At 31.6% G+C, this 144,179-nt stretch overlaps 12 protein-coding genes across 32 annotated transcripts; 3 read left to right on the top strand and 9 right to left on the bottom strand.

Annotated features, from left to right (window-relative positions):
- Positions 1 to 5,562: 5,562 nt before the first annotated feature.
- On the bottom strand, positions 5,563 to 9,388 carry LOC108321958 (putative F-box protein At3g16210). Of its 11 annotated transcripts, none has more exons than XM_017553883.2 (4): positions 9,268 to 9,388; positions 7,773 to 9,185; positions 6,128 to 6,198; positions 5,563 to 5,703 (listed from the first exon to the last, which is right to left on the bottom strand). In XM_017553883.2, the coding sequence occupies exon 2, from the start codon at positions 8,946 to 8,948 to the stop codon at positions 7,809 to 7,811; it is 1,140 nt and encodes a 379-aa protein (XP_017409372.1). In that variant the 5' UTR covers positions 8,949 to 9,185; positions 9,268 to 9,388; the 3' UTR covers positions 5,563 to 5,703; positions 6,128 to 6,198; positions 7,773 to 7,808. The 11 variants fall into 11 exon arrangements, with proteins under 11 accessions (XP_017409372.1, XP_052731290.1, XP_052731286.1 ...); XM_052875330.1 differs by adding an exon at positions 5,811 to 5,862 and having other exon boundaries at positions 7,805 to 9,388; XM_052875326.1 differs by adding an exon at positions 5,811 to 5,862 and having other exon boundaries at positions 7,773 to 9,388.
- Positions 9,389 to 10,367: 979 nt separating this feature from the next.
- On the bottom strand, positions 10,368 to 14,009 carry LOC108321959 (uncharacterized). Of its 2 annotated transcripts, XM_052875287.1 has the most exons (6): positions 13,752 to 14,009; positions 13,292 to 13,452; positions 11,769 to 12,324; positions 11,220 to 11,690; positions 10,755 to 10,900; positions 10,368 to 10,627 (listed from the first exon to the last, which is right to left on the bottom strand). In XM_052875287.1, exons 2-6 carry the CDS (start codon positions 13,423 to 13,425, stop codon positions 10,519 to 10,521), a joined length of 1,416 nt encoding a protein of 471 aa, XP_052731247.1. In that variant the 5' UTR covers positions 13,426 to 13,452; positions 13,752 to 14,009; the 3' UTR covers positions 10,368 to 10,518. The 2 variants fall into 2 exon arrangements, with proteins under 2 accessions (XP_052731247.1, XP_017409373.1); XM_017553884.2 differs by having other exon boundaries at positions 11,220 to 12,324; positions 13,752 to 14,007.
- Positions 14,010 to 14,957: 948 nt separating this feature from the next.
- On the bottom strand, positions 14,958 to 25,275 carry LOC108321965 (uncharacterized). 2 transcript variants are annotated; one of them, XM_052874668.1, is made up of 14 exons: positions 24,533 to 25,275; positions 21,943 to 22,029; positions 21,629 to 21,732; positions 21,402 to 21,452; positions 19,865 to 20,036; positions 19,428 to 19,748; positions 18,535 to 18,738; positions 17,934 to 18,440; positions 17,617 to 17,826; positions 17,046 to 17,234; positions 16,491 to 16,663; positions 16,111 to 16,245; positions 15,912 to 15,993; positions 14,958 to 15,840 (listed from the first exon to the last, which is right to left on the bottom strand). In XM_052874668.1, the coding sequence occupies exons 1-14, from the start codon at positions 25,037 to 25,039 to the stop codon at positions 15,451 to 15,453; spliced, it is 3,132 nt and encodes a 1,043-aa protein (XP_052730628.1). In that variant the 5' UTR covers positions 25,040 to 25,275; the 3' UTR covers positions 14,958 to 15,450. The 2 variants fall into 2 exon arrangements, with proteins under 2 accessions (XP_052730628.1, XP_052730627.1); XM_052874667.1 differs by having other exon boundaries at positions 16,093 to 16,245; positions 24,533 to 25,274.
- An 11,272-nt stretch (positions 25,276 to 36,547) lies between these two features.
- Positions 36,548 to 44,644, top strand: LOC108321991 (protein BTR1). 2 transcript variants are annotated; one of them, XM_017553924.2, is made up of 9 exons: positions 36,548 to 36,999; positions 37,077 to 37,091; positions 38,104 to 38,342; positions 38,429 to 38,535; positions 38,859 to 39,052; positions 42,324 to 42,448; positions 43,696 to 43,791; positions 43,878 to 43,939; positions 44,065 to 44,644. In XM_017553924.2, exons 1-9 carry the CDS (start codon positions 36,912 to 36,914, stop codon positions 44,159 to 44,161), a joined length of 1,023 nt encoding a protein of 340 aa, XP_017409413.2. In that variant the 5' UTR covers positions 36,548 to 36,911; the 3' UTR covers positions 44,162 to 44,644. The 2 variants fall into 2 exon arrangements, with proteins under 2 accessions (XP_017409413.2, XP_017409414.2); XM_017553925.2 differs by lacking the exon at positions 37,077 to 37,091.
- Positions 44,645 to 45,873: 1,229 nt separating this feature from the next.
- LOC108321964 (glycine-rich cell wall structural protein 2) lies at positions 45,874 to 46,353 on the bottom strand. Its single transcript, XM_017553888.1, has one exon. It carries the CDS (start codon positions 46,351 to 46,353, stop codon positions 45,874 to 45,876), a length of 480 nt encoding a protein of 159 aa, XP_017409377.1.
- Positions 46,354 to 53,776: 7,423 nt separating this feature from the next.
- LOC128195789 (putative glycine-rich cell wall structural protein 1) lies at positions 53,777 to 54,617 on the bottom strand. Its single transcript, XM_052874461.1, has 2 exons — positions 54,341 to 54,617; positions 53,777 to 53,787 (listed from the first exon to the last, which is right to left on the bottom strand). The coding sequence occupies exons 1-2, from the start codon at positions 54,615 to 54,617 to the stop codon at positions 53,777 to 53,779; spliced, it is 288 nt and encodes a 95-aa protein (XP_052730421.1).
- Positions 54,618 to 72,995: 18,378 nt separating this feature from the next.
- On the bottom strand, positions 72,996 to 74,321 carry LOC108321963 (peroxidase 65). The gene has a single exon (XM_017553887.2). It carries the CDS (start codon positions 74,149 to 74,151, stop codon positions 73,168 to 73,170), a length of 984 nt encoding a protein of 327 aa, XP_017409376.1. The 5' UTR covers positions 74,152 to 74,321; the 3' UTR covers positions 72,996 to 73,167.
- Positions 74,322 to 78,840: 4,519 nt separating this feature from the next.
- Positions 78,841 to 89,891, top strand: LOC108321982 (acyl-CoA-binding domain-containing protein 4). 7 transcript variants are annotated; one of them, XM_017553907.2, is made up of 15 exons: positions 78,841 to 79,103; positions 79,582 to 79,644; positions 80,154 to 80,289; positions 80,528 to 80,605; positions 80,678 to 80,791; positions 80,944 to 81,010; positions 81,143 to 81,204; positions 81,526 to 81,665; positions 81,760 to 81,886; positions 84,210 to 84,324; positions 84,767 to 84,855; positions 86,127 to 86,210; positions 88,819 to 89,139; positions 89,221 to 89,280; positions 89,366 to 89,891. In XM_017553907.2, exons 3-15 carry the CDS (start codon positions 80,200 to 80,202, stop codon positions 89,537 to 89,539), a joined length of 1,521 nt encoding a protein of 506 aa, XP_017409396.1. In that variant the 5' UTR covers positions 78,841 to 79,103; positions 79,582 to 79,644; positions 80,154 to 80,199; the 3' UTR covers positions 89,540 to 89,891. The 7 variants fall into 7 exon arrangements, with proteins under 7 accessions (XP_017409396.1, XP_017409397.1, XP_052730586.1 ...); XM_017553908.2 differs by having other exon boundaries at positions 80,178 to 80,289; XM_052874626.1 differs by lacking the exon at positions 79,582 to 79,644 and having other exon boundaries at positions 80,129 to 80,289.
- Positions 89,892 to 91,565: 1,674 nt separating this feature from the next.
- Positions 91,566 to 94,959, bottom strand: LOC108321978 (peroxisomal OPC-8:0-CoA ligase 1). Its single transcript, XM_017553902.2, has 5 exons — positions 94,870 to 94,959; positions 92,305 to 93,723; positions 92,159 to 92,226; positions 91,972 to 92,074; positions 91,566 to 91,901 (listed from the first exon to the last, which is right to left on the bottom strand). The coding sequence occupies exons 2-5, from the start codon at positions 93,718 to 93,720 to the stop codon at positions 91,776 to 91,778; spliced, it is 1,713 nt and encodes a 570-aa protein (XP_017409391.1). The 5' UTR covers positions 93,721 to 93,723; positions 94,870 to 94,959; the 3' UTR covers positions 91,566 to 91,775.
- Positions 94,960 to 107,822: 12,863 nt separating this feature from the next.
- Positions 107,823 to 113,684, top strand: LOC108321953 (malate dehydrogenase [NADP], chloroplastic). The gene is made up of 14 exons (XM_052875164.1): positions 107,823 to 108,195; positions 108,279 to 108,369; positions 109,097 to 109,183; positions 109,878 to 109,962; positions 111,093 to 111,274; positions 111,362 to 111,432; positions 111,514 to 111,604; positions 111,698 to 111,772; positions 111,865 to 111,966; positions 112,070 to 112,192; positions 112,425 to 112,493; positions 112,581 to 112,649; positions 113,218 to 113,271; positions 113,347 to 113,684. The coding sequence occupies exons 1-14, from the start codon at positions 108,038 to 108,040 to the stop codon at positions 113,398 to 113,400; spliced, it is 1,311 nt and encodes a 436-aa protein (XP_052731124.1). The 5' UTR covers positions 107,823 to 108,037; the 3' UTR covers positions 113,401 to 113,684.
- A 4,715-nt stretch (positions 113,685 to 118,399) lies between these two features.
- LOC108321994 (NAC domain-containing protein 78) lies at positions 118,400 to 121,898 on the bottom strand. Of its 2 annotated transcripts, none has more exons than XM_017553928.2 (6): positions 121,586 to 121,898; positions 121,212 to 121,489; positions 120,773 to 121,123; positions 119,557 to 120,096; positions 119,358 to 119,475; positions 118,400 to 119,201 (listed from the first exon to the last, which is right to left on the bottom strand). In XM_017553928.2, the coding sequence occupies exons 1-6, from the start codon at positions 121,734 to 121,736 to the stop codon at positions 118,801 to 118,803; spliced, it is 1,839 nt and encodes a 612-aa protein (XP_017409417.1). In that variant the 5' UTR covers positions 121,737 to 121,898; the 3' UTR covers positions 118,400 to 118,800. The 2 variants fall into 2 exon arrangements, with proteins under 2 accessions (XP_017409417.1, XP_052730861.1); XM_052874901.1 differs by having other exon boundaries at positions 121,562 to 121,703.
- A 9,581-nt stretch (positions 121,899 to 131,479) lies between these two features.
- Positions 131,480 to 141,676, bottom strand: LOC108321992 (NAC domain containing protein 50). The gene is made up of 4 exons (XM_017553926.2): positions 141,206 to 141,676; positions 140,726 to 141,015; positions 140,218 to 140,430; positions 131,480 to 132,378 (listed from the first exon to the last, which is right to left on the bottom strand). The coding sequence occupies exons 1-4, from the start codon at positions 141,438 to 141,440 to the stop codon at positions 131,728 to 131,730; spliced, it is 1,389 nt and encodes a 462-aa protein (XP_017409415.1). The 5' UTR covers positions 141,441 to 141,676; the 3' UTR covers positions 131,480 to 131,727.
- Between the last annotated feature and the right edge of the window lie 2,503 nt (positions 141,677 to 144,179).

A 144,179-nucleotide genomic window follows, 5' to 3' on the forward strand; every position in this document is an offset into this window, starting at 1 on the left:
CAGAAGCTAGTAAACCTGAAACATCTATACCTTGCACACTAATGTTTAATAAATGTTCAATTTATGTAAGACATTGTACACTCTTAAAGAGAGATTTAAATTAATGACTCATTCTTTCTTCTTATCTTTTATACGAAACTTCTGATTAAACTTTGGTTAGGATGTTGCATGGTTTTAAGAAATGGATCTTAAATCTAATTCAATCTTATAAAATAAATTTTTAAAATCTCTGAATTTGTTTTATTTCTAGTCGGCGTGAGATTTTTATCATCCATCTTTTACACCAAAACATATATATTTCCATAAGACTAGATATTAATTGTAGTCCGATAACAGGTCATAAGATAGATTTAACAAATAATAAATTTTATTAAGATAGGTTTTGAACGATGATGATATCATCTAAGAAGTAAATTTAAAATTTAAATCGATCCTAGAATATCAGTCTGTAAGGTCTCTAATTGTTATATATATGAATATGAATTTGCCTTGTCAGGTGAAATATTGTCTAAGGGCAAGAAAAGTTCACCATTTTGATCCATCTATTGCCCTACTTTACTTTGTTCTGCTACCAATGAATCAAGTGATGTTGAGCTGAAAAAATTTGCTGTTTGTCTGGATTACTTCATTATCTTCCTTTAGTTGCTGTAGGCAACTCGTTCTGTGATAATTCAAATTTATTCACTGCACAGATTTACTACCATAACAAGTTTGTCTTCTTTTTCTCTTCCTCATCCAAATGAAGTTTCTATGTCAGGGTTCTACATATGATTGCACGAGGAACTAAGTCAACAAAAGATATATACATGGCACGAGTGAAATGAGGTGTTGTTTAGTATAATATTGACAATCAAGAAATCTATATACCATGTGATGTTTGCAGAGTAAAGTTGTGTAGCTTTAAATTAAAAGGAAATAATTAAGACAACGTTTAAAACAGTAACATGGGTTGCTTGTTGTTACATACAAAAACCTGGTTTTTCTACTGTTGTAAACATTGAAATTAATTTGTTTTTACATGGGCTCCGAAGCTGGTCCATGATGATGATGATGATCTTAAACCATCATGCTCTTTTGTTTCCTAGCTGATTCCAAAGAAAACACCACTATGATCTACAGGGTTATCAAAAATTTGCTCCACACTTGCCACACAAAAAGGAAAGTGAAGGTTTTTCATTAATGGACACAGTAGCACCATGTTTCTGAACTAATCCATGACCATGCATGTGGTATACTGCTTCACAGTGAAAATGTAATGCATTTTATTAGAGAAACAATGACATGTGAGAATTGAAGTTTCTTATTCAAAGTGCACTTTATTAGGTAGAGGAAATTTACTATATAATGCATTTTCTTATGACACCTTTTTAATTATTAATTAAGTTTTACTGAAACTAATAAAATGTCTAGTGAGATTCATTGAATAAAAAATGAAAACAGACAAGAAAAAAGTATATAAAACGTAAACAGATAGAGTAAACAGTGGAGATCATGATGTTAGATTGAACCAGAATTATATAGCTTCCGTAAGCAAATGCGTTGCATGTGGATGAAATGCTATAACATAAGCACTTTTTGTTGCTGTGTCAAATTAGAATGACGCAATTGTACCTTAAAAAGCTACAACTCTATCAGTAGAGCAGATAAATTATATTTACTGATCATACTCATCTTTTTCTTTTTAACTAAAAGGATTCAGCATAGCGTGTTAGGTATTACTATAGGCTAAAATGAGATATTATGTGATGATACTTGAATGTTATGCAAAAACTAAAAATAACATGAATTGAAAGAGGCATGATGTAAGAGAAAGACACATGTAGCGATCTTGCTTGCGACAAATCTACAGCATATAGAGATGAGGGTTTAATTGATGGGTCTTGAAATCTGAAAGAAATTTGAGACGTGTTTGGGTGACCCAAAGTTTTTGTTGATAAGGACTGTCAAACGCAAAAGATGGGCCAATATGTGGAAATTTATGAAAGCTTCCCCACCTGTAGTCTTGTGAAGGTGCATGAGAGCAACCCATTGCAACAAATTATGATGCAACTTTTGACTCCAAAAAAAAAAGGATTATCATGGAACATAAGGGTATGCCAATAGTAAGAAAAGTTGAGTTTTTTTTTGTATATTTACTTTTCTTGTGAATAAAAAAAGGTTGAGGCCAAACTCTATGTATTATTTTGAGTACAAAAAAAAAAAAACCCGTTTTGCTTATACACTTCACAGCATATTATGTGAAGATAACTTTTTTCATTGTGTGAATGAAGCATGAAGTAAGAGAATGAAGTGGATGCATAAGTATGGGGCCAGATGTGAGCATTAAAAAGGAGGGAGACATGGTGGTTCAATTGATGTGAGATGAGAACCACCTCATGATTATTGAATTAGATGATAGAATATATGTATCAAGATTAACTCGCTTTAATCTTGTAGTCAGTGTAAGAGGTTTTGATAAGGAAGTTTGAACAATGGAATAAAACTTTACTCATATTGTAATGAATAAACTAATTTAGTGGAAGGATTTAATAATGAAAAAAGGGATAATCCTGAAGGAAGAATGGTTGTTGAATAATGTTTTGGTTTCTTGACTGGTTGATTTTGGGGTGAGAGTTTTGTTGGTTTGTCTTTGTAGTTTTCTTGTACTCGTATTTGATTCCTAATGATGTTGTCTGCAACATGCTTGTTGCCTCCTGGGATTATTTGTTTTGAAAGCAGTGGATTTGAGATTGAATTATTGCATATATTTTTGTATAGGTATATATTGTAGTAGCCGGATCTAACATCTATCTATCTAAGCAAAAAGGTTGTTGACAAATGAGTCATATTATTGCCATAATTGACACGTTATGATTGTGAAGTGACACTGTGTGCTTTATGTTCTTTCAGGAATTTGGAGTTAGTATTGGCCATTCTTCATTCTCACTCACTTCAATGCTAAGCAACTCAGTCTTTACAAACTAAGGTACTTAAAAACAACACCACAGAAATCATTCACTCTTTATTATTATTATTATTATTATTTTGAAATCTAAATTTCCTATTCTCAGAAAACAAAAACTCAATTACTCAAACCTCTCTTGGTATCCGTCTACGTCCTGATTGTGATGTAAAAAACTTCATTTTCAAAATTTGATTTCTCTTTCCACTACTTTTCCCATTTTCCACCTAAATCATTGCACCTCTAATGTAACTACAAATAGACACCGTGTTTCAGTTTGTGTTTTTTTATGTTTAAATTTTCACATCAAATTCAATGCAGAAACTATTTTCATACTAAGGAGGTCAATACAAACGTAGATTAAAAAAATAATGGTAACCAGATACATTTTTACATCAATTTAACATACAATATTTTTATATATTTTTTTTTAAAAAGTAAAAAATAAATAAAAAATTGTGTCGAATGTATATTAAAATTTTGTGTGTCAAAATATCATTATTTAAATATGTCCATATTTAATGTATATACTTATTTTTCTTTGTTGGTAATTTTTTTTTGTTCCTAAAAAGAAAATGGATTAAAAAATCAATATCGAAATGAAACATATTTGTTTGGAAAAAGGCTTTAATATATTAAAAAACACAAAATATTTAGTATATTAGAAACTTCATGTGTATGAACTTAATTAATATTTGTTACCTTGTCTCTTTGGTAAACAGTCCGTTCCATATTTAACACGCAGTTCTATTATTTAGAGTCCAAATAGTTCACTGCCGAAAGATTTCACAGCCAAGAGTTTGATTTCCTTTGACACAAATGACATCCCTCATAATTCTTTATTATAAAAATTTCTATCTAATCAATAAATCGTGTGATATTCGTAACAATTATTATATATAAAAACTTTAAATTATTTAAGTTTAAATATTTGTACATAAGTGATTTAACAGTAAATATTTACATACATTCTAACAATAAATTATTTAAATAATTCCATCCTATAAACTTATAAACTTGGTGAAAACTATTGAGAGGGACATTTTGTTAATATAAACAATACCAACTCCTGATATATATTTAACACTGATAAGAGAATGGAAAGGTATTTTCTTCCTGTCCCATTATTATTAATTGTATCTCATATTAATATAAAGAGATTAAAGAAAAAAGTTATTTTAACAGTGGTTACGCTTATGTGATACATATATTTTCACTTTGTATTAAAAAAAACAGCGTATAATACGGTACTCAAGATTAAAATACCTTCCTGCACACATAACGTTACTGCTACGCCTCCTTTCTCTCCTACATTCTTTGACAGGTTTATGGGAAAAAAAAAATTAGAATATGTTTTTCGTGTTCCGAATGTTATAGAAAGCTTGTTCTGAAAAATCTTTGAAACAGATAATCCGAAAATAATTTTTAGGAAGATTTAGGGTGCAGTTAGAAATTATGAGGGCATGAAGAAAATGCTGAATGGGAGGAAGTTAATGCAACTGTCAGATCCATATTCAAGCTGGCCCAAACCCAATCCCAAGTATTTGATCAAGTTGGTGTTTAAATTCTCACCCAATTTAATCAGTTAAAACTTACAGATAAAAGAAATACAAATTAAAACATTAGAATAAATATTGCGAGCAATATCAGAATAGGATATTCTTTTCTTTAAAAACAAGACCTTTCTAGCCACAATTATCTTCATCTTTAATCTTTTTAACGTCAATTTTTTTCAAACAGTGCACAAAAATTAAACTATGAACATTTTGACCAAAAATTAATGTATTTAGAAATTAAAAAACATTCCATACATACAAAAGAAAATTGTCACTGATTTTAAAGACAAAATATACTTTTCCTAAAAGTTACTTTCAACACAGATAGATTAAAAACAAAACTAATTTTAAATATATAAATAAATACAAACCTTATCTTATAAACTAGTTTTGTGAAGTTAAATTAGACTTAAAGTCATTATTAAATCATATATTAACGATATTTATTAGTTGTTAGATATATTATTTCACCCTACACTAACTATTAATGTCTAGTTCTATGTTTGATATGTATATACCTTAGTTTGAAGAAATATGTTGGAAGTCTCACATTAACTAGAAATATAACTAATTCAGAATACATAAATATATACAAATCTCATATTACAAATCTATTTTTATAAAGTTGGATTAGACTTAAAGTTTATTTTTTAATAAAATCTTTTGTTCAACTTTAGGTGAAGTAAATTTAATCCGAAGTATGAATAAAATTGAATACAAAAACTCACAAAAATATAATTCTCAACTCCTGCGTAACCCATTTAGCTTGAATCAACCCACAAAAATGAGTAATGGACTTTCTAAAATGTAAAAATCCCCAATTTTACAGTTTTTTGTACAACACTATATGGGCAAGAACGAATAAATGTTGAGCGTAGTAAAGCAGACAAATCATCCGTTAAACAAAGGTAGAACAGTTATAGTGTTAGTGATGCAAAGCAATGCCCTCTATTTAAAATTCAAGGTCAAAGCAACCCAAAGCAACAAATATCTCAACATCATCTGCAAAAATAAATCATTTTCAAAAAGGTTCATCTTTTGTAGTTCAAAAGATTATTTCAGAACTGTTCATATTAATAGTTATTGCCATTACCATAAATTTTTAAACGGAATTTAAAAATAAAACAACCTGAATTCACACAAGTACACAACAGGCACTGCGAAACTCAAGGATGCTCCGGCTTTGAAGGTTGTCTGATAAAATTTCTGCAAAAAATAACTATTATCAAGCAATGATATATAAATTCTTGAAGTTAGGCAAGAGAATCAAATTCAAGAGACTTAAGAGAGAAATATGAAGTAAAGAAAAATACACAGTTAATGCAAGCAACAAACATGATTATGACGAATTGAACATTAAAAAGCCTACAAAACGTAAGACAAAAAATTAGTAAGAAATATGCTAATTAAAGAAACAAAAAAAATAAGGCACCAGCAAAAGGTACCATGTTAGAAGCACAGAAAGCGAGTCAAATTAAAAAGAATGAATAAATAAATAAAATAAAAAAACTAGTTCATTAGATAGTAGTGTTTTTAAGCCTTAAGCATAGTTCAAGCAATTTATTCTACTTAATATGAAATTCCAAACATATTCATCCAAAGATATTATTTCTTTTACAGCTTCACTCACCTATTAGCATGGTTATCAAATCGATTTGGAGAAGCTGCTTCCAACAAGAACCGTTCCCCTGTCTGATTCAGCTGCTGTGCAAAATAGGTGAAACACAAAACCAATATTAAACCAGCATAACCTGTCAGATCGGTAAAATCAATTCAACAAAAGAAAACAATAAATACCAATTTCAACTTCTTTTTCTCAACAAGTTCAACCTAACATATTAGTGATTTTCTTTTTTATTCTACATATAAACTTATTATTAATAAATATTATAGAAAGTTTTAGATTAAGTATGATACTCATTTTATATAAACTTTTACACATTTTAAATATTAAGAACCTGTAAATTTTGGTTTTAATATTATTTTGTATATTTGTTTCCATCCGAAATAAGAATTAAATTTTAAACTAATACCTTGATCAGTTTTTTATTTTTTTATTTTTATTTCAAATTCATATTAAACATCATTATGTATCTTGACATTTCATCTGAACTAAGAGTACAACAATCATTTGTCATCACATAAAAAATATTATTAAACTAGTACCTTGATCAATTTAAAAAGTATTGCCCACTAGTATTTGGTTTGTTGCACCTTAATTTATCCTATAGGTAGCCATTTTCGTAGTTCAACTCTTAACAAGAGTACCAATCATTAGGACTTAAGCATGAGAGCATAGTCCAATCCAAAAATTAGTCCACTAGATGGAAAACGCCTCAAAATTTAAGTATCACATCAACATGTTTATTCTACTAAATGTTATACTTCTACAAGCATCCCATCAGGGAATTTAGCCAAGCAATATAATGTATTATTTTTAAAACACTATTTCTGCACTAAATAATATAAACAAAAGAAAAAAACTATCATAGTTTAGTAATTAGCTGATAAATGTCAACAACGTATCACCATAATAGGCAAGTATATAAGGATATTAAGCAACTACAAAAGCTTGCCTAATGTTGTAGGACAAGTCGCTTGACTACCAGAACACTTCCATAATTGTTAAAAGAACCCTCTGTGTCCTTAAATAAACAGATATACAGACATAAATGCACGTTCCACATTCCCTGAATGCGAAATCTCAAACTAAAAAAATTATGCACATGACTGTTTCATAGTGGTCAAGGAATTAGGATAGACAACAGACAAAATTCTCCTGAGCAATGTTTCACGATTGCCATCAGATTTCACTCCCTAGTTATTCCTTCTAAATAAGGTTATGTTAGTCATCTATATGAATCTAGTTATTCCTTAACCTTCCCCATTTTCTATTTTCATTGTAATGATAAACATAACAAAACCGCAAGCCATTCAAGACTACAAATATAATGACAGAGTTTGGTAGACAAATCTCATATTACTCAACAACAAACTGACATAATTTAGACAAACATTATAATGATGAAAAAAACTAAGGTAACACCACCTCGAATAGTTTACAGACAAAATTCTTTTAGAATTTAAAGCAAGCAAAACATACTAACAGGTATCGTATTCGCAGTAAACCGTTGGGTACTTGGAATCCACAAACACGAAACAAAGATAAAGACTTGGTTTACACTCCTTGTACTTGGAATGGTTTAACTCCCACCGAGAAAGCAACAAAATTTGTGGAAAATAAACGTAGACGTGATAAGTCAATGATAACATACACTGCATAAGTATCAGATTGGAATGTCGTTACCCCTTCAATAAGAAACTACACCACTTGCTATGTTCAGTAAAAGTAAGCTCTCAGCATAATAACCACAATAAACAAACCCTGCGCCTATTTCAATTTGAAGGTCCGTAAAACTTTTCTTCTTTATGTCCAGCGAATACAGGCATCTCCTTCCTGCCACATCCACTAGCAGCAACACCTCTCCACTGCACGTAACACACAATTCCATCGGTGGAATTTCCACGTCAGTGAGCATCATTCCCAAAGACGGTGCTTCCAAGCAAAATCCGCTCATAAGAAAAGAAAAGGCCTTCTTCCAAGATTCCACCTCACCATATTCTTTCATCATCCAAATGTTACAAGAGCATGGAGAACCCCCATCCACATCGTACACAGTAAGTGTCTTCCCATTGCCACCCCCAACAACCTTAATCATACCCCAAGAGGTACGACGAGCCAAGCTCTCTGGCAGCATAACTTCACGAAACATCTCACCCTCAAAGTGAAAGGACAAAACAAAATTGTACCATCCACCAGCCACGTAGCGTTTGGCAACCCAGTGAACAAGCCCATCGTGAAATCCAGGGGGACTATCTCTAGCAACGTAGCAGACAGGAGCAATGCCATGATCAAGGGTCCTCCAAGACCCAGTTGCAAGAGAGAAAACCTCAACCTCGGGAGCAGAAAGGCCGAACCTTTCATCATCCACCATGCAAGAAATCCTGACCACCTTGTAATCACATTTACTGGAATCAAAGCCTAATGCAACGTTGGAAGTGTAGTAGCAAGGGTACTGAAGGGGAGCGGGGAGGGTGACAAATCGTCGAATACACGGGTTGCAGACGATGACAGTTTGGCAATGCTCACCGTAGGCGACGCAAACAAGGCCGTTGCAGAAGGAAACGACGGAATAATCGTGGTGGGGTAAGGAGGGGAGGCGGAGGGTGGTGGAGGGGTGGTGGTGGCGGTGGGGGAGGATGAAGCGGTTGCTGAACTGAAGGAGGAGAACGGAGGAGGAGTGACGGTGGTGGAGAGAGATAAAGGATGGGTGGGTGATGAGAGAGCGCCATGACTTGCAGACGGTGGTGAATCTGAGAAGGGACTTTGGCGGAAGTCTGCGAAGGATTTCCGTAAGGATTTCATGGGGTAAGAAGACGGTGTCAGACATTGAATTTTGAATCTACAATCAAACTATGAAATGGAATGGTGCTAATTTAATTGACCGTGAGACGGAATAAGAACGAATCAGATTTACCAGGTAACAAAGTACGAAACGGTGTCCAAAGAAATTGTTACAAATCAATTACACAAATCCCTTTCCTAGCTTCGTTTCTTCCGTACACTTAACTCTTTTCTCCGTTTAAAACTATTCTTCCGAGGTTCCTCACTTTGTGCTACGTACCGCCTACAAAATAACAATGTATTAGAAGATAACACCTTCCTAAGATCACAACATCAACCCAGTTGTGAGAACATAAATGTCGAACTTTTCTTTGTCCAGCCTGCAACCAATTCAGACGCCTCATGATCACAATTCCTGGGATCTAATCCCAAACAAGAAAAAAGCAAGACTGAATGTCGTGGAATGTGAAAGCTAACATTAACCACTTGTCCGAAACAAGCGCAGATATATTTTAATAACTTTAAAAAAAAAAGCATTACAATTTAATTTAAAAGGATAGAGAATAGTGTGTAAAATTAACCTCTAAATAGCTTAGTGATAACTCTAAATTATATATTTTAACTTTTTTAATTGTTATAATAACCATGAATAAGGTTTTGCTCTAAAATAAACAAGTTTTGATATTTTATTTTGTTTTCACCTACTAAAACTTAAAAAATAATTTTCTTTCTAAATTTCATCCTTTAAAAATATAAAATTATTATTTTCACATCTTTCAAATTTAATACGTAATTGCCCTTTCTCATTTGATTTTTTCTTTTTCACTTTAACATTTTTAAATTAGTACATGAAAAAAAAATTGGAGATGATTTCCAATTAATTATTTAAATATACTCCAATTTTAAATTTTAAATAATGTATTAATATTATTTTTAATTTTATGAATTAATTTCTTAATAATTAGTTATCTTTTAATTTTGATTAATATGTATTCTTAGTAAAATTAAATTAAAGATAATTTTGTAATTCATTGTATTATTTAACTAACATGATTTATTTTTCTGTAACATCAATCAATTTTACCAAAAAAGAAAAAAAAACTTAATTCCCTTTATTTTCTATTCTCTTTCCCTCAATCTAAACCCATAAGTGTCATATAAATTATTACTTGATTTTCTATTAACATCCACAAATATTTCGAATGATATAGCAAGAGTGATTGAAAACAATGATTTCAACTTTTTGTAAAAGATGAATCCAACTCACTTATTTAATTTTCTGGATATAGTTTTAATCCATTACAATATATAATAAATTGGACGCTAAAGAAACTTAAAGCTCCATCCTTTCTATTATTTAATAAGTATTTATATTTGTAAAAAAATAAGTTAAACTCAATCAAAGTAAAAAAAAAAAAAGTAACTTGTACTTTTTAAGCGAAGTGAATTTTGAAAAGAATTCGACTGAAAAAAACAGTCAAATATGATATCAATATATTCCATAGAAACTAGCTTGAGTGCTCAGTTAAAATCTAAACACACTTCTACGCAAAATTGTTCTGATAGTTAAGAACAACACTGACGATAACGCAACAGGAGAGAAAGAAACTAACTATTCATGCCGACCAAAATTTTACAAAAGCATCCACAAAAACTTTCCAAGCAGCTAAAAGAGGGTTGGGTTCTCGCTTTGCGGAATTCTTATCTGCTCCATCCCAGGATTCTCTGCAGTGAAAACCATAGAAAGGTACAATTAAATGTTCGTAAATAACCAAACCAATTTCACTTCTATAATAGAATGGAGTTAAAATAGGCACATTAGTTGAAATAAAATCAATTTCTATATACTTACAGATGTATCCTATCCACAGTTGTGCCGCTTCTCTGAGAGTTGCCACCAAGTTGACCTTCAACTATATGTTTATCGGCTTTTAGCAGGTCATCGTCTTCCTCTGATGGTTTACATGTCTTGCTGAGGTTATTGGTTTGAGTGTTTGTCTGTAAGAATACATTTAAAGGTTACATTGAAATTTCCCCTCAAATAAGTATCAGAAAAGTAGTTACTAGCTATTGTTTATTATTTATGGGATCCGCGAGTCTTAATCTTTCCAGTGAAAATGCAAACAAATTAATCCAGTTGCTGAAGGTGAAAGAGAAAACACAAAATTGACACATAACAAATAGTATCCAATTTTGTGCCTGCAAAACACAATTTTACCAAAACCGTATTCACTGCACACCCCTCCCCAAAACAGAAAGAAATACCAAATAATCGAAGACGACTGTAGTGCAATAAGTGTGATAGATTTAGAAATACCATAATTTCATCCGTTTTCTTGCTTTGGTCGATGGTTATGGTATTTTTATGCGATACTCCAACTTGAGAATCAGTGCGGTCTTCAAATTCATAATGTTCTTTGTGGGTAGAATGATTGGAGCTTTCTTCAGATATATCTCCTACACTCTCCTCCTTATCAAGCCCAGTGTTAGAGGTGTTCTTTAATATTTGATTTACCGGGGCATCCTCAAATTTATTGTCCAATAAATTGAAATTCTTCGAGGGCTCTATACCATTTAATTCAGACTTTTCCTCGTCTTGTCTCAATTCCAACATTTTCATATCAGTTTCTGGTGAATTACGTGAGTCCATCAACCCTTCAGGACTTCTTATTCCATCAGCAGTCATGGAACCAGGGGTTAGTGGAAATGTCTCGACTATTAAGTCCTCTGTCACAGCATTTACTTTGGTCATTGGTGTTTTGGCAGCTGCCAACTCTTGTTCAACTTTCTGTTTGAGTGTAGAAGAATCATTTAACTGCATCTCAAGAATAGCAATTTTATTTGACTCCTTACACACTATATTCACCTGGCTATCATTTAAGACATGCCCGTTGTCGACAAATTTGTACTCATTTCCAGTGCAACATCCATCCACAGAAATTTCAACAGATTCATTGGTCGTAACACCTATGGGGCTAACATTCATGGTATGCTCTTGGTCAACCACTTGATGCTCAGCTCTAGTATCACGCCCATCAGCAACAACCGCTTCAATAGGTTCCTTGTGACCAAAACTTATGACGTGCCCTTTGTCAACCACCTTGTCCACAACTTCAGTATACGACCCATCAGAAACAGAAATCATTGTTTTATTTGTATCCTGAACCTTGTCAGACTCACAATGATTTTCAATTGAAGATGCAGTGGAAAAAGGTTCGGGAACTCTGGCAATTGAACCCAGCGGATTTTGTTCAAAAAATTTATCAGTGTTTAGATCTTCCAAAGTGAACTTAGCAGGACCCAACACTCTATTTTCTTGAATTATATCACGTACAATCTCCCGTACTGTGTAGAAAGAGCCACCGACTTCTTTATGTGTAAGATTAAGTGATGGAAAGTTTCCGTTGTTTGAATCTTGGTATCTGGATACAAGTAGAAAGATGGATGAGAAAATTAGAACTAGATTGATATCAAATAACAGAAAGAATACGTAAAAACAAAAAAGGTTTCACCTGTGAATAAAAGTTTAAGAAATAGGCAATTCAACAAGTGCCCAAGAATAGATGTCGCAAAAGTAATCATATCGGCACTAAGAAAACATCAAATACCAATATAATAAGCAACACTACTGCTCTTGGATCACATTTGCACTATCGACAGGTTGGTAGTTACACAAGTAACTCAAATAATGAGTCAGGATTCAAAGCTTGTATCAAGAAAGTGGCCATTCCTTTAAATGATCTCGTCAACATAGTGTTTAACAGGGGTGAAATGGAGATGAGATAAGGGACTTCTATAAAGTATCACTGCTTGGTTCAATTTTTACGACAAGAGGAGAACGGAAGGTGGTAATCAAATGTTTGTTCCCCTCCAATATTGGGGAATTTGGATGAGAGGGAAGAGGATTTATAAAATTTGAAATGCACTGACAAAAATATATCTAATCATGTTTTGAAATATAAAATGATAAGAATATAAGAGTAAATTGATTTGTAAAACCTGTCCCCATCCCTTTTTAACCAAACAAGACGCCTCCCCTTTTAATCAGACAGAATGTTTTAATCAAAATCACTACCATCACCTCCCTTGCATTAAAATATTTCTCTTCCTCCGAACCAAACAGATCCTAAACGAAAAATATTTACCAGTGAGTGTACAAACGTATATGCTAAGCATAAGCGAAATATTGGCTAAGGTCAGAAAATTAAACAGCGGGTAAAGATGAAAACAACAAGTACAATATATATTAGATTACATCTTTAAACAACCAAAATTAATAATCTGTGAAATAAAAGCAGGCACAATGATGAGATAACAATTTTAAATCCAAATTTGAATACGATAGTGAATATGTAGTCAAGTGAAAGTATGAAACTAAAACGCAATTACTTTTGTATAAAGGATTCCACCATTGCCTTTCTTTCCTCCTTGGAGCGCCGAATCCGAGTCTTTCTCCCTTCCGATTCATTATGCTTAGCAAGCGCAAACGTTTGCCCCAGGCCACCCCTTACAGAATGCATCATGTTTGGCACCTCTTCAAGAATCTCAACCTGCGTGCAGTGATAGTCAACTCAAAGACACATTACATAACACTTGATAATCTGCTTAGAGATATCATCACTAGCGAAACTCAATGGCACTGGTGCACAACAAAAGAAACTCCTAAACATTTCAATATCACAAAAAGCTTCAATACATGGGAAAAGTGAAGAGATAACGGGCAAGCATAAAATAGCAAGAAGTAATTGGGCCCGGAGTAGGATCCGAGGCCTACAGCTATATTCACCCCGAAATTGATAGTGGTTAGGTTAGCAACCCAAGAAAATGAAAGAAAGAGTTTTTGTGGTACCTTGCAAAACTTGTATGAGTAGAATGGTTGTATGCAGTGAAGATAATTAGAGTTGAGGAATAGATGAGAAGCAGAAAGAGGAGAAAAGAGAAGCGTGGAAATTGGGGAAATAAAAAAAAAATTGAGAAAGAGATAAGGACGGGCACTGTACTGCGGAAGATGAGGGTTTTGTAATGAGGTGTGAAGGTAGTAAAACCCTCACTCACTCACTCGCTCGCTCGCATCGCAACATAACATTCAAGAGCCAAACTGCATCGTGTCAATATTCAATAATACGTCGCGATAGCGATTGGTCCAAGTGTGGGCGCGGGAGACTCTTTTCTTTTAATATTTGTAAGTTTTGCGACCTCTTTTGGAAACGAGTTATACGAAAATAAATAAAAATATATTTTTGAGAAGAAAAAAAGTATATATAAATACATTTTAAAATTAACCTCCTCTATATATATGAATATGTTAAAAATATAGTCTATTGATATAACTATGTTTTAATACTACAATTTTATTAAGTAAAAATATGTTTGTTTAAACTTATAGTTTAAAGAATTAAGACTTAATATGGTTGAATTAAGATATGCAAAATTAACTTGTTAACACGGATTAAATTAAAACAGTCGCACGTGAATTGATTTTCATACTCTTCTGATATTATTTCTTTGTTTACAAAAGGAAATTTCACACTTGAAATCTTCGTTTACTGTCGAGACTGTTTATTTTTACATGATAATGAATATTGGTTTTGTTATTTTTAACTACTTACCAAAGCTATCCCATTAAACTAGATGACACTGATTCATTTCAAACAAAACTATAATGGATAATTTGGAGAATTTCAAAACATTTGTTTGTGTTTTGTTTTACGAGTATGAGATATTGCTCACTCGTTTTTTTATCTTAATTTTCCGTTTTCGAAGCAAGTTCCTTTTATAGGTCTGTCTTTATATCAAATACTGATTCCCAGTTACACGTGTGGTCCAACCCTTGTTATTGTAAAATCAGAAAGTTTTGTATTTTTAATTACCATACATTTATAAATTCTAATTCTAGAGAAGTTATACGGAAAAGAAGAAACCCACGGATCGACATAGTGGAAAATTGCACAAATTATTCAACATGTGGTTAAAATAAGAAAATACAATTGAACTAGTGGTCCGAAGAAATAAACACGTATGACATGTTTATATGCCCGAGTAAAAATTATCTGCCTTTTGTTTCTCAATAATAAATAATAATAGTAACAACAGAATCAATAACAATACAAACTATTCACGTAAATCCCAGCCATTATTCTACTCAAAATTGCCACTAATGTTTTACCAAATATACAATAATGAAAGAATACAAAATTAAGCTAAATGAAGTGTAATTGATGAATGCATTTGTATAGACTATGAGTACACGTCGAAGGGGAACTACCTGTATCTTCTATGTTGCTATAATTGACCATGAAAAAAGGCCAGGAAATTAATGAACAGCAGAAGATGGAACACTCCTTTGCTCTCTGTCTCGCCCTTTTATGAGACAGAGGGTTGAGTATACGTATTCAGTTAATGTAGAAAGAAACAATATTGTCCCTATGATATGATCTGTGCCAATGTTAGAACCAAAGCCTCTCCGATTAGCAAGACAATTTTCCTGACTGAAGCAAAAACGGATTCACAAATTGTTTGGAGGCGTAAATTTCAAGTTTGAAGATTCCTTATCTTCCAAGTGATTTCTGCTTGTAACCATACTTCATTCTTTCAAATAATTTCTCTTTTGTTTTTCTTTTTTTATCCATTTTTAGCCTGTACCTTTCTTCCCTCTCCCTTTCAAAAACCCCGTGCCAGTGTACCTCACCTGTCATTGGCCACAACCACATGTCCCTTGGGTGATCACCATCATCTGCAGCCTCGGCTAGATCTTCGTCCATACTCTTCAACAGTGAAAAATTGAAGTATTTTACCCACATAAATCCCTTCCGTTGTTCAATTGGGTGCTGCTCTTCCGTAGAACCAGTGTTAGGATTTATGTATACCATCCTTCGTGCACTATGATAAGCCCATACATTGATTAGAAGTTCCAACACTCGACAGTAGCAGTGCTTCGTCTGCTTCGAAAGAACAAATGTAAGAAATTCAAATAATCTAAGAAACCTAAAAACAAATGCAAACAAATTACCTCAATCTCCGAAGACCCTAACAAGCACAAGCCATGTTTACTGGAGTCTCTGCGCAGGGCATCAATGGAATCAACAAACATCCTGCAGTCCATAGACAACGTGTCAGGTTTCAAGTCACATTTAAATAAAGCACCCCTAATAATCTACTACCAAGAAAGCTAATATCAATTAATTAATTACCGAGAGAACATTACGAACTCTAAGAAAGAAGGGGTTGGCATCACCCAGCTGTGCAGTGCTGACCAATAACCACCATCTTCAGGCATTGGGGGCAGTGCTTCAACATCAGGGGGCAATGCATACATCTGGCGGAAGCCATCTTGAAAAACAGTTCTGGTGCAATTAGAAGCATAATATCAGATGAGTTTGAAACGCGTTACAATATCCAAAGTCCAACTTCTAGAAACTTTGGTTTTGAACCTCCAAAAATATTTGTTTTAGAGCAAGTCTCTTATTTTTCACATGGGCATCATGCCAATTAAGCAACGTCATCGAGGGGGATGCTTGAAACTCTTCACACGCTGAAATACAGCAATTTACAAAATGCATATTATGATGTTATATTCTCCATTATATACCTGCAATTGCCTCCATTTAAGATGTCACACATGTACCAAAAAGAAATTGCATTGTTGTTTCCTATGATAATCCGATCCATGTCTAAATGTCCCCAAAAATATATTACATCTCCTCTGGAATTCTCTTGCATTCTCTGTTCCAGAACCTTTTCAGCTTTCATTGACAATGCTACCTGTTTTGACAAAAGTGTGTATCAATCAACCAATAATTTCAAAAGGACCTTCGCATTCACTGGAAAGTTACACACACACACACAAATATATATATATATATATATATATATATATATATATATATATATATATATATATATATATATATATATATATATATATATATATATATTAAACAAAAAGGAAAAGAATACCCAATTTTCTCAAAATAAAACTTAATACTTGCATCAATTGATGCATACCTAAAAAAGAACATATAAAGTTTCTAATTAAATTCAAGGGTAACCAATGTATTCTGATAGCTACTTAGCTTGGATCTTCATAATAAAAAAAGGTTAAGTACACTTCGAACTAGTAAATTATTGCAAACAAAAGAAATACCTTCCTACCAGCAGCACGCCATGATTGAAACCCAATCCAAGGCCTCCTGTGAATGTTATCCACCCTATTTGCAATAGCAAACATTCCTCCCATTTCGCAGAGAATCTCCTGATAATATGTGTCATTCAAAAGAGGCAAACGACCAACTGCATCCACATCATCAGAACTTTGTCTCTGTCCTCTTCTAGACTGCAAGAAATAATATTTCGTTATCATCAGAAAAAGGGTCAACTTATTTCGAATAGTTTTACTTAAGACTAACCAAACTAAACCTTTTTATAAAATTCAAACAAGTGATCATCCAAAGAGAAATAGAGCAAAAATTATAAAAAAGTTTCATCAGAAAACTTACACAGTCAACTTAATAGCATACTAGATGCTTTTCTATCAGTTTATAAAGGAAAAGAGGTTCAAATTCAAGAGAAGCAATCTAAAATTGAATATAAAGATAAAGAATATATCAAAATATCACCAACTTGAAAGAAAGAGAAAAAAAAAAAAAGAGGCCAAGAAAACAAAAGGCCAAAAGAGAACAAGAGATTAAATGTCTTTCACGGACAAAGATACTCACAAGGCTTAACCCACGATAGAGAGAGCCATGGTGCAAAAGTGGCCACACTCCTGCACCATTGTATATCTCATAAATGCACACAGGTTGTCCAGTTCTCTCAAGCTCCCCTACATCCCTCTCATTGACTTCAAACTTCAGTTTCTCAGATTTTCTAGCGCTACGATATATATTATCCCATACACCAACATCTTTCTCCATTCTCTCTTCAACCTACAACAGAAAACAATGACTTTATGGAACCAGCTATCCCTAAATATACTGATCATCAATTGCAAGCGGATGAAACAGAGACAGTCAAAGAGAAGATTGCACCATACCTCTTCAGTTTCAAACATTTCATTCTCTTCGGATATTTCAATCTCTCTCAAAACATCCCAATCCAATTGGGTTAATTCATTTTGCTCTGAAAACTCTGTTCCATTCTCAAAGACACTAGTTGAATAATTAGGACCTCCCAACTCATGCTCAAGATCATAAACAACAGAAACTTTTCCGTTGAGAAAACCACCATCCATTTTTAACCAGTTAATGCCTAGGTTTATTTCATTCTGTAATAAATTCCATTCCCATGACCCCTGTTGAATCTCAGAAACAGGACCAGGCAGTAAAGCATCTGAGGGAAAACTGAGTACATTCTCCAGAAGCCTTGCATAGCCAGTTATGCAATCCAAAGATAATACATTTTTTGCAAGTCGCCTTCCAGATGATGCAATTGCTTTAGCAAATTTAGAAAGTCTTCCATTTGAAATCAAAAGTGAAAAAGCAGTCATCAAAGCTTCAGGATTTTGTTTGGGAAAAAATATCCCATGTACTCCATCCACAATCTGAAAATTGAGAAAAGCTCAAAGAAAATGAAGGAAACTAGTTATGGTTTCAGAAATCAATGAATATGAAAAGAAAAAACTAGAGCAAACTTACATATTTTTTTAACACTGGAAAATCAGGTGCAATAACAGGAATTTCAAAAGTCATTGCTCTGATTAATAATGGAGGAAAACCTTGCACCTCCTGAGCAGAACCATATAGGATGATATCAGCCATTAGTAACACACTATTCACATCACCATTCAAGCCATAATGCCGTACGGAACCTTGAAGAAGTCCCAAACGTGAAGCAACTTCCTACATCAATGGCAAATAAATCAACAAGCAATTCAAAGAAAACAAATTCAAGCTGAGATATTGATATGAATCTGTTCATGTCAGATATTGTCACTGAGGATAAGTCAAATATAATAAAGCAGAGATTGCCACAACATATTCCAAAGTCTCGTCTTCAAGAATTCTGTTTCTCCTTCTTCAAGTATCACTATTTCACTTCACTAAAATATTCTTTTCAAACCTGCCCATTCTTTTACTGATATCCTGGCATACCTCCACCTAACCACTAAAGAAATTCCCAACCTTTTGGACAAGTTTCCTCCAATATTTTCATTTTTTTTTACCACAGAAATACAAGAATAGAATACAAAAATGAAAAATAAAAAATAAAAATAAAAAGTGGTGCATTCTTCAGAAAAATTACATGGCTAGATCCAAAGCTATTTTACAATAAAAAAAGAGCATTTTTTAGCACATGCCATATTCCAGAAGTACCACAAATACTGTGAAGTAGTTACCCATTAAAATCAAATTTGACAGCAAAGTAACTTCCTAAATATAACTGCTTTCATAATTTTTTTTACATATATTCCTCCTGACAAGTGAAAATCATAGAAGGTAAATACTCAATTATTTATCAATTAACTTCTTAGAAATGTCTTATGTTTTATCACTATCAATCAACACAATATATGTAGGCCTTAAAGTACCTGTAAAGCGTCGTCTGAACCATCAGTAGAATTGCCGCATAAGAAAACAAATTTAAATGACTCAGTTGCATCATTCCTCCTTGCATATTTTGTCAGCAGAGGCCCTATGGAATGCATTGCAACAGCATAGTCCCAAGATAGGTCATCATAGAAGACTGAGCTCCCAACAACTAGAACCACCATATCATATTTATCAAATCCACTAAGTTCCCTTAGCTGATCCTTTCCATGGGTCTCACGATACCTTTCTGCAGCCCACACATCTACTGGTGACCCAGGAATCACAAAGAAGTTTCCAGTATCAAGCCCACTATATAACATCTGGTGCAAGAAAACATAACAAAATGAGCAATAGCTTCCAAACCTTTTTGGCAAGACTAATGGAGAATAGATTTTATCATTCTAATGCTGTTGTATGTTTGTGACAGCATCTTTACCGGATAAGTAAAATCTGGAAACACAACAACACTGGCTCTGCTAAAAGCGTTTCTCCAATGAGAAACAAGATGCTCCCAACCCATTTGCTCATAAACTGGAAGGCGACTTGAAAGTCTATCTTCTTGAATAATCCATATCAATGGTATTGAACAAAAAGGCTCCTGCATAAGGCTGCACAAATATAAAACTCACTAATCACAGCATCTAAAACTCCAAATAAGATACATCTCCAATATACGAAAAGAGGAAGGATGGAAAGATGTCAAAAGAATGCTCACTGCCTGAATGTTAAAATCCAGATTATTGGATTCTGTCTAAATAGCAATTAACCATCCACGATAACCATGACATGATAAAATACAGGCCCAAAGAATTCAAGTAATGGTTTATCTATTTTCAATATTAAAACAAGCAAGCACGGAAGCAAATGCATCAGTATACCAATACCCTTCAAGGTTAGATAAATCGTAACATATTAATTTATATGGCCCCTAAACTGCCATCAAAACATCCTGCCTTCCTAATTCATTTCCTCAAACTGATTGCTGGGAAAAATGTGTTCACCCAAGTGTACTCGTAAACAAGGAGACAAAAACATCAATAGACAAACATTCCAAGAATTTGGCTTAGGCTTTATAAGCTCTATTTAACTCATATCTCTATTTGATCAAAGACTAAACATACCTCGCCAAAGCTGCAATTAAGGCAATTCCCAAAGAGACTACAATTAAGAAGGCTTTCCAACAAATACACATTTGAGACAGAAAAATTTCAACAATCAAACTAAATAAAGAAAAAGGTAAAGGAAAACCTATAGTGGGTCTGAATATCAAGATTTGGTTTAAGCTTACTCTACCTACAAGCCTCTGCAAACGTTTTTTATAATCAAAACCAAAATAGAAACAAAAGGAAAATATTGTTAAGATATGATTTGAAAGGACGTAACATATTGAAGATATATTGTAACTTTATCTGAGAAAGTCGTGTTGGAGAATTATCTACTAGATTTGTCATTATTACTTTGTCAACTTCAACAAACAACTAACTAACATGTGTACTAAGTCACTCGAGGGGTATTGTGTTGATGACATTTTTAGCAAGCCTGACTCAAGATAAATATACTAGAAAGGGGGGTGTTAGATATATGATTTGAATATGCTAGAAAAATTATTTGATTACCTTAAGTGGGGAGATATGATATGTTTTGATAGGGAAATATCTTACTAAATATTTCTCATTATTAGATAGTCATTTTGTTCCGTATGATTGTATTTCTCTTCATTCCAAACAAAGTATTTCCTCTATTAATCAGCCAAACAAATTGCAAAAGTACATCCTATCAACAAAAACCATATTTATACAACTAATGGAATAAATTTAATTATTAAATCAATCTCTCAACTTCAGTTCATAGGACAGTTGTTCAAAGAATAGCCATATTGTTTCAACTCCTGGACATCAAACTTGAACACCCCCACCCCAGCCTAACACAGTTCAGAAGTCAAGCATTTTGCAGTTCAGATAAAGAAACTCAACCTTGAAACGGCTTCTTTTGCTTCTAGGGACCCAACAATGATACCTTCAAAACTGTTGAGAAATCAAAAAGGAGAAGGAAGCCGAAAGTTAACATCTATCATGTTACAACGAGAAACTATACCAAAAAAGATACCGAAGAAATAATGTTGAAGCATTCAAACCGATATAGGTCAGCCCAACTAAAACGCATGGCAAACAAGAAAAGTAAAGGTAGTAAAGACACATACATTGACCAATCAATCAGGCCTTGCTTCTCTATATTCAAACGAGAGATTCCACCACCTATGCTTTCCCATATTGAGTGGGCCTTCCCATGCCCTACTGCAAATATCTGTTAATACACATGGGGAAATGTATGGCCTCTCAAAAATCTATACTTAATTACGAAACCAGACATATAAATTAACATCATCAGTTTTGACAATGATTAAAGTATAAATTACTGCCAGACTAGGATCTCCAGTCTAGGTTTTGAATAAATCATTGTCAGAACCAATGACAAAGATAAGATCTGAAATAAAATCAAAATTGTGTGCCTTACCTTGAAAACATAACCCAACTTCTGTAGATTCCGAATCACAGTAACCAACATCAGTGACTGGGGATCGATTGTCATGTGCCCTAAAATCTGATGGACAAAACAAACACACATAAATATATTAAGCATGTAATCCTAATAAAATTTAGTAAGCTTTACATGCAAGATACTAAGCTAATGAGTGATGACATAATTGAATTTTGAGAGATTTGATATGTGCCCAATCAAGGGCACGGAAGTTAATGTAATCAGCCCTATACACGAGAGTGCCAAATTAATAGCCCATTCCTCCTGGGTCAACCTTTTTGTCCCAAGGGATACAAGGTCAAGTCAGGACCACAAACTATAAATATTTTTATTCCATATGCTGTTGAAAAGCTAAGAATCTCTTTGAGCCAAGGCTTGTTCCTAAAAGCCATTGACCCATAATCATGAAGGAAATAATCAAAGTTCTTAGAGAGAGATTCTTAACTCAAGTATAGGTTGTAACATGTATTATTTTATTTCTCATTTGTTTGAATAACAGAGAGGAAGAAGATCTGCATAATAAATGTTTGATCGTCATAAAACTAAAAAAAATGGATTGATTTTTCATTTCTACTTGGGTTGGGATTACTATATAGCAGTAGAGAGTAGACATGCCTATCCTGTGGAGTCTTTTGAGAGAAGATACACTGGGAAAATTCAGTACCAATGAGCTATGGGTTTGTGAGTCTTCTTCCTTATATGTTGCTCAATATTCTGATTTCTACTCAATGTGAGATTCAAACTTACATTTGAAATTCAAATAATCTCCCTCTCAAGTATAAGTCCCTCTCACATTGGTAACTCCCCCTTCATTCTGACATTTATTTGTATCATCGTTTATCTTAATGAGATTGCCTAAAACACACGTCAGAAAGACTTTTGACACAAAAAAAATCCATAAACCTCTGAGTTTGTCACCAAGAGAAACCATAAACTCTAATACTACTGTTAGGTGTTTTGAGGGGATACATCTCGGAGACTTGGTCAATGAACTATGAGTCAACATATAAGAGACTTGACAATACCTCTTACCCAACACCTTAAGAAAATGGGTTTGTGGGTCTTGTTTGTTATTTGTTGCTCAACTTTTTCATCTGTCTACTCAATGTGAGACTCAAACTCTCTTGGATTCCTAACTTACTAAATTTTAGAAGAACAGAGTTTAATTATCCTTTATTAACTTTGTAATCACCTTATTTTATTAACTTAGAATTAGAAGTTTGCAGCATACTATTTCAATTCAGTGAGGTAAAGCCTCACTTCTCTCTCAGACATTTGGACTTACATAAGAAATTCCAAACAATAAGAGTAACAACCATGAAATGGTAAATTCTAATATAGTAAGACAGAGGGGGGAAAAACAAAAAGAGGTTCATAATTTTTGCCCACTACATAAGTGAACTAAGTATGTTGAACTCTTCAACCTTCCACAAATTAAAATATGTTAAACCATATCCCCAACAAAAACAATTTTAAGAAATTCTATCAAGCTAGGTGATAAAAATAAGATGCTATATGAGAAAGTATTTTGACAGTTTAACACTCTTCGGGGTATCAAACCTGGTATCAAGTGCAATCCTAAGGAAACTATGGCCACTGCAAGCAAGGCCATTGATAAAGCTGTACAATTTATGTTGAGCTCCTCTGTCTACTAAATATATGCCTAATGTAATCCTTGTAAGGCTTGGGCAATCTTCACTTCACAGGTCAAATTTGTTGGGTTGAGTAACGACCTAGGCCCAAATCCTAAGAATTTCATTTCTACATGTATTGCTGTGCCAAGAATGCATCCAATCTTTATTGATAATATGTGCATAGGAAAAAAGGAATGCCAAAAGTAATGATGTGCACCAAGCATTGGCTATTCATCTTTTCCTCGTACAGATGCAAGAATAGCATTTTAAATTTGTTCAATGTAAAAGTATCGCATACCAAAAAAAGATGAGGAATGTATCTAAGCCATAGATATTTCAAGATTATTGACATTCTGTTCCAGTAAGCCTTAATAAAAATAGAGAAGTTTATTTGAAACCGGGGAAGAAGAGCAAGTTTTTAAGCTCAAGGACCAACCAAGAGTCAGAACTAAGTAACTGGAACGGGAATTCAAAATTCTACCAACAAAAAAACATCCATAATAAAAATAGATATCCTAGAATCAACTAATCAAACAGAACAGATATGGGCAATTAAAACAATTAAGGATGGTTTGGCATTGCCATAACTCATCATAACTAATAGAGCCCTTGCCACATTATATAAACAACAGTGAAAGAAAAGAAACAAACAAACAGAACCCTCCCACAGACCACCCCTCACCCCACCTTGATTGCACGATTCTCCTATCACAGTTCAACGAATCCTTCAAATAAAACACACTGTATCTCACATTAACTAAACATTTAAGCTCAATAGTTAACAAGATCCTAACAAAACAACTAAGTCCTCAAACACAGCAAATTATCCTCGACTAAAAAAGTAACACACGGCATCAAACATTCACACACTATTATGAGTATCCACAGACAACGAAAGAAACACCACAAATTCCGAAGAAAAAAGAACTCACGAGAGCTATCCTGGGCGGGCGAACGCCAAGCCTGGGCTGGGAGCGAATCCGATCGAGTCCGTTGCCGGAGAGGAACCCCTGTGAAACCCTCCCTGGCACGAAGCGGAGCGTGGTCCCGAAGCGAAGCCCTTCCAGGCGGTAACGGCCTCGCTCGGCGCGCTGGCGGAAGACGGAGGTGATGGAGTTCTGCATAACCACGGAGGCGAACGCGAAGAGGAACACGACGGCAATAATGAGGGCATACAATCCGGACTTGGACTTGGAGAAGGGGAAGAGCCACAGCAACAAGCCCTTGCGCGTGAGGCGGCTGTGCAGGTGAGATCGGCTGCTGCTGTTGCTGCTGCTGCTGTTGCTCGTCCGCGGCAATTGCCGATCGAACGACCCCCGGTGCCGGTAGTGGCTAGGGTTTCTCTTGAAGGGGAATCCGCCGCGGATCGCGTGGAATCCAATGTCACCACCGGCGTCATCGATCTCCGGCTGCGACGCCGCGTTGCGCGACAATCCCATCGAAGAACGAATCTCGAAAAGAATTAAAAAACGCTATTCAGGTTTTGCCGCGAGAATTTATTGCGATTTGGAAATGAGGAGTGAGAATTGAAGTGTAGGCATTGGTTTTATTAATATTGGAAGTGTTACTATCCTTGTTATTCTGTCATCATTTTTGATACTGGATGAACTTTAGAAACCCACTCTCTCTGTCTCTCTCAATTTCCTTTCTCTCTGTACTTTCCTTTGTCTTTCTCTCTCTTTCTACAATTTTTATGTTCATTTACTTTTTATAATTTCACTATGTCTACTTGTGTTCTATTACATGCAACAACTTTGTTTTGCACATATAATTTTTTTTAAATTCTTAAAAAGAAATTAGAGGATAATTTAATTTATAGAGGATAATTTAATTTGTGTTCTATTACTTCCAATATTAAATTATCATTTACTAGCTAACGATGTTTTTAATTGATATTATTTAATATTTTCTTGGACAATTTTTAATTATATTGTTTTCTTTATCCATGTCAATTTGGTTTTTGCATGATATATATTGACATTATTTATTTTTGGTTGGATATTTAAACGAAATGGTATTTTTTATCAAAAATTATTAGAATTTTCTTTTCCTAAAATCTTTGGAAGATTTTCAATTAACAATGGTTAGGATTTTCTTTTTTCTAATTGAAAAATAATTGACCGACATTGATAAGAAAACAATTTGACGAATGACATTAAAAAACATTTCATTTGTTTCTGCATGTTTTAGGAAAATATTCATATTTTTATTTTTATTCGTTTTAATGTAGTTTTTATTTTAAAATATTTAATGCATTAAGTCTTTTTAGTTAGTATTATATTAACATCTTTAAAAAGGTGTTACTAGATTTTTTTTTTATTTTTTTAAATAACATGTCAAAATCACATGTAACATGTAATAATAATGTGACGTGGTAATACTATGTATTATTCACATGTTAAATATCATTGTGTTAATATTTATATTTTTGTTTTGTCTTAATCAGTTCTAATTTTTTTAAAATGAAATAATTTTTTTTAATTTAAAATAAAATTTAATTTTTATATAAATATTATATCATATTTTTACTCAAAATTATATTTTTATTAAAATATTTTAATAAAATTAAATTTATCTATATTTATATTAAATTTTATTTAAAATTATTTTGAAATTGTTAATAAAAAGTAAAGTTAATAAAAAAAATTAAATTAATTTCAACTAACAAGTATGTTAACAATAGCATTTCACAAAATAAAAAATTTATATCAATTTTTTTAATTCTTTTAAATCATTGTATATTTTTAAAATATGTAAAATTCAATAGTTTCTATATAATGTTTGAGTTGGTTTAAAAATAATTTTTTTTACAAATTCTAATGTAAAATTTTAAAATTACTTTAAATAATTTTATAACAATTTAACATAAAAAATTTATAATTTAAAATAAATTTAAATAAAATTAAAAATGCAAAATATAAATAAAAACAAATTTAATTTTGTTAAAAATATTTAATCAGAATATCATGAAAGTATTTATATAGAAATTTAATTTAATTTCAAGTTGGCGAAAAACAAAATTATTACATTTAAAATAATAGAATTTAATTAAAATCAAAATCAAAATACAATAACCAGATCAATATTAAGTGATGACACTTAATATTATAGTAACATATCATATTGTCATTGTTACGTCATGTTACATCAATTTAAAAAACAAAAAGTGTTTTAAAAAGCCACAAACTAAACACATTTTTAACCTATTAGTACAATTCTAACCCAAAATATCGTATTCTATCGAACTTCTACAAATAAAAATCAATTTGAGACTAATAAAAATAAGAAATCAAATTGAAATTTTTTATAAAAATGAGAACAAAAGTAAATAATTTGACCTTAAAAATATATAAGTAATTGTAACTAACGTCCCTGAGTTTTAAATATTCTTATGTGATATAATATGCACGAAGAAAAAAAAAACCATCCTTGACCTTTTTTAAATTTTATCTACGAAAAATAACCTTGATATAAAAAACACACCAACTTATGTTTTTAAAATATATTGAGATAAATTTATGTACTTTTGCAGTAACCAATATATTTATTTAAGTAAAAACTAAAATCAATAAACTTAAATTATTTTTAAACTAAAAATATTGTAAAAATATTAATTAAAAATATTTAAAATTTAATGAATTTGTTTTCCTACGTTATTAAAAATATTCTTACTAATTTTGTATAACCTATCAACCTCTCTTAAATTTTTTTAAGAAACAATAGTGTGTCAACGGCTACTTGCAAACAAATCACAATCCCATGCACGACTGTTTATTCATTCGAAGTGTTACCCCTAAACGAAGCAATAACTCAGTCTATTAATAACATAAACTAAAATTAATATCAATATAATTGTTTAAGTAAATAAAATAAGATAATATAATCAATATACAAAAGTAGTGTGACCGTATAAATATTTCGCTTGTGTTGATTAAGTAATTGAGTTAATATGTTACTTCTTTTTTCTTCGTTTAATATTTTTTTAGTTCTTTATTTTCCTTCAGAATTTTAATTAGGTTTCCTTCTTTTTCGGCGTCTCAATTAGGTCTTTGTTTTTGTAAAATTAAAACAATTAGAGGTTTTTCGTCAAATTGGACAAATGACCGTTTAAGTTTAGATTACATGACATGGTCAGTGTATTATTTAAAATGGCGTGGCAATTTATACATGATTGACGTGTATTTTGTAATTTCTAAAAAAAAAAATTGAGCACAAATTGGGAAAAAGAAATTAAAGGCAGTCCCTTTCTCTAAAATTGAGGAATGTGAAATTAGGGTTTGTGAGAGACAAAAAACATCCATTTTGTTTGCGGAGGGTGAGGCCATCGGAGCTGATTTTGGTTGCGGAGGGGTCTTGACCGGTGAGGAGACGAAATAGGAAGTTGAAGGAGGCGGAGCCGACGGAGGTGTTGAAGTCGGCCTTGGAGGATCTTCCAGCGAGCTGGTCCTCGAGGTTAGCGAAGTGTTCTGAGAGGTTGTTGCGGAAGAGCGGGATGAATGAGGCGTGCTTGGAGGCGAGGAGGTTGAGGTAGAAGGTCTTGAGGGGCTCGGTGGTGTCCTGGGAGGCGCAAACACGGTAGCCGCCGGTGAAGGAGGTGGAAGGCATGAAGGTGCCGTCAAGGACGTCACACTTGTCAACCTTGGAGTTGTCGAAGAGGATTTGGAAGGAGACGCCGTCGAGGAGAGCGATGACTTTAGGGTTTGAGGAAATGAAGGGACCAGGTGGCATGTTGATTCTGATGACAATTGATTTGCCTTTTCTTATGCTTCACATTTTTTTTTTATTAGGTAGCAAAGTGATTCAGAAACAGAAGTCTGATAGGTAAAGGCACAATCAGGTTATTATATACATTGTTTGTTTCTATATGTTGTGAACTCATGGTGCTTATAAAGTGGCTTTTGCAGGTTGACTACTCTCCTCATCTGCAACATCAAGGAAAGAACATTCATTCTTCTTCCAGAATGTCAATCCCTTCTAAGAGACACGTGTTCCTTCACACTGGAAATGGATCTGGTGATTCTAGTCTTGTTCTCTCAACTGATGCTAAGCCTAGATTGAAATGGGCACCTGATCTTCATGCCTAGACAGTGAGTATTTAAAATATATATTTGTTGATCATCAAATCTTGAAGAGGATAGAGAACTTTTATACTCTTTTTTTATTAGTTGAATGATTCTAAGAACTATTTTTTTTCTGCAAAGGCAACACTGTTGGTGGATTTCGGCAAGAGCACCAAATCGTTTCAAGTAATAAACCATGGTAAGACCAGGTATCGTTTTTCCAAGAGACTCGTAATACTAGAGAATTGTGCGATTAACAACTCGTCTAGACTCAATAGAACAACATTCATTTATAAATATGTGCAACAAGATAAATTCACAAATATACAATGGTTGGACTTTGGTCATTAAAGACACTTAGATGTGGACAAGACTAGAAGTGGTATGAAATGACATTGTTATGGTTAGTTTTCACCTATTTCACTCTTGTGCTTACCCTATTTCATCTCCTCTCCATCAATTTACTAAAGTCAATCCACAAAAACACTATAGCCCTAATCCCTTAGGTGAAAGAGTCTAGGTTTTCCCTGTTAAACTCCAATCCCTTGGAAAATCTAACAAGCAAACCCGCATTAATGAGCTAGGATTTTAAGACAACATGTGAATTGTGACACCCAAGCACTGACGAAGGTGGGGAGTGATCGCCGGTGCAAGGAGCACAAACAAGGAGCGGCTCCTGGCAGGCTTCCAGTGGAAGGGGCACATGGATGAATCAAACATACACCAGAATGAGAGGGATCTAGAGACTGTATAGGTATGAGACTATACAGTTGAAGGATAGCTTAAATGGATTGATTTGTCTACTCATCACCAAAATGCATTTACTTTTCGGTAGCTTAACCCATAAGAACTCCATGGTTAAGCGTGCTTAGCCTGGAGTAATTTAGGGATGGGTGACCTTCTCGGAAGTTTTCTGAGTTAAATAGACAAATCTGCCATGTTAGCAAAAAATGACGCTCTAGCGCCCTTAAAGAGTGGGGCTAAGGGGGCCCGAGCCTGACTCTGCTACACTGCTTCTTTTTATTTTCGCAGGTTCTGATTTTGTCTCGTAGTGGTGAAAATGTTGGGTGAACTCGCGATTGGGTTCCTGCAATTTGCAGTTTTGTCTACGGTGGTTGCCATGGAAGCATGATTTGGTTACCAGAGAAGATGAAGGATGGCATTCCAGGAGCAATGTTTGGTCATGACAATGCTTTTTGACCTTTCCATGTGTTCTATGAAATGAGATGACCACTTTGCCCTTATTTAAATTTTATTTTCCCTCTGCACTCTATTTTTTAATTCAAAAATTAAAAAAAATACACTTCCCACACGTTTTTTTAATGTCATGTCATTTAAAAAAACACTGTTAGCATGCCACGTAACACCTCCTTAACGACGTCTTCTTAATTTGATAGAAAACTCATATTTAATTCAATTTTACAAAAATAAGAACACAATTGAGACGCTGAAAAAGAAGAATACTTATTTGAGATTTTGAACAAAAATATTAAACCTCTTTTATTTTTATTCATTTTGTTTCAATTATAAATCTATAACCAGAGTTCATTATTATATATGATATTGTTTATTTTAAAGTTTCATCCATTTTATCTTTTAGAAATGTCTCAATTGACAGAAGAACAGAAAAGTATGTCAATTACATTACATGCATCTATCTTTTTCTTTAATAAAAGAGATCATTTTCTTTCTCTCTTTTCTTTATATTTTTGTCTACAATTTTCATTTATTTAAGAATTTGATCACACCTTTACATTTATTTTAGAATTTGATCACACGTCATAATAATAAAGGAATTAAGAGTCTTTTGTCTTATAAAAATTTTAAACAAAGTAAGTTTAACTGATTTTAATTTCACATTCAACTTTAACAAATAAAAACGTAATTAATCATTATTTAAAACATTTTACACAATTATATGTATATATGATTCATGATAATTTTTATTAAATAATATTAATTTAACTTTTATACAATAAAAATAAGAAGAATATTTGACAATAAAAATATTTATATAATAATTTAATATAATAATAATAATAATATAAATTTTTTAACATTTTTTTAAGATAAATTTTTTACAAACAAATTTTTTATGTGATAATGTAAATATTTTATATTATTAATAAAACTGTATTATTTTTTAAAATAATATCAATTTAAGACATAAGACAAAAGTATGTTTTTTTCTAAATTTAATTATATTGTATGCAAAAGTAATTAAAAATCATAAAAGATTATAATAAAAAATAAAAATTAGTATGCAAAAATAAAAAAACAAAACTTTAAATATAAGTTAATAATTAATAACATATGGGTTAAATATGTTTTTCGTCCCTTAAGTATCACACGTTTTTGGTTTTAGTCACTACTAAAAACTTTGGTGGTTTTTAGTCCTTATAGTTTTGACACTCTGAGTTTTAGTCCTTCAAATTGAACGGTGTTAAGTTTTAGTAGAGGTGGCAAACGGCGTTGCCACGTGAAATACCAGCTGCCCTCTTCTCTTTCTGCCACGTTCTTGATTGAAATCAAATTAACAATTAGGATTCTTAATTGGGAAATTAGGGTTCTTAATTGGGCAATTAGGGTTCTTAATTGGGGCAAAGTTAATTAGGGTTCTTAATTGGGGCAAAGTAAATTTTTTCAATTGGAGAAAATTTCACGAGCACCGGAACGACCACCGCAAGGAAACCTCGTTTCATAAAATGCCACATTTGAGCTGGGCTTCTTTTCTCCTGGCGAAAAAAGTGGAGGGAAATATCTGGGGATTTGGTATCATGGCTTGAAACAACAAACAGTGGTGGTGTGGGTTGCCAACAGAGAACAACTAGAGTATGACTTGCAATTAAGTACGGAATTACAGTCATCCAAATATGAAGACAGAATTTTAAACTTAAACAGTTTAGAGTATTCAACACTTCAAGCGTTGAAATAGGAAATTCCTAAGTAGACTGCACTGCGGCATCAATGTCCTCTAGTTCTTGCTCCAAAGGTATCTCCTCAACAATTTATGCTCTCATCCAAGTGGATGATCATCGCAAAAGAAAACATACAAAAGCAACACACCACAAGAAGCAAGGGTGAGCTAGATAAACAAGCAATAATCATATAGTACAATCAAACGATGTCATCATGCTTAATTACATATAAAAGAACAATTAAAGCATACCCTTTAAACCATGACTCAAACACTCAACAAGACTTATCCGGATTGGTATAATTGTCGAACTATTGGTCGTCTTTGCACTTGCATAGTTCAGTTGGCCCCCCCCAACACTATGCAAGGTAAATCCCCCAATTTGTCTATGTCTAAACTCTAAGACTATAGACGAGGACCTCCCTCTACTTTCACCACTCACACTGTTATTCTCTATTTGAGCATGAACAATGCTTTGAGTGTAGGGATAGACATACCAGTTCAAAGCTCCATACAGTTATACAGAACCACATTAACACTTCCCTCATAGTAACCTAAAATAGTACATATACCCATTCACTATCCTTTTTAACTGTTTCCCATAGTCCTTATCCCAATCCAGAAATCCAGTACAGTCAACAACCTCATCCAAGTCAAACAATGTTCAGCACACCATGGTTACACATTTTCCACACATCCAGCAGATACAAATCAACATGTTCACCACAAAATATACTCAACAGTAGATAATTATAAATTATCAAGCATGCACATCATATAGTTCAAACAAAACATAACTAGATCCCCTTACTTGGAAGTTGAGTAGTATAGCCAACTAGAGTGCTCTAACAGTGCCTCACAGCAAGAACCTATGCAGTGTCCTGCACCTACCAAAATGTGATGGAAACCGCTCTTAGAGCTGGGATGGACAAAGAACACAAAAGGGCAAGCTACCGACTGCATGCCACCAGTAAAGTGGCATGCCCTAGGTTCCAAAAACAGTGAAGGAGAAGGGAAAACGACTTACCAGTCGGAATGAAGAAAACGTTCGGTAGAAATGGAGCTCTCTACGTCGCGGATGCTTGGGCAACACAAAGATCAAATTCCTACGGTTCTTTGAGCTGGAAATCTAGAGAGAAGGCAGAGAGAGTTTAGGGCATGAGAGTTTTAGAGAGAAGGAGAAATGAAGTTCAGGGAAAGAAAATGGATTCTGAAGAGCCCCTCCTAAGGTCAAGTTGGCCTTAGTCTGATGAGTCTGGTTGCCACACATAAGGCTCAAGGCCATTTTATAAATTTTCAGACCTTTACAATAGTCATCTATATCTGCTGATAAATAATCATTTTTGTGTTATTCCTAAGTATAGATAAGATATATTATGAGTTTGAGAGTACTTAAGATTCCTTAGAGCGATTGTATTTGTCCTTCAGATAATGAAAGTTAATTACACAATTTTATGTGATTGATAATTTGTAATTGTTAATTGTATAATTTTATAATTTTGTAATTTTATAATTTTATAATTTTATAATTTTATAATTTTGTAATTTTGTAATTTTATAATTTTATAATTTTATAATTTTATAATTTTATAATTTTATAATTTTATAATTTTATAATTTTATAATTTTATAGTTTTATAGTTTTATAGTTTTATAGTTTTATAGTTTTATAGTTTTATAGTTTTATAGTTTTATAGTTTTATAGTTTTATAATTTTATAATTTTATAATTTTATAGTTTTATAGTTTTATAGTTTTATAGTTTTATAGTTTTATAGTTTTATAGTTTTATAGTTTTATAGTTTTATAGTTTTATAGTTTTATAGTTTTATAGTTTTATAGTTTTATAGTTTTATAGTTTTATAGTTTTATAGTTTTATAGTTTTATAGTTTTATAGTTTTATAGTTTTATAGTTTTATAGTTTTATAGTTTTATAATTTTATAATTTTATAATTTTATAATTTTATAATTTTATAATTTTATAATTTTATAATTTTATAATTTTATAATTTTATAATTTTATAATTTTATAATTTTATAATTTTATAATTTTATAATTTTATAATTTTATAATTTTATAATTTTATAATTTTATAATTTTATAATTTTATAATTTTATAATTTTATAATTTTATAATTTTATAATTTTATAATTTTATAATTTTATAATTTTATAATTTTATAATTTTATAATTTTATAATTTTATAATTTTATAATTTTATAATTTTATAATTTTATAATTTTATAATTTTATAATTTTATAATTTTATAATTTTATAATTTTATAATTTTATAATTTTATAATTTTATAATTTTATAATTTTATAATTTTATAATTTTATAATTTTATAATTTTATAATTTTATAATTTTATAATTTTATAATTTTATAATTTTATAATTTTATAATTTTATAATTTTATAATTTTATAATTTTATAATTTTATAATTTTATAATTTTATAATTTTATAATTTTATAATTTTATAATTTTATAATTTTATAATTTTATAATTTTATAATTTTATAATTTTATAATTTTATAATTTTATAATTTTATAATTTTATAATTTTATAATTTTATAATTTTATAATTTTATAATTTTATAATTTTATAATTTTATAATTTTATAATTTTATAATTTTATAATTTTATAATTTTATAATTTTATAATTTTATAATTTTATAATTTTATAATTTTATAATTTTATAATTTTATAATTTTATAATTTTATAATTTTATAATTTTATAATTTTATAATTTTATAATTTTATAATTTTATAATTTTATAATTTTATAATTTTATAATTTTATAATTTTATAATTTTATAATTTTATAATTTTATAATTTTATAATTTTATAATTTTATAATTTTATAATTTTATAATTTTATAATTTTATAATTTTATAATTTTATAATTTTATAATTTTATAATTTTATAATTTTATAATTTTATAATTTTATAATTTTATAATTTTATAATTTTATAATTTTATAATTTTATAATTTTATAATTTTATAATTTTATAATTTTATAATTTTATAATTTTATAATTTTATAATTTTATAATTTTATAATTTTATAATTTTATAATTTTATAATTTTATAATTTTATAATTTTATAATTTATGATTTTATAATTCTATAATTTTTATAATTTTATAGTTTTATATTTTTTGTAATTTAATAATTTAAAAAATTTATAATATTATAATTTTATGATTTTAAAATTTTATTATTATGTAATTCTATAATTGACCATTTTATAATATTAATTTTTTTAATTTTATAATTGTATAATTTTTTAATTTTATAATTGTATAATTTTATAAGTTTATATTATTATAATTTTCCAATTTTATATGTTATAATTTTGTAATTTTTTAGTTTTTTTTTTAATTTCTTAATTTGGTGTATTTAAAATGTTATAGGTTTATAATTTTGTAATTATTTAATTTGTAATTTTAAAATTTGGTATTATATATGTTTTGTAATTTATAATTTTACGAGTTATAATATTTTAATTGTTGATTAACTCTAAAAGTATTTTTTATTAAACTCATCAAATTCTAAATATATTTTTAATCTTTAAATTGAAATTGAAATTTTCTTGTGTTAAACTTTAGTGGAGGTTAGTTTCAAAATTTAAAAAATAATACATATACTTGTTGTAACTCAAATACATTAATATTTTTTATTTGTCAGATAATATTTGAAGTGAGTTTTTAAGTTATTTACATAATTTCACATGTTACAGTTCAAATGCTTATCTTAAAACATCATTTAACAGCTATACAAAATTATTATCATTTAAAATAAAATAGTTATATTTATTTACCTTTAAAATTTAAAAATAAAAATATATCAAAATTTAAATTAAATACGAATTTTTTTAAATTTTGGAATTATAAAAATATTTAATTCATATAACATATGACAATGTTTAGATAGGATAATAGGAGAAAATAAGTATTACCCCCACACAGTTGAAAAAAAATCTAATAGTAGAAACTTGTTTAAAAGGTTTTACAATTTTAAAAATTCAATCATCTAACAAAAATCTAATAGAAAACTATTTCAAAATTTATCAAAAACTTAACATTAAGTTTAAATTAAATAACCAAACTTATCTTTTGACATCCCTAATCAAGATCAGGACAGTTTTTTTGAAACGGTTGGATAAACTGACGATTAATAATGTTTTGTCCAGTTTACTTTAACGATAAATAATAAAGTGGCTAATTAATTCGAATAAAGTATGTAAGTCAAATAAGGCAATTTCATTATAATTATTAATTAATATCATTAATAGTGTTTCCAACTCATTTAATAATATATTTTTTGAAACTTAAACTATCAATAATTAAAATAGTGGTTACGCCCTAGTCATGGCCAACAAGGTCATGCTGTAACAGGGTGTGGGGGCGTGAAATAATATTAGTTAGCGCATGAACGCTGAATAGAAAATAGAAGCAAGGGATTACCGACCCGGTTTTCTCTTCACTCCTCCACCATATCCTCTCCACCGTTAGATCAAAATATCATCAAAATCATTTAAGAGATATAAAATGAGACGTTTTAAAATTAATCAAACTATAAATAAATATCATTTTTTATAATTTGTGGCCTTTTTAAAATTAAATTTTAAAGATTTCAAATGCAGAAAAACATATTTTTCCATTTTAAAAAATATTCCTATAAGAGTTCAGGACTTCTTTTTCTTTAAATGTTAAACTCTTTCAAAGATAGTACATATTTAATATTATGCCTTAAAATGTTTGAAGTTTTAATATCTTAAATGTTTGATTTTTCAATAAATACCTTTTTTATTTAAAGTATTTTTTAAATTATAAGAAAATAAAAACTTTTAAAAATATCAGAGGAAAAATATTTTAATCTAAACCATTTATTACATTTCATCCAACGGTTAACAAAATGCTAGAGAGTGCTGGGTAGGATCCGGTTCCGAATACACCGACTCACACCTCAGAACACGCACATTGACACATCACACACATACACAACACAACAACGCAGAGAGAGATAGAGAGAGAGACAAAGGTCACGTTGGATATGTAGCAAGCAGAACTGCTGCACCTTCTTCTCTTCTCTACGCTTCCACCCACTCACTCTTCCGTTTCCACTCCCTTAATTCTCTCATAATTCACAATCCTCACGTTGCGTCATTCACATGAAACACTCGCGCTCCCTGTTCTCGCTCTCTTTCTGAATCATTCATCGTATATAATCTCTATCTCTCTCTCTTTCTCAGGGAAGGAGAAAGAGGTTTCCATTGTCGTTGTTGTAGAAGAAGCTGAGGAAGAAGGAGAATGGAGTCAACGGAATCTTCCTACGTGTCTTCTCCCGAGGGACCGAGGAAGCACGCTGCATCGCCTCCTCCAAAATCGCCTTCGCTAGGTATCTGATCCGATCCGATCTGTTTTCTCTCTCTATCGCTTTCCTTCTTTCGTTTCGCTTAACCTTGCTCTTTGCAGCGGACAATAATGTAGGTTAGTGACTGAATGTCGGCGAGCTATTCCACGGTCAACGCCTTCATTCCCAACCCTAATTCATAACAATGGAGCTTCAGTGCTGTTTAACGCTAGATTTAGATTTTGTTTCTCTTTTCCTGTTACGAAATCAGTGAAGTGAAGTGTTATTGTGTCGTGTGTGGATGTGATTTTCGGTTTTACGTTTTTTTTTTTAACTTCTGTTGTTTTGGTAATTGAATGATTGTTATTATTATGGTTTGTGAGTGGAGTAATTATTCCGTCTTTATTCTTTTCTTTGGTTTTTAATTTTGGAGATACCAAGCAAGGTAGAGGGAATACTATTTCTTGTCCTTTTGATGTCATTGAAGCTAACAGAACTTTTTCGAAAACAATTTATATTCAAGAAAGGTTGGGAATTATTTCAGTTTCAATAAATTTGGGGCATATTCTGCATGCAGTTACGATGTCTGAAATTTCGCTTTGGTCGTTGCTTTGCCAAAAAGTTTCTAAGATTCTGTGTGGTATCGGTGGAGAGAATTCAGAATCGAGTTTGTCTCAATTTTGTTTTTCAGTTAGGGTCGAAGGGAAGCATCCTTTCTTACGCTGAGATAAATTGTGTTTTAATATAAATTTCGGAGAAGTGATTATGTTATGGACTGCTTATGTGAATTATCACGTTAGAAAATTGAAATCATTACCGACACGTGTTTCTGAGTATGAGAGACAAAGGAACTTTCCCATCCTTTGTTCGAGTATCTTAAAGCTGCTTATTTAAATTAAATAAGTGTGAAAGTATGTGCTCTTCCCTTGTTGTATATTCACTGAAAAACTATATTAGTGTGATTTGTAAAATGCTTACGTGAAATTATGTAATTAAAATTTTTCCAAGACTCGTGCGTGTTTTTTTTACTCTCATTTTCTAATATTTGAATTAGAAGTTTTTCCTTACTGCATGAATTATACTTTGATTTGTGAGCATGTAAAAGTTTTAAATTAATTCTGTTATTAATTTCATGTTTACGTTTTTCAGATTCTGAGGAAAAGCCAACATATATTAGGTTTCTTGTATCAAATTCTGCGGCTGGTTCAGTCATTGGAAAGGGCGGTTCGACTATCACTGAGTTTCAGACACAATCTGGAGCACGAATCCAGTTGTCACGTAATCATGAATTCTTTCCTGGAACTACTGATAGGATTATCATGGTATCTGGTGCGATAAATGAAATACTAACAGCTGTTGGACTTATTCTTTCTAAGCTGCTCAGTGAGGTAATTTCTATGATGTAGATTTTATTAGTTGTTTGAGGAACAGATGTCCTGCATGCTTCTGAAATTATTTTGCTACCTGTGATTAGCTTCATAGTGAGGATGAAAATGATGCCGAGCCTAAAACAAAAGTGAAACTTATTGTTCCCAATGGTTCATGTGGTGGAATAATCGGAAAGGGAGGTGCAACCATTAGGTATCATCACTCTTCTTTGTTGTCTTTATGAGGCCTACTTGTTTGCCATGTTTGTAAAATGTGTTCTATATAAGTAGTCTTTGATGCTAGCCTTTTTTATTTACTATTCTGATATATCTTGATTTCAACTGGTTATATTTCCTGGATGGAGGCTGGTTCTTTGTTGCCTGAGCTTCTATTTCCCTTGCTGCGCCCTCCTAAGAAATAGTTCTTGTTAGGCCAACTGTTATTTTCACTGTTGGAACCTTTCTCTGTTTTAATGTTATTCATTATTATAGACTGAGATAAAAAAGCTTAGCTTTTACTTTTTTTCCGTTGATTAGATCATTTATTGAAGATTCTCAGGCTGGCATTAAGATATCTCCTCAAGATAATAATTACTATGGACAGAACGATAGGCTAGTTACCCTGACAGGAACTCTCGAGGAACAGATACGTGCAATTGAATTAATTGTTTCTAAGTTAGCTGAAGATCCCCAGTATGCACAGTCCATGAATTCTCCATTTTCATATCCCGGTTAGTGACACTTGTTCATATAATGCAATATCTGTTTTCCATTTGTGGATTTCCTACTACGTCATGTATATTTAATTTTGGAGAACCTAATATGGACGATGGAAGTAATTGCTGATGCTAAATTACCCCTATATCTTCTATCATCTGTTTTTCTATATGTATGGAAATATACAATTGTGGTCTTCTTGGTTCCAGGGAGAGAGTAAACGGGGCCTTACTTGACTTGTCATATCATGTTCATTTTTTCTTAGTTTAGTTTATGCTTTTGCACACTTTACCTTTTTTGTTTTGAATCAATGAGATGCACCCATCTGTCGTTCTACTTCCCTGTTTGGTTAAAGGATAGCCATGGTGGGAGAATGTCCCCTCTTCAACTTTGAGTAGCATATTATTTTATAATATAACATTTGAAATTTCAAAATATTATTTTATAATACAACATTTGAAGATTCTAACATAATACATTTTGAATACCTTTTGATACTACTGAGCAAGACTTGTGTAGGGAAAATTGTAAATGACAAAATTATGCTTACTTCAGAGTTCAGAAACTGCACTGTACTCTCCAGTTCAACCTGTAACTGGTCATCTACCCAGCTTCGGTGATCTAGTCAGGTTTTATAATCATAAACCTTTGAATAATTCAAACTATTGTAAAAATTGTGAATTGAGCTAAATCTGTTCAAACATTGAGTGGTGAACACTGCCTATCGACTCAGTATTTGCTGCTTCCACTTTATCTCTAGCTGCTTAAGTCATGTCCCCGCATCTATCCAGTTCTTTAGTCAGTTCTGCACCAATGGCTGCATCTTTGGTTACTTGTTAGAAGCTCTTACTGGTACTGCACCTGATATTTGTAGGGAATATTTATTAGAAAGAGAAGAAAATTTAAGAGGACGTGATGAACTGTGTTGCTAAATGGGTTTAAACTATTCACTGGAGAGAAATAGTATGAAGGAAATCTAATAACGTAATCAGATAGTCTTTTTAATGCCTACTGCTATATTCATTCCTGGAATTGGAGACATCCAATATCGACTATATTGATTAAAAAAAACTGTACATTCATATTGAAGCATGCATATAGTTATTGCTTAGTAATTGGTATAAATGGTCGATGTGTGTGTATGTGTATTGCAATTTTAATTATTAGTGTGTGTATCAATCAATAGAAATCTAGTTTGCTCCTACAGAGATATCTAGCCTTTGATTTCGTTTTCTAATAGATTCTAATACGAAATGTTTGCATCAAGTTGTTCCTTTTGAAGGAAAAAATTGATGTTAGAAAATGATACTAAAAATTTGTTTATCAATGTTGACATTGGAGGACTATTTTGGTGCATTTTTCATTATAGGACCAAACTGGTGCCCCGTCTGTCTTTGGGTAATCAAAATCTCTCTCTCTATACACACACACACACACACATATTTTCATAACTTTGAGAGTAATTATGAAAAATTGACGTGTTTTGAAATGAAATGATTTTTTAAATCTTATTTACTTATTATTACCTCTTCACTTTCCATTTATTCTTCATACTCACTAATTTGTCAGATACTTTTTATACGAAACATTTCACATCATTCTTTGATGCGTGTATTCACACTTGTACTGCTTTGCGCATATATTATGCACATAGATATATGCTACTGACTTCTTGCTGTGTGTATTCACATAATTCCAAAATAAACCATCAGTATATTTTCTCGTTGTAAATAAAGTTACGGAACTTTAAGTGCAGTGAATTAAAAATTAATAAAATGAAAGTTAAATTCTCTCATGCTCTGTAATTAATTTGATTGATGGTGTATAATGATTGTCTAAACTGATAGTATGAAAAAAATTATATCATAGTCTATAATTTTTCAGATTTCTGTTATTAACTGTTTTTAGCAATACTATAAATTGAGGATATTTCTTCATCTTATACTGAGGTCAACCGTAATAACATGTGAATATTTTCTCTATATATTATTAAATCAATAGGTGTACATGCACATTTTCTTGATAACATATTTGCATTTTTTATGGTAAATAATGCTACTTACTTTTATATTACCTTTCCAATCATTCATATCACCTTTCATCATGTAGTTTTTAACTTGTGGTGCAAATGGCGTCACTGGCCAGTTGCTTTAGAATAGTATGGAAAACTACTCAGGCTTGTAAAGAAGATAAAAATATTCCTATTCAGGTCAAAAGCTATGTATTGGTTCGAAATTATGTGTTTTAATTTCTATCCTTTTTTTTGTGTACTGGGTTGTATCATTGTTGTTGGTATCTGTTTGAGATCAGATCCATGTTTTAATTTTGAATGATTGTGAATTCGGCTTTAATCTTGTATTTAGCTAGAAGAGTACTGCCTAATTTGCTTGAATTGTATGCTCCTTTAAATATGTATCTTGCTTCACTTAGTGCACATACTAACTATGCTCTGTGTGGCTTGGATCCGAACAACCATGATTTGGAAGTCATCATTTCCATATTTAAGTCATAGATTTTCTTGGTAGCATTATTATTATTTATATTTATTGCATAAATGTTTTGCAGGAAAAACGGTTTTTTTGTTTCTTATTGCAATTTTTAACACGATGCTCTTTCCTGATATGTGAGTTGGTTTCCTAATTGATTTTCTCTCTAAGGAACCGTATGAAAAGAAATAGTTTTTTTTTTCTATAATGAGGCAAGTTCTTCCCGTTTGTTGTTTTGCTGTACCTCGTTCTAGTGAATTGGTCTTGTAAATTAGATAATCTGTAACTTTGATAAGGTGAGTCATGCATTGTTCACATTAAATTATTAATCTTCATATATTGCCTCTTGGCCTGAATTGTGGTCAATGTAAATTCCACTTAGTTCTGAAAATTAGTTTAATTATACATACTGAGATTGGCAAGGATATATTGGTCACTTCATCCTAGTCAGATTCTTTGATATCATGTAAGAATCAACTGTCCAATTCAACCAAGTGCTTAGCCTGTTGGGTTGACGCTCAATTCTGGATTATATCTCTAACAATGGAATTTATTGAAACAAAGCAGCAATATGCAATCATGGATATCTCTAACAAAGCTACAGTAGAGTAGAAAGTATACTTCAAATATGCTCATTTTAATTTTTTTTGGTAATTTTTATTTTAAAGCCAGGTTCTCTATTTTATGGCAGTTAAATTAAGATTTAAAATGCCGTGCTTTGTATAAGTAGTTGTGTTTTGTAAGGAATCATAATTGATGAGTTTGATCCTAATTAAAATTTATTTAACTTAAACATCAGGTGTATACTTCTCGGGTTATCAGGGTGTTCCATACACATATGTGCTTCCATCTGTTGCACCACCTGCATACAATGCAGTGAATTACAGACCAAATGGTGCCGGAGCTAAGTTCCAGAATAGCAAGGTTCTTCACTTACCATTGATTTAATCTTGTTTGAAGTTTTTCATGTTGTAAGTTGCCAAGTTTTCAGACACACACACACACAAAGAACAATTAAAGATTTTAAATTATATTAATTTGTTTGTAATCCTTGTGAATATGTCAATTTTTTCTTTTTAAATCCATGATGACATGACACTTTAAAAAACGTGATATTCACGTAACATTTTTAATGACATGCCATTTTTGTGATGTGGCACTTGATGACATCGTTTGATGATGTGGCACTTGCTGCCATTAACGATGGAACTCTGTCTGCTACAACAGGTTTTCTCCACAGATACTAACATGATGGACCAAAAGTTTGTATGGACAAAAAACAAAAATAGTATGTGTGCAAGGATTATAGCGTATTTAATTAAGCCTTTGCAATAGGACTCCAGAGTTGACTATATGCTAAAACAAAAGCCAAGAATCAAGTCAAAATTTATTTCACTATGCTAGAAATTGTGATTTTAATCTAGCTATATATGGTTTTTGATCAACATTAGTTAAAAGGCTAACCTTGTTCGAAGTTAGGATGCTTTGACAGTTCAATTAGTTGAACCTATCAGTCCAACATTTCAGGCGATTTTGGACCTGTTTGGTTTGCATGAGTATGCAGGTGTGTGTGCAGTTAGTTAGGTTAGTTGGTAAAAAAATACCAGGGGTTATGTTAGAAAGAATGGGAGTGGCCCTGTAATTGATTAGTCCCTTTAAGAGTGATTTTATGTTAGCAGACCGGTAGCTGTATATAAATAGGAAGAGGTTTGAGGGATTTTATGCTGTCAATTGAGAGAATAAAGTCCTTTGGGCATTAGGAACTGCAGACTTTAAACTGTTGTGCAGTGTGTGCTCTTTTCTGTAGATTGGGGATTTCGTCCCTATTCTGTCTTTAGTTCAGACACCAGTTTCTATCGGTGTGTGTAAAATCTTACAAATATATGCAAATACTACTTTATGAGACTTGAAAATAAACATAATAACAATATTAAAATCGTAAACATAAAATAGTTTGTCAAATAGAAAAAATTATTGAATCTCAAGCTTGAGAGATCTGTTACCATATTTGGCTCACTTTTCTTACAATATCTATATTATTTTTTCCTTAATCAACATGTAATCGTGAGATTTTATATATAATCAGTGGTGAATGAGATTAACTTTAAATCCTCGCATCCTCATGCAGTGATTTGCTTTGTCAGTTTGACTTACATTTTCTTCTATTCCAGGAGGAGCGGAGTAACTCGGTGACCATGGGTGTTGCAGATGAGCATATAGGATTGGTTGTTGGTCGTGGTGGAAGGAATATTATGGAAATTAGTCAGGTTTGTTACGCCTAACAGCATTCCTATGTATTTATTGTGATTACTAATACAATATATTAACTTGGGTAACGTCTGCTCTTTTTCAGGTTAGTGGGGCGAGGATAAAGATATCAGATAGAGGTGATTACATTTCTGGAACAACTGATAGGTGGGAATTTGTTCACGCAAGATTTTTCTTTGCTTCATATCCTAGTATAACAAATTATTAACCAAATGCCTGACAAAATATCTTTAACTGTAAATATTTTATACGTGTGTGCTTTTTAATTACAGGAAGGTTACCATAACAGGAGCCCAGAGAGCTATTCGTACAGCTGAAACTATGATATTGCAGAAGGTTGCTTATGCTAGTGAGAGGGTGATTGAGTAGTTTGCAAGTGCACTTGTCTGCTATTAGATGCTTAGTGAATCTGCTTGCTAATTGCTTATACATTTGCTGAATTTTGGGATTTGTTTACATAAATTATCATCACATGATATACCTTTGGAGGTCTTTATTGTAGCGGGAGAGGGCAGGAATTTTTTTTCTTGAATTGAGAGCGGTCTTATAGAATTTCTTCTCAAACCCCATCAACAGACAAGTTCGATTGGAAAGTTCACGCTCATTTCCAAATTGTAGTATTTAGAACTAAATTCTTTTTTTTTGTAAGTCAACAGGTGCTAATGTCTTATATGATCTGTATCCTCAATCACTAGCCTGAGATAGGATTTGAAAATTATTTTGTGATAGCATTTGAGAATCAAGAATTCACTTGTGAGTTGTTAGAACCCCAAGCCCGAATTGTGTTTCTAAAGTTGACGATTTACTAGACGCTATGCATTAGAATATTTCAATAGCAGTTTTTCGACTTCAGATGCTCTCTTTAGCTAAATAAAGTCGTTTCTTTCTTAAACTGCATCAGTGTTGATGCATTTGCAACAGGTTATGCTGATTCTTTTTTAATTGCATGTTTGTATTTGTACAGTTTTCTTCGAAAGTGCACCGACAAAAGCATTATGTTCTTTTCTTAAAATAAAACTAACCCGTCAAATATTTTTAAAGGTTTGTTGTTATGCAACTAAGATTTTCTGCATAAGCTATTATTCATTGTCTTATTTTTTATGCATTGATTATCCATGTTTATTCTTTTGAAAAAGTTAATCATCATCCCGGATCTTTCTTTGGTCTTCAAAATATTAAGGGTAAACGTTACTCTCTTAGTTGTGGAAAGAAAATAGTGATAACAGAACATTATATAGTGAAGTCTCTACTTGTTAAGTCTAGACCATTTGTTTTTCTACTATATAATACAAATACAGAGACAGAACAGTCATGCATTACTTTCACTTCTGCTTCTCAGATGGAATATGATATATGCTTATGATCCTAGTGAAGTAAAAGATTGGTTTGTAAATGCAAAAAAGAAAGTCTTGTGCTTAAGATAAAATGATCAGTGCGTGTATTTTAGTTTGTAGTAAACTAAGGAAGGAATATTGCCTCATACAAAGTAAAAATAAATTTTCAGTTTGATGAAGAATAATTTGACAGTATTTGAAGCTATAACAGTATCGAGAATTAACAAATCTTATTAAATATTAGAAGTTGTAATAATTAGGTTATTAACTTTAAATGATAGCTTTGATAGTCGAATCTAGTTGGATAAGAAGTTTTGTTAAGATTATAATTAACTAAGTAGATAATAATTCATGAAGCTTGATTGAGGAATATTGTTTCAAGAAGATAAACATGATTTATTTTCATTACGAAAATATATTACATTATCCATGCCAATGCAACCATACTGCTGTACGCAATTATATAGTTTGTCTATATAAACGTACTTTCCACGTTTGGCATAACCACATAAAGCATCAGAATTATAATTACAAAATTTTAAATTATTTGTAATTGGACCTAGAGTTATAAAATGTTACATAATAGTGAGACCCAACTAATTATGAAATCTGTCTAATATCATCTACCAGACAAGCAAGAAGCAGCATCCATCACCAAAGTGATCAAACTGCAATTTATTTCTGGAAATCACATGTAACATGTCAATAACTATTATATTATATCATATAAAGCAAAATCATTTTAGTTTAAGGGAGCTCATTATTTCCTCCTCCACCCCAACCCGATCCATAACCATACCCCGATCCACTTCCATACCCAGAACCTCCATTGCTACCTCCTCCGCCACCTCCACCACCACCTCCTCCACCTCCACCTCCTCCTCCTCCACCAATCCCGGAGCCAGACCCGGACCCGTATCCATACCCTGATCCGGACCCATACCCAGAACCACCCGTTCCTCCCCCGCCGCCACCACCTCCTCCTCTTCCACCGCCGCCACCACTTCCTCCTATTCCTCCGCCAAACCCTTCACCCCCACCTGAGCCATACCCTGATCCATACCCAGAACCACGTCCAATACCACCGCCGCCACCCCCACCTCCGCCACCACCACCTCCACCGCCACCCCTTCCGGCAAAAAACCCCTCTGGGACTCTGGCAGCAAATGCAAGGTCGAGAACGAACAAAGCAATGAAAGCAACCCCCAAGACCTTGGAGCTTGCCATGATCAGCTTATCAACTTTTGTGAATGGTGAAAATGAGAAATGTGATGGTTTATTCTGATTGGAACGTAAGGAGTTTGAGGCACGAAAAGGGTATATATAGAGTTTGCAATGTAGAAAAAAGGTAAATCTTTTTCTAGCAGCTTCCTTTGCTTAACACCTAACCAGTTACTATTGCATTACATGTATCTCATCATTATTTTTATGTAACGTGTTGCAGAGGATTCCTTATAGTGCTGCCGCCATTGCACTTCCACTCCCACTTCCACCACTGGAATCTCTCTGCCATCTCTGTCATATATATTCTAATTTTTCAGTCAAATACTTTAAAAGCACACTATGAAATTCCTTCTTTCATAAAATTCAACATAATTTACTCCTTATAATATCCATCACAGAAATTAATTAATACAATAAAAAAAGAAACATATGAACTCATTACTAATTTAGTTCCACTTTTGACTTAACTTTGGTGGTTTTAAGTTGTGGGAGTGGAGTTGATGAAGCCAACAAGCCGCGTCCCTTTTCGTCAACATGTTCACACATCAAAACCCACATAAAATCCATAAATTACAGGAAATTCTTTAACAAAACTTAAATACAGATAAACCTTTTATTTCATTGAATAATATTTTTTGAAGTATCTTTATTGAATAATTTTCGATACTTCTTTTATTCGTGATATAAAATTCCAAAACAAAAACTATTTTTTAAATGAGATTGGCAAAATAAAATTATATGAATTAACCTTTTTATTTGATAAGAAAATGTTTATGTTGAATATTATTGAAATCATATAATATCTATATATTTATGAAAAATTAATTAAAGTAAATAGAAAAAATATAATTATTAGATTTATGTTTTATTTTTGCTACATGTAAAAAAATAGGGTTATAGTTAATGAAAAATTAACCTTATATATTGAATGTAGTCTAACATAATTTTAAGCTAACTCTAACTTCTTTTTAAAAGTAACAAAAATTAAAAATAAATCTAATCATTATATTCTAATGATATAGTTAAAATTGACTTAAAAATAAATCTAGAAATATTTAATAAAACTATAAATTTTAATAAAAATATCAATATAATATTTATTTAAAAATTAAATGTAGATTTAATATGAAAAAGAAAAAATGTGTTTTATTTAAAAAAGTTAAGATTGAATTGAACAAAATTAATTAAAATTGAGACTGATTTAAATATAAGACCGTTGCATAAAGTAATAATGACTTGACATGTAAATATTTTTTTTAAACTAAAAAATATAAAATTTAAAAAAGAAAACAAAATATCAAGAATTAAAATGTGAGATAACTTCTTCATACACAAAAAAATAACTAAATTAAACAAAATTAATAAAAAATAAGACTTGATAGAAAAAATAAACATGATCAAATTAGTATTTAAACTTAAATAAAACTAACGAGTTAAGTTGATAAATGATTAATATACTAAGTTTAATTTTGAATGTAAATAATTATGGATAGGATTTTATTCCCTCTTTCATTCATCCTACACTAGTTAATCTTTGGGTGGGTTTATGTACTTTAATGAAACCTACCTTTTAGACTTAGAAAGGCACTGTAGTTTAAGGCTTTCATTGCCTTCTGTATCGCACTCTGCCCTCAATCATTACACCATTCAAAACATCTTTTATTTTGCATTGCCATCTATTGAATTCATCTAGCCAGAGATCGGAATTTCTACAAAAACTCACTTATATCTTACATTTTTGTAAATTTTGCACTGCCATCTAAATGGCTTTCACTTGTAATTTTTTGTGAATTGTATTATTGTCATCAAGATTAGTTTAGTCCAAATTCAACATCATTTTGTTTTTATTTGTTATATATATTATTTAATAAAATTATTGTTAGTTCATGGAATTTACAAAATAAATGGAGCTTATAATAAAAGACTATGTTTAACATGTAAATAATATCTGTATTATTTTAGGTTTAATTAAATTTTCATTACCATATCAATTTAAATTTTTTTAATTGATTTTCTATTATTTTATTTTATTTTATTCAATAATCTTTTGTTATTTGATTTTTGTTGTGAAAAATAATGTTATTGTTTCTTTTATTTTTTTATATCTGATTTATTGATCAACTTGTTTATTTTATCTTCAAGCACTTTCAATCAGAAAACTCAACTAGTTTATTGAATGAAGAAAGAATTGATAAGTTGAAAATCAAAAGCAAAATAATAATTATATTATCTTATATATTGATAATAAAATCAAATGATGTGAAGACATGAAAGATGGACCAAGAGTGGTGGGGCCTTATGAGAGGCAGCCAGGCCCGTAAGATTAAGGGCACCATGACCTTAGAAAGTACTTTAGATTTAAGTCCCATTATCTCACCTTCTCATTATCTCTCTAAAAAGCTTGTCCCTCTACTTTCTCTACCTTTTCTCTACCTCCTCACCAATTTCCACCGTTTCATTGTTGATTAGGGGTGCTCAGGTGACCGCGTCGTAGAGACCTTTGCAACCATTCGAATAGATTCTTATTCTTCAGCGGGTAAGTAGTTCTTCACTGTTCTTCGCTGTTTGGGACCTAGGGCAAGTTGCATGTGCCTAGTGTACCCTTCTTTACGTTTTTCCTCTGTTCATCCTAGTTCTAAGAGTTGTTTCTATCGCCATTTGGGTGATTTGTAGAGTGGGGTTGTGCCCTTGCTGTGTGAGGTGCTGTAGGGAACGGTACTGTAAGCTGTGCTGTAAAGTTTTCCAGATAAGGGGAGCTAGTTATATTTTTTTGGAGCTGTATGATGTGCATGTTTGATAAATTATGATTTGTCTTACTGATTATTATTTGACTTGGATGAGTTTGTTGGCCTGTACTTGATTTTGTTGGAAAGGTTTGGAGTAAGAATTCTGTAATAACGGTAATATGGATAGTAATTAGGTGTACAAGTACGGTTTTAGCTTATTGTGAGGAGAAGTGAGGTATGGAAATTGGGCAATTGGAGTCTAGAATACTATAAGACAGTTTGGACGACTTAGATAAATCAATGGTGACTTGTTGAGAGTACGTTGTTGGTAGGATAGAAGAATCTTAAAAACCTGAGTTGACACATCCCTGATCATAGAGCAGCCCTGGTATGATCTAGTCAGTTGTGACTAGTCATATGTGCTAGCGCCAACGGTGAGTCTGATGCGTTTAGACATTGGACTCTTCTCCGATGACCAATTGGGCTGGCAAGGAAGGTGTGGGGTAAGAATTCTGTGGTGATGGTAGTTGGATAAACAGTTTAGAAATTTTGAAGGAATTGAGGACACTTTGAGAGGAAGTGAGATAGTGAATTTGGGAAGTAGGGGTTCTGGGCACGATGGGACTGTTGAGACTTCTTAGGCAAGTCAATTGTGACTGGTTAGGATCATAAAACTGGACTAAAACGAGTTACAAGTATTAGAATTGGATTTGAGTCCATAAGTTGTTGATTTTAGTGTTCTAGAGTAGAAATTGAGTCTAAATCACTTTAGAATTGTAATAGGAACGTTTATAATCATCTAAACAAGTTTAATTAGGTGTAATACAGGAATTGAGAGTGTTAGAAGTTGGGGAAAATAACTAGAAGTGGTAAAGGGTGTGTGAGTTGCATAATTCTGCAGAATTGCGTTATGCAGACTCGTTATGCGAGTTGTCTCGCATAGCGAGACCCTGTATAGAGTGCTCACTGTTTGAGTTACTCGTTGTGCGAGTTGGTGCGCTATGCGAGTGACCAGATGGTGTTGCTCTCTATTTGTGGATTCGCTTGGCGAATCCTGTCGCTATGCGACTGATGGTGGTCTAGAACTACTGTCTTTTTAATTCAAAGAGCGAGATGGGCGCATAGCGAGTCCTCCCTAGGTGGTGCTCTCTGTTTGAACCTCTCGCTATGCGAGAGAGGTGCGCTGTGCGAATGGTCAAACAGTGGTGCTCCCTGTTAAATAATTCGCAAGGCGAATCAGGTGCGCTGTGCAACCAGACCAAGTGGGTTTCACTCTTTTCTTCTCCGGTTTGGATTGATTGATGTTGTTTGCTTAACAGATTTTTATGTACGTTTATGTATGAGGCTTGGGTGGTTGGAAAGAATATGATTGTGAACTATAATGATGTATTGGAGTATGAATTGGACATCTCAGGGTGAGATGATTTGGAAGTGGTTGTAGGGGTTGTTGTTGTCTTGTATAACTGTATGGAGCTTTGAAATGGTACGTCTATCCCTACACTCAAAGCACTGTTCATGCTGAAATAGAGGAGGACGGTGTGAGTGGTGAGAGTAGAGGGAGGTCCTTGTCTATAGTCTTAGAATTTAGACATAGACTGGTAAGAGGATTCACCTTGCGTAGTGTTGAGGAGGGCCAGCTGAACTATGCAAGTGCAAAGATGACCAATAGTTCGACAATTATACAAATCCGGATGAGTCGTGTTGAGTACATATTGCATGGGTTGAAGGGTATGCTTTGGATTATTCTGTTATATATGTAACTAAACTTGATGATATTCATTACTTGTGATGGTTGTATATTGCTTGTTTACCTAGCTCACCCTTGCTTCTGTGTTGTGTGCTGCTTGTGTATGTTTTTTCTTTGCGATGATCATCCACTTGGATGAGAGCAGATGTTGTTGAGGAGATACCTTTGGAGCAAGTACTAGAGGATGCTGATATTGCAGTGTAGTCTACATAGGATTACCCCTCTTTGAACTCATGTCATTTTGAATACTCTAAACTGTTTAAGTTTAAAATTCTGTCTTCATTTATGGATGACTGTAATCCCATACTTAACCGTAAGTCATTCTCTAACTGTTCTCTTTATTTGGATGTTGACGCCTATGTTATATGATTGTGGTTATTATATATATTTGGGATGTCACAAATGACATAGTATTTAAATGAAAATAAAAATTATTTTAAACATAAAAAAGTTTATCAAAACTTTAATTCAAAACACATAAATCTATTAAGTAGTTAAATTTTAATTAAATCAATTTTTATAATACATACAAGGCTAAGGTATGATTAATGATTCTTTATCAAATTACAAATATGTTGAAATTTAAAATTATTAATTCTACAAATTAAAATAATATAAATTCTTATAAAATATTTTCTAACTACAAAAATACTCTTTTTGTCTTTTATTCCTACGATCAAAACAAACACTTTTTACCAAGAAGTAAACAAAAATATCTCATTGACACTTGAAAGCTGTCTCTTTTTAAAAATTTGAAAGGTGAATGAATACTTGAAACGTTTGAAAAGTATGGTCTTTAATTTTTGCAAAAAAAAAAATATCTGAAATTTGTAGCTTTTTCCAAATTTTGTTGTAATGAAAGATTATACTTTTTTTTATGGAAAATTTTTTCCTTTCTTTATATTGCTTTTTGTGACTCCTTCAAATTATTTTTCATTGTTTTGAATATGCGTAAATAATAATTAGGATAATGCTTTTTTTTATATTAATAACTGTTGATATAAAATTCATTTAATGTCACTATTAATTATGAATTTTTGTAAAATTTAATATTTGTTAATTATTCTTAACGAGTGTGGCAATAGTTAGCAGCATCCTTTGTGCATACCCGAGAGATTTAACCAATATCCAAATCTAGATTAATTGGGATACAAAATGACATATTTTAAATTTTTTTAATTATTTTACTATAAAAGGTAAACTAAATGTTATTTTAATTTGGATATTTCCAAATATTTGAGTGTGGTAAAAAATATTTAGTTTTATAATAAATTTAATTAATGTTTAAGTTTTAATACAATTATTATATTTAGCGTTCAATTAAATATATTTTTTGTTTTCAATTTAATAAATTATATAAATTTTCACTTGATGTGTTTTTATTAGCATTTTATTTGAAGTCTACAAAAGTTAAGTTAAATATCCTTTCCAACTTCTTATGTGAAACGTTGACATGCCGTTTATTAGAAGTAATAACAGATATTGATTAATAATTTTAGAGGAGTGTATGTTCAAAATTTATATTTTTAATTATTGTTACTAATAAAACAAAAATAAATAATTGAAAATGAAATTATTTACAATCAAGTTCATAATAAAATGAAATTGTGATTATTTTTAATAAGATTAAATATTAGTATACCATTTCTTTAAATAAAGAGATAATTGTCTTGCTTATTCTTGGATTGTTGTTTAACATTTCTTCATGGTGTCATATTAATTATTTGATCAATTAAATAATAAATATGTTGAAAAAAAAACGATGATCAATACACCTTTGTTTTTAAATTGAACACATTATATGTATAATAGTGATAAAAGATTTTACTTTATATTTATTTTAATTATAAAAATAAAATTATAATCTTACACAAACTTTATTTTCAAATATCTTCACTTTCACATTCAAACCCTTTAAAGAAACCATGAAAGTTTATGAAAGTTATTAACTGATATGATAGGTTGATTAAATTAAAAAAAATATTTTAATAAATAAAAATAAAATATTAGCAATTTACTATTATTATCATTATTATTATTATTAATATCATCATCAATGTCATTATTATTATCATTAATATTACTACTATTATTATTATTAAAACCTAAAATTATGCACATACAACCTAAAGTTAAGTTATATGATAGGTTCGTTTAATTAAACAAATGTTTAATGAATAAAAGTAAAATATTACCATTTTACTCATATCATTAATATTATTATTATTACCATTATGATTATCATTATTATTATTATTATTATTAAAACCTAAAATCATGTACACAGAAACTAAAACAATTTAATAGCATTCTCACTTGGTTTGGAGTCTAAAATCGATTCTCACATTATTTATAACCGTTTCTCATGAACATAGTCAAATTAAAAAGAACGATAGACATTTCAATAAAGTTAATGTATTTCTTCTCAAATATTCTCATCCTTAAAAAATCCATCTTCTATTATATCTCGCAAATCTACTCTCTCAGATAAACTCAGGGTGCAATAACACCCAGTAATAGATAAAGTTTCACAAAAAAAATCCTTAGATGATGAGAATTCATTCCACTCGTTTTCACCCAATAATATTATTAGATTTTTTTTTCATAGTATTAATATTATTATCATTATCATTAATAATAAGAATATTTATTATTATTAAAACCTAAAACTATACACATAAGTGATATGATAGGTTGATTAAATTAAAAAATATTTAATGAATAAAAATTAAATATTACCATTTTACTCTTATTATTATTATTATATTTATCATTACTATTATTATTAACGTTAGTATTATTATAAATATCATTATTATTATCATTAATATCATCATTAATATTATTATTATCATCATTATGATTATCATTATTAAAACTTAAAACCATGTACGTATAAACTAAATTTAATAGCGTTCTCACGTAATTTGGTTTGGAATCTCAAAATCGATTCTCACATCAGCACTTCTCATAAACATAGTCAAATTAAAAAGAACGATAGACATTTCCATAAAATTCATATATTTCTCCTCAAATCTTCTCACCCTTAAGAAATTCATCTTATCTCGCAAATTCAGTCCTCAAATAAACACAAGTAAAGTGAAATAAAATCCAGTAATAGATCAAGTTTCAGAAAAAGCTTAGTTGATGAGAAATCCTTCCACTGGTTTTCACCCATTAATATTATTACATTTTTATCCATAGTATTAATAAGAAAATGAATAACAGGAATATATATAAAAGGGAAAGGCACTTAATAAACTCGAGATTTTTATAAGATAATATTCACTAATACACAGTAAATTATATTTTATATAATAATACCATGCATGCATGAAGCACACGAAAGTGACTGCAATTTATTTCTGGAAATCACATGTAAAGAAAAATCATCACTTAGGTGAAGGGGACTTTTTATGTCCTCCTCCACCCCAACCCCAACCTGATCCACTTCCAGACCCAGAAGTTCCATTACCACCTCCTCCGCCACCTCCACCACCACCACCACCACCTCCACCTTTTCCTCCACTTCCACCTCCTCCACCGGAACCCCATCCAGAACCACCGGAACCTCCACCTCCACCACCTCCTCCACCTCCACCACCTCCTCCACCATTACTACCGCCACCACCGGAGCCAGACCCGAACCCAGAGCCACCCTTTTCGCCGCCACCCCCTCCTCCGCCACCCCCACCTCCTCCGGCAGGAGCCCTTTCTGGGACCCTGGCAGCAAATGCAAGGTCGAGAATGAACAAAGCAAAGAGAGCAATCCCTAAGACCTTAGAGCTTGCCATGATCAGCTGTGAACGCTGAAAATGAGAAATGTGATTGATGGTTTATTCTCATTAGAAAAAGCCTATATATAGAATTTGTAAAGTAGAAAAAGCTAAATCTTTTTCTAGCACCTTCCTTTTGCATTATGTAACTTTCACTTCAAAATATTTTTTACATATATTTAATACTATTTTTCACTATTTTTTTTAAATATAAAAGTTAATTTCTATTAAAATTATTTTATCCTTATAAAAACTGTAAAATGATATTTGAGTAGTGTAAAAAAATCGTTTTCCTTACTTTATTGTCATAAGTTGATTTATATGCATTTTCCCCCTTCAATTAGACCTTTGCTTTATTGTTGACACAATTTTTTATTTTTTTTTTCGAAAATTAATATGTTTTTATTTAAAAATAAAAAAATGAATATTAAACTATAGAAATATAGAAATTTTGGTTTAAAAAAAGTTTTAATCAGAAAAAATTTTAAAAGAAAATTTTAAAAATATAACAAAATATCAATTTTTAATTGAAATTTCTGAAATTAATAAAGAAGAATAAGTATTAAAATTTATCAAAAAAAATTTATATAGAAAAAAATATAAAATAAAATTTGGAGCTTTTTATTTTAAAAATTTTAAAAAGTTTGAGTATTATAAAATTGTTTCTCTTTCTCTTTCTTTTTAATAATGAGTAAAAATATATTTAAAGTTCCAGATCAGAATTTGATTCCTTAATGATCAAATTTGGACAGTTTTTCATGCATAATCATTACATTACATTGTAGGTAATAATTTGGTGGTTTCCGAAAAATCAAGTTCTGACATAAAACCAGAGTCATTTTATTCTTGTAAATACCATCTATAATATGCTATGTTAGAAGAGAAAATTAAAAAAACTGTAGAAAAAGAGATTCACATTTAAATAATTAAATAAAAAAACACTAAATCCTTAAAAGTATTTCTTTACATTTATATATTTAAATACAATAAAAATAACATAATTTATCTTAAATATCTTAAACGACTATGTTTTTAAATTTCTTCTAAAATAAATAAATTTTTATACCTTTTCTATTTTAAAATTTTTATGAATTTCAATTGAAAATTCTATATTTTTATATATTTTTCTAAATGTTTAATAAATTTTAACACCTTTTCTATTTTAAAAAATTTATAAATTTCAATTAAAACATTTGATATTTTTTTTATATTTTTATTCTACTTTTATATTTCTCCTCTAAATAATTCTTTAAAAAAAATATTTCTATAAATTTAAATAATTTTTTAAAATAGAAATTTATATTTTTCAAACAAAAAAATTAATTATACTACATCTATAATAAAAGGGTATAGTTAAAGAAATAAAATGCATGTGAGTCTAATGATAGTAATAAGATGTGAAAGAGTCTATTTTGAAAAAAAAAATTCCAAAAATTCTACCTAATTTACTATTTATTTCATTAGCATTTATCGTTGCATTCATCTAATTAACTGACTTTTATCTTCTTTCCCTAAATGGTGCATTCCATTTCCTAATATACATTACAGAAATTAATTAATGAAAAAATAAAAAAAGAAAGATAAGTAAATATATTGAGATTGACATATGCACTGATCTAATTTGGTTTCACCTTTGACTTAATTTTGCTGGTTTAAGATGTGGAGTGGTGTTCCATAAATTATTGGGCTATACTTTTTTTTTTTAATTTAAAGATTACAAAAACAATATTAAGATAAATGGAAATCCTTTAACAAAACTTAAATATAGATAAACCTAACTACTTATATTTCATTCAATAATATTTTTGAAGTATGTTTCATTGAATAATTTTCAATGACTTCTTTTATTCATGATATAAAATTTCAATTATCTTTTTTTTCAAATGAGGTTGGCAAAATAAAATTATATATGAATTAACTTTTTATTCTGTAGGAAAATGTTTAACTTTTTTTATATTTCGTATATTATAGATTTGTTATTAATATATATATATATATATATATATATATATATATATATATATATATATATATATATATATATATATATATATATATATATATATATATTTGTAGAAGTGGTAGGCACTTTATTATAAACAGTTTGAGTTGATTCGTGTATAGAGAGAAGTGTTAATTTAATTTAACAATGGTTAATTTAGAGTTTGTGCTGATATTTTCGTAGAATTTGTATTAAATGTTATAAGTGAATACGCGTTTACTTAACCTCCATTATTCTGTAAAACCATATTTAATAATTAAGTGAATACGCGTCTTCTTAACCTACATTATTCTCGTGCATATTAATGATGCTAGGATGTGTTTGTTTTTTAAAAGGAATTTAGAGAATGAATTTAAAAGAAAAAAAGAAAAAAAAAAGTGAAATTGTTTGGATTGAAAAAAAGACGATGAGAAAAAAAAATTGAAATGAAAGTTATAACGGTTGAGTTTGATAAATTAAAAAAAGAAAAATTTTAATGGATAAAATTATATGATTATTATTTTATTTTTTATTATAAAAATAATTTAAAATAAAATATAATTAATTCTACCCATCACGGGACCACACGACCATGCACAATAAAAATAAAGAAAAATACACGATAGAAGCAAAATGGTGAAATAAGTAATTTTTGTTGTAATGTATGTCTTTCTTGTCAAAACTTTGCCTTCGTTGCCTTCTGTATCCCTCAGTCATTACACCATTCAAAACATCTTCATATTCAATTTCTACAAAAACTTGCATATTTAGAAATTTGCACTGCCATCTAAATGGGTTTTACTTGTAAATTTTGTGAATTGTATGTAACTCTTCGCATCAAGATTAGTTTAGTCCAAATTCTAATATCATTTTGTTTTTATTATACATTATATAATAAAGTTATTCTTAGTGCATGGAATTTACAAAATAAATGTATTTATAATGCAGATAACAAGTACAAAACTGTCTTTAAGCAGATATATATAAGTTTTAAGCACCATATAAATTCATACATTTCTTAATTGATTTTTTGCTATTTTTTTAGTCTACGTATTTTCTCATTTAATTTTTATTGCCAATAGGGATGTGGGTGTTATTTTTATCTTCCCATCTTTAATTTACCCATTAACTCCTTCATTTCGTCTTCAATTACTTCAACTTATTAGTCAACTAATTGACTAAGGAATAAAAATATACGAATTGATTAACGAGTTAAAAGATAAAAACCGAAAATAATAATTATATTATCTTATTGGCGATAAAATTTAATGACATAATATTTAAATAAAAATATGTCAGACTTCATTAAAAACGTACCAAAAAACCCTCTGAACGGACGTCAGGTGTCAAGCGACGAAGATCCAGAAATCAGATAGTGGAAGACAGGTGTCGGCAGATGAGCGGACGCTTGTTTTGACGTGGGAAGTAAAACTTGATTTTTCAGAAAATTCACGTCACACTCTCTCTGCATGCACCTTCTTTCCCAAACTCTGAAAATTTCATTTCTCCTCCTTCTCACTATAAGCTCTCCCTTCTCTCTACCAAATCTCACCCTTTCTCTTATCCAATCATCATTCAGGCACCATAGAAGTACTTCCGGCGTCAAGAACTTCAGTTTGAACCGATCGGTTTTGGGTTCTGAACTGGTAAGTTCTTCTTCTCCTTTAGTCGTTCGTTCTCTGGCACATGCAAAGCAATTTCTGGTAGCATGAGTTCATAATCTAGTTTTGAGCCATTTTGGTTTTTTGTTCAGTTTAATTTTGGAGAAGTGTGGAGCGTTGAGGGTAGAAGGACTTGTAGTAGGGCGAACCATTTTCTGCCTCAGTGAACGTTCGATCACGCTCAGAGGTAAGGGAAACTTATTAATTTAATTTGTATGTTACTTGTATTGCATGAACGTTCGTTGAATTGACTGAATTAATATGATATATGATGGTTGCTATGTTTGGATTGTATGAAGTATGAAAATTGACTATGATATGAATGTATGAAATTATGAAGATATATGTTGAGAAATGAGTTTGAATATAAATGATTATGGTATGAAATTCCCCTATGAGAGTGTACATTCGTAACCGAACGGTCCTTGACCGTTCGGTTTTTCTAGTAAACTTGGTTAGAATTTGGATTCTTTCATTTGGGAAGAATCCTAGTTGAGGACGAGCGTCTTCGTTTCGAAATACTGTGCATGAGCTTTCGGCCAAGCATAGTTGGTTATTGGCGTTCGGTTATAAACTTAAGTATATATATATATATATATATATATATATATATATATATATATATATATATATATATATATATATATATTTGTATATTTTTGTTTATTCTTAAAACATTACTCCAATAGTATCTTATTATATTTATCAAGCTTTCCAATATAAGTTTAGTAGTGCTCGGTCTTACACCAAGCGCTCATTCTCTTTCCTATAATATATCTTGATGAAAATAGCGTTCGTCCAAATTCAATAGAGTTCTCTCTCTACCGTGCTTGGTCATTGACTGACATTCGGTTTTCTTGATGCTAAACTCAAATAAGCTAAGTATTCATAAGCGTTCGGTTTCTTCAGGTGAGTTCTTCTAAGTATTATTCTTTGAATGTCTTGAAGTGTCTGCACCCATTGGTTCCGGCCTAGAGTCTTAGTACTTGGTATGGTCTTTTCGGTGTTCCGTTGGAGCTCTCAAGAGTCAGTTCATCTAATTGGCTTACTTTGAAATTAACGTTCGTTCCATTCGTTTCTTGCTATATCTATTGCACTCGGTTTCTTTCTCAACCTGATAGTAAACCTCCCGGCCTTAGTTTGTTCTGGAACGGGAGACCTATTGTAACATCCCGATTATATAATAATCAATATTATATAATAAGGACGTTAACATCCAAATATAGAGAACAGTCGGAATTTTGACGTGTAATTTAAGTGCGAAATTACAGTCATCCAAATAAAAGGAGTAAAAATTTAAACTTAAACAGTTGAAAGGATTAAATACTACAAGTGTTCAATCAGGAAACCCTAAGAAGACTATTCTGCAATATCAACAACCTCCAGCTCTTGCTCCAAGGGAATCTCCGCGACAACATCTGCTCCCATCCAAGTGGATGATCATCGCCAAAGAAACATACCCAAACAGCACACGACACAAAACAATGCAAGGGTGAGCTAGATATAAAAAGCATATTATACATATAGCACAGTTAACTCATGTTATCATACTTAGATTCGTATAAAAGAACAATTAGAGCATATTCATTAAACCACAATTTCACCCACTCATACAACATGCAAAAGTCATCCAAACATGGTAAATTGACATTACAAGACTTGTTACTTTATACCCCGACTCGTCCGGACTAGAATGATTACCGAGCTATGGCGGGTCTTGCACTCGTGGTGGCTTTATGGAACTTGAGCACTACCGCTCTGGCACTACCGCCTGGTGAAACTTTGGGCACTACCGCCCGGTGGAACTTTGGGCACTCCCGCCCGGCCACAATCACGAGGTTAATCCGTTATTACTCACCTTGAATCATATGGAAGCACCCAAGACTAGGACCTCCTGCCACTCCTCACCACATGGTTCAATCCTCTCTACATGAGAAGAAAGACCATTGGAGTTTCAGGATGACCCCCAAAACTGAGCTACCATGTAATCATTCTATACAACCCCAAAACACCACCATGTATCCTCTTCTTGAGGATCATGGAATTACGTCCATGAATTATACTGTTACTTTGAAACTTAACCACAATTATAAATAATCAGATACCACCATATTATCACAACCAATCCAACACATCTCATACATTCACATAAATCACGTCACAGACAATATTCCAAACATTGGTACACATAATTCAATTCAAGAGAAAATAAACTTAGAAGAATGCTAACTGGACGAGCACTATTCATCGGACACCAAAGAACGAACGGTACTGGACGAACGCCATTTTCCAAACAACAGGCCGAACGCTATTTGAACGAACGTCATCTAAACGATCTGGACGAACGCTGTCTGCCGAACGGTGTTGAACGAACGTTATTTACCAAGAGGTCGAACGCTGAGATTGAGTACGTTAGGTCGAACGCTATTTATATGAACGCTCGCTACTACGCAGGGACGCTCGCTGCCTGAGAACCAGCAATATCAAGACCGAACGCTCGCTGCTACAAAGGGACGAACGCTCAATAAGACGAACACTATCAGATCACTACGAATACTGTTGGGACGAGTGTACATACAGTCAAGACTATAGAACGAACGCAAATAGACTCAATGGGATGAGACCGAACACTCAAGATTGAATCCTAAAATACCAAATTGAGAACGAACGCTTACATCACCATTCACATATAACACCGAACGCCCAATACCCAAACTTAAAACTATCCAATTAAGACCGAACGCTCGTTACCACCTATAGACGTTTGCTACCTAAGAACAGTCAACATCAAGACCGAACAATACTAATATGAACGATCGCTATGGCACAGAACGCTATCAGATGGAATACTGTTTGGACGAACGTACATATGGTTCAATAATAAGAGTACGAATACTGGTTTTGGACAAACGCATGATCAATTACTAAGAGACCTAATACTGTTTGACGAACGTTCATAAATTTCAAATACTATTTTGACGAACGTGCACAATATTAACTTTTGCCCACGGACGAACGTACATATTCATATTCGTACATGATAATACAAAACCGAACGTTTATTATATATCAGACTTATTCCGTTAGACGTACGCGAACGCTCGATACCGTTTAACCAAAAACCGAACGCTCATACTATTTGGCCGACCACTAATTGGTCGAGCCATTTGGGCCGAACGCGCGATTCTGCAGAATTCTGCAGAATCGAACTGAGATTTTCCAGAACCCAGAAAACTTCATTTCTCACCCTCAAAATTTTCAGATTTGCTTCAAAGACAGTAAAACTCAACAATCAAACGATATATCTAACTCCCCTTACCTCTTGAAGACTTCCTTTGATCTTGAAATGCAGAGTCTTGATCTCCTTCCAAATCTACAAGCTCTCCACTTCACCCTCCCACAGATGTTTTTGCAGCAACCAATTTAATCTGCCGAACCCCAGCCCCCTTGAATCCATAAGTTCTTTAAAAGGGAAGGAAGATCCTGCACTGGTGCCAGCTGGACGAACCTCAGTCGTCCTCCTTTCCATCCTCAGCGTCCAATCCACTTAAGAAGGTGATGATGGTGTTTCCTTGACGGCTGTAGCACTTCCAGGTGGTGAGACTCACCACTTAAGCCTGCTGCCCACTTAAAGCTTCTCCCCCACCTCTTCAACAACCGCCCACGTGAAGCCCTTCCCTACCATACCAATCATCAAAGGACGCCCCCACCACATCAATTATCAAAATACGCTTGGTCCATACACCATCCCCTTTTTAAAATAATAAAAATATTTAGGTCCTTACACCTCTAGGTCACACTCCAAGTGTTCGGTCTATTTAAAGGTGAAAGTTGAACGTTCGGTATTTGGTACCCTTAGTGATCCTTGTACAAATGGTTAAATTGAGATGATTGATAATAAAATATGAAGAGAATGTGAGATGGATGGAATGTTTTTGGATTATGGACGAGCGTTCCGGGGAGGAATGACTCATGAATGAATATTGGAATTGGTAAAGTATGAATGTGGGCATGCTAAGCTGGCGGTTCATCTTGATGTTCCGTGATTACTCGTCCTCACGTAGAGGATGGTAGGTCATGTGTGGGAACGACAGGAGGTTCTAGTCCTTATGGTTAATTTGGACAGATATGACTAACCTCGGGTGGCAGCTGTTGAGGGCATCCTAGTTACTACATCACCCGGGTGCACGAACGTTGTAGCTACACAGATTTCATACAGTCCAGACAGTCAGTCTAGTATTAGGCTTTGCATGAAACATATGATGAATTATCTTGTTTGGTTGATTGTGTGAAATGTATGTTTATATATAAATTAAATTATATAAGCTTACCCTGTGTTTCCTGTCTTGTCTATTTTGTACGTTCGTCTTTGTCATTGCAATGATCATCCGTGTGGATGTGAGTAGAAGGAGACGAGCTGTTGGAAGAGGCGCTGGAGGAAGAAAACCCAGTCGAGGTAAAAGTTAAGACCGAAAAGTAGAACGTTCGGTCAGTAGTTTAGTTTGATAGTAAGGTGGTCGTTCGATCACCTTCTCCTTTTATTTTGTATGACCGTTCAGTGTTGACTTTTTGTAAACCGTTCGGTCAGACTTGCTTATCTTGTACAGTTTAAGTTTGTAGCTCTTTCTGTAAGGTCGTTCGGCCAGAAGCGTACGTTCTCTTTTAATGTAAGACTGAGTTGTAATATTACTAAATGTGATTATTCTATTATATAGTTTTATACTGTATTTTTGAGATGTTACAAAAATAAAAATAAAAATGATTTAAACACAAATAAAAATGTTTATTCTAAATTTATTAAACTGTCAAAAATTAATTAAATCTTTTTATAATGCATATTTACATGCATACAAATATTTCGAAAAAAATGTTTATTTTAACTACGACATTTCCAAATATTTGAGTATGAAAAAAAACAATTTCATATTACGTTTAAGTTTTAATAAAATTATTTATATTTAGTGTTTAATAATTTAATTATTAGAAAGGTAACAGAAAAGAAAAATAAAAATAGGAATGTGGGAAGAATCTCATCTTCCTTTTCACCGCTCCAATAAAGGTTAATTTGAGAAGAAAAATTTATCAGTTAAGAGTTTACTTAGAGGTCACAATGGGTTAGATCGGATACAGATAATATTTATTCGTAACTTGATTTGCATCAAAAAAAATTCATTTGTTATCTTACCTGTCTTGTTATCTGTCGGATACTCGTCTAAGAAATACATACATATATTTTAAAACTCATGTGTTTTGGTTTATGGAGTCAAGGTTAAGTTTTCTTCTATAAAAGGTTTTAAATTTCCAAGCTTAGGTCAAAGTTTAGTCTTCAATCTTCTCTTTGTCGCTCGATCTGATCGATGTACTACCTGCATAAAACACTCCGATGCTAAAATCAGTGTTTGTCCAAATACTCTAACAATAAACGCGTCGTAAAAAGCAATCAACTTGTTGGATATCAAACTTGTATTTATAGAATTAGGACAAACTTCTTATTAGTGTTAGCTTAATTACGGTATAAATAGTAATATCTAATTTAGAGTTGATGTAATTATTCTTAACACTATATTATAAACTATAGAAAGAAGAAGAAAAATAAAGAGATAATGAAAACTAACTTTTTATGTTATTACTAAGAGAAAAAGTTTTATTTATAAATATAAAATGCAATTCAAAATATACAACTCAAATATTATAAATAATTAATTAATACAAATAGTTATATATTTAAATTTCATAAAGAGATAACCTCATCTTATTAATGATAACAGATTAATTAATCATACGAATGACCGTATACATTTATAACAGTTTTATTTTAAACTTAATTATTTTTGGTTTAGTTTATTGAACATTGTTTTTCATCTTAATTATTTAATAATTTTTTAAATAAATATTTAATTGAACTTATTATCTAGAAGTATCCATTGTCTAATATTAAAAAATGAAATATCTGGGTTTACCGTGTGAACTGGCAGATCAATTGAAATTGGCAAAGTGAAGTGATTATTATAATAAATAACGATAAGCTTTTGAGGTAATTAACTTTTATTAGGGTATTCGCTAAAGTGGACCTAATTAAAAACCACTAAGCAGGTATTAGTGGTGCTTGTACACCTGTACAGGTCACTAAAGTTGTGCTTCACATTTTAGGGTAAAATAATTTTTAATTTAGAGACGTGTTTGGAATAGGTAATTATTTCATTGTTTCAAGACAAGTGTTAGGGTGATGAATCATAATTATTAATGGCTACATTATTTTTGTTTCTATATTATATATTTTTCACGATGTTCTATTACTTTTTTCATTGTCATCCTTATATCTGAGTGCATTAGCGGTCAACATTCCCTAATGTTATTACATATCTCAAATATAATTATAATAATAAAACTTTATATATCTAAAAGATTATATCAATAATAATATTGTTTTGGTTTGTGAGATTTAGGTTATCGCTTTTTCAAATTTAGTTTGTTTAGCTCCTTATCTTGGTTATTATTTATTTTTATTCTATTTAATCGTATTGGAAGATTATATACAACCATGTCAAAATTTGATAGTCTTAACAATAAATGCATATTAAATATAGTCAACTTATCACAGTACATCAAATATGTATTTATAGCTTTCAGAATACGTTTTAGATTAACACTCATCTAATTACGACTCAACTGGTAATGATTGTGTTTTGACTTAAGTTAATCAACATCAATCTTAATTGTTGTTTAAAGTCGACCGCTTGGTGTGCATTTTCTGACCGACCTATTTATGGGGTATTGCTAACTGGTTGGACCATCTGGTCCTAGGTTGACCAGACGATCATATAGTACAAATGTTTTTCAAAATACAATATACATAACCAGATCTTCTTAACACTATACTACTACACCATCCTCGTCCTATACTGGATCAATAGCTACATCCTCACATGTTCATACCATTAAAGTGGTAATTACAAATAAAGAGAATACATAGACAAAAACAAACACAAAAAAACAAGATAAACTAATTTACAAAAAAAAAACAATCATACAATATAGAAATATTAACACATGTAAATCATTCATATAAAAAACCCTAACACATACAAATACTTATACTAAACTCAACCGTCCGAATAAATGTATTGATATCATACACTTATGGTGGTGGAACCGCTCGTCCATCCAAGCTACTACACAAGGTTAGTTCGTCAACCATCTTTTGACCAAGGTAAAACACCTAGATTAGGACCTCGTCCTTTCACTACATATCATTCCCTGCTCTACTTGAGATTAGATGGTTATTAGAGTGACATGATAACTTCCAATATTGAATCCACATATCAATACATATAGAATCTCCCGTTGAGATCCATGGAATTACGCCAACACGCATCATAATTTCATACACGAATAAACACCATATACGCTTAGACAAACATAAAGTACATTGCAAATTCATTTCAAACAACCATGGAATAAGAAAACTCAAACATGTATATACTGACACTCAGAAGTGGTAATGATAATTTAAATTTAGCTTTAATAAAATAAATATGAATTAATATATAAAGATGATTAATGATAAAGTAATTAATTTATAAAATTGAAAATAAAATTTAGCATTTATTAATTATAGTAACAATAATAATTTAAGTTAATAATATAAGCAATTGAAATTATACTAATCGTAATAATTTTAATTAATAATTATAAACGAAGCTGAATCTTAATAATTATTGAATTAAGATTAACATCCTATTGGAAACAATAAAGAATGAGACATATCTTGTAAGGGCCTGTAAAATTAATAAAGAGGCCTTTGGGCCTTATGTGGGGCAGTCAGGCCCATCAGATCAAAGACACATGACTTTAGCAGGGGTCTTTTTCCTAAGTCATCTTTCCACTATGTCAACTTTTTCCTTTTCTCTTTAAAAACTCATTTTCTAAATATTGCTCTGCCTTCTCTCTAAAATACCACCATGTTGAACCGTTCAATTTTTGAATAGGTGGTGCTCAAACGTTCACCGTGTCAAGGGCTCTGTAACGGACCGAACGGGTTCTTGTTCCAACCGGTAAGTCACTTTCTCCTTTTCTCCACCGTTTAGGGCATTGCTATTTTACTAAATGCATGCCACTACTTTGAATTTTGCTGTGAGGAGCACTATTTAAATCATCCCTGTCAAGTAAACTGTGAAGTTTTCCAGGTAAGGGGAGCTAATTATTTTTGTATGAATTTATTTTATACAAATATATGCAGGTTGAATGTTGAACTGGTGTGTTCTTGTGAAGCTGTTCTATGATGTTAATTTTTATTTGATAATTATAACTGAGACGGTGGAATTGTGCTTAAATAATTTATGCTTTGGTGTTGAACTGGTACATGTGGCATGTTTGTAAGTGTCTCTGTTGAAATTAATTTGTTTTGGTTGAAATTGTTCTGGTTGGAGGGTTTAGAGTAAGGGCTATGTGATAGCATGTATATGGGCAGGTACTATTTAAGGTTACTGTGAGGAGAATGATGATATATATAATTGGGTATTTGATGTCTAGAACATTGTAGGACAGTTTTAATAACTTAGATAATTAAATCATAATTTGTCAAAAGCCTTTCTTTGTTGGTAGGATAGAGGGAACTTAAAAACCTGGCACATCCCTGATCATAGAGCAGCCCTGGCCTGGTCTAGTACGTTGTGACTAATCATATGTGCTAGTGCCGAAGGTGAGTCTGACGCGTTCAGACATCTTAACCCTCTCTGGTGACCAATTGGGGGAAAATAAGATCTCTACTATGATGAAAATTAGACAAGTAGTTTACCAAATAAGAACCATGATATATATATATATATATATATATATATATATATATATATATATATATATATATTATATTAACATATGAAACGTATGATATAAATTGTTATCATAAAATATATATATATATATATATATATATATATGTATATTATTAAATGTTATGAAAATATAAGTTAGGAAAGCATGAGATATATATTATATTAACATATGAAACGTATGATATAAATTGTTATCATTATATATATATATATATATATATGAACGTAAATTGGTGCATGGAGGGGATCTCACTCATTTTTCTTCTTCTGTTTGGATTGATTGATGTTGTTTGACTGCCAGGATGTATGTATGGTGTTGTTGAGTGGTTGTAAAGCATATGAATGTGAACTACAATGATGTAATTGAGTATGAAGTGGACATCTCAAGGTGAGATGATTGAAAGTGATGTGTGGGGTGTTGTTGTTGTTCTGTATAACTGTATGGAGCTTTGAACTGGTATGTTTATCCCTACACTCGAAGCATTGTTCATGCTCAAATAGAGGAGAGCCATGTAAGTGGTGAGAGTAGAGGGAGGTTCTCGTCTATAGTCTTAGAGTTTAGACATAGACAGATGGAGAATTTACCTTGCATAGTGTTGGGGAGTGCCAGCTGAACTACGCAAGTGCAAAGACGACCAATAGTTCGAAAGTTATACCAATCCGGATGAGTCCTGTGAGTGTTTGAGTCATGGTTTAAAGTGGTATGCCTTGATTGTTCTTTATATGTAGCTAAGCACGATGATATTTATTGATTGAACTATATGATTACTGCTTGTTTATCTAGCTCACCCTTGCTTCTTTGTTGTGTGCTACTTGTGTATGTTTTTCTTTGCGATGATCATCCACTTGGATGGGAGCAGATGTTGTTGAGGAGGTTCCCTTGGAGCAAGAGTTGGAGGATGCTGATGATGCAATATAGTATTTTTAGGATTTCTAAATTTAAGTTGGTGTTATTTTGAAATACTCGAAACTGATTAAGTTTTAAGTTCTATCCTTTTGGAATGACTGTAATATCAGCTACTGAACTACTATTCATTCTCTTTATTGGAACGTGGACGCCTAAATTATATGATTGTGATTATTATATATTTGGGATGTCACATATCTCATGTTTTATATTTAGTAATTGATTTAATGTTATATAGTTAGTTTAAATTATTAATTTCTTGTTATATATTTAAATTATTTGTTTTCTGGTACTATAATAATGTAAATGAAATTTTTTAACATATGTAACTAATATACTAAATTGTAATAATATTTTTATTTTAAATATAATAAAAATAAATATGAATTGAGATATAAAAATGGTTAATGATAAGGTAACTAGTTTATAAAATTGAAAATAAAATTTACCATTTATTAATTGTAGTAACGATAATAATTTAAATTAATAATATAAGCAATTGAAAATTATACTAATCGTAATAGTTTCAATTAATAACTATTAATTGAAGCAAGCAATTGAAAATTATACTAATCGTAATAGCTTCAATTAATTATTAATTGAAGCATAACCTTAACAATTACTGAATTAAGATTAATATTCTATGGAAACAAAAACAATAAAGAATGAGACACATGTTATGTCATGGTTTATGTTTAGTAATTGATTTAATATTGTATAGTTAGTCTAAATTACTAAATTTTCTGTTATGGATTTGAGCTATTTGATTTCAAGAGATGAGACTTTAATGTAAATAAAAACATAAAAAAAAAATACATAATTAACTAATAATTAAATTATAATAATATTTTTAATTTAACTTTACCAAAAATATATATGAATTAAGATATAAAAATTATTAATAATAAAGTAACGTACTTATAAATGGAAAATAAAATTTATGATTTATTAATTATAGTTAATAATACTAATTTAAATTAATAACATAAGCAAACAAAATTATAGTAATAGTAATGATTTCAATTAATAATTATTAATTAGCATAATCTTAAAAATTACTGAATTATAATTAATATTCCATTGGAAACAATAAAGAATGAGTCAGGTTTATGGATTTTTAAACAATTAGTGTTGGTTTCTCATTAAAGAATAATTAAATTTTAATATTCATGAGGTTAAGTTATTTTTGTTAAGAGTGGTAACGTGGGCTGGTTCGGCCTCTTTAGGTCTGTTTTGTTTTGAAAATGTAGGTTTAATGGTTTGTTCTATCCGCATACAGGTTCTGTTTGAGTCTGCTTGTTGGCCTGCAATTTTTTTTTAAATATTTTGTCTTAAAGCCTCCAATAATATCTTACTGAATTTTATTAAACAGAAACTTTAGAAAGTTGGATGATGATAAATTAATAATTCACCATTTTCATTGTATTCTTAATTTGATATGCATAATAATGTCTTTTTCATTCATTAAAAAATTTGTAACGAGTCTATGCAGAAGTCTAGAAGAAAAATAATCAGTGTACACAAATGCAAGAAATACTTTTATTTTTTTTATGCATGAATTTTTTTATGCGGGTTGATTAAAAATAATCATGATGTTACACATTAATAAATTTTAACTTTGTTTTTCCCTAGTGTTTCGCTACTTCGTTATATCAAACATAAAAGAAATATTGTTGTTTGATATTCTTTATAATCAACCTTATAAAGTTTCTCATTTTGCAGATATTTTTTGTTTATTTCCTAAACCAAGATAGATTTCTAAATATTTTAACAAAGTTCATTTTGTAACAAACTATACAATAGAAAATGTGAATATAGCAAGTTTTGTTCCGATTTGAAGTACATTGAGATGCATTTGAAATATTTTTCATTTTGAGTTATGAAACCTTTTCACAATTTTATGTTTTAAAAAAACGAGAGTTCATCTTCTATATTTGAGATATTTTACACTCTGAAATTTAAAAATTATTTACAATTTTGTACTAAAAGACGTTTTTGAGAATCGTAGGAAAATGATGTATTTAATTTGCCTTAATTTCAACTCAAAATGTGAGACTTTTGGATAAACGGATTAACTCTTTATCCTGTGTTGGTTAAACTTTCATATTTTATGAACTTTTTATTCTCCTTTTTCATTTTAATTTTGTTTTTATCTTTCACCAAACTCATTGTAAGGGATCAAAGTTCATATATGACTATGTGAATACGGTAATTAATATATTTTCATATTTGCTATATAAGGAACTTTGTAAAGTAATTTGGACATTGATAATAACATCACGTTTTAGTGGGATATGTTAAGGAAAGGAAAAATATATATTTTCATGAAATGAAAACGCGAGTAGTTATTTTCTTATAACTATTTTTTGTTCTAATACTTTTAAATTTTAAAGTATTAAAAGTTAAACAAATGCTAAGAATAATACTTCTGGTTATTTTTTTGCATTGTGTTTCTATTTAGGCAACCTAATACCTTCAGAACTATACCATATACATATAGGATCAAATATTAATTGCACTTGTTTTGTCCTCTCTGTCTTTCTGTTAAAATAGATTATACATTATACATTAAAAATTATTTAAGTTGTTGATTCAAAAGAATTATTTTGATGAGATATGTTAGGGGTAGAAAAATAACAGGTGATAGAAATTAACTGTACACATGTAAATAGGTTGTTGTTCGAAGTTAGGCAAATTTAAAGTATAAATTATTGATCTAGGTAAAAAAAAATTGGAAATACGAAAATAGGCAAGTTGTGAGGACGCAAACAGCTTCAAATGAAAAAATCGTGCCCCTGCACGACTTCAACCTGACACAGTGGTTAGAAGTGAAGTCGTGCATTCCAAAAACGATTTTAGGGCATTGTAATCAATTACCACGCTTTTTTCATAAAAAAATTATAAAAAAATTGAAGTTGTAGGGATTGACGACTTCTCTTGTTGAAGTCGTGCACCCCCACACATTTTTATTTTTTTATTTTTTTATTAATTAAAATCATTTATAATTTGTAAATAATTTTTAAAATGTATTTAAAATAATTAAAATTATATCTAATTAATAATTAAAGTTTTTTAATATTATTAAATAAATAAATTTCATTACTTTAATTATTTTTGAAATTAAATTAATTTTTTTACAAAATAATTTCAATTAAATAATTTATAACTATAATTATTTTAATTATGAAATTAAAAATTAAAAAAAAAGTATTTCATTATAATTTATTTTTTTGAATTTTTATTACTATAGTATATTTTTTTACAAATTATAATTAATTAAAATCAATTTTTTCATTATAAAATATTTAAATTAATAAAAATATTAAATATAAATTATTTAAATTAATAAAAATATTAAATAATTAAAATTGTAGGGATTGACGAGTTCTTGTCTTGAAGCTGTGCACTCCATATACACTTTCACTTTTTCAATTTTTTTATTATTTAAAATTTTTAAATAATGTTTTTAAATGTATTTAAAATAATTAAAATTACATCCAATTAATAATTAAAGTTTATTAATATTATTAAATAAATAAACTTCATGGTTTTAATTATTTTTGTAATTAAATTAATTTTTTTATAAAATGATTTCAATTAAATAATTTCTAAGCAAAATTATTGTAATTACATAAATGCATAAATTTATTTTATTTCATTATAATAAATTAATTATAACAATTTTTTTTATAATAAATATTTATTTCATTAAATTTATTATACTAAAAAATAATTTATAATGAAATATAATTTTTTTTTGAATTTTTAATTACATAATTACAATAATTATAGTTATAAATTATTTAATTAAAATTATTTTATAAAAAAATTAATTTAATTACAAAAATAATTAAAATCATGAAGTTTATTTATTTAATAATATTAAAAAACTTTAACTATTAATTATATATAATTTAAAATATTTTATATACATTTAAATACATTATTTTAAAATTATGAATCATTTTAAATAATAAAAAAAATTAAAAAACTGAAAGTGTGTTGGATGCACCACTTCAAGACAAGAAGTCCTCAACCCCTACAATTTTAATTATTTTATATTTTTATTAATTTAAATAGTTTATATTTAATACTTTTATTAACTTAAATAGTTTATAATGAAAAAATTGTTATTAATTAATTATAATTTGTAAAAAAATATACTATAATAATAAAATTCAAAAAAATAAATTATAATGAAATAAAATTTATTTTAATTTTTAATTACATTATTACAATAATTATAGTTATAAATTATTTAATTGAAATTATTCTATAAAAAATTTAATTCAATTAAAAAAATAATTAAAATCATGAAATTTATTTGTTTAATAATATTAAAAAACTTTAATTATTAATTAGATATAATTTTAATTATTTTAAATGCATTTAAAAATATTATTTACAAATTATAAATTATTTTAATTAATAAAAATAATTAAAAAATAAAAAAGTAAAAATGTGTGGGGGGTGCACAGAGAAGTCGTCAACCCCCTATAATTTCAGCTTTTTTATAAAAAGGAGTGTGATAATTGATTACAAGGTCTGATAATTCATTATCATGTCCTAAAATCACTTTTGGGATGCACGACTTCATTTCTGACCACTGCGTCAGGATCGTGCAGCACAACTTTTTCATTTAAAGTCGTCTGGTTTATTTTAATAATTCAAATTTTTTTTGCCTAAATTAATAATATATATTTCAAATTTATCTAATTTAGTAAAAAAAACATGTAAATATATAAAATGTAAGATGAACTTTTCTAGTAATCAATTACTATTTATTATTCATAAAATTTATTAAATATAGAAGCAACAGAGAGCACAATCACAAGCCTTATGCATCTCTCACAAAACAAGACCAAGTAAAAAAAAGGACTCATGGCTCTTATTTATAAGCAATAGTTAATTAAGTTTCTCACATCTTTCTTCTTAAAAGAACACACAAATGTATACTCATGGCTCTCTAGATACACAAAACCCCAAAAATTATTTGATGATCCGAAACTACATTATCTAAACTAATCTCTATACGATGCATAGTAATGTATATATATCGTTCATTTCTTTTATAAATAAAAAACAAGTTTAGTATGGATCATATAAAGATGATAAACATTTTTAAGGATTATGTAGTTTGGAAGGATCAAATAATTTCAACCTCAGTACGTATAATGTATGTTTCTTAGGCGCTATTAATGTTGTTGAACTGGTCGCACCTGGACCTGACTTCTCCTTGCTTGCCAGTTTTCACTTGAAAGACAGAAAGCTTCTCCATTGCTTTTACAAAGTCGTTGAAGAAAGCTTGCTGATCTTTTGCGTACAGTTCCACATATGGCTTGGTTCTAGGGTCCACACCGAGCAAGGAGTCAGAGGTCAAGAGCCCCAATCCATTCATCACATTCTGAAAATAAGCATTGTCGAACCTCCCTGGTGTCCTCATATCATTGAATGCAGCCATGGAAGGGTCACTGGTGTAGTTATGGCACACTGACCTCAACCCTTCAACCAGTTTAGGGTGCATGGTGGGATCGGCATCGGAGGTTTTGCTGAAGTTGTAGATCCTGCCGATGAACTCCTTGCAGTGAGTGAACCCTATGGTGTGTGCGCCGGTCATGGCCACCATCTCTTTCACCGTGAAACCCTTCTTGGTGAACTTCTCAATGATCTGGTCCATGGTCATGTTGGGCGTGGGAAGGTTTTCAACCACTTTTGCAGCGTCAGATTCCAAGCTGTCTTTTCTCCCCAACCTCACGGGATAGTAGGGTCCACCCACCATCTTAACAAGGTCTCTCGTGGCCTGTGCCACGATGTCAGAACACGAAACTATGCCAGGGCATGCAAGCTCGAGCGCGTTCTTGATCTTGACTATGACGTCGAAGGCATCGCCGGAGAGAGAGAGGTTGAGGTCGGCATCACGCTCTGCATGGGGGTTGTAGGCGTTGGAAGAGACGAGGATGGAGGCGTCGCAGCCGTCGGTTATGCAGTCATGGAAGAAGAGGCGAAGAATACCGGGTGCTGTGGCGGGGCTTGTACTTTGTTTGGTGTAGATGTTTTCCATTACGATTTTTGAAAAGTCTGGACATGTTTCTTTGTAGTAATCAACGTTGAGTTTTGCATAGGAGAATGGGAGGGAGAGGAAGAGAAGGAAGAGAATTGGAAAAGCCATGGTGGGTGGGAGAAGAAAAAGATTAAGAAGGTTTTTTTGCCAAGAGAAGGGTCAAGAACAAAAAGATGTGTTACTCTTTTCTTTCTTTCTTCCTCTCTTGGTTTGTTTCGAAGAGAAAAGAACGAGAGCCCCTTTGAGTTGAAGCCAGGGCTGAGGGGGAAGTTAATGGATTTGGGATAAAAGGGTGTGGGAGGGAGGGGTTTAAGGAGAATGTCTTCCACCATTTTTGACTTCTACTTTCCTTTCCATCTTTCCTTGGTTTCTATTTTTTTTCTATTTTTGCATGCCATCAACAACGTGTATTGCTTTACTATTATAGCAATGACATTTGTTTCTGGGCTGCTTTTGGCTTCTCTTTTACGGCTGAAACTTGGGTCTTTCACCGTGGAATGCGCTTGTCCTAACAAAACTATACTTTTTTAGAATCTGCTTCTTAAAAGCGATTCTAATATCTTCTGCCTTTCGTTCTCTTCCACCAACCTTTTCTTTTTGGCTTCCTTTGAAACGTAAATTCAGTGGTGTTAAATTACACATTCAATTTCTTTTCCCTTTTAAGAGAGTTGGGGAGAATGTGCCAACCTCTAGTTTCCAGAACCACCTCAAATTATTGTTTATTTATGTTGTTATTGGTGAATGTTTTAGAATAAAAGCATATTTAATAAATCATAATTTTTTATATATTTATTATGAAGTCGTATAAATTTCTGCAACTCTATCGTATAAATTGATCGATAGAATTTTTCATCTATTGAGTTATTAACAATACAGTCCAAATATCGTTTTTGCAGTAAATATATAAACTAATGATACTTAAATTAATTTTTCATGTAAAGGTTTCGATCAAATCATATTTATCAGTGAAGGCACGTTTCGTATTCTTAACTTTGAAATGAACATGATTTTTATTTATTAAATTATTAATATGGTATATACAATTTCATCGTGACAATTGAAAGCATAAGAGAAAGAGAGAAAGGAAAATATATTATTCTATGAGAAAAGATATAACAGAATGTTTAGATGATAAAAGCTACTGCAAAACACAAAGGACCACTCCTTAAATAGAGTTTAGAGAGTGTATGGCACATGCAACCTACGTCACCTAATAAAAATAGCTTAAATTAATATATGTTTTTAGAAAATTAGTTTTTTTTTACAAACCTAAATTTTTTACATTTATTTAACATTATCTTTTTTTACTTTTTACTCTGTTCTTTTTTGAAAAAATACAAAAATTTACATTTTTATGACAATCATACTTTTGTGTTCTGTGTTAAATGAATGGAAAATATATAACACAGCTCCAATCAAAAATCAACATCAATATCATCAATTATTTTACTATTAAAGTGGAAAACAAATGAATGAACAAAAAAAAACAACAAATTACAGTATCACGGGTTGCTGTGTGTAGGTGAGAGAGAGGATGAAGATGAGAAAAAAATAAATTGGATAAGTGAGGAAGTTGAATTAGGATTAGAGTGAGAGAGATGAAAGAGAAATAATTGAAAGGAATGAGTGATGAAAAAGAGGTGAAAAAGGGTTTGGAAGTTTAAATACCTTTCACTTTAAAACTTAGAATTCATAATATATCAGAGTATTTTTGTCTACTAAAAATCCGGTACATTTTACTAAACTGTAACAACTGAAAAAAGAGCAAACCTCTCTCTCTATATTATATATATATATATATATATATATATATATATATATATATATATATATATATATATATGAATCTTCGTTAAAAACAAAATCTCAATTAATTTTTTTTTTAAATTCAATCTAGTATTTTTATTAAATTGATATTAAAATAAATTGAAAGTGTTTAGTGTTAAAATATGATTACGATACATATTAAAATATAGGTTAAAATATGACATGTCAAAATAAAATGAGTTTCATGATAGAAAATGTTCTAAATTTTAACATCTGACAAATTAAATTTTGACACGTAACACTTTTAACTAATTAAAAAAAACTACATTAAATTTTTTAATAAAAATAGAAACCCAATGGAATAAAAAAGCAAATATAAAATCAAAACGAATTAAAAATTTAATTATAAAATTCAAATTACTAATTAAAGCTACAATAAAATGTTAAATAATTATTAAAAGACAAAAATACTATTAAACTTAAAAAATATATTTAAAAAAGTATAAATAATCAATTTTGTATCACAACAACTATTTTGTATTAATAAATTTGAGTTCTGTAACATCCCAAAAATACAGTATCAAAATCATATATAAGAGAATTATCATAATTAATAATATTCCAGATCAGTCTTACAAAATAAAGAACGTACGGTTGTGGTCGAACGGCCTTACAACATACTAAGAGTTAAAACAACACACTATATACAACTAGGCCGAACGGTTTACAACAAACCTATACCGAACGGTCGTACAAAAGAAATGGCCAAAAGATGACCGAACGGTCATACCAAGAAAAACAATAACTGACCGAACGATTCTACTGTTCGGCCTTAACTTCCACTTCGACCAGATTTTCTTCTAATGCCTCTTCCAGCAAATCTTCTCCTTCTGCTCACATCCATACGGATGATCATTGCAACAGAAAGACAACCAACGAACGTACAAAAGACAAGATAGGAGATAGGGTAAGCTTATGTAATTCAATTCAATCATCAACATGTACTTCACGCAATGCAATTAAACCAGATAATTTCATTCACTTTTACATGCAAAGCCTAATACTAGACGCTGACTGTCCGGACTGTATGAATTCTGTGTAGCTACGACGTTCGTGCACCCGGGTGATGTAGTAACTGGGATACCCTCAACAGTTGCCACCCGAGGTTAGTCCTATCTGTCCAAATTAACCGTAAGGACTAGGACCTCCTGTCATTCCCACTCATGACTTACCCTTCTCTACGTGAGAACGAGTAATCACGGAATATCAGGATGAACCGCCAGCTTAGCATGCCCACATTCATACTTTACCAAAATTTCCAATATTCATTCATGAGTTATTCCTCCCTGGAACGCTCGTTCATAATCCAATTCATTTCGTACACATCATATTTCATCATCTTTCATTAATAAGACCTCAATGAGATCAATTTGAATAAACGTCTCTGAAGATACCAAATGCCGAACGTTAACTTCGACTCTAAACAAGACCGAACGCTTGGAGTGAGACCAAAGGTCTCCAGTTCCAAGTGGATCAAAACCGAGAGAGAGAGAATCATTGGTTTAAGAAAGGGAGTGATTAACATAATATTTGTCGAGGACGATTAGAACCAAACGTTTATATACTAAGTGAGCCAATTGGATGAACTGACTCACGAGTTAGACCGAACACCAACAAGCCTAGGCCGAATACTAAAACTCTAGGCCGGAACCAATTTAGACAGACACTGAGGGATATCAAATAAGGGTACATAATTGGATCTCGTGAAGAGACCGAACGTCAATATATATACTTAACTTTTGAATGAGTTGAACATCAAGAAAATCAGAATGCAAGTCAAAGACTGAACACCATGATGAGCGAACCCAATTGGGCTTGGACGAACGCTCTTATTATGAAGTTAGCTTACGGAAACTAGAACGAGTACTTGGTGTAAGACCAAACACTTGCTTAGTACGAGCACTTGGTATAAGACCAACCACTACTAAACTTATAGAGAAAAGGGTTGATGAATGTAATAGATACCATTTTAAGTAGTGTTTAAGAACAAACGAAAATATACAAATACATATAGATATACTTAAGTTTATAATCGAATACCAAGGAATGACTACCCTTGGCCGAACGCTCATGCATAGTATTACAAAACGAAGACGCTCGTCCTCAACTAGGATTCTTCCCAAATGAAAGAATTCAATTCCAACCAAGTTCACTAGAAAAACCGAACGGTCAAGGACCGTTCAGTGACGAACGTACACTTTCAAAGGGAAATTTCATACTAGAATTCTTTATATCAATTCATTTCTCAACATCTATTTTCATAAAATCAAACATCCATATCATAGTAAATAATCATACTTCATATAGTCAAAACATATCAGCAATCATACTTCATATACATTCAGCATGCAGAGAAGTGAGTGTTTTCTTAGAGAGAAGATGAAGAAATCTAGAGAGAAGAGGAGAAAATGGTTCAGAGATTTGGAAAAGAAGGTGAGCATGCAGAGAAGTGGCACGAGATTTTGGAATTTGGCATTTACCACTACCGTCACCAAAACCGAACGTCCACTCTCCCGTAGCCACCTGATTTCCATATTTCCTTCGCTTGACACCTGGCGTCCGCTCAGAGAGATTTTTGGTGCGTTTTTAATGAGGTATGAGAAATTCAAATGAAATACACCAAAATTGCATAAAAATAATATAATTAAGATATAACAAAAGAATAAATATCTTAAAAATATGAATAAACTTTGTAAATATTCAAGAGGTTTAATAACAATCCAAAAATGAAAAGATTGAAGTTTTCCAAATAAAATAAAAATAAAATAGATAAATAAAATAAATTTATTAAACTACTTAATAAATTATGAGTGTTTTAACAACCTAAAAAAACAAAAAGTAAATATATAGATATACTTTCGTATCTTCATACTGAATCACTTAATTTTAAAAAATTAATTATTAATTATCCATACTTCATCAATACATATATTACCGTCAAAATAAAGTCGAGTTCGAAAAATAACTTGGAAAACAAAGTTATTTGCCATGTCTATTTGTCACCATCTGTTTATGGTTGTACAAGTAGTCTCGAGGTACAACTGACAACAACTCAGCCTCTTCTTGCTGTAACTTTTGTTTTGTCGCGCCTGTCCGACACTACCGTCCCTGCTACGACAACGTATCCATTGAGATCTCTGACGGTGGCTCTGCATCCGCCACCGTCCGATCTCCTCATACTCATCTGCACCAGACGACGGCGTTTCGAGATCTGCCAATTCTCTCAGTGACAGGTTTCAACCTTTTTCACTCTCTATTCTAATCCATTCGTTTCTATTTGCTCTTATTTCGAATTTTCAGGCTATCTTAGTTTCTGTTGAATATAGTTTAAGTGACTTTCTGCGGTGTATTCGATCTCGATTTGTAATTTCAGATGCTTAAAGTTGCATGTCAAAGTATTGTTGAAAATCACGTGATTATGAAAATTGTTCAGTTTGTGATTGTAATTTCGAACATTTTAAGTTAAGAGGCATTCCAGTGTCCCTGATCTTCGTGCATGTATGTTTTTGCTGCATTTTGGAACTTCTTTCTTGTTAGTAACAGAGCGTAGACTAATGATAGTGGTAGCTTCTCCTTTTTTTTTAATAATATCGCTGGTAATGGGAGAGTTGGGTCACGAAATTGTAACTCGTTGTAAAATTATGCATCTAATAATTGTGAGATCACAATGTAGTTACTGACCAATCCTTTTACTTCGCATGACTTAAGCAGCTCTGCTAGATTGGAAACAATCAAGAACAAATAAAAGCTCAATCCTGTTTGATGGCATTCAGAGTATGGCAATATGTTTTTATCCCTTTGAGGATTTTGATGTGTACTTTTCTGTTAAAATAACAGAGAGGGTGTGAGTAGATTACTCTTAAATTTTGTTAAGATATCACATTTTGGCTACGGATATGGTACTCCTCATGAGGCTTGGACAGTTATTAGCCATAGTAAAAAACTAACATTGCAGTGTCAACATGGGTTAAAGTTACATTTGATGTCAAATTTGCTAACTCGCATCTTGACTCAATTGTTTATTTGAGTTTGCTCGTGTTTACCCAAAAAAGAATTTGAGTTAGTTAAGTCGCTCTCTACCCGCAATTGTAGACTCTTATGAGTTTACCGGTTAACTTAAGAGTTTGACAACCTTGCTTCTAATGTTTAAAATTGATTGTATTCTCATGTCCATGCTTCCCACTTTTACTCGTATGGATTTTTTTATGTGTGTTCTGTACAGAATTTGTCATTCAGATCAGTAGCCTGTTTATGACAGTTAATTTGACAATTTAAAATTAAAGGTGATTTGAAAAAGTTCTTCCTAGTGTAAAGGAGTACTGGAGAGATATGGAAGTCAACAATTGGCATAAGGAGCTTACATATGATGAGTGGGTACCAGTTACTGTATCTGGTGCTCGCCCAGGTCCTCGCTACAAGGTTTACTTCTCTTCCTTTCCTTGATTTATTAGAGAATAGAATAATAGAAGATTAACTGGAAAACTAGGCTAGATATCTTTTCTAACAAAACCATAAAAATGATTCCTGATTGGATCTTGTTATGAGTTATTTTGTTCTGCTTTTGAATGCTAGAAGTCGTTAGGCATTCTAGGCTTCTTATGTGAAGTTTTTCCTTTGCCTTGTTCCCGATTCTTACTCCATGTATTCTTCACTGTAGCATGCTGCAGCAGTAGTTGATGAAAAATTATACATTGCTGGTGGGAGTCGTAATGGCCGACACTTATCTGATGTTCAGGTATTTGGTATCCACCAATGCTTTTGAATCTCAGACTTCTTGTTGTGTGTCATGTGATTTAGCTGTTTGCAGGTTTTTGATTTAAGAAATTTGACGTGGTCCTCTCTGAAACTAAAAGCAAATGATGGAAAAGAGGATGGCGATAGCTCACAGGAATTTCTTCCTGCCACATCTGGTCACAGGATGGTAATTTATAAGACAACTCTTTTGATGCACATCTGTGCTTATAGTATGAAATTCTCCAGTTTGGCTACTAATGAACGATGAGTTTTAGTGGTAAACGGATATTATTGATATTTGATTTGTTCTGATATGTATAGATTTGGAAATTTCTGCAGATTAGGTGGGGGGAGAAACTACTTCTTCTTGGTGGCAGTTCACGGGACTCTTCTGCTGAATTAACAGGCTAGTATCTATACAATGTTTTTTATACTGGGAGAAAATCATACAAGTGCCTGATTATTTCATATTCATTCATGGCATGTTATTGCATGGTAACACGTACAAAACTCATAATGTTCATTGAACTTCTTGCAGTCCGATACATTGACATTGAAACATGCCAGTTTGGAGTTATTAAGACTTCTGGAAATGTCCCAGTAAGTCTGTTCATTGATTTAAAAGTTTGACGTTCTGTTCTTGGATGTTGATTTTTTTTGTTTGGTTAACGTTTTCAATGTCCTACTCTAAAAGTTTGATATAGTTTAATTGTGCTTATGAAACCGTGTAGCCAGCCCCAGTTAGCGGGATGAGGATTGGTTGTTACTGTTGATTATCTTTATACTTTCTTTTCTTTTTGAATCATGTATGCAGAATATTCAATTACGTAGTGTTTCTTTGTATTATCTGTATATGTAAGATGGAAGTCACTTTGTTTGTAGTTGGATAGATATTTGAATGTTTTCAACTTATTTTCCCAGGTAGCTCGTGTGGGACATTCTGCAACACTAGTTGGTTCAAGAGTGATATTGTTTGGTGGAGAAGATATGAGCAGGAAGCTGTTGAATGATGTCCATGTTCTCGATCTGGACAGTATGAATTGGGAAATGATAGAGACTAGGTAAGTGGTATCAATTTTACACTTTCAAAAGCTGTTTTCATGCTTTAGATTAGTTCCATATGGCTGACCACGCCAATTTCTTGGATTTTGATAGCCAGACTCCTCCAGCTCCTAGATACGATCATGCAGCTTCTATTCAAGGACAGCGCTACCTTCTAATATTTGGTGGTTGCTCTCATTCTGTCTTCTTCAATGATCTTCATTTATTAGACATGCAAACAGTAAGTGAATAGTATTTACCAACCTTTTCTTTGCATGCTTAATTAAATCAAAGTATTATTAAGCTTGTTTCTTCCATTCTAGGGTGATCAGTAAATTCCGTATAATAATGTGCAAAACTGATTTTTGATATGATACTCTTACTGTAGTGTACACTAGAAAATATATGAGATTTAAGGCATGTGTGCATTGGTGGGGATTGAGGGAATAATATTCACTGTGATAGCAACAGACTCAGAGGTATCTAAGATAGTGGGAATAATACCTCCTTCAGAGAATGTAGCTCATACTATTACTAGAAATGAGAATTGAGTAAAAAGATTGGGAAAGAAGCAGCAGACCCTTGAATAGTTCATACTATTTTTTTTATCCATTTTATTCATTAATTTTGGGGGAGAGGGTTCTCTATTATATGGACCTTTATCCTGTTACTGATATATTCAAATCAGTAACTGACATAAAGGACTTTCAGTAAGAAATCAATAATGCAGATCCTGTCTTTTCAGTATCCTATCCTATCATATGAAAATTCTAGCTCCTTCAAATTTCAGAATTATGGGACAGGGGGTTTTATCTGGCTTCTTTATGGATTACTGCCAATGAATGGGCATTTTGCCTTTCTCTTTAAAAAACCCAAAAGCATTACGATTTTGCCTACCAGATTGCTTTGTAGACTGCAGAGCATGTTGATGTTGTTTTGCATAGGAATTTCTTTGACCTTTTATTTTTTATGATAAAATTTGTTGTGGGTAGCATCAATTATCCCCGTAATAGAGGTTAGCTGGACCAAGTTGAAATTGAATTATGATGCTTGGACTGTTACATTTTTAAGTTGTTTTGGATATTAGTTGTAATTTTGGCCCAGTTGTTAGTGTTCAATCTAACAATTGATATCAAAACCAAGATCATAGTTTTAGTCCCTAGTGAGGCAATTGTTGAGAGGGAAATTGTTTCGAGTTGCATCAATTATTCTGTGACGAAGCTAGATAGGCCAAGTCACACTCAAATTATGAAGTTTTGACGGCTATGCTCTTAAGTAGAAAAAATTGCATTGTAACTATTAGCTATAGCTTTTGGACTAATGGTGAACACTCAACCCAATAAAATTTAGTCATGATTTTATCTATAAATATATACTAGTCTTGGATCAACGTTTTGATGAATCATGAAATAGCCTTCAATGGTTGTTGAGGAAAAACTTGTTAACATTTAACTGCTAGCAACCAGTGATACTACTTACTGATTAAGGGAGAAAAATCACTAGGGATGCTGCTAAATGAAGTTGGAATCTCCATCTTAAATTTTGTTCTGAATACGTGGATAAGAACAAATGAAATGAACTCCATGATAGTACTTTGTTCCACTAAGGCTTATTCCTGTAATTTGATGGAACTGTGGACCGTCAAGGTGTCAAGGCATTCAGCTAATATTCACTGATAATTTAGGAACATAAATGTATTTGGTTGATAAGTTATCTTTACTCAAAGCTATTACCTTAACAAACAATTAGGTGAGTGAGTTTAGTTTAAAGTATGTGCAGGTGGCTAGTAAAATACTTGGTATGTTAGTGAGAATATTCCGTAGGTGATGCTTGGAACAAATAGAAGCAGACATTTGTTAAAGCATTAGTTATTCTCTTTTTATGAGAATATGTATCTAATGTAGATCTGCTTCTCCACTGGAATTTTTCATAGCAAAATTTATGTGAAGTATAAGTGTTCGTGTTGTTTTTTTTTTATTTTTTTCTAAAATTTGTATCCATTGGAGACTTCATTCAATGAAAAGGCTAATAACTGGTAAACAGTTGGAAGAAACAGAATTTGTATGTTAACTGTGTGCAATGTATAATCACTGGTCTCCCTTTTCAAAGGTAAGCCTAAGTAAGGAAATAACACAAGATAGAGAAAACAAAATCTCACGATATCATAAAGATAAACTACACTTATCTCTGTTACTTTTCAACACAAACTTTGCAATTGACGATGACTAGTGTACATATTTACAACACATACACTTTTTTTCATCTCGTGCTTTGCAAGTACTATTGTTTGTAAATATCTATTTACATATGTTTGCTTCTTAAGTCAAGTGTTAAGTTGCAAGCATAATGCTTATTTTGCTTACTTTGTTCACCTGGACCTTGTAATCCATGGAATGAAGGGGAAGAAGAAGCTCAATATTCCTTTTAAACTTTTGATTGATTTCAATTTACATTTACCTATCCAGAAATTGTTTGAGTTTTGGCCATTGATCTTCCAAGTAGTTTTTTCCCCATACAAGTTTAGCATTGAACATATATTGATCTAACAATCTTGCTTGGTTCAGATGGAGTGGTCCCAACCACAAACTCAAGGTAATTTAGTATCTCCAAGGGCTGGTCATACTGGTGTCACTATTGATGAAAGCTGGTATATAGTTGGTGGTGGAGATAATAAAAGTGGTATGTGATTATTTTATTTTTGAAATTATAAAGAAATAGTCTCAGAGAAGTACAAAATAAAACTTCAGGGAAGCGGATAAAATATTCTTCAAAATAGAAATCCAATAATTCAGCATGTAAGTTCACTCCATGTGCATGTCAGAAATAATAACTTCCTTGAAATTGCATTGGACTTTGCCCTACTGTGAAACCAGAAACAGAACCTTCTTGAAACAAATCTGGGTGGATGGGGAGGCCTCATACTCCAACCATATCATCAAACACAGTATAAACCACACTTTTCAAAAACAATTGGCCTCCTTGTTTCAATTAAAACCTTAAATGAACCACAAATTGCGTAAAAGGGAAGAGGATGGGTAAACTACTGTTGTATCAATTGTCTGTACATTATAGGTTAGTCTTTATTCTTCATGAATGTATGATTATCTAATTTGCAAAACAGGTTGCCCTGAAACCCTGGTGTTAGACATGTCTAAGCTTGTATGGTCAGTATTGACTGTTGTGAAGCAAAAAGATCCACTTTCCAGTGAGGTAATTACTCGGAGAAATAATTTTATTTTATTTTTTTGTATTTTTAATATTTCAAGGAATATTATTGGAGGATTGCCATTCTCTCTTCTCCATGGTCAGTATTAGAGTTGGTTGCCATACCTGTGATTGTTTATTTGAGGCTGTTTTATTATGACTATATATGTATTTAGGATTTGAGTCTGTTCCTGTAGATTTACTTTGCCTTGACTTGGTAGGAACTTTGTTTTGTATCTTCAATTTCAGTTGATTGGGATCATGTTTTCTCCTAAACACTTGAGTAGGGATACCTAACTTTCCTATTTCTCTTTCCACAGAACAATGACATCTTAGTTTTTAGTTTCCTTATAACAGTGTACAGTTAGCGAGAGACCTAGGACATTCACTTTTTTATTGATCTGTTTAGACGAAAGTGAGAGTGGGTAGAGTCTAGAATGACAATCTCCATGTATATGCTTATATCACTGTTTGAAAAAGAAATTTGTTGAGTGTTCATTGTTTCACTATGCAAGATCAGATCCTCACACTATGAGATGTGGGTTCTATCTTTTGCATGCAGAACATGTTTATAATTCATTGAATTGTTTTTTTTAAAACCTCTTCCTTCTCCAAGTCTGATGCAATCAAAAGGAAAGGGGGAGGAATCTTTTTCCATAGAAATCAAATTCATTAAGTTAAGCAAGCTTGGGGGTACATACATCACAAAGTGAAGGAAATACATCTAAAAGTACTGTGTAACTGTGTATTCATAGAGCTCAAGATTAGTGGAAATTAGTGAGAGAGCATATTTATCAACAGAGAGGCTCCAACACCACATGTAATGTTGCAAGCAGAGTAGTTGAACATAAAATAGTAGGTCCATCACTTGCATTAGAAACAAAAACGTAAGATCTTCCAGATTTGAGGAAGAAAGTAAACAACTCCTCTTATGTATTATATACCAAAGATTGACGTAGAATTTAAGGATTTATTGAATGAAAACACAAAAAAAACTATATAAGAAGACGGTAAGGGCTGTATCCTTGGGAGATACAATAGCAACACCATAAGGGCACCTTGAAGATGAATAAAGGGAAGGCTAGAAAGAAGAAATAAAGCGGCACCTTAACCTTTTTTGACTTGCTAACATTAACCAATTGAAATGAGGTGCCTGCTCTTTATTTGTAATTGAGTACAAAAATGATTGTTTAAGCAATTGTTTGTACTGAAATAACTAACAATAATTCAATCCTGTTATGTGTATGTATTTATCTACTGATTTTTACCATTACCAGGGTCTTAGTGCCTGTTCGGCAACAGTTGATGGAGAAAAGTATCTGTTAGCTTTTGGAGGCTATAATGGGAGGTACAGCAATGAGGTATGTGATGTAAAGTATTTTTGTTGTCTATGGAAGACAGGATTTATTATTTTTATTTTGAAGAGAGACTGATTTATGTGCTTTTGCTACTGCCTGTCCCTGTTAGCCTTAATAATGGTTCATATATAATCACACTCTCTTGCTTACAATAGTTTGATGTCATTTTTCATCAATTCTAGCCATCGGAGAGATTTTGTACTTTGATTGGTCCTTTTTGCAATATGCATGGTTTTTCTCCGCAGCTTGAGTGCTTGGTTGCAAGGGTAGGCAAAAAATCTGTTTTCATTAAACTGCTCTAATTTTGCTCTGCTCTGATCCATTAAAGATCCATTTCCTTAAATTTGTTTTTCATTTTGATCCATATTTTAATCCATTTTCCAGATCAGATTTCCATTTTGTTTATATGGATTTAAAAAACTGGAAAATCCAAATTTCCAATCTTAATTGGCAGTAGGCTCAACTTTGCTTTCTAGTCTTGTTTTTGGAATGAATGGACACTTGATATTAAAAAAAGTGCAACTGGATCCCTGTAAATTCGATTGGTTAGACATCATGGCAGAAGCTTTTGCCCTTTTGCAATGTAATGTATGTGTGATGATGTATCTTGTTTGTGGCTATAACTATGCACTGATATATATATATATATATATATATATATATATATATATATATATATATATATATATATATATATATTGAACATGATAATTAGTTTTAATTTAATAATTCAGTAATTGAGAGTAGATATTATTTGAATATTTAAATTATTTTATTTTGTTGGATATTATATTGACATTTAGATGGTTGTATTTTTTTTAATGTTAAGAATTTGCATAATATATTATCTTTAGTCTTTGATATTATATTTTTTTAATATTTTATATATTATTTAAATTTTTTTATATATTTATATATTAGATTAAATAGTTACTTTATTTAAAAAAAATACATATTTAAATTTAAAAAAGTAATTTTTATTAAAAAAATATATGGATCTAGAAATTCAATTTAGATTGTTTTTATAAAAAAATGGATTAGGATTCAAAATCTAAATATTTGGATTGGATTTCCTAAAATCCAATCTATGACTATCCCTACTTGGTTGTGTGATTCTACGCTGCTTGCTCATCTGAACGTGCATGTCTGTTTATTTGGACCATATATGCCTTCTTGGTTTCTTTTGGAAATGGAAACAACTTGAACCCATCCTTGTTGAATTGTTCGAGAGTCCAGACTGTGTTAGGATTCTTCTACACACAAAGAGAACAAATAATTGTTCCCTTGGGAGGAAAAGGAGAGTAGTTGTAGAACAGAAAGAATAAATTCTGTATTTTTGAAGTAAGAACTACAACGGAACTACAAAGTAGTCCTTTCCTTTACACAAGGGTAATTACCTGTCAACAATAACGTAAAAGCTCCTTTTCTAATCTTCCTCTCCCTAACTGATTCTTGACTATCTTAACAATATTCTGTTACCTCTTATTACACTAGTCACCTTTCTTCCTTCTATGTATAGTAACAAAGTTTTTGGTTCAGCCTGTGGTTGACCTCGATTCTCTTTCTTAAGAGACTGCCTGCCTGTTTGGTCATATGCCTCTCTTTTTTAGCTTCACTTGAAAACTTGAAAGTTTTTTGGACTTCCTACTCCATCTTATGTGTATATTTTGCAGAGAGTGGTATCTTTAATAAAAAGGAAGCTAAGGGAATTCTGATGAATTTGGTGAAAAATTGGAAGGGAATGACTTGAAAGTTGAAAAGCGAGTTCACATGTGTTTGCTTTCATCTTACTGTTAAACCATTAAAGAATAAATGGGTGAAAAATGTCACAGGTTAATTATGTGATAACATTGCAAAACAGGGTGTTAGCGAAGTATGAATTTTCATAACCATGTAGGCGAAGTGCTTTCAAATAAAGCTACACGAGGGTGAAATATGAGTTTACATTTTTTTAATGTGATATTGGGATTCATTAAGAACATTTCACTAAATTATCCTCGAATTGCTAAGTTCTTTTTTTTAACAAAAAGGCTACTGGAATAATTCCAAGAATGTCAAGTAGGTTTGGCGGAATTAATAGACTAAGGATGCCCCATGCTTTTGCTAGCTGATGTTGGGCAGTGAGAGACATCTTCACAAGAACAAATATCTAATGTTTTTATTGTTTTTGCGGATCAGAATGTTGAGGTCAGTGATTGAACAAGCTTGAAAAGATAAGGTTACTACAGGGACTAAGAGAAACTGGGAGAATATTGCATAAAGTTTCCTCAGGTTGTTTCGTCATGATAGAAAAGTGGTTAAAATGGAATGTGGTCCAATTGAAAAGACCTTGGACTAAATGGTTATTAAAAATTTGGTATTTGGTATTAACAAAAGCGAATGGCATTGATTATCTACGTTACTAGTGGGACAAGACTGATTGTTGTACCATGCAAATTGATTTAATTCAATTCAAATAAACTGGTTTCTATTATGACTGCAAATTGTGTTTTATGCCACAGATTATGAGTTTGCTAATTTTACATATTTTTAGGGGAGTTTTATTAATTAATGTTTTGGTATTGCATATAATGGATTCTGTGGCTGATGGCTTGGTCACTTGCAAATTTAGCTTTTTGTTATGAGACCCAAGGAAAAAGACATTGTACGTCCTAAGATTTTCCAATCACCTGCTGCCGCTGCCGCTGCAGCTTCTGTTACTTCTGCTTATGCGTTGTCTAAATCAGAGAAGTTGGATTTCATGCAACTAGATGATATGAATTCCAACTCACATGTAAATGGTCATTCTAAAGATGATGTGACGGACAAAATTGAAGCCATTAAAGAAGAGAAACGGATATTGGAATTGTCAATTGCAGAAGTCAGGGCTGAAAATTCTAAGATTGGAGGCGAGTTAGAAGAGTTAAATAATACTCATGCTGAGTTGTCCAAGGTATTATTGCGGTTTTGATATGAAGGTGCGCTATAATTTAATTGATAGGTGTTATTTTTCATAATTAAATATGTATTTCAGGAACTCCAGTCAGTCCAGGGACAACTTGTGGCTGAGAGATCAAGATGCTTTAACTTGGAGGTACAGATTTACTTTCCTATTTTTGGAGTATAATATGGCTTTACGTTCGTGTAGGATTGAGTATAATAAAAATGTTCGTTTCCAGGCCAAAATTGCAGAACTCCAGAAGTTGCTGGAATCAATGCAGTCAGTGGAGGATGAAGTACAGGCTCTTCGTGAAAAGAATTCTGCTCTGGACCAGGAAATGGAGCTTGCTGCAACAGCACAGAGACAGAGTTCCGGTGGTGTTTGGCGATGGTTTGGTGGGAGTGAGAAATGAGAAGTATGAGGTCATGGCAGCAATGTCAACTGAAAGTGATATATTGAGTCTGAGGAACCTTAACAGGTTATATTCTTTTTTTTTTTTCATTTAGAAAATAAAATTTCTTTGTTACAGAACTTTTAAGGTATCATCTTGAGTTGAAATGATTGATGGACTCCAATTTTGAAGCACTGAAGACTGAAACTTTCGAGATGGGTACATAATCTTTTTGAATTTGTAATGCGTACCTAGACAGGTTTACTTTTGACTGATACATTTCAGGCTCAAGTGTCCATTAAATTTATAGGATTTATCTTTTATTTGATTGTATTCATTTGATTATATATATTGGAATGATTGACATGATTTATTCCATTTTAAATATAACTAGCTAGGATGTTCGATTGCTAGAGTATGCACTTTGTTTAGTTTTACTTTGTTCATTTGCGTGTCCCTTGTGTTCGGTGTCGTATTTTGGTTTGATTCAAACGACAATGATCACTGGGTGGTGAGCGGATTTGTTATCTCTATGTAAAAGATGTTCATAATGTGGTTTGGGTAGAATTGTAATCCCTCAATGCGAGTTTTGGAGTGTCGTTGATTGATCACGTCAAGAATTAATATTGGTAGATTTCGTGTGAGCGGAAGAATGCTCACTTCATTTTTGTGAACTGATATCCAATGTAGAGAACAGAAGTTTAAGTGTCCTTAAGAAGGAAGATGATTTTAGGGGAGTTAGTGTATTGGCATTGAAATTGGTATTTTCTGTGATTGAAGGTTGCCTTGGTTATACAAGAGACGACGAATAACATTGTGCGGCAAATTAATAATGGGATTCGATAGACAATGTTCACTTGCATATTCCTATAACTAGGATAATCGCTTTGCATAAAAACGTTACGTTAAAAGTTTCCTATAACTCTATCATCAATAATAGGAAAAGAAAAACTGACTTGTTAAGTTTACCATATTTATTGGTTGTCAAAATTGGGACTTCTGAGCAGTAGGTTATAATGCGAGTCAAGTTATATGCTAAGTCAGAGGATATTAATCATTAAAATTAAAGATTAATTTTTGTATTAGTTTTTTTTAAAAAAAAGGAAACTAATTGAGCCAATAGTTATAAGATGAGGAAAACTTTTGCTCAAGCATAAATAATGTAGGACTGATTATATGAAAAAAAATCAAATTGGTAAGACTGATTGTATGAAAAAAAAATCAAATGTAAATTCTATATTTTAAAAGTAAAAATTGATGAAAAAATCCAAATTGAATCTCCATTCCCTTACTTATTTCTCTTATCTTCCCTGTAGACAGACACACATCCCAAACCCGTAGCTGATAAAAGGGACGACTTCACGGCCTAATAGAAAATTTACGTTAGTCTAGCGTTCTGCCCATATTCAAGTAAACCAAAAATATGATCCCCTAATTATATAAAATCCACGTGTTATTTTTGTTTAGGTTTTAGGATTTGGAAAAATTAAATATAAAACATAAGAAAATAAATTTAAATTTTAAAAAAATGAATAACATAAATAAAATTAATTTTAATTTTTAAATATAAAAAATATGTAAACTGTAATAAATTTTTATACTATAATAAAATTATATTATTTCTTTAATTTTTAAACTATGTTTATTATTTTTTAAAATTTTGTACTTAATAAATATGATTCATGATTTCAATTTAGCAATACATCCGATGACAACTTTAAAATGTTAATCTTATCTCGATTTAAAATAAATGTAAATTTTATTATGATTGAGTTATTTGAAGTTTGTTTTTAGTACAGTATTATAGTTTATCATAATAAAATGTATTATTGATTAAATTTATCGTTTTATTTAGATAAATATTTAATCTTATATTCAAAACATATATGATCCAACGTAAAATGAACGTGTTGGAGATCCAGATAAATTAAATATAAAAACAATTTACAATAATTACAAAATTCACTTTTTGAGTTATGTTTCAAGTTCAATTCTTAATGAAAATAGACAACAGAACTCATAAACTCACTGAGATAAAAACCACGGACAATATTCTTTATTAAGAAATATCTATTTGGAGTCTCGAAGATGAATTCTGATTCACTGTGTTCTTCTCTTCCTCTATGCCAAGTCCGTTTATACTAGTTTTACAAACATTAAATATCCACTCAGCCTGCACGAGTAAATATAGGACAAACAATTTGATATCCTAAAAAACAGTGAAACATTCTGGGACACTATCACTTCTACTTGTTCTTCATAGCTTGGAGACAGGTTGAAATTTGCTTTGTGAAACAAGATCCTTCCGCAATATCTTGCCAGCAGCTGACTTTGGAATAGTGTCAATGAAACTCACCTTTCTCACTTTCTTATATGGAGCCACCTGAAAATTCTCCATTTTATTTTATGTACATTAAAAGATAATTAAAATTACCACAGCTAATACCAGTTACCTGGCCTGCAACAAATTGAATGATTTGGTCTTCTGAGAGTTCAGAACCAGCTGCTCTCACCACATATGCCATTGGTATCTGTCCAGTTTCTTCATCTTCCAACCTGCATCATATCTTTGTTTCCACATCAGAAATTCACACAGATTATGAATAGTAAGAGGGAAAAACGCGAGAGATTATAACACACGGTATAACTGCTGCATCAGCTATAAGAGGGTGACTTAGCAGCACAGACTCCAGTTCTGCAGGAGCCACCTGAGACAAGCAGAATGTTGTATTTACTGATACAGTGATATTCTAGTTGAAAACTGAAACTGTTATGGCTTTCAGTACCTGATACCCGTTGTGCTTGATTAGCTCTTTTATCCGTTCAACTATGTGAACAAATCCATTATCATCAATGTAACTAAGATCACCAGTTCTCAACCAACCTTCTGAATCAATTGTTGAACTTGTTGCCTCCAAATTTCCCAGATATCCTTTCATAATAGTTGGACTTTTTAACCACAACTCTCCTTCTTTATTAGGGGGCAAAGGCTTCCCCGTTTCAGTGTCTATAACTTTTGCAGAAAATGTTGGAATCAGCTTCCCACATGAATCTGGATGAGCTTTAGCATCTTTATCTGAGACAAAAAATGTTGCTCCACCACTACTTTCTGTTAGTCCATAACCTTGCCGTAGTTCAACCCATGGAAACATTTTCCTGAACTCCAGTGCCACTTCCTTGCTCAAAGGTGCAGCACCTGTCCCCATTCTTCTTACGCTGGACAAGTCACACCTAGCTTTCCTTGAATACTTCACTAGCGCAAGAATCACTGGTGGCACTGCTGGCACGTTGTTAACCTTGTGCTTCTGGATTGCATCAAGCATATCTTGGAAGTCAAACTTCTGCATCAAAACTGTTGTTATACCAGCACACAACAATCCTAATCCAAAGAATACAAATCCATAGATGTGAAACATTGGAATGAAGGCCAAGAAAATATCATCTCGGGATCCACTGACATCAGCAGACCAGAAAATCAATCTCATTATGGAAATGAGATTTGCATGAGTTAAAACCACACCTTTACTTATTCCCGTGGTCCCTGAAGAGTAAAATATAGCAGCAGTGTCTGACTGTGCCACAGGAACTTGCGGCAACTCGGTTGAATCATAACAACCTTCTATTAACTCTTCAACGGATAACCTTCTGCCATCAGAAGAACGAGAAGTGAGAATCGTAGGAACCCCAGTTGGGACCAATTTGTGCAGTTCCTCTTGTGTTGAGATGGCTAGTTTAGCACCTGAATCACGCACTTGTTTCGCAATTTCTGATGCAGTGTTGATGGGGTTGGCAGTGGTCAGAACTGCTCCAACGGATAACACAGCTAGACATATGGCTGAGTACAAGGTTGAGTTTGGTGACAATAAAAAAACCACATCACCTTTCCTAACCTCAAGTCCATGGAACAAAGCTGATGCAAGGGAGTAGGTAGACCTTCTCAGCTCACTATAGCTAACTCTCAGATTAGTTCTTGCATCAATGAATGCAGTTTTTGCCACAGCAAGGTGTGCTTGTGGGAACTGTGACAGCACAAAATGGGCAGTGTTGAGGTCTGGCTTTGTTGGGATTTCATGCTTAGTTTGAAGCTTAACTAGAGAGTGGTAGATGCCTGTCCTTGAATTATAGCCACTTTTGTTACCAAATGGAGGATGAGATATATCATATTGTTCTTCGTCGGATGATAAGACTTCCTCTCCTGACATTTTCTGCAAATTTGAGTTGTTGTGAGGCTGAGGCAAAAGGTGCGGGAACCATAATCAACATATATAAAAGGGTTATCTTCGACAAGTACAAGAACAAACATTGTTAACTATGTCAGGTGTAGCAAAGACAAAACAATGACTTTAATATTGCCGGCCAAGAGAGCGAAAGTAATTGATATTAATTAAGCCGATGAACGATATATACTTGAAGCTGTGCAGACGACAATATGATTCAAAAATGAATATGTTTTCCTCAATAATCGGATATATTTGGAAGGATGCACATGTTGTCTGCTTAATGCTTTTCTTTATCTATTGAGTTGCGAATCCTATATCTGAATATACCATTAATAATTAGCTTTCATCGTTACAGTTCCTTTATCTTCTTCTCATACAAGTTAAACTCAGATGACAAAATGGACACAACAATGAGACAATTACGATTTTTTCATCAATGTAAATACAACCAGTTAGAATTTGATAATACTTGTCTGCTCTCTACTACCAAATAAACAAGATCACAGTGGAAAGACCTTTCTCTTCGGCGTTTTACTTCCTGCACTCCCACGGTTTCTTTGGACACCTCCCAAATTTTTAAAATGACAACGTTACCATTTCTAAAAGTGATTTCTTGATTACATTTCTTGAAAATTTTTCAAAACAAACTTTCTAGAATTTTTTAAATAATATTTAATGAGATTTTTAGAACAAATTTATTTAAACAAATAAAGTGCATTTTACAACAAATTTTCTTAAACACATATAATATCTTAAGGAACGAATTTTAAAGATGAATTTTTCGAAATAAACTTTTCAAAACAAAACAAATGATTCTAGAACCAGTTTTTCTCCATGTTTTCTTTCTTTTTCTTTCTCTATAGTATCATTCTTCTCTTCTTCTTCGTCTGTATCAACAAGAAACAACATTGATAACAACACTAATGTGATGCGGTCATAAAATATATTTTAATTTATTTTTGTTAATACGAAGAGAAAGAGATAAAAGTTAGTATAACAGATAAAACGATGACAAAAAAACGATATTAGTAAAATATTCATTATAATTAATGTGAACACTTATTAATCATCTCAAAGTTGAAAGTTAAATTAAACTCGGAAATATAGAGATAGTAAAAGTAGCTTAAATACCTGGATTGGTTAGATAAAATTGAGTGGGAGCAGCACCAATTTTCCTTTAGAAAGCGAGAATGGAGATGTTTGAAAGAAGCTTGAAAGCACTACTCGAATCATTGTGATAACTGAACTAAACTCTCCCATATATATATATATATATCACCATTATCTGTCACACAAAACCAACACTATAGCAAGCACGTGAAGAATACGGCACACCGGCCATGGTCGGTATATCTACATTTCTAATATTTTAAATTAAATCAATTAATGAATTTATTTAATTAATTATTTTATATTCTGAAACTATATTGATATTTTTTTTAATACGCTTTATCTTTGAGTGAAATATATTTAGGAGAATTTCATAAGAATTAAACTTAAATTAATTTTCCGAAGGATGAATAATCACTGTTTTTAAAGATATATTTATAGTGTATATGTAAATCTTTTAAGATACAAAACTCTTTTAAAGAATAAATATAAATATATTATTGAAGATAAATAGAAGAAAGAATAATAAGTAAGAGTGAAAAAAAGAGATTAAAATTTGATTAGATTCATGTCGAGATAAATGTATCTATGACATTAAATTTATAAGTTTTGTAAAATAATTCACTAAAAACTTTATCTAGATCGGATTTCATGAATTAAATAATATAAAATTTCTATACAATATATCTTTATCTCATTCAAACATTAATCTAAAAAACATATTAGTCCTAATTTTTTAGAAATAAGATCTAAATCTATATGTTAAATTACTAATTTTTTAGTCAAATTAACATACAATTTGTATTAAGATCAAAAGTCTAAAATGGATAAGAGATATTGAATCCATTTATAAAAATTCCTCTTCGGTGTTATATTTATGTCTATGTTCTTATTTATTTTCCAATAATTAGATACATTCAAATTTCAACACACACATTAATATTTTAATAGAACATATAAACAAACATATATTATATTGCACAAAAAAATTTACATCATGTTTAAATTCATTACATTTAATCCTAATGAAATGGGAGTTTAACAATTTCTATACATCTAGAACATACAAATTTTACATAATGGATAGATTAAACGAAGTCGTGATATCTTAAATTCGTTAATGACTGAATTCTTAAATTTCTATGTTTTTTCACACTATAGAATATTTTTAGCATACACATTTGTTAAGTGAGAATCAACTTTTGTTTTGCTTTTAACTATCTTATTTCATTAAGCAAGACAATAGTGAGTATCTTACTTGTTTGTGTAGAGTTGTCAAAATGGATAACCTGGCTCGACCCGACCCGGTTCACCACGGGTTGGTCAGTTGGTGAGCCAACCCAACTAGACTCACTTATTAGCGAGCTGAAAAAATCTGAACCCGGTTCGACCCACCACGGGTTGGTTCACCAGCTCACTTAATTATAAGTTTTTTTAAAATAAAAAAAAAATTATAATTTTTTAATTCAAATCTAAATAAATTTCACTATAAAATGATATTAAACTCCAAAAACAATTCAAAATAAAAAAAATATCATATAATCCAAGTGTAATCAAAATACAAGCACAAAAGACGGACAAATAAATTTTTAATATTGATAATTTTTGTATCACTTGTCCATTTATAATATTAAAGTCTTGAATAAATGAATCTATAATATTTTTCTCTCTTGAAACATAAAAAATGTTAACTAATAATATTGAAACACAAAATAATAAATAATTAAATAAAATGAAGTGGGTTAGTGAGTCAACCCAGCTCACTACGGGGTCAACCCATGTAAGCCAAGTTCTAAGTGAGCCAGGTTGAAAACTAACTTGCATAAAAAAATTACATTTTTTCAAATCCAACTTAGCTCAAAACCGTAGTGGACCGGATTGACTCGCAGGTTATAACTCATTTTGACAACATTATATCTGTGAAACGAGTGTTGAGGTTGAACCAAAAGATCCGGACAACAATCCTCTTCAAATCCCCAAAAAAAATACATTATATTTAACATGAAATAAGCAAAAAATATATATATTTTCACAAAAAAAAATACATAATACATAAATAAATACAACTTTAAAATTAAAAATAAACATGAATAATAAATATTTATCAAACTTATTAATATTATTAAAGAAATCATATTAATTCTTCTTAATAAATATTAAATTATATATTAAATAAAGTATTAAATAATTATATAAATTAATAATGAGACCGTATCAAGTCTAATATTTTATTATCATCCAATGGTACTGGTTGAACTCGGTTAATTCACAAAATATTAAAAGTTATACAGGAAATGTGTTAAAAGAACAGCTCATTACTTAAATGCCCAAAAGTAAATAAAATTACACAACTATTATTATAATAAAAAAAATAATTATGTCTGTAACATCCCAATATCTCACGCCAGATAATTCATAATTTATATATTGTAACATTACATTTACAGTAATATCCCGTAATCTCACACTTATAAATTCATAATTAATATATGTCTACACATGTTTTAAACTCAGATTTCAACTATAATTTCATAAATATAATTCGAATTCTTCTAACTTATTCTTCTGTCTCTCCCTTCATTGGCATTGGATCAGACGACATTCCTTCATCTGCTCCCGTATAACGAATTATACGATCATCGCACATACCCAAACACAAAACAAACACAAACAAGTAGGGTGAGCTAACATGCAACAAATCATTTAAAACATGTATAATTACCTTGATATAAACATCATATAATAATTATGTTCGACACCCTCATACCACAATCCCTATTAGACACTCGTCTCACAATACCCAATAGACACCACAATACCCAATAGACACTCATCCGGATGATACGTTGATGAGCGGTCACGGGAGGTTATGCACTTGGAATGACTTCTACTTCTTCTTACAAATACACTTCCAAAATACTTCATACCATTCACAAGGTTAGTCCCCTCACTATGTTCAAAACCGGCACATAGACCAGGACCTCCTGCTCCTCTCACCACATAATTCATCCCTCTCTACTTGAGACTAGATGATTATTAGAGTATCAGGATAACCTCCAACTACGGGACCCTCAACATCAACATATACACAAATACTATAATATTACTGAATCTCTCCACGAGACTCATGCCATACTCATATTCCTCAACTCATATTATACCATTACGAAATCTACCCCTAATCCTCATACACATACCCTGACATTACAGAATCTCTCCGCGAGACTCATACCATACTCACATTCCTCGACTCATATTATACCCTTACGAAATTTCCCCGTAATACTCATACATGTGTAGATGCATAAATTCAAATCAAATAAACTTCAATCATTTCAGAAATCATACAAACTGAATATATTCCAACAAGATATATTACATGATAATTTAACAGTACATAATCTGTACACAAGATTTAAGTTAAAAACCTGTCGAGTAGACTTCCAGGAAAGAGAGGTGCGTCACAATGGACAACTTAAGTACCAAGTCTTTCCTTAGCCAAAGTGTTCCTTAACTAGTTTTTAACAAATTTCTTATTAACAGATTCAAAACAACAGCATATAATATTTATACCGAATATCAATATAGATAAACATACAGTAAGCATTAACAATATTCATACATAATTTCAAGACATGAATAGTAATAAAACAGTACTAAATCATAATATAAAAGCTTAGAAAAGTTAGCTCCCCTACCTCTATTCCAGACTTAATCTCCTGCTCCGAATTTGTTTCCCCCGAAACCCTTCAGAACCTCTACTCTTCTTGCAACTAAAAATTTCTCCCTAACTCTTTCTTCTCTATTTCTCAAGCTCTCACTTGATTCCTCTTTTCTTGGTGCAAAATACCCTTCCCTCCTATGGCTATTTATAGTAAAAAAAAATTTACTATTCATTAATATTTTAATATTATTTATTATTTTAATATTATTTAAAAATAATATTTCAATCATTTTCTCACCAAATCTGATCCTAATTTCTACCTACTACTTACTTCCATGCTAAGGAATCCAAATGCTGAAAATTTATTTTTACTATTTACTATTCACTTTTACTATTCACTTTTTACTATTCACTTTTTACTATTCACTATTCAATTTTTACTATTCGATTTTTTTTAAAATTTACTAAATAAGTTATCAAAAATTTTAACTTCTCCTTATAAAATTACTATAATTTTATATCCAAAATTTATATTTTTCTATCCATTAAAATTATTATTACTAATAAAATGCTAAAATTTACTATTATAAATTTTTTCATGGGTTTTACATTCTCCCCAACAACAAAAATTTTCGTCCTCGAAAATTCGAAAATTCGATATAAAAAAATAAAGTTATGATTATTTCACCTTATCTTCTAGTTTCCTTGTAAACTCATTTACTCTACTCATTTTGTGCATAAAATTTCTAGCATCTCAAATTGAAATGTACTCACGAAAAAATTAAAATCATAAACCTTCAGAACACTCTTACTTGTCACTTCTAGCCTCGTCAAAACCACCATTACACATACCCCACTAGTCTCAAAATAATCCATTAATGTTTTAAAAGAACTCATTACTCATAAACTATTAATCACAAAATTCCAGAAAACTTTTCATTCCTACTATAACCAGAAAGTGATTCTCCTTATAGATCCCTATTTAAGACTTTCATGACCCTGTAAAACTCTAAGAATCATTCTTTTTCCGTAACAACCTTCCATTATATTTTCTCAACACAATTTCTACTCCTAGAAATCGTACACCTCTAAAAGCCACTTATGTTTACCAAAATTATACTAGATTGTTCCACCTTACCCTCTACTTCTATTCTCCGTAAAATTTATAATTACTCTGATGATTACACGGAGTCCAAAACACTATTACTAAACAATTCATCTTTTATGTTTTTCTTTTCTATACCCATTTAACAAGAACTTGTCCAAAATAATACCTATATTGAGTATGCTTTATAACATCCATAGAAACCCTTCCACACTTAAGATCATGCATCATTTCCTTCACTCGTCCTTGATGAACTTATCTGACTCTCGGTAATACTGCCTTCACCCTTAACCACACTTAATGTTCAACAATCAACTCACAATTCTTGAAGACCATAAACTTCTAAAAACATATTGGAACATGACCAAACCATCCTTTCGATCATACCCTAAACTACAATATCTATCCTTCACTTGCATTGATCAGATATCCCTAAAATGCTGATCCTCATCCTTTATTTAACCCACACTAAATGTTGAACCACTATTTTTTTTTTTTTACCTGATAAACACTTCTGAAATACTTGACAAAACTAGAATAATCAAACTTCTTTCAAGATTATACTCCAAATTACCTCAACCTTCATCTAATTGTTTTCCTAGCAAACATTACTAGCCTAAGTTAAAACATTCTCCAAGAATTAACTTATAAACTCTAAATCTTAGGAATATAAACCTTGTCCTCAAAATACCTTCCCACATCCTAACCTAACATGAATCCACAAACTTAACGTTGCCTCTAACCCAGTACCTAACAACTGCATATCTTTGATAAGACTCAGCAGATCACTCAATCAACAATGTTATAAATTCTGAAACCACTTATTTTAATCTTAATAAGGCCGAATTTAAAACTAACTAGCTTCCATATCAGCACTGCACCTACTCATTTAAATAAACCACTTATGCCACATAAGTTAAATCCATCCTATGACATTAAAATATAGTTTAATGGTTAAACTAATTAATCCTCTAATACTTGAAATAACTCTTACAGATATAAAGAATTTATGGGTAATCAAAACATGTCATAGCACAAAACCATTGTGCCAAGTATCCCTTCCCACCACTCTATTCAAGAGCTTTTTCAGGCAAGTATACTCTCCAAACCATTTAACCACCATGTTACTTCCTACCACTCTTCTAGAGATTATCAGGGCAATTGTCACCACTTAAAGAGCTTATTAATGCAATCAACCACAACACAACCTTAATTATAACATGCTTCCCGATATCAAAACCATATCCCCAGGATATTTAGTGTTAACCAAATCTTAAATTTTTATCTTATGCGAACTAAAAGTAAATATACATAAGTTCACTCACACACATCATTGGTCAGAGATCAAGGTGCGACATATAAATCTTTACCCATCCTTTACATCACCATTGAGGTTTGAATACTACCATATAACTATACCTGATGAAAATTGCTCCAATCACAACCTACAACTTCTTAATTATTCCACAACTTCTTAATTATTCCAAATTCCCTAATCACATTAGTATTGCAACTCTCCTTTTTATCTATTTCCAAACTCTTCTTCTTCCTTATCTTGCCATGTTCATAATATTAATTCAACTTACACTACCTCTACTAACTTTAATATTCCAAAATTAATAAGATTTTCAACCATAAGTCATGACTCTTTAATCCTCTCATAAAAATACCAAAACATTGCATAAGCTGAAAGCCAAAATTTTCGTACCTGGATTTTCTCTACCACTCATCATACCAAAATCACATACTCTCAAATTTTATCTCTAATACATTTACTGGAAAAATCTAACCATCTCTTTTTGATCATCCATTTAGCTTAGAATTCATTCAATACTTCATTCTTCTCTAAAGACCTCGTGTTCTCTTAACTTACAAATTTCTCCTCCTACTAAACTTTCTCTCAATCCTCTTTATGCCTTATACCACTTCTCTTCTACTCTTCTTCGTCTAATATTTGATTTATCCTTAATCTACTTTAGTATTCCTATCCTTTTTTATTTTAAACTTTATCTTCAAATCTTCCACCATTTTCTTTCTTCAGATTCCAACCATTACTGATACATCGATCCATGTTACCAATCTCACACAATGCCACTCCGTTTCTCACCAACACTTCCCTCTCTTCTGACTTCTAACATTACTGATATACTAAACCAAACTGATTTCTCAAACCTTGCTACATTCATGCTTATCCAAAGCTTCTCTTAATCTAGCCTTTGAACTTAACTCCTTTTTGTGAAACGTAAGATATCTAATCTCCTGATTTTGTCCTGCAAACATCTTAAAACATAACTTCTAAACACCAACATCTTCACTTATCCTTTGAAACTCAAATTCTAGTATTATATCTCCCTATGAAGGCTTTAACTAATTCTAATATCTTTCATAAACCTTGAGAATTAAGAAAGGAAAATCATCTCTCGTAAAAGTCATGAGTAGTTAGACACAATACTCTACTATCTAGACTTGGAGAAAATGGTAAGTATACCATTTAGACTCAATTCTTCATAGAGAAGACACGACAGACCCATGACACAAAGGTCATCCTAAGGACGAACTGCTCTGATACCATTAATGTAACATCCCAATATCTCACGCCAGATAATTCATAATTTATATATTGTAACATTACATTTACAGTAATATCCCGTAATCTCACACTTATAAATTCATAATTAATATATGTCTACACATGTTTTAAACTCAGATTTCAACTATAATTTCATAAATATAATTCGAATTCTTCTAACTTATTCTTCTGTCTCTCCCTTCATTGGCATTGGATCAGACGACATTCCTTCATCTGCTCCCGTATAACGAATTATACGATCATCGCACATACCCAAACACAAAACAAACACAAACAAGTAGGGTGAGCTAACATGCAACAAATCATTTAAAACATGTATAATTACCTTGATATAAACATCATATAATAATTATGTTCGACACCCTCATACCACAATCCCTATTAGACACTCGTCTCACAATACCCAATAGACACCACAATACCCAATAGACACTCATCCGGATGATACGTTGATGAGCGGTCACGGGAGGTTATGCACTTGGAATGACTTCTACTTCTTCTTACAAATACACTTCCAAAATACTTCATACCATTCACAAGGTTAGTCCCCTCACTATGTTCAAAACCGGCAAATAGACCAGGACCTCCTGCTCCTCTCACCACATAATTCATCCCTCTCTACTTGAGACTAGATGATTATTAGAGTATCAGGATAACCTCCAACTACGGGACCCTCAACATCAACATATACACAAATACTATAATATTACTGAATCTCTCCACGAGACTCATGCCATACTCATATTCCTCAACTCATATTATACCATTACGAAATCTACCCCTAATCCTCATACACATACCCTGACATTACAGAATCTCTCCGCGAGACTCATACCATACTCACATTCCTCGACTCATATTATACCCTTACGAAATTTCCCCGTAATACTCATACATGTGTAGATGCATAAATTCAAATCAAATAAACTTCAATCATTTCAGAAATCATACAAACTGAATATATTCCAACAAGATATATTACATGATAATTTAACAGTACATAATCTGTACACAAGATTTAAGTTAAAAACCTGTCGAGTAGACTTCCAGGAAAGAGAGGTGCGTCACAATGGACAACTTAAGTACCAAGTCTTTCCTTAGCCAAAGTGTTCCTTAACTAGTTTTTAACAAATTTCTTATTAACAGATTCAAAACAACAGCATATAATATTTATACCGAATATCAATATAGATAAACATACAGTAAGCATTAACAATATTCATACATAATTTCAAGACATGAATAGTAATAAAACAGTACTAAATCATAATATAAAAGCTTAGAAAAGTTAGCTCCCCTACCTCTATTCCAGACTTAATCTCCTGCTCCGAATTTGTTTCCCCCGAAACCCTTCAGAACCTCTACTCTTCTTGCAACTAAAAATTTCTCCCTAACTCTTTCTTCTCTATTTCTCAAGCTCTCACTTGATTCCTCTTTTCTTGGTGCAAAATACCCTTCCCTCCTATGGCTATTTATAGTAAAAAAAAATTTACTATTCATTAATATTTTAATATTATTTATTATTTTAATATTATTTAAAAATAATATTTCAATCATTTTCTCACCAAATCTGATCCTAATTTCTACCTACTACTTACTTCCATGCTAAGGAATCCAAATGCTGAAAATTTATTTTTACTATTTACTATTCACTTTTACTATTCACTTTTTACTATTCACTATTCAATTTTTACTATTCGATTTTTTTTAAAATTTACTAAATAAGTTATCAAAAATTTTAACTTCTCCTTATAAAATTACTATAATTTTATATCCAAAATTTATATTTTTCTATCCATTAAAATTATTATTACTAATAAAATGCTAAAATTTACTATTATAAATTTTTTCATGGGTTTTACAATGTCGGTCAGATTAATTAAAAAAACACCTATAAATCAAATTAAAAGGGATAAATGGCTTGATTAGTTGAAATTTTTCCATTTTGTTGTTCTTACCTTAAATGATGTGAACCACTTATATATATATATATATATATATATATATATATATATATATATATATATATTAGTCTATAGTTTATATAACAAATGAATTTTTAATTTCATTCTAGATAAGTAAAGGAAAAAAAATAAGATTTGTTTGGTTTAATAAAAAATAATTGTAAAAGAGATAGGAAATAAAAATAAATAAATTTAATTAATTTACAATATACATAATTGAAAAAATATATAGACTATATTATTTTATATCCAAATCCTTCTAAAATACGTAGGAATAAATTCATTCTAGAAAAGATTTCTTTTCTCTATTTTAAAACCAATTTAGTAAAAAGAAGAAGGTGCAAATAAAAATAAAAAAACATATTTTCAATATTTTTGCATACAATTTTATAAAAAAATTAAATGCAAAAAGAATCTGAAACGTAGTTATATAGAGAGAAAATTAACAATATCTCACCTTCCTCATCCTTTGAAGCGCTACATTTACTCATTTTTAATAAACTACTTGATCAATCCGTTGACCTTATTTTCGTGACTATCAAAGGTCATATCCCACGTTCTTTTTCACTTTAAATTGGGATCGCACATTCATTTTCACTCAATATTATCTTCTTTTTTTCTTCATACACGATTATCCTTTCAATAATTGTTGATTTCCATTGGATCTGTCATTTTTAAAAAATATTTCCTAACCTTGGTATGGATTGAGAGTAGAAATGAAAAATAAAGTAAGAAAAAATGGGAATTTGAATTGTTTGATTGAGAATGATTGATAGGAGAATAGAGACTTTTACTTTTTTACTTTTTCTTTCTACAAACAAACAATTCAACTTTTTTTTCTTTTCTTTCTTTTTCACTCTTATTCTCACTTTTTAATCTAACTAAAAAGCAATTTTTTATGAAATTAATAAATCTGTGTACTTTAATAGAGTATTTATAAGATTTTATATTTTATTATTTTTATTTTTACATAAAAATTAAGTGAAATAAAAGTAGAATTAATAATAATAAAATGATTAATATTATCTTAAATTTTACAATTAACAGTTAAAAAAGAATTATTGTTTAAAAAATACTATACTTAAATTTGTTTCTAAACAATTTGAAATAAGTAACTATTAGATTACAAAATATTTTTAAAATTTTAAATATTTGTTTACTTATCTTCGATCGTGTGATGCGGAAAGAGGATGATTTGGTAGTGATTACTCTTTTGGCTGTGTAATGTGGGAAAGAGATTCCCTTCGCCCGTGTGATGCGGGTAGATGATGGTTTGGTAATGATGACTCTTTTGGCCGTGTGATGCGGAAAATAGATTCTTTTTGGTCGTGTGATACAGAAAGAGGGTGTCGTGTGACTCGTAATGAATTGGCTGTGATGATTAAGTGGTGTGGTGGTGTAGAGGAAATAGACCACTAAGTTGTGATGATAATGTTGTGATGTTGATGTTTTGATGTTAATGTTATGATGATATGTGTTTATAATTTAGTTATTATGTGTTTAAAACGTTATTGTATATTATGTGTTATGATATTTTTGGTTGCTCACCCTTGCATATTATAGTTGTAGTTTCCACCTACGATGATCATATTTGTACGAGAGTAGATGACGTTGCAGATTAAGATCAGATCAAACTAGTTAACGAAAGTTGGGATTTAAGTTCGGAGATTTATTATTGTTTTCTATTATTGAAAAGTTTTCAGACTTAGTATTTTTAATGTAAAAGAGATATTATGAGATTTCGAGACATCATTTATGATCTGTGTTTTGAAAAAAAAAAATATACCATGACATCTCCAAAATTGGGTGTTACATTTTTTTTTTCCATAATAACTAAAATAATATTATGTGGGACAAATAAGAAAAATAACTTGCATTTCTTATGCAGTCAAAACTAGACAAGCCAGACTACATTTCTATCCTTAAACTTACCTTTAATTATCTCTACTACTAGTAATAATTTTTTACTAATGCGTATCTATCCAAGTTTTTGGCATTAGCTCCCTCTAATTTTTCATGATTTTCTTCTCTCTTTTTATTGCATGTATTTATTTCAAAATAAATTTCAATGGAGCTTTTAGATTTGTGATTTTGATGTAAAACTGTTTAACTTTTATTATTTGCCTTAACAAAGTGAGTCTAAGGTGTGATATAAAAACAAGACTATGATTAAAGTAATGAAAAAAAAATGGAATCAAATGAAATAGAGGAAAGCTTTATCATGCTATTTAGATTGAATATATCTCAACTGAATGAAATATAGTTTATCTTTAATTTAAATTTTGTTTTTCTTTCTCTTCAAATTCAAAGAGTACGAAGTTAAATTATTTATTTAAACTATATAAATAAGACGGGATTTCAAACTCTATAAATGCACATGCATTCAATTAGAAAAGAATACTGAAATTTATACTTATTCTCTTATACGTTAAATTGTTTTGAATTCATTCATTCATTATATTATCTATTTAATTTAAACTTTTTATTCCATCACTTTAGTTTAACTAATTATAAGTTTTCTTTTTCACAATTTAATTTACTTCACTTTTTTTTTCTTTCATTAATTTTTAAATCGAAACTAAGAAAAACATTAGGACACCCTAAATTAGCAAAGAGAACCTATCTATCTTAACTTTTAATCCTATTTACATTTTTCAATATATATTTAGGATTTCACACCGTACGCCATCTTTTTCTTTTTTTCGTTTGTTAGTTTATAAGTGATATGAATAATAAGCCCGTTTTATTTTTACAATAGTACTTTTTTCTTTTTTTATCTTTACCCATCTAAATTTTTGTTTCTTACAAAAATACACTTTTATATATGTTCTTATGCAATACTTTATTAATTGTTTATTGAATTATATGCCTATATCCCTCTCTCCACGCATACATTATATTTTAGCAAATATAAAACTTAAAAAGTGACAAGTGACACGAAACATTCTTGTCCTATAATATCATAATCAGCAATATATCCCATTTTTACCCTTCCACCTGTTTATCCTTATCAGATATAATAATGACATTTTTTTATTATGAGAAAGTACTCAATGATACTAAAATATTTTCAAGATTAGCTGATAAAATAAGCTTAATTCTTTTTAATAATTAAATAACTATTATCAGTCTGTCTCACTTAATAATCTACTTATATATATATATATATATATATATATATATATATATATATGTATGTATGTATATATATATATATACATATATATATATATATATGTATATATATATATATATATATATATATATATATATATATATATGTATGTATATATATATATATGTATGTATGTATACTTTTTCTAACTACACAGCAGATCATAGGACTATACATACCAGTGCGCCAATTGCAGAAAGGGTATTATCCCTCACGTGACATTATGCATGCTGGTGCCACTAGAATTTGATCCTTATATTCTATATTCATGATTCAATTTCATTACACACAATATGCACATAGTATAAGAGACCTTATCTTATAAAACTTAGACTATGATATTTTATTAATTTATTACATAAAGTATTTGTACTTGTATACAATCCAATAATTTGTCAGAGTAAGGAGATTAATTTGACGATAGGCCATGCCTGACATGTGTCATGTCCATGGCCTTATAATGAGTTTCAAATGATCCTCTTCGTCTCTTGCCCTCCAATTTTACCTTCCATTTTCTACTTATCTCCCCCCCACCTTGCTATCCGTGAACCAAACGTTATCTCACTTCGTCTTTGCTTTGTATGCACATACCCTTTACAAAGTTCTTCATAAATCTTCATTTTACTCTTCCATAAGCAGAAAAGGTGCCTTTTTTTTACACTTCTTCTGAGACTTTCTGTGCTGTGCTGCCATGGCTGTGACACACTTCAACCCCACTTGCTCAAAACCCCGTCTTCACTCATCCCAGCTCTCTTTCCTATCAAGGACTCTCCCCATACACCGCCACTGTTCTTTTGCGCCACTTCATAGAACTCAACATGCTAGGATTTCCTGCTCTGTTGCCCCGAAGTGAGTAACTTTATTGTTTTCTTTCAACATTTTCAGCTTTCTGGTTCTGGGTCTGATTGAATTTTCCTCCTTTGACTTCCCAGTGAAGTGCAGGTGCCAGCTGTGACAACCCTGGATCCTAAGGGTAAGGCTGAGTGCTATGGTGTCTTCTGCCTTACCTATGATTTGAGGGCTGTGAGTGTCCCTTCCCCTCTCTTCTGTATTTCAACCATGTGTATTTGTTAGTTTTAGCCTGTCTTAATCAAATAGCATGTTTTGTGTTGTCCACGATTCTTAGTGGGTGAGTTCCTCACTACAGATTGATTTATGCAGTTTTCTGAGAGGTTTGTTTGTTACTTTGGAGCAGAAATTTGTTAGATGTATCAGTACTGGTGTCAGTCAATATGTGCATGTTGATGCATAATTTCCTTCGCTGTATTTATTTAGGTTTATATACATAGAACTAGATTGGTGTAGCTCTGTATTTGACTGTTCTTGTTTTGATTCCTTTTATTTTGTTAAGTTTGGTCTATATATAACTGTTTAAACACCAATACACAGCCAAAAGGCATAGGTAACATTATTAGTTATCTTCCATACCAAAACTGTGCTAGGCCGATCTGTCAAAATGTAGAATTTAATCATTGTCTACATTGCAGAGTATGCTTTGTTTTGTAAATCTCTTTTCTCTTTCCAATTTTTAATTTTTATGTTCAATTTAATTTACAATCTAATTTCAGTAAAGAAATATACTCAACATGAACAATTAATGTATTGATGTTATTTATTATGAGATGTTTGAAAGAGGGTAGAGGATAAATATGTGTGCATATGAAACTAATGGCTCTTTTAAGTTATTACAGTTAAATTTGTTAATCTGAGCTGTATGTGTCGTTAAAATATTTGACCAATATTTTTGCAGGAAGAAGAGACAAGATCCTGGAAGAAATTAATTAACATTGCAGTGTCAGGTGCTGCTGGAATGATTGCAAATCATCTACTTTTCAAAGTGAGTATATCTTGGATTTAAATAAGAATTGTGTCAATGAAGCACATCAGATGTTCAACTTATCATTTTTTTTTTTTATTTTATCTATTTGCAATAATGTTTTTACCATATCAGTACTCTCTGATTGAACTTTGGGTAGTCAATGCACCAGTGGGCTAAAGTTTTGTCGTTGCTGTTGTATCATTACACTGAGATTAGGATCTTTAAAGTCATTGAAATGATAATAGATGCATATCATAATTTCTGATCTGTTTGATGTTGCTGAATAAGTTGTTCTGTAGCCATTTCAAAACTGGATTTTTTTTGCTTTTCATTGATTGATGAATTTATTGTGATGGACCACATACATTGAATCAACATTACTTTGTATTGTTGACCATATGTGTGCAACACTTTGAGTTGGAATTAGTTTACTCTTGATACTGTCATCTCTTCTCTAAACAAATTGAAAGCCACTACTATATACAAAATTTGAGCTTTATAGTTTGAAGATTTATTGGAATCACCGCATTCTTGTATCTTTGTTGTTTCATGAAATAGAAACTGAATTTAGCATGAAAGCAAAATTGAATGTAAGGTGAGTGCTCAACATAATTTTATTTTGCATGTGCTATGAGAATTTTACATAAGACCTACCTTGAATGATCACACAATAGTGTTGGACTCTAGAGCCTGAGTTGATTTATTGTGTCAGCTTGCATCTGGTGAAGTTTTTGGTCCTGATCAACCTGTTGCTCTCAAGTTACTGGGATCAGAACGGTCAATCCAAGCTCTTGAAGGTTAGCTTTCTGCATATGGTAAATATGACATCGGTTTTTGGTAACCTTGGTATATAAACTTGGTATCTATCTGTTATTAGTTGTATATCTTCCACCTATAATAGGAGAAACTGACCCATCCTTATCCATTCCGACTCTTTTGTGGCTATAAAAAAACTGTAGAAAACTAACTAAAGGTGAATGGTGCATCAGTGTCGCAAAGCTGTAGAAACTCTTCCTTACTAGACATTAATATGAAACTATCTGGCCCATGAATAAAGCAAGAATACGAAAATTGGAGAATTGTGAATGGTGCATCAGTATGTTATGATAAGAGATAAATAAAGGCAAAGCATCAATCAGCAAATTCAACTTACCCAGTGAACACCTTTATCATAAGGTATACAATTCTAAGGGAAAAAAATAACATAGCCTGTACATTAAAAACCTTTTCCACTGAAGTTACGTGCACAGAGAGTTTTACTGTCATTTATGTTATGAGTACTTCTAGTTCTGTGATCTTTCGGTCTTTCTTTTCTATCTTTCAATGAATGTCTGGGGAATAAAAAGGTTGTAAAATTATGGAGCAGGCAAGGTGTGGAAGCAAGTTTCTGTGGTTTAGGTTGAACTTTTAAATGTCCAAAGTGGTTCTTTGATTTACATTTCAAATTTTCAACATACATAACAAGGAATAAAAGAGTCATCCAACAATTTTTAATAAATACACTGCTGCTGTCTATTCACAGATTTGGGGAAGGATTGTATTCTTGTGTAGTGATGCCTTTGCATGCCTGCTTTTACTGAAAAAAAGGGAGAGTGAGTGGTTCAGCCTCTGTCACACCAATTTATTTTCCTGTCAACAAAACTTTCAGCTTACCATCAAACTTCTCTTTCTTACTCTACTGCCCTCCAATGGTTCTTCCCATTTAAGAAGACCTAAGGTCTTATTAGCATCTGCTACTGAGAGATATGAGAAATTCAACCAATAATAGGAATATGAGTATAACTTCACTTGAATTTGACTTGTCAGGTCAGAGTAGCTAATGTATTGTTTCTGTTATGCTTTTAAATGAAACAAGATACACCTTAATCTTGAGTATTATAACACAGACTGATGTTTTTCATTCTTAATGTTCTAATTCAACTTGCAGGTGTTGCAATGGAACTGGAGGACTCTTTGTTTCCTTTGTTAAGGGAGGTGAGTATTGGTATTGATCCTTATGAAGTGTTCCAAGATGCAGAATGGGCTCTGCTAATAGGTGCAAAGCCTCGAGGACCTGGAATGGAGCGAGCAGACTTGTTAGACATAAATGGACAGATTTATGCAGCGCAGGTAAAATGGTGTTCAAATTAAAACCACACTTCTTACTTTCTGCTAAACTGCATTTAGTTATACTGACATTATACGTTATTACAACAGGGAAGAGCACTAAATGCCGTGGCCTCCCGCAATGTCAAAGTTATAGTAGTGGGAAACCCTTGCAATACAAAGTAAGCTTCGCTTTCTATGCATAAACATGAAGTTCCAAGTTGTGTCTGTTTATGTTAATGTTCATCTGAATTTAAATGCAGTGCATTAATATGCTTGAAGAATGCTCCTAACATTCCTGCAAAAAATTTCCATGCTTTGACTCGCTTAGACGAGAACAGAGCAAAATGTCAGGTAACAAAGTTTATAGATTTCATCTTAAAGTTTTTTTTTTACCATAGAAAACTAACATCTATCTTCTGTGTATTGTATCAATAAAATTCACAGCTAGCCCTCAAGGCAGGTGTCTTCTATGATAAAGTGTCAAATGTGACAATATGGGGAAACCACTCAACTACTCAGGTCATTGAAGGATCATTACCAGAATAATGAGCATGAACTGGATTTCTGTAACTATCTTTTATGACACGGTTTACCTGTTATCATATTAATAGGTCCCCGACTTCTTAAATGCTAAAATTGATGGTTTGCCAGTCAAAGAGGTGGTTAAGGATCATAGGTGGTTGGAGGAAGAGTTCACTGAAAAGGTTCAAAAGGTAATGTAATATTTTGTGAGTAGCATTAATAGCTAAACACACGATATAAAAGATATGTAGTTTCATTGTGCTAAAAGCTGACAAGTGATTGTGTGATTGGTAGAGAGGTGGTGCACTTATTCAAAAATGGGGAAGATCATCGGCAGCATCAACTTCTGTATCAATTGTTGATGCCATCCGATCTTTAGTAACTCCTACTCCTGAGGGTGATTGGTTTTCTTCTGGTGTAAGTTGATATCACTGAATGACCTCATGTTCTGGTGTAGTGAAAATAAAATTAGCTTACATCTCTGGAATATGCCATTTCAAAACTTAATTGAAGGGCCAAAAACCAATTCTTTTCTTACAAATTTAAACATGCCGCAACCTTCATTAATCATTTGTTCTCTTTTTATTCTTAGTTAGTGTTTACCATACAGTTAGTATTTCAATCTCAAATTTTGCAATTGTAATGCCAGGTATATAGCAATGGAAATCCTTATGGAATAGCTGAGGGTATTGTTTTCAGTATGCCATGTCGATCAAAGGTAAGCTTGTTTACTGCATTCTTTTCATTCTTTTTAACTTCTAAAACTTGCTTTGTTCCTCCTATGATGAAAGCCTTTATCCATTAGGGCGATGGTGATTACGAACTTGTGAAGGATGTCATATTTGATGACTACCTCCGGCAGCGGATAAAAAAGGTAAGGATGGAAATTCATACATTATATATATATATATATATATATATATATATATATATATATACAGATTATCTTTTATTCATGTGTGCCTTAGCCATATTTATTAGAATGTTGAGATAAAATAAGAAATTAAGTTCTTTAAATGATATAAACTTCTCATAAAAGCTAAAAAAATGCAGTGAAAATATGGATTGAACACATAACCATCAAATCTTCAGTCCAACACTCTCCCAACTGAGCTATACCCACTTATAATCTACCATGTTAGATTTTTTAATTAATTGCAAGCTATCAGGGAGCTCATGTTTGAGGGTGAAATTAGTTACCATTTTAAAATTAGACATGTTATCAAAATTTAATCATATTAGGTAAACCATTGGTTCTGATATCATTGTTAGGTCTTTTAAAGAGATATATACTAAAGAGGTTCGGTATTGATGAGTCATGAGCAAATCTGTATAACAAATTTGATACTATGAGTTTATAAGTCGTCTTTCTTATTATATATCTCATTTCTACTTAATGTAAGATTCAGACTCAAACTTAAATTCTTAACAATATTTTGCAGACTGAAGCTGAGTTGTTGGCTGAGAAGAGATGTGTGGCTCACCTAACGGGCGAGGTAAACATCATATCTTAATATTATTAGTTATTTATGCTTATATTCATGTGAAACTTATAAACTCTGTCATCTTAGGGAATTGCTGTTTGTGATCTACCTGGTGATACCATGCTCCCAGGAGAAATGTAACAAGCCTTCCTCCTTAATGCCAAAGCAGATACTGAAATTGGTGTCTTATAAGGTACTAGTTAGGGAATCAATAAATACAATGTTTTTATTGTGAATCATGATGGGATACCTTGGTAAGTTTTATATTTATCTCTAAAAAGAGTCCATTTTGATTCCTTAACAAGTGGCTTAGGACATGGGTTAGCATTCTCTTGTTGGAATAAAATCACAATAATTGATGTAGAAGTATGGGATATGAATGTAAGAAATGAATAAGTAATATCAATAAGAAGAGTTTGGAAACATTCATTTGATTTTTAAACAACAAAGGTAATTTCAACCTATTTTGAGCATGCTGAATTTTCTGTGTTTCATACAAACATTCCATATTTCATTTTAAAAGAAATGTAAATTATAATAGAAAAAGTTTAAGAATTGAATTTCCATGCACTGATAATATAATTCCTTAAGTGTGACTTTTAAAGTAATTATTAAGAAAAAAAGTTCACTATGTTTATTAATCTATGATTGAAGTTGAGTACCTTCTAATTAAATTCAATATTTAATTATAATTTTATTTAATTAAAATATAATGTTTTTTTATTTATTTTACTTTCTACAAATATACTATCTATTTTTAGTCCTTGTTAAAAGATTTAATAACATCGTTCTTCTTAAATATGAAGACTATAAATGTATATGAATTTTATAGTTATTTAAAAAATGTTATATTTTTAGATAGGTTAGAATACTTTGTTGATTATCATATTTGTTTAAAAATATTAAGTAAATTTTCATATTTTGATTTTTTTTAATTGGATTCTTACTTTTTAAAATATAATGTAATTTAGTTAGTACTGAACCAATCATTTAACATGTGTTAATTTGTGATTTTTTTTTTAATTTTAATTATTTTTAAAAAAATTTTATTTTTTAAAATTGAGAGTCTTGTTATGACGTCATGGTGATAATCATAGTGATAGTGTTAGGTGTTCTTATTGAGTTATGTAAAATATTTCAATTATAACAATATTTTTATTAAAGTTAATATTTTTATTAATATTGTTAAGTTTGTTTAAATTTATATTTTATAGTAAATTTTATTTAAATTTTGTTTTAAAGTTTTAAATATATTTATTTTAAATTGTTATAAAGTTATTTTAAAATTTTACAGTTGAATTTATAAAATTGTTGTTTTCAAAATAATTCTAACATTCGTATATAAATTACTGATATATAATGTTATATAAATATTTGAAATATAAATTTATAAACTATATAAATTTAAATAAAATTATTTTAAATATAAATTCAAATAAAAAAATATTAAATTTTGATATAATAAAATATCAACAAAAATACGTTTAAAATTTTAAAACAAAATTTAAATAAAATTTAATGTAAAATATAAATTTAAATAAACATAATATTGTTAAAAATATTTAATAAAAATATCAATTTTAATAAAAGTAGTAATATAAAATGTATAAAAACAATCGTTTCAATTTGGAGAAAAGAATGCAATTGTTTCATTTTAAAAAGAAATATTAAAAATCAAAATAATAAATATAATAATAAATTAAGATTTTTTATATAACATTTGTTACAAAAAATACTATATCACGTGATATGATTCTCACTTAGCACTAGCGATGACAATGGGTCGGGTAGACATGAATAATATCTATCTGCAACTCGATTTGTAAAATAAAATTCGACCCGCAATCCGTCCATTACCTGTACGACTACCCGCTTAAAAAATATCTGCAGGTATTTTAAAACCTACGAATATCACGGATACCCACAAAAAATTAAAAAAATCTATTTTATATATTTTCTAAATAAAATTTAAATATATATATATATATATAATATAATATAAACTAAATATAAATTAAAATTAAATTTAACCTAATAAAATATAAATTAAATTAAATATAAATTCAAATTAAATTTAACCTAATAAAATATAAATTAATTTTATTTTTAATTAAATTTACTTTAAAAAATAAAAATTAATACTTTTTATTAATTTTTCCAGTAGCGAGTACCCGTGGGGTGGATAGTTTAATATCTAAACCCGACCCGTTTAGAAGCAAGTATTAAAATATCCACTACTCTTTGCGGATTTTATATGTGGATATCCATATCCATGGATTTTTTTGCCATCCCTACTTAGAACATGTCAATTATTTTTTTTTAATTGAAAAAACTAAAAAAATTAAAAACTATAAACTAACTCATAAATTAAAACGGAAAAAACCAAATTATATTATATTTTCAAAAATAAAAATTTAATTGAGATCAATTAAAATATATGAGAATCTATTTCAAATTTTCATTATTCATATTAATTATATTAAAAACTTTATCACGTAACTTCTTTTAAAGCAAACGCATAAATTTTTTTAAAAAAATAAACTCATGAGAAACTTGTCGTAAATTAAAAATTGATACCATGTTCCTTGTAGACTATGTTCTTTGGTATAAATTTATTATGGTCGTTTGTATGGATTTAGAGGCGATAGCGAGAATGGATTAGCGAGATTACTCTTTCATGTGAAGAGATTTATGAATGATAGATGTCATTTTTAGAAAAATATCTTTATTTTAATATCATGTTAAAATGAAGACTATGAGTCTCTCTTTGAGATGAGTTCCAGAATGATAGATGAGTATGTAGGAACCACTACAGAACCATAGTAGGAAGGGTGGCTCGAGTTGTGCAACTCCATGATAACTAAGGTAACTTGAGTATGACACTAAAATGCCATGGATCTAGGCCTTGCATGGACGTTGAAGCATTGCGGAATGAATTCTAGGTGTGTTGCACCAATCCTTTCAGTGGTTAAAGGTTAGGAAATCGATTATAGATTTGTTGGAACCGATTTCATGAAGCATGCATGTGTGGGAGGAATCAATTCTCTACTTGAGATTCAAACCTATTCCAATGATTTGTAGACTTTTCTAAATTAACATCGATAGTTGTATTTGCTGGTGCCTTCGAGAAATTTAGTTGTATTTGCTGATTGATCTCAACGTATTTCAGATTTCCCATTTTACAGTTCTCAACTTAGAAATATCTTTTAATGGTTTCGTATACCTTAAGAATTTATCCCATTATATAAAGATATACATAGGTGTTATTGGTATTATATTTCAATTCAACAATTTTATTTTCTAACAAAGAAAAGTAATTTATTTATTATCGAAGAACTTTTTCTATTTTAAAATAATTAAATAACTTCTCTTTTTAAAAATAATTTTCATGTTCTCTTTAAATTGTGTTATTTTCGTATTCTTCACAAACAAATGTTCTTATCACTGCTGCAATCACGATAGTTTTATACAATAGATATTGTGTTTATTATTTTCAGAGTTTTATTTTTAAAAAATTAATCAACAATAATTATTAATGATGTTTAAGAATGATAATAATTTTGTTAAAAATTAAAAAAAAAAACATAACTTTTAGAATTATTATTAGTTAAAAATTACTTCAAAATGTTAACAAACTTTTATCTATGTTAATAATTAATATTTTTAATACCAAAAAGGGATGCATTCTTTATTTATTAATATTATAAAAAAATAAAAAATTGTTGAATAACATATTTAAAAAAAATAACTCATTCAAAAATAATTTTATACGGATCCAAAAGTATTGGTCTTCTTGTTTCTAATTTCATCGCCTCGCCTAATTGATATAATGTATGTTTAATTGTATAAGAAGTGTATATTTTTAAAAAATAATATATAAATAATACATTAATCAAAGAATCTTTAGTATATATATATATATATATATATATATATATATATATATATATATATATATATATATATCTTAATCTCATTATTTTTGAAGTTTCACATATGTTCCACACAATTATTTACCAAAACTCTACAAAACATCCAATCATTTGTTCATGTATATAATTTGATCTAAAATAATATCATTTGTTTAATTTGATAATATCACTTTACAATATATTAATTTTTTTAATATATCATGTCAATTAAATCTCACACAAACTTTTACCAATATTACTTTCAAATCCACTCCACCATCAATCTCAATTCTCTTAAAAAAGAATAAAATTCAAATACACTTAAATTCGTCCTCCTCAAATCAATCCAATCCTTATAAAAGAACGTACCTTAAACTCTTGCATTAATACAATTTATTATTTTAATCAAACCTCTAATTTTGGTCTACATTTCCAAAATTGAATATAAATAAATAATAAAATGTCCACTTAAACCCACTGCTTATACATCATATTTCACCCGACAAACAAAATAAGATTACTCCCTATTGGAAACGAAATTTAATAATAGAAAATCCTTCAATTTTCAATTTAGGAAATATTCAATCTCGCAAACTATTTCTCCTACCTTCAATATGATAGCAAACTGCCTAAAATTAATTTGTTTTGTGTGTGCGAGTGCTTTGATATATATATATATATATATATATATATATATATATATATATATATATATATATATATATATATATATATAATTCAAGACTCAACCAACAGCAACAATAATAGTATTAATTAAATCATTGTAAGGGTTTAAACACAACATTCAAACGGATCCCAAAGAAATATTAAACACTAAATTAAATGTATTGATGGATTCACTCTTCAAATATGAACGGATTCACTCATACTAATAACAATTAAGAAGTTCGATCCTTTGTGAATTATTGCAACCTCCTTCCCTAATATTTTGTTCCAACGGATTGTATGAAAATACACAAAGTAAATTCATTAATTTATTCTGGTCATAAATTATTGAAACGTGGTGTTTATCTACCAAAGTAAACCTCAAATCGAGTCCAAATTTCTTGCAAAATCGTGGTGTCAAAATTAATCATGAAAAAACTCATCACCGTTTCCGTAAATATAAAACGTGAAGTAATCATCCCATGTTACATTTTAACATAAGAAAATGATGTAAAATTTACATCTGTCGCTCCCATGACGAACATGAAATAAACCCACACGCATTTAATGTCTAACAGAAAAGAGATGTATAAATACAGGTTGAACATAAACTGTAACTAGAGGATCCACTCCGGACTATACAATACGTGAATGAAATTACATGTTCATCTAACTAAATAATGGACCGCCTCTACCAGTCAGAAAACTTTGCATCTATTACACTATGGAAAAAGTATGTAACAATAATATATCTAAGGAATCGTATGAATGAAGACGGTATTACTCTATCTGATGGAACTCTGAGAATAAGTTACCACGAAGAATGCATAGATCAGTTCGACTATAAGGTACCATAAACAAATCTACAAAGTCACGAGATCCTAGTCATTCAGTGAGTACCATAAAACACTACATCATACTTGATGACTGCAGCTTATTCTGGAGTGTCCAACCTTTTTTGTAGTTACTTACCAGTATACATGATGCTTCCAATCTTGAAACTAAGTGAAAGAATAAGAACTGAGAAACCCGTCAAAAATATCCAGCCATGTGACAATACAAATGCGGTCTTGCCAGAAACAGGTATCAAGGCAGCACAATTAACGTCCGGTTGAGAAAACTCAGTAGACATTGCAGTGTTAAATCCTCCAATTTTGCCCATAGGCCAATCCATCGCATTGCCTCTAAAAGTAATGTCTGTTATGCTGATCATACCTGTAGTTATATGAGCTGGATGGGAAGACTGAGCTGCACCATCAATCCCAAGAGTAATGTCCTTTGCTGGAAACTCAAAAGCATGTGCAGGTGAAGCAGGGATGTTAGCTAACCATCCATAGGCCTGCTTAACAAATGGATTTGTATTTCCTGCCACACAAAAAAAAAATCCTTAAGTTAATGAAAAAAATTTGAGAATATAACATTTTGAGTGGATATCATACTTTACAAGCTATAATGAGCACGGGAGTACACATCAAAAGAAAACCTTGACGAACTAGGATGTAAGGTGAACAGCAGTTTTACCTGGTGCTGCTAACTTTGCCTCCTCTGTATTCTGCACCAAAAAAGCCTCATTGCTAGTTTGTGCTTCAGAATCATGCTTACCAACCACAGCTTTATTTGCTGTTTCTCCCCCTACAGTCTGCCAATGACCCAAAATTGTTCAATATACAGCTATAATACCTACAAGGCAAATGACTATAAAGATAGAGTCGGTCATAACCTGCTGGGTTAAAGGTGATCCTTGGTTGGAATTAGAGTTTTCACTCTCTGCAACCTGAGAATAATCGAAAGATATATATTTCCAAATATCACCATCATCATCATCAGGGAGTGGAAGATACTTGTCTAGCATAATATCATTCGCAGAAGGATCAGCCTCAATGAGATCATCCTCATTCCCAATTGCAAGATCATTGGTTTCCAAGAATGATTCATCATCAGCCGTTGGAAGATTCTGGGCGGCATCAAAATATAGATCCAGATCCATATTATCCGATGCATCATTGAAATTGAGAAGATTCACAATTTCGCTCTGCTCACCCATGTCTTCATCTTTCACTGAACCTGTGCCCATATCATGTTGCTCAGCCATATCAAGAGTCTGGCCATTTTCAGGCCCAGAAATTCCAAAGGTGTCCGCCAATGGCTCCTGATCCTTGATGAGTTCTTGGGAATTTTCAGCGTAGGTACTACACTCCCCGTGATGAAAGTTTAGTGATGGAAAAGTAACACCCCCAATCATATCACTCAAATCAAGTTCCTGCATATTGAAGACATTATTTAGTTAGAGAATACCAAGTCATTCAGAGAAAACAACCCAACCAACTTAAAAAAACACTAAGAGCCGCAGACATGTTTTACGAATAAATAACCAAACAAATTCTATAGAAAAGCCATAATATTGACAAAACCAGTGACGGGACTACATACTAGTGAATGACAACTACATGAATCTGTGTGCACCAAAATCATACTAAACTTCACACTCAACGTTTTCCTAAAATGTTTTCAGCATTCTCTAGGGGGAAATCAAAACTGTGCCCAACGATATATACTACATACCAACTTCAAAAGGACTGAAACCAAGAAGACTTCTTCCAATCGAGATTACGTAAAGGACAACACAAACAACATTAGAGCAACCCAAATAAAGGTCCCACAACAATATTGATATATTAAACACCTGCACACAGTCCGAGAAGAAAATAATTACAAAAAAGACACCACAGCCGACAAGGGAAAAATATATCCAAACATAAAACAGTAACACAAACATTAATCCATGCAACCAGAACTCATCCAACCTGCACATAGAAAATCATCTAATCCGTCCATTTAAAGGAAAAACAAAAAATTATCCCAAGCCATGTATAGAATATTTCCTCACATATCAACCCTATTACTTGGGACACAAATACAACACGATGAATACATACCCCGTCAAGGTCGTTAGTTTCCAAAAAGGCCCCAATATCATCCCAAAAATCAGCACCAGTTGCTACCGAAGGAAGAGCCACCCCAATACCATCGCAAAAGTCACCACCAGTTGCTACCACAGGAGGAGCCACGGCAGCTGTCGCGGGCAAAGGAGGAGCAACCACGTTAGGACGAATCTCCGTCAAGGGAACCACCACACGATGAGCAGTCGCAGGCAAGGCAACCACCTCCTTCTGCTCATTCTCCTCATCCACATCCCACTCCTTCTCGTCCAAGGGAGCACCATACTTGGCCCCATTCTTTGGTCCAGCACCACTCTTCTCGAAAATCCTACATACCACATACACATCCTTCTCCCAAAAAAAAAAGTCTCACCTAGAATAAGTATCAATAGAACAGCAAATCAAAGACAAAAAAAGAAATAGAAAGGAGATATACCAGCACTGTGCCAGCACGAGTCAATTCTTCATCGAGCATCTTGTACTCGTGCATGACCCAATTGGTGCGACGGCCATGTGGGGCTCGACCGATGTGGTACACGAGGGTCTTCTTCATCCCCACGGTGCGGTCGCCATGGGCCACAGGGCGGTCCTTTCCCGTGGTCTTCCAGTAGCCCTTCTCGGTGGCGCGGTTGGTCCTGGAGCCATTTCCATACTTGCGGTCCAGCACGCTAAAGAAGTACCATTCCAAGTCCTTGGTCTTGAGCTTCGACAGAGCTGAAAAACCGAAATAAGTTAAGAAACACTTTGAATCTTTGGAACCAAACCCTATTGCTAACAATTCGATACCACAGAAAAGGGCAAAATGCTAACGGGGAAGGTCCCAGGGCTCGAGCTTGTAGACATCAACCACTGCGATGTGGTCGTACCGGGACAGGTTTCCGGTGATCTTGCGCTTCAGGTAGAACACCACCAGCTCTTCGTCGGTGGGGTGGAATCGGAAGCCGGGACCCATAGGTGCCATGGATTGGATTCAAGAGAGATGAATCGCCGAGAGAGAAAGAGAGTGAAAGATAATTGGGGATTAGGGCTTTCGTTTATGATTGGTGAAGAGGGAGAATTGGGATTATGAATAGGAGAAATTTTGGGTTTTGGTATGAAATAGGGTGAGTAAGAAAGAGAAGTAGAAGAAGGTTCTAGGTGGTTGGAATGTTCACAGAAATAACAATGGTAGATTCTATGATGGCACGTGCTAAGTGTGTGCAGGTTGGACAGGTGGCACGGTGGGATTGGCTCACTGATGTCAACTTGTGCATTGCATCGACAGAAAAGAGAAAGAACCAAAAAAAACCAGTGTTGTATGAAAATTCTTGTTTAATCTTTTCATTATAATAATTTAGGAAAAAAAATATGTTTAATTATTAAGACCAATATATTTATTAACGTATAAACTAGATCAACTTTACCAAACTCTGCACATTTTCTTCAAAGTCATATCCTCTCTCTAAAACTTCAGTGCTAACTTTTTCTCTTCTCTCTACCAAATGTTGAAATTGAACCGGTGCATTGTCGGTGATGATTCTGCGTTCCCAGAGTCGAGAGCTTTAGCGGATAAGTGGGTTTGCCTTTTTCCTTCACTGTTCTTGAAATTAGGGCATGTGATTTTGATATTGCATGTGCCTTGTCTTCTTTTCATTTCTTGTCCTATTCTAGCTCTAAGAGTTGTTGGCTGTCACCAATGCGGTGATCTGTAGGTTTTCTCCGCTGTGAGGGGTCATGTATTCCAGGTAAGGGGAGCTAATTATTTTTGTATGAATTTATTTTATACAAATATATGCAGATTGAATGTTGAACAAATATATACTGTTTAAGGTTACTGTGAGGGGAAGGGTGATATATATAATTGGGTTTGGATATTTAATGTCTAGAACACTGTAGGACAGTTTTAATAACTTAGATAATTAAATCATAACTTGTTAAAAAGCTTTCTTTGTTGGTAGGATAGAGGGGACTTAAAAACCTGAGTTGGCATATCTGATCATAGAGCAGCCCTGACCTGGTCCACTACATTGTGACTAGTCATATGTGATAGCGCCTCCGGTGACCAATTGGGGGAAAGTAAGATGTCTACTATGATAAAAATTAAACAAGTAGTTTACCAAATAAGAACCATGATATATATATATATATATATATATTATATTAACATATGAAACGTATGATATAAATTGTTATCATAATATATATGTATATTATTAAATGTTATGAAAATATAAGTTAGGAAAGCGTGATATATATATATATATATATATATTATATTAACATATGAAACGTATGATATAAATTGTTATCCTAATATATATATATATATATATATATATATATATATATATATATATATATATATGTATATTATTAAATGTTATGGAAATATAAGTTACGAAAGCATGATATATATTATATTAACATATGAAACGTATGATATAAATTGTTATCATAATATATATATATATATATATATATATGAACGTAAACTGGTGCATGGAGGGGATCTCACTCGTTTTTCTTCTTCTGTTTGGATTGATTGTTGTTGTTTGACTGTTAGGATGTATGTATGGTGTTGTTGAGTGGTTGTAAAGCATATGAATGTGAACTACAATGATGTAATTGAGTATGAAGTGGACATCTCAGGGTGAGATGATTGAAAGTGATGTGTGGGGTGTTGTTGTTATTTTGTATAACTGTATGGAGCTTTGAACTAGTATGTCTATTCCTATCCTCGAAGCACTGTTCATGCTCAAATAGAGGAGAGCAGTGTAAGTGGTGAGAGTAGAGGGAGGTTCTCGTCTATAGTCTTAGAGTTTAGACATAAACAGATGGGGGATTTACCTTGCATAGTGTTGGGGAGTGCCAGCTGAACTACGCAAGTGCAAAGACGACCAATAGTTCTACAATTATACCAATCCGGATGAGTCGCGTGAGTGTTTGAGTCATGGTTTAAAGTGGTATGGCTTGATTGTTCTTTATATGTAGCTAAGCACGATGATATTTATTGATTGAACTATATGATTACTGCTGTTTTATCTAGCTCACCCTTCTTCTTTGTTGTGTGTTGCTTGGGTATTTTTCCTTTGCGATGATCATCCACTTGGATGGGAGCAGATGTTGTTGAGGAGGTTCCCTTGGAGCAAGAGTTGGATGATGCAGTATAGTATTTTTAGGATTTCTAAATTTAAGTTGGTATTAAGTTTTGTCCTTTTGTGGATGACTGTAATATTAGTTACTGAACTAGTATTCTATTCTGACTGTTCTCTTTATTAGAATGTGGATGCCTAAGTTATATGATTGTGGTTATTATACATTTGGGATGCCACATTTAGCATGTGACACCCGGGCATTGACGAGGGCGGAGAGTGATCACCGGTGCAAGAGGCACGAAGTGCAAGGGGCACTAACAAGGAGCGGCTCCTGGCAGACTTCCAGTGGAAGGGACACATGAATGAATCGAACATACACCGGAATGAGAGAGATTAGAGACTGTATAGGTATGAGACTATACAGTTGAAGGATAGCTTAAAGGTATTGATTTGGCTACTCATATCACCAAAATGCATTTGTTTTTCGGTAGCCTAACCCATAAGAACTCCATGGTTAAGCATTGGACAAATGACTACTTAAATTTCTATCCAAAATATATTATTAACTCACTTAATTATTCAAATACTAATATTTAAATAATCAAACCTAAATTAACTTAGTATAACCTTTTAATCTATTAGTGATTAAAGTTATTTTTTACTTTTAATGTTAGTTTTAATTAAGTTGGTGTGAAATTTTAATTTTTAAATTGTTTTTCTTATTTTAATTGAACAAATAAAATTACAAAGTTGAATTAAGAATCTGTCAAATACGTAATAACAGAAGTAGTTTTCATAAATGAAATTCTTCTTTTAATTATTAAAAAATATATAAATAGATATTTAGTGTGACATTCTATTTTAATAATTTTAACACTATTAGTAACATATATCCAATAAAATATAACAATTAATTTTAAAAAAATATATAAAATATTATTATAATTATCCAAACATAATCATAACACCAAAATTCTATACCAAGGTTAGTCTATTACACTCATCAATAAAGAAACTAAACTTTTTTTATTTAATTTCATACATTCTCAGATTTTAGAATAAGTTAGGGAAGATTTTACTCCATTTCTCTCACATTCCAAAAACCCAATATATAATATCGAAGCTCGTTTAAGGTATTTTCTTCCTGCACCTCCTTCTGTCCCATATTAAGAAAACTTTCATTTTATCTTTTGGAATTGCAAAATTAAAAAGTTAAAAATGATTTCTAAATTATATAATCCAAAAGGTTATTTTTTTTAGATCATACAACCTTGAAGCTAAATAAATGTCAGATTGAAATTTAAATAAATTTCAAATTATATAATCCAAAAGCTAAATTTGAATTATATAATTTAAAAGTTAACTGAATTTTAAATTGTATCAAAGTTGTTTTTTTTCTTCCAAATTATACAATTTAAAATATTTTCAAATTATTTAATCTGAAAATAAAAAATGAAAATTTAAAAAATAAATAAATTGCACACTAATAAAAATGAATTTATTTTATGTAGGGTGGAGTCAGAAAAAGTGTCCTTATTTTATTTTAATGACATGTTCAAAATAGGAAAGTTACTCCCTACATCACCCCACATTACTCCCTGTATCACCATATTTTTTTTTAAATTTTAAAACTATCATTTATATTTAAAATATCTTACAACTCCATCTCTTTTCTTCAATGGATATCAACATCTGTTGAAGAAAAAATTCTTCAACGGATGTGGCACATCCGTTAAATTTGTTTTTATTAATTTATTATATTTTAAATTAATATATAAATATTATTTAATTTTTTTAAAATTTATTACATAATTATATATAATTTAGTTTTATTTTATTTAGTAAAATAATTATTATTAATTTAATTTATATATTATTATTTAATTATTTATTATAAAAAAATTTATGTTATTAAGTAACGATGTTGTAAGTTTTTTTTTATTAATTTATTATATTTTAAATTAATGTATAAATATTATTTAATTTTTTAAAAAATTTATTATGTAATTATATATAAATTAGTTTTATTTTGTTCAGTAAAATAATTATTATTAGTTTAATTTATATATTATTATTTAATTAATTATTATAAATTTTTTTATGTTATTAAGTAAACAGATGTGTCATATTCGTAAGTTTTTCTTTTAGTTTATTTAATTTATTATATTTTAAATTAATATATAAATATTATTTAATTTTTTTTAAAATTTATTACATAATTATAAATAAATTAGTTTTATTTTATTTAGTAAAATAATTATTATTAATTTAATTTATATATTATTATTTAATTAATTATTATAATATTTTTATATTATTATTAGTTAAACGGAGATGACCACATCTGTTATGTTCTTTTTTTTTTTAGTTTTTAGGTTATGAATATAATTGTATCTGTTGACGGATATCAATATTCGTTGAAGGAGAAACGGACGTTGACATTCGTTGAAAACAAAATTAGAAAAGCAAATTAGGTATGAGGTGGTGCAGAAAAGATTTGGTGGTAGTGAAGGGAGCAACACTCTCATAATAGGATCATTATTGGACCTAGCTAGTGGGCTTTGACAATTATTGATTTCTTATATTTTATTTAATCAATTTCCAAGATGAGATATACAAAGTGATAAATTTTAATTTTTTATTGCAGCTATCAAGATATAGATATCACAGTTGAACAATTTCAAATTTAATTATAATGTCTTAGCCTCCTTTTTAATTGAAAATTTTCGTATACAAACATTTGCTCATCAGTTAATTTCCATAGAAATCATACTTCTCTATGCTCACAGAACATATTCTATCTCTCCTATGACATCAAGTGCAAAAAACATAAACCACTTTATGTTTTAGCAGTCCGGTACTGTACAAAAACAATAACATATGCAGAAAGAAAGAGATTCTACTTTACGAAAATACAAGTAAGAAAAATATTTTATTATATTTTAATCGAGCTTTAATTATGTGATTTGTTTAAAACAGTCCTTTTCGAAAAAGATACTGTTAAACCTTTCTGCATTTGTGAAAATGCTGAAATGTTGAACTATGAAAAGGTAAACAGAGACAATAAAACAAAGAAAATGTTGATGTTTTGCATGGTATTTCTCCTTCCAGTGTCTCCCATGGTTTCCTTTTCTAGCCCAACATTGCACTGTTCTGCCACTCTCTTACCATTTCTGCCACACCTTAGCCTATATATATATGAACCGCAGGTACAGTCTTATGTCTCTTACTTATTTTTTCATGTGATAACAGTCACTGGGCCACGAAAACACTATTTCAAAACTGATATCAGAACACAACACTCAGCACTCATCACAGAGCACATAAAAAGACCATTCCAGAATTTTTTTCTTGAATCTTTTCACTCGGCACTCTCGTTTGTTTTCACAAACTGAACTCACAAAATACTCTCACTTTTTCTTCAAGTTGATTCAACATACACAAGCATCCAGCAAGAAACGAACCAATCAACAAACACAGAAACTCTATCTACGAGTCACGTCTACAGCTTGGGTATAGTTCCTCCTCCTTCATCAACTTTTTCTATCTGTTTTTTTCTCATATCAGATTTTCTTATTAGTACTTTGGCTCCTGGTTCATGCTTTGATATGACCCTGCATTTTAATTTGTTTTCTTGATAATATGGTTTATGACATTCATATCCACTAATGCTCTCTTTCTTCTTCTTTTTTCACTCTTGGTAGCTTTTATTTTTGTGTTTGGTAAGATATTTTATGAGCTAGTTTGTGTTGGGTAAACTTTAAAAGGGTCCACACGGTTTTATTTGTTTGTTTATGATGATTGTAACTACCACACTACACCGAAAGTAGTCATCCACTTCACTAACCACTATTTGGATTTTTGTGTGTAACTCACTTATAAAAGTGATTGAAGAAGTGGTTGTAAAATACCCACCGAGAAGAAAGAAAATACAGAGGAAGGTGTGGTCGTGTGACACACTTGTAGTGTGTGCACCGTGGAGAATGGGCAGTGAGAAAGGAGAGAGTCTCCATGTTTGTGAGAGAAAGAGTGAAAATGGGTTGTGTGTTGTGAGTTGTATGTTGTGAGTTTGAGAGATTAATGTGTTGTGTTTGTATTTGTATGTTCTGGATAGTTTGTCCAGAAAATTTATATATATTCATAATGAAGAGTATATTTCCCAGATAATACAAATTGGTATTATACCTCCCAGCTCGATTTCTACAAATTGATATCAGAGCCACGGACGGAGGATGCCTTCAGACGGTGTCCAGCAAAGGTGGGAGTACTCGGTCCAGCAAGCTACAGGTAGCAGCATGTCACGGGCTGGAGGTGTGCACGGGAACGTGAAAGCAGAGAGGAGAACTGTGACGTCCAGCGGGTTCACGTCCAACCTTGGGAAGCACACAGCAGCTTTGGAGTTGCACACGGTCACAGCCCACGAAGAAGCGTTCCAGCAGAAGCTGGCAGTGCGTACGGAGAGAGACGGAGGAGAAGCTGGCGTGCGTGGTACCTGTGCCGGTGGCGGCAATGATGGAAGACTCTGGCGGAGCAGATGACGGCGCGTCCACAGGCGAGCCAGCTGGAGTGTCTCCCGCAGGAACCGGAGGAGACGCTGGAAGTGGCGAAGGCGTTTCCGCAAGAGTTGGTGCCGAAGATAGAGAAGGCGAGCAAGCTGGTTCCGGGGTTGGAGCGAGCGACAACGACGTTGGAGGCTAACGTGTTGATGGCGTCTTCCGCACATGAAGTCCAGCAGCCAAGAGAGTTGGTGTGTTGGTGTGCAAAGAGAGGGGGCTGGAACGTATTGGAGCAGCCACCAAATAGCAGAGAAAAGAAGAAGCAACAACGTTTTAGAAGTGCGGCAACAAGGTGTCCAACAAAGAAGGAGAGCATAGATCTCAGTCATGGCATTGCAGCAGCAGCAGCACGTTGAAAAGAAGCGAAGCAACGTTCAAGAGAGAGCTGGGACACGCCACATTTTTGAAGCACACACAGCTCATGTGCTCATGTCAAATAAGGTGGATCCATGGTTTTTGGAAGCAAGTAGAAATTAATATGGAGGTGTGCCTTGTCCAGACGTGACCTTGGGGAAGAAAAAAAAATAAAAAAATAAAAAAAAAAGAATTCACTTTAGAGGAGATATGTGCTTTAAGTAATAAAAAAAAAGTGGCCCACTTTGGAGGAAAAGGACAAAGAGGTGGACAACACAGGGTGATATGGAAAGCAAAGCACTATTGATGTTTGGAGAATTCTTTCATTAAAGAATGAAGAGTGGTCACGTGAAGTCTAGCATTTGAAAAGACCACCTTATACATTTTTTATTATTATGGTGAAAGAACATGATTTGCTTTCAAGAAGAATGAGGCACGGGTCCCATTGCTGAAGGGTGAGCACGTTGCTGCAACCAATTGCTTGAGAATGAAGAGGAGATTAAATGAGGAAGTAGAGGCCACACACGTTGGAAAAGCATGTTGAGGAGTGTGAGCTGAAGGAGAAGTGAAGCGAACTGTGAAGGCCGGAAGAAGTGGAGGCGCTGATTTCATTTGAGGAGAGTGGTGTGCACACGGGAAGGAGGAGCCGAGAGGTGCAGGGACTTCATTTTTTGTTAAAAAAATGTAGCTGATTTAATTGGGAGAACTTTGAGTGTCCGAAAAAAAAGATAGTGAAAAAGAGAGAGAGTTTGAGTATTCGAAAAAAAGAGAGAGAGAGTAAGAGATGACTAATCTTGGTAACAGTGTCCCTAATTTAGTTGACAGAGTGTGTCAACTATGGTGATTGGAGTCTGCAGATGAAAGCTTTTGTTGGATTCCGGTGTTTGGGATGTTGTGGATTGTGGGAAACGAGAACCCACAGAGAAAGAAGAGCAAATCTGTGACCCATATTGTTGAGGTGAAAAGGACGCCTGTGAAGGAGGAGTCCAGCGGTGAGAAGATAGCAAAGGAGGCATCTTCAATAGACGCGTACAGGGGACAACTGTGTTAGGCAAGACGAAGTTTGAAAATTTGAAGGAGAAAGTGGCAGATCAACTCGGCAGAAATGGAGAGTCGCTGCCTGCCAGCCGAGTTGTGGAGAAGAGTTTGAAATCATGAACGGATGATTTCGAAAGTTTTGTGTGCGTCATCGAGGAGTGGAAGGACCTATCAAAGCTCTTGGGTAAAGAGGTTGATCGGGTTCTAGAGGCGCACCAGCAGCGGAGATTTGAGCCACTAGATCGAATGCTTCGGGAAAAGTTTGATTTGAAGAGGAGGAATTCGGAACACTCAAGACCTAGATGATCCAAGGAGAAGAGATCGAGAACAGGGAGCAGAAGATTTGGGAGAAAAGAAAAAAATCGAGATGATGGGATATAGTGTAAGAAGACCAATTTAAAGTTTACAGGGGAGTTTTGTTGGGTAAACTTTAAAAGGGTCCACACGGTTTTATTTGTTTGTTTATGATGATTGTAACTACCACACTACACCGAAAGTAGTCATCCACTTCACTAACCACTATTTGGATTTTTGTGTGTAACTCACTTATAAAAGTGATTGAAGAAGTGGTTGTAAAATACCCACCGAGAAGAAAGAAAATACAGAGGAAGGTGTGGTCGTGTGACACACTTGTAGTGTGTGCACCGTGGAGAATGGGCAGTGAGAAAGGAGAGAGTCTCCATGTTTGTGAGAGAAAGAGTGAAAATGGGTTGTGTGTTGTGAGTTGTATGTTGTGAGTTTGAGAAATTAATGTGTTGTGTTTGTATTTGTATGTTCTGGATAGTTTGTCCAGAAAATTTATATATATTCATAATGAAGAGTATATTTCCCAGATAATACAAATTGGTATTATACCTCCCAGCTCGATTTCTACAGTTTGAGGCATGTATATAGATAGTTTCTAAAATATAAGTAAACTTTTAATAATTAAAATATAAGTAAACTAGTTTGAATGTTAATGAAATATATAAACTAGTTATGAACCAAACTGATGATCTGAGTAGGGTTAAGTATGTTGATTAAACTAATGTTAGTTGATGTGAAAGCCATATGAGTGTATAAGGTTAAAATTTTCTATTGTACTTTATATTTACTTTCATTTTATAATGTTTAAAACTACATTGAAGCTGTTTTTGTTATCATTTGTTTTTGTGCTAGAATAGCCAAAAAAAAAAAAACACAAAGATATGAATCAATACATATGTTTTCCTTTTTACCAAATAATTATAAAGGTTATGATGAAAAATGTATTTCACAAAATATAGTGAAATAACCTGTTTAAGGATTATCTTTGTTGATGATGTGCACATAAATTTAGAAATATTTATAATCTATTAATAAAAGACAGGTTTTTCAATTATTTTCCTTGAATGATAATAATGGGGAGCTGCTCCATGGATTTCTATCAAATCCCATGACAAATGTAGTAGTAGTTTTAATTCACTTTACATTTTCTCTAAATACTATGCATGAGAAAGTCATTTAAGATAATTTTCACAAGTTTTTGTGTGATGCAAAAATCATATGTGAACTTTTAATGTTAAGCCTTCTAAATCTTAAGATACCTGTCATTTAATAAAAAGAGGAAAATATGAAGAGAAAAGGGACTAAAAAGCATTCTGATCACTTGAAATATGATTTGTGCAACTACCTTAAGACTCAATGGAACGAACGTCATAAAATTTCAGCTTCAAATTGAGGTGCTAATCTATTGAATAAAGAGAAGCAATAACTAACACTGACACTGTCACGACAATGGGAAATTGGAAGTCATATGATACACGATGACAAGTTTGGAATTGTAACACTGACAAGTTTGGCCATAGAAATGAACTAAAATCCTTACTCAGAAATAAAATGTCCCGAACAACGAGCTTCATTACCAGCTGTAACTAACTTAAACTGATAGAAGAGCATGCATTGCCAATGTCTAAGGATTTTGGGTCATTCTCTTCAAATCCTCATTTTCTTTGCTGAGAACGTCAACACGAGACTGGAGAATGTTAATCATCGCTTGAGCACTCATCATCTCAAACCTCATTGTCTCCTTTTCGACTGCAAGCTTATGGATCTCATTCTGCAAGTTCTTGATGAACTTGGCAGAGCTTGGAGACATGGATGACTCAAGGTTTTCGGCATCAAAATCCGGTGCCTTGATCAAAGCAAGACTTTCCTTAGATTCAAGGGACTCTTGCAGGGAAAATTCCACCAGTGCAGACAGAAAATGCTTTTTTGGTGCAGAGTTGGTGGTTTCGGCACCAGCAGTGGTGGTTGGGAGTGTTGTTGCTGCAGTAGTTATTGTAGAGGAGCATGGATCCTGACCAGTTCGGATTGAATCTCCAGAAACATTAGAGTGGTTGGAGTTCAAGTTATGCCGCCTTCGTTTGTATATTAGAGAGAAGGGTTTTGGATTGTCTGTTTGGGGTGAAGGGTACTCATCCACTTGCTTACAATTATTATCATCCTTTTCAGGAGATGGATACTCAGCCATGCTTTCTCTCTTGCAAACAGCTAGAAGATTTTGAGTTTCTATAGGAAGCTTGTTCACATCAAATGGAGTTTTATTGATGGATTGAGTGTCCTGAAATAGAACACAACCAAATGTGAAACCAAGGAACAGTACACAAAACAGAATCAGTAACTTGAGATCATCAAATTTCAGATCCTCGATAAAGATTTTCAAGAGTGAAGGGTTGCCACAATTGTCACACATCAAGACTTCATAAAATAGAAGCTGCATTGTAGTGCAACAATAAGAACTTCAACTATTTCTTCATAAAACACAGCCTATGCTCGAAAAGATATTACAAATAAACTTCCACCATCCACAATTGAGTCCCGAGTCTTTTAATATATTGTTAAAACTGGAAATCTTAAAAAGCAAGAAAGACTACTAAAACACATACTTGAATATACATATTTGATGAGCCAAGTTCCAAATCAGTGAATCAATGTTGGCAGATAGAAACCCAAGAAACGTAGAAACTAAAACTTCTAATAAAATCAACAACATCATCAACACACTACTAAACCAACGATTATGAATTACACCAACCATAAAATATATCACCATATAACAGTAACTTCCGATCCAGATAGGAGGAAAAACAAATGATCTTGAATTCAATGGCATGTATCACACCCTAGGTGAGGCTAAAACTACAATGCAAAACATGGTAAAGTCAAAAAGAAAAATTTCCTATCTCTATAGGTTTCAACCTAGGGTCAACTCAGCTTTTATCAAGAATCTGCAGCAGCCAGTATCATGCATTTTGCAAATAATATACTTCAGCTAGAGATGTATGTGGATAGAAGCTTTTGGACTCTCATGCTTTCCAATTAGAAATATAACAGTGTATAAGTCATGAATGTAAATCCAACAAGATGCTCAATAGTAGAGAAAGTGAAAAGGTGAAGATCATAACATAACAAAAGCTGATTTAGTTGGGCATCTTGGATACATCACACCAGATAACATACATAACTGAGATGCAATTCATAGAGTTTAAGATAAGTGAACATAACTAACAATTCAAATGTTATTTGTGATAGAAAGGTGACTATGGCTGTAACTCATGTTGAAACTACAGGAATTTAGGAAGTGAAGGAATGAAGGAAAGAACAGTAATAAAATATTGATTGATAGATGATATGCAATGATACGATATGACCAGAGCTCATTAATTAGCACTAGACTTTTAATCAAATCAAATAAGAAATATAATGAAATCTAGAAACCAGTCTTAAAAGGGTGCTACGAACCCAATGATGATGATTAATGTTAGCAAGATTTCTTTTCCTGGGGAATCCTTTGGTCTAAACCAAATACATTTTGAATACATGATTCCCGCAGATTCACAACCTTCCCCATTACACACACAAACTGTAGAGTCCTTTTTAATATATCCAAAGAACGATTATAGTGAGCTCAAGATTCAACCAATGGCCCTTTTTCATAAACACTTCCGATTTTGTCTCATCTAAAATTTTCTTTGTTACTGGATTTTCAACAACCAATGTACCAAAGCCTTAGAAGTCTTTACATAGCATGACCCTTAACCTCCTAGCACAAAGACATGCAAGACCCCTGCTTATAATTAGAGAAGAGAGGAAAGACTGAATTGTTTCTCTTAATTGCAACATTAAAGATTTATACACAGATATAAACCGAAATGCTGCTAACCTAATCAAGGAAATAAGGAAAAAAAATCACAAATTGAAATTGTACATAATCTGATATGGGTGTTTCGATAGTTCTAGGAATTTCAGATTTAAAGGACTATGGAAGAAAATAGGGAATTCTGAGATGAAGAATTTCAAAGTTTTTTTATTCAGAAGCAGAGCTACCAAGAACTGGTTAGAAGAATGATTGATTACTCAACTATTTATTATTTTCTCAGTGTGTAGTTGAAGAGTAACTACCATAATGTACTCTCCAACAATACAGTTGGGCCAGGCCGCAACTATTACAATTTCCTTTTTAACCTTTCTTTTCTGACATTAACCACCCTTGGAAACATGTTTATCCTCAGGGATGGAAGGAAGGAAGTCTCCACAAAAGATCATAGTAAAACTCCCACGTGATCCTCCGGAAGTTGATGTTTCCACTTTACCAAACCTTTAGTCACGGTCCAATTCCCCATATGCACCTCCTCCTCCAAGTCTTCATGCAGAAATGCCTTTTTTTACATCATAAAGATGTAGATCCTATCCAAAGTGAGCTACAAATGAGAGAGTAATCCTAATGGTATTCATCTTTGTAAATGAACAAATGTCTTCTCATAGTCTATTCCATTTGTTTGGATATACCCTTTTCCAACCAGCCTGCCTTGTATCAACCCAATATACCATCAAATTGATATTTCAGTGTATATCCATCTAATTCCACATATGTTCCATGACTTGAACACAATTTTCATCCTATAGGCCTCTTGGACAGTTTTGGAAATCCTGATAGAATCACTAGCTGAAACAAAACTCTAATGTTGTACAGAAAAAGTATTATTAGTACATACAAAGTGAGATATAGATACTTGCCTCAACAACACTTTTCTTTCCTCAAACAAATCATTAATATCAAGTGGTTTTTTTCCTTCTTAGATACTAGTGCTGGTAGTATTTGTCAATATTATCTGCTTCCTTTGGTAGTTATATTTTTCCCATGTTCTATGCAGCAACTGCTTCTTCAGGATCTGCAGTTGATTCTTCAATAGCAACTTCTTCCTAAGGAGTCAATATTACCGTATTATCCCACATAAGGAGAAAGTGTAACATGTTTGAGACTTAGTATCCTAACGGCTCTCCACTTGAATACGAGGACCAATGTAAAAGACAGCTTTGTCGGTTACATCCATGGTAAAACAATCACAAAGGCATGAAAAGTCTAGGGATTATAAGACTTGTATCCCTTTTTTCTAGATTCATACCCAATGTAAACAGACTCAGCAGCCAAGGGTCCAACGTGCAATGAATGTGGTTGTAAACATCAACAAAGGAAGTACAACCAAACAAGAGTTGGAGCTCTTCATGCAATTGACGACATGTCAGTACTTTGATGACAACCAAACTTCAGCAATAAATCAATCTTAACAAGACAGTTCTCCTAGTAGGGTCATCAATTAGATTGATCATGAAGGTGGTAGACAGTGGCAGGGCCATGACCACTTCCTCCCAAATTAAAAAAAAAAATACCTCTAAGCCCAATTTTTTTCTGGAAATAAAAATGATAAAAATATTTAATTTTAAAATGTTGTCAACCCTAGTATTCCTTTTTAACATACACCACTGATGGTAGATGAAGTGGCAATGGCAGAGGTCAAACTAATACTGCTACCTTGCTGGTTTGCACTTCTAAGGGCACATTGAATGTGCCAAAAAAACATCAAGTAATGAAGGCAGGTAGGCTTTGAATACTTAAGTAGGGCCCCTTCAAATCAGGAGTTTTTAATATGGCAACCCAAACTAAGTAAACAAGGAAACAAAACAAATAAATTTTGTACATAATCAACACCCTAATTTAGTAATTACAATCACAATTGTACTTAATTACAAACCATACCTTATCATATTGTTAGTAAGGAAAAGATATTGTGCCTAAAGCCATAGTATATCAGAATAGGTTGTTATGATACTTAGAAAGTTTGTTAGAATAGTTCGGAAAAAGAGAATAATAAATACACTTGTTGTGAGAAGAGGGAGAAAGGAGGTTCATTTTTGTAGACAAAGCATTACCTCTCTATGAAAGAAGAAATCCTTTGTGAAGGGGAACCCTAGGAGGAAACAGTGATCTCCTATCTCTTGTTCTTTCATTCTATTCAATATAAGTCTTTCTTTTCTTATTCTTGTCAATGCCTAGTTCCTAACAAATTGGTGTGACCTGCTGAGTCCAAATTGGAGATGAATGGATCAAGACAAAGCCAAATTCTCAACCTTGGAATCCGCAATAGAGAAACTGAAGCAGACAACCAACAATCAAGGAGAGTACACTCCTAAAAACAATAGTGTAGAAGGCATCAATGACATAAAGGAGATGCTAACAAATTTGGATGGAAAAACAAGGTAGAATACAACAAAAGAAATGGGGGTGGTGACCTTTTATGAATCAGAAGAAGCTCCACACACATGGGTGAAGAAGTTGGAGTTACATACCTTTGAAGAAAAACGACCCATTGGGGTGCATCACAAGGGTGAAATTTATTTAACAAGTGAAGCAAAAGAGAAAATGAAGTTCGCATTCATCAGTATGGAAGGAAATGCAGTAAATTGATACCAATATTGGCACTCAGGAGGAATTGACTATAATGCTATTAAGGAGGTTTCGAGGTTGAATGAGAGGTTTGACCTATAAGAGCTTGGCAGCATTGAGTCAAAACACAAGTGAAGAGTTATATGTTCGGGAGTTTGGGTTGTTGGTTGCTTAAGCTCCATTTACAACAAATAAACAATTGTTGGGGTATTTTCTTGCAGGGTTACATCAAAACATTAAAAGGAAGGTGTGCATCCACAAGACCCAAAAGATTTGATGCAATATGGAGTGTAACTATTGATATTGAAGAAGCAGTGAATTATGAAAAAAACTTTGGGGATTAACGGAAATGTTATGGAGGTATAAATCTCAAGTTTCAAGGAGGGGATAGAGTGGTGCCAAGAGGGCTCCAAAAAAGGGCTCAAGGATTGTGATCCTGGATGAAGGTGAACAAATCACTAAGGAAGGAGAAATTGTGATGTTGGAAAGTCAAGAAATGAGAGGATGAAGAGGGAAGGGAAAAACACTTGAAGAGGCAACATTGGAGGACAAAACTAGCATTTAACAACAATTACCAAAATTCAACCATGAGGACAAGGTTCTATTTCAAAGGGGAGGCACGGTTAAAAAGAAAGCTCATTTAGGGGAAAATTCTAATAGAATGAGCTGTTACAGTAGTTAGAGACTTTGTTGCAACAATTAACAAAGGAGAATAATAAATAAATTTATTAAAAACTGTGGGTTTTAAGCTCAACCTCACACAACCAACTTGTAAGGTAAAGGTTGCACTCACTTGTATACTATAATTTATCCATATGATAGTTAATGTGAAATCTCCAACCCACTCCCTCATGGTAAGAACTCGACATCTAAAATCTGAGACTACATATTTGTAAGTGATCAAATAGCAATCCAATAAGAAGTGGTACAATAGCCCTAACAGACTTTGCTAAGGCTTTTGATATCAACTTTGAAAGTGAGTTTTAGACCTAACTCAACATTACAAGTTGGTTTTGTGAAATTGAACTAAGTTTAAAGCTTACTTTTTAAGATCATATTAGAGTCTAGCTTTACGAGGTTTAGCAGGTCAAGTGAACAGTATGCATAACACTATTCACAAGCACTACATTGTTGTGAGAAGGAGGAATGAGGTTCACTTTTGTAGATTGAGCATTAGCTCTTTGCGAAAGGAGAAATCTGTGTTGGGAAACCCTTGGAGGAGAGAGTGCTCTCCTATTTCTTGTTCTTTTCAATAAAAATCTTTCTTTTCTCTCTCTTTCCAGTTCGTGGTTACTGACACATACAACCACACCAACACCTCTAACACTGTCATTTGTTAAAGTCATTTAGTTAACTTGATTTCACGAAATTTAAGATGAGACACCTAAGGCTTCTTTATTGTGCCACCAGCATAAACATTATCTATTCATGCAAGAGTCAAAGTTGTAACTAGTGGAACCCTTAATGTGCTAATTGTAGATGGTATCAAACCTTTTATGGAGTTTCTCCCTTCTATCAAGGAACAATTCCTCCCCAATGGTCACTTTTCCTGACCCAACCTAACTCCTACACATGTACACCCTCACAAAGAAACCACAAAATTTCAAAGGATTTAAAACTTAACAGGCGCCAAAAACTCACAATTACGACTCTCAATGTTGGGCTTGTTGGTAGTGCTAAAGAGGTTGCTTTTAAATTTCTGCCACTGTAAAAAGATATTTGGACATTGACTCCACTGTAGGAAAATGGATCTCTTTATTCATCCTCTATAGCCAATTTAAGAATTAAGTTTACTGAACCATGACCATTTGCTGTAACTTCATCGTTGTGTTGATGGCAACACCACACCCAACTAAATCAATGGCCTTGGACAAAAGTGACAACCATATCTTGTTTTGTCTTTGGAAGGGTTCACACCTTCACAAAGAAGAGTATAGTTAGTGAAACAGATCATTTCCTACAAATGTACTCACAAAGAAGAGTAAATTATTTGGAAATTGAATCCAATGGTGCAAAATGGTTCTCTTATTCATCCTCTATGGCCAATTTGTGGATTAAGGTTGCCGAACCATGACCATTTTGCTGTTAGAACTTTGCTGTAACTTCTTTATCATTTTTTGTTGATGGCAACACCATGCCCAACTAAGTCAAAGGACTTGGACAAAAGTGACAACCATATCTTGTTTTGTCTTGAAAGGGTTCACGCCTTCACAAAGAAGAGTAAAGTCAGTGAAAGAGATTATTTCCTACAAATGTACTCACAAATTCAAGATCTTTCATTTTGACCCGTTTTTCAAGCTAACCTAGACTCTAAAATTAGTGCTTGCTCATTTCTGTTCCATTGTCTTTGAAATTGGTAGTTTAAAGAATCCCATGATCTCACACAGAATCTTAAATAGCACATATTTCCACAATGCCACTTCCACAACGAGCATAATGAATTTCAACATCAAAGGCCAAAGTATATGCAAAAATAATGTTTTATGGATCTCCCGGTTCCTAATTTTGACTATAGGTTCCAGTGGTATTTGAACCACATACACAACGTGTAACCCAAACAGAACTTGGTGCCTGTTTGGAAACAAATTATATTGGGTAAGTAATTGCATTTTTCTCAAAAGTTCTCTTGGAAATCTGGAAATACCATCCGAAATAAGATAAACCAAACATGAGATTTTCCATCTGAGTCACTCTTCGTTTTTTAACATTGCTTATCTATAAAATGCAAGTTTTTATGTTGCAAGATTCTTCTGATGTTGAATACAGAACTTAGAAAAAGCAATCACCTATTTCAGAAAGCTGGGTGAACATTCAGAGTTCAAGATGAAAAATTGTGCCACTCAAACAATAGTTAAATGAACAGAGAAAGAAGAATAGCTGTTTCACTTGAAAATCAAAAAACAGTATCTACTAAAACTGTATTAGAGCATGGATTGATTTTCAGTGCTCAAAATCTAGGTCAATTAGAAAAGGAATAGCAAAATCCATTAAATCAATATACACACACACAGACATGTATATAAGAGAATACAACAAATATCTAAAATACCTTATAACTTATTATATATATTTTTTGTTATGGAGAAAAGAAAAAAAAAACATTAATACGGCAATGAAGAAAGTGGAGAAATACAAAAGACAAAGAATCCACCAAGGGAATAAAGGATAAAAACGGACAAAATCTCGAAGTAAAGTGGGGAACATTATTACCGCACATTTACAACTGACATATAATCGACATATTAAATTGAAGCGGACCAGTTATCAATTCTACTATTTTTTCCTAAATATTATGGCAGAAAGGAAGATGCAATGAATTTAAAGAATAAAGAGTCCCCCTTGACATGGAAGGCTAAAAATATAACAGAGCTAGGATGGTGCAGCAGATTGTATGCTTATCACCATAGGAAATTTAGGAAAGGAAGCCTGCTATGACAGTACTAGAAGCTGCAATGGAGCATATTTATATGGTGGAACGTTGCCCTTTTGTCATGCACAGTTGATTACAGTATTTTTTTAATAAACATCCACCATTGATAACATTGCTTTTAGAATAAACATTCAACGGTTGCGCATTAATTAAATGTAAGCATCAACAAATTTATTCTAGCATAAATCCAAAAAATTAATCATTAGTAGCATAATAGACTCCCAAAGAACTAGGAGCTAACTAACCTGTAGAACACCATTTCTCCCTTCAGCAAATAAAACACCATTGTTGCCTTCAACACGTGGCTGGTGGGCGATAGAGCCATTATGCACAGGCTCTGCCCCTGGAACCATTCCAGATGCATCATCCCACTCTTCTTCAACAAAGGGTGCATATCGTTGCCCATTTGGAGGTCCTATGTTATTTTTGTGAAACACTCTACACAAAACATACGCATCCTTCTCCATCCAGAAGAGAAATGCACAAAAATTATTAACATGTGTGACACAATAACAATGTCCATAGTGCAGTACATAGCAAACTATTCTTTTGACATTTACTAAAGAACATAGCTTAGAAACCTGCATCTAAGTGTCATAAATACAATTTTGGTTTGAGAACCACATAAAATAACTAAGCTAATCTCCTTAAGAAAACAGGTAGAAACCCCAGTTGCAGATGTAAACAGTACAAATTCATACATTTTGGGGTCATCTCAGGCTTCAATTTCTAAAATTAATTCTATAATCTCACCTGAGGCTGAGAGGATCCAGTCCCAGCTCTCTCTAACTCCTCATCAACAAGCCTGTACTCATGCATGACCCAATTAGTCCTCTTCCCATCAGGAGCTCGCCCACTGTGAAACACCAAAGTTTTCTTCAACCCCACAGTCCTTTGATCATGCTTCACTGGCCGATCATTCCCAGTGGCTTTCCAATACCCTTTGTTGGTAGCCCTGTTCATCCTTCCACCATTTCCATACTTCTTGTCCAATGCACTAAAGAAATACCACTCCTGGTCCCTTGTCTTCAACCTTGATTTATCTAGACACACATTCAACCCCGTAATAAAAAATAAAAACATCAGAAAAACTGAAAATACCTAAAAAATCCATTAAAGTGAAGCAGCTAAGAAACCAAACAAAACAGACACCCATGAAAATAAAACAGTAGAAATTCCAAATTTAAGCAAAGAGAAGTAAGAAAAATAATTTTTTTAGGAGAAGGGACTGACCAGCTAGGTCCCAGGGCTCGCTCCTGTATATGTCCACTTCAGATATAGCATCAAATCGGAAGCTTTTACCAGAAACCTTGCGCTTGAGGTAATAGATAACAAGCTCCTCGTCAGTTGGGTGAAACCTGAAACCAGGAGCAAGAGAGGTAGGTGGTGCAGCTGGTGCTGCCACTGGATTCACTATAGTGGTGGTAGTGGTTGGTGGGGCTGGAAGGAACACAGTTTCGCGACCCATGCTGTTGGAGGAGAAGGAGCAAAGGGGGATGGATATGGTGATTAGGGCTTCAGTGCTGAAGTTCCCTACGCCAAACGGAAAAGATTGGTCTTTGATTGAGGGTCAAGCAACAAAAGAAGGTACCTTCAATGACAAGAAATTCTAACACTTTGTGGCTTCCAGGGATTTAGATTTTCTAATTTCTTTTTCTTTAATAATTTCTCCTAAAATGAAAATTAAGGTTGTGTTTGTATGTTGTCTTGCTGTTTCTTTTGAAACTCAACAACCCAAAAATAATGAACCCTCTTCTTTTGTTTGGATTTTTTTTTTCTTTAGTTGGATTACATTACTGCATATGAATAAATAATTAAATGTAAATATGGATTGAATAGGGCTTTTTGGGAAACCGCATGATTGGGTTTTCTTTTTTCTCTTTTACCTATTTACTGTTTTTGATATTGGAAGTGAATAAATAATTTACTTCTTTTTATTGTATGTGAGGAAATAAGTTGGGACCATCCACATTTCATATATGTGGCCCATCCTTGTCATTGTTATCATCCTGTTTGAGGACCAAATGAGGATTGTGTTTCTCCTCACACCAATAATTTTTAGTCAAACTATGTCTATACTTACTTCCTCAAACTTATAAACTTATTTTTTTCTTTTATTTTTGTACAACTTTAAATCTTTCTATTTTTTAGTATTTTAGATTGTTGTGGTCTACATTCTTGTATGAGAAAAAATTTTTATTTCTTATTTTAAGCTAACTTTTATTAACATATAATATATAAATGTAATATATATTGTTTTTCATATTAAATTTGTAAACAGTTATATTATATTTTATAATTATCTTTTTTATGTTTCTTTTACATTGGTTTTATAACAATTATAAATAAGCCACTATAATTATTTTAATGAAAAAATTCACTTGTGTTTTATAATATTTATGTTTAATATTTTGTATACTTTTTTATAATATTTATGTTTTATAATTATTTAGTATTATAATGTCATTCCATACTAAAAATGGATAAATATATTAATAATAATATTTTTTCTATATTAATCCATGTTCTCAATATTACACGTAAAGATATATAAATTATATATATATAAGTTGAAAAATAAATTTTTCAACCATAGTTACTGAATAGTTCATAAGAAAAACACATTATTGATATAAAATCAGATACACATTCATGTATATGTATAGTGAAAGACACAAGAAGTGGTAAAGAAAGAATTATAATTACTCAAAGACATGAATGTTCACACATAAATAATTATAACTACTCAAATACACAAATGTTCATACACAAACAATTGCAAAATTTAAAGATATCTAAAATGCTATATTGAGTTAGAATATAAACACATATAATGCTTTTCATGAATACATAGTTATTGAATTCATTTTTATTTATTTAAATCATTATATATATATATATATATATATATATATATATATATATATATATATATATATATATATATATATATATATAATTTTTTGGTAGTTTATTTTCAACACAAAACTCATTCTTTCAATTACATATAAAATTAGGTCGTATACCCTAAATACACATTGAAATTTACATATAAAATTTGTTCATATACCTAAATACACATTGAAATTTACATATAAAATTTGTCCGTATATCTTAAATATACATTGAAATTTTCATATAAAATTATTCCTATACCTTAAATATACATTGAAATTAATTTAATTGTAAGTATTTATTAAATTTAATCATTGTTAATTTATTTCAAACCGTTACGTTGAGGTAAAAAAACATCATTACAATATATATATATATATATATATATATATATATATATATATATATATATATATATATATATATATATATATATATATATATATATATATATATATATATATATATATATAAAACGTATTGATTATATTCATGAAAATAAATTTAAATTAAATATTTAATTTCTAAAATATTCAAATATTGAGGTGTCATGATATATTACTGAATAAAATTTCTATATGAATTTTCCTTTGTTTCATTTTATATTTAAATAATTTCATTAACAAGTTCTTAGTAAAAATTCTTTTGATAATAAAACTCTCAACAAAATGTCTACATACTAATTAAAAATCTTATTAAAGATGACATAACATGTACTATCTATTTTTATAAAAAAAATTATTTAACATGTTAATCTTTTGGAAAATACATTAAAATATTTAATTACTTTGTTTTCGTTTTGAAAATGTAATCTCACCTTGAATTTCAAGTGTTGTCTAGTGTATGAGTTTATTTTTTTACTTAGATTTGTAAGTATTCTTTGCCAAAACTTATATAGATGAATAATTTTATTAACAAGTATTACAATTATTGTAGGATAAAAACATAATATATTGGATAAATAATATATTAGATAAAGTTAAACATATAACCATACTTTTTAGGTCAAATTGATTTTTTATTTTGATTATTTGAATTAATTGAGTCAAAATTCAGTGTAAATTTAATATATACAAGAAGCAGCGTGAGTTTAATTTATTAATAAATTTATTTTCATTGAAATGTATTAAATATTCTTAAACAATTCATTGAATGTTCAATTATTAAAATGATAAAACTGCAACTAAATTAATTTTTTAAGATAACATTTAATTGAATGGTTTGTTTTTTTCTACAAAGGTGTTCGGAATTCAGTTTTCATTTCTTATTTTTTCCTGTTTTGGTAGTCTTTTAAATCAAATAGAATATTATA

The sequence above is a fragment of the Vigna angularis genome, chromosome 3, assembly GCF_016808095.1.
Source record: "Vigna angularis cultivar LongXiaoDou No.4 chromosome 3, ASM1680809v1, whole genome shotgun sequence".
Lineage (NCBI taxonomy): Eukaryota > Viridiplantae > Streptophyta > Magnoliopsida > Fabales > Fabaceae > Vigna > Vigna angularis.

What these genes read in the sequence shown, in the direction of transcription:
- LOC128195789 (XM_052874461.1), bottom strand. Translation starts at nt 54,617, where the DNA reads ATGGCAAGCTCTAAGGTCTTAGGGATTGCTCTCTTTGCTTTGTTCATT.
- LOC108321959 (XM_017553884.2), bottom strand. Translation starts at nt 13,425, where the DNA reads ATGATGCATTCTGTAAGGGGTGGCCTGGGGCAAACGTTTGCGCTTGCT. An exon ending in GTGGAATCCTTTATACAAAA is followed by an intron (nt 12,325 to 13,291) that starts GTAATTGCGTTT and finishes ACTTGTATCCAG; the next exon opens with ATACCAAGATTCAAACAACG. An exon ending in ACTGTGGATAGGATACATCT is followed by an intron (nt 10,628 to 10,754) that starts GTAAGTATATAG and finishes TTTTCACTGCAG; the next exon opens with AGAATCCTGGGATGGAGCAG.
- LOC108321964 (XM_017553888.1), bottom strand. Translation starts at nt 46,353, where the DNA reads ATGGCAAGCTCCAAGGTCTTGGGGGTTGCTTTCATTGCTTTGTTCGTT.
- LOC108321991 (XM_017553924.2), top strand. Translation starts at nt 36,912, where the DNA reads ATGGAGTCAACGGAATCTTCCTACGTGTCTTCTCCCGAGGGACCGAGG. An exon ending in TTTCTAAGCTGCTCAGTGAG is followed by an intron (nt 38,343 to 38,428) that starts GTAATTTCTATG and finishes ACCTGTGATTAG; the next exon opens with CTTCATAGTGAGGATGAAAA. An exon ending in CTAAGTTCCAGAATAGCAAG is followed by an intron (nt 42,449 to 43,695) that starts GTTCTTCACTTA and finishes CTTCTATTCCAG; the next exon opens with GAGGAGCGGAGTAACTCGGT.
- LOC108321963 (XM_017553887.2), bottom strand. Translation starts at nt 74,151, where the DNA reads ATGGCTTTTCCAATTCTCTTCCTTCTCTTCCTCTCCCTCCCATTCTCC.
- LOC108321982 (XM_017553907.2), top strand. Translation starts at nt 80,200, where the DNA reads ATGGAAGTCAACAATTGGCATAAGGAGCTTACATATGATGAGTGGGTA. An exon ending in CTCTTCTGCTGAATTAACAG is followed by an intron (nt 81,011 to 81,142) that starts GCTAGTATCTAT and finishes AACTTCTTGCAG; the next exon opens with TCCGATACATTGACATTGAA. An exon ending in CTCATGCTGAGTTGTCCAAG is followed by an intron (nt 89,140 to 89,220) that starts GTATTATTGCGG and finishes TATGTATTTCAG; the next exon opens with GAACTCCAGTCAGTCCAGGG.
- LOC108321965 (XM_052874667.1), bottom strand. Translation starts at nt 25,039, where the DNA reads ATGGGATTGTCGCGCAACGCGGCGTCGCAGCCGGAGATCGATGACGCC. An exon ending in GGCCTGATTGATTGGTCAAT is followed by an intron (nt 21,453 to 21,628) that starts GTATGTGTCTTT and finishes ATTTCTCAACAG; the next exon opens with TTTTGAAGGTATCATTGTTG. An exon ending in TAGGGTCTTCGGAGATTGAG is followed by an intron (nt 15,841 to 15,911) that starts GTAATTTGTTTG and finishes CTTTCGAAGCAG; the next exon opens with ACGAAGCACTGCTACTGTCG.
- LOC108321953 (XM_052875164.1), top strand. Translation starts at nt 108,038, where the DNA reads ATGGCTGTGACACACTTCAACCCCACTTGCTCAAAACCCCGTCTTCAC. An exon ending in TTACCTATGATTTGAGGGCT is followed by an intron (nt 108,370 to 109,096) that starts GTGAGTGTCCCT and finishes ATATTTTTGCAG; the next exon opens with GAAGAAGAGACAAGATCCTG. An exon ending in GTATGCCATGTCGATCAAAG is followed by an intron (nt 112,494 to 112,580) that starts GTAAGCTTGTTT and finishes TTTATCCATTAG; the next exon opens with GGCGATGGTGATTACGAACT.
- LOC108321978 (XM_017553902.2), bottom strand. Translation starts at nt 93,720, where the DNA reads ATGTCAGGAGAGGAAGTCTTATCATCCGACGAAGAACAATATGATATA. An exon ending in TCAAGCACAACGGGTATCAG is followed by an intron (nt 92,227 to 92,304) that starts GTACTGAAAGCC and finishes TGCTTGTCTCAG; the next exon opens with GTGGCTCCTGCAGAACTGGA. An exon ending in GCTGATGCAGCAGTTATACC is followed by an intron (nt 92,075 to 92,158) that starts GTGTGTTATAAT and finishes GATATGATGCAG; the next exon opens with GTTGGAAGATGAAGAAACTG.
- LOC108321994 (XM_017553928.2), bottom strand. Translation starts at nt 121,736, where the DNA reads ATGGCACCTATGGGTCCCGGCTTCCGATTCCACCCCACCGACGAAGAG. An exon ending in AAACTAACGACCTTGACGGG is followed by an intron (nt 120,097 to 120,772) that starts GTATGTATTCAT and finishes TTCAATATGCAG; the next exon opens with GAACTTGATTTGAGTGATAT. An exon ending in GATCACCTTTAACCCAGCAG is followed by an intron (nt 119,476 to 119,556) that starts GTTATGACCGAC and finishes GGTCATTGGCAG; the next exon opens with ACTGTAGGGGGAGAAACAGC.
- LOC108321958 (XM_017553883.2), bottom strand. Translation starts at nt 8,948, where the DNA reads ATGTCTGACACCGTCTTCTTACCCCATGAAATCCTTACGGAAATCCTT.
- LOC108321992 (XM_017553926.2), bottom strand. Translation starts at nt 141,440, where the DNA reads ATGGGTCGCGAAACTGTGTTCCTTCCAGCCCCACCAACCACTACCACC. An exon ending in CGAGCCCTGGGACCTAGCTG is followed by an intron (nt 141,016 to 141,205) that starts GTCAGTCCCTTC and finishes ATGTGTGTCTAG; the next exon opens with ATAAATCAAGGTTGAAGACA. An exon ending in GGAGAAATGGTGTTCTACAG is followed by an intron (nt 132,379 to 140,217) that starts GTTAGTTAGCTC and finishes GTTCTATTTCAG; the next exon opens with GACACTCAATCCATCAATAA.